General features: G+C 42.7%; 4 protein-coding genes, 1 long non-coding RNA gene and 4 pseudogenes across 6 annotated transcripts in view; 1 reads left to right on the top strand and 8 right to left on the bottom strand.

Annotated features, from left to right (window-relative positions):
• The window catches only part of LOC139412173 (potassium/sodium hyperpolarization-activated cyclic nucleotide-gated channel 2-like), an 86,720-nt gene extending 81,628 nt beyond the window's left edge, over window positions 1–5,092 (bottom strand). Inside the window, exon 1 of the mRNA XM_071158990.1 lies at window positions 4,410–5,092. Coding sequence (XP_071015091.1) covers window positions 4,410–5,092 — 683 coding nt within the window. The remainder of the gene's footprint in view (window positions 1–4,409) is intronic.
• Window positions 5,093–11,662: 6,570 nt separating this feature from the next.
• Window positions 11,663–20,984, top strand: LOC139411420 (meiotic recombination protein REC114-like; annotated as a pseudogene).
• A 3,562-nt stretch (window positions 20,985–24,546) lies between these two features.
• Window positions 24,547–72,597, bottom strand: LOC139411419 (neuroplastin-like). 2 transcript variants are annotated; one of them, XM_071157754.1, is made up of 9 exons: window positions 72,205–72,597; window positions 55,913–56,260; window positions 51,900–52,074; window positions 50,965–51,059; window positions 44,347–44,480; window positions 42,030–42,303; window positions 36,837–36,858; window positions 26,107–26,183; window positions 24,547–25,636 (listed from the first exon to the last, which is right to left on the bottom strand). In XM_071157754.1, exons 1-8 carry the CDS (start codon window positions 72,278–72,280, stop codon window positions 26,123–26,125), a joined length of 1,185 nt encoding a protein of 394 aa, XP_071013855.1. In that variant the 5' UTR covers window positions 72,281–72,597; the 3' UTR covers window positions 24,547–25,636; window positions 26,107–26,122. The 2 variants fall into 2 exon arrangements, with proteins under 2 accessions (XP_071013855.1, XP_071013857.1); XM_071157756.1 differs by lacking the exon at window positions 26,107–26,183 and having other exon boundaries at window positions 25,453–25,636.
• On the bottom strand, window positions 29,589–31,411 carry LOC139411418 (uncharacterized). Its single transcript, XR_011634598.1, has 4 exons — window positions 31,298–31,411; window positions 30,465–30,510; window positions 30,157–30,267; window positions 29,589–29,722 (listed from the first exon to the last, which is right to left on the bottom strand). It is a non-coding gene; the product is annotated as an uncharacterized lncRNA (long non-coding RNA).
• A 5,468-nt stretch (window positions 72,598–78,065) lies between the features above and the next one.
• LOC139412172 (UDP-glucuronosyltransferase 2A3 pseudogene) lies at window positions 78,066–79,646 on the bottom strand (annotated as a pseudogene).
• Window positions 79,647–87,105: 7,459 nt separating this feature from the next.
• On the bottom strand, window positions 87,106–91,180 carry LOC139411416 (UDP-glucuronosyltransferase 2C1 pseudogene; annotated as a pseudogene).
• A 17,918-nt stretch (window positions 91,181–109,098) lies between these two features.
• LOC139411415 (UDP-glucuronosyltransferase 2B13-like) lies at window positions 109,099–112,263 on the bottom strand. Its single transcript, XM_071157752.1, has 2 exons — window positions 112,217–112,263; window positions 109,099–111,790 (listed from the first exon to the last, which is right to left on the bottom strand). The coding sequence occupies exon 2, from the start codon at window positions 111,784–111,786 to the stop codon at window positions 110,188–110,190; it is 1,599 nt and encodes a 532-aa protein (XP_071013853.1). The 5' UTR covers window positions 111,787–111,790; window positions 112,217–112,263; the 3' UTR covers window positions 109,099–110,187.
• A 256-nt stretch (window positions 112,264–112,519) lies between these two features.
• Window positions 112,520–113,416, bottom strand: LOC139412420 (UDP-glucuronosyltransferase 1-2-like; annotated as a pseudogene).
• A 2,889-nt stretch (window positions 113,417–116,305) lies between these two features.
• LOC139411417 (neuronal acetylcholine receptor subunit alpha-5-like) lies at window positions 116,306–131,698 on the bottom strand. The gene is made up of 8 exons (XM_071157753.1): window positions 131,239–131,698; window positions 130,863–131,018; window positions 125,730–125,881; window positions 124,155–124,199; window positions 120,399–120,508; window positions 117,956–118,133; window positions 117,056–117,787; window positions 116,306–116,748 (listed from the first exon to the last, which is right to left on the bottom strand). The coding sequence occupies exons 2-8, from the start codon at window positions 130,939–130,941 to the stop codon at window positions 116,590–116,592; spliced, it is 1,455 nt and encodes a 484-aa protein (XP_071013854.1). The 5' UTR covers window positions 130,942–131,018; window positions 131,239–131,698; the 3' UTR covers window positions 116,306–116,589.
• Between the last annotated feature and the right edge of the window lie 12,481 nt (window positions 131,699–144,179).

Genomic DNA, 144,179 nt, shown 5'->3' with positions numbered 1-144,179 from the left:
TGCTTAGTGGGATGACACACTGCAAAAAAACAAGTTAGTTTGCTCATCTCATATACATTTAGACAGCTGCACTCATTAGCTAGTATCAAAAACCCGACCCTAGGCAACACAGTGACTAGGGTCTGGCTTCAATGATGGACTCTTTTGGCATAGAGGAACTACGGCGCTGCCTACTTCGATAAGGGAAGAGACTAAATCTGAGGACACTCCCAACAAATTACGAGGCAGACATGCCAGAACGTCAAAACCTTTGCATCAACTACCTTAACTAAAACCAGTGCAAACGAGCCTCTTGGGAAACGCACTCATTAAAAATAGCCTCTGTGATCTCCATCTTGCTAGCAACTATTTTGTAGTTTATTTAAGCTGATAAAGTAGCAACGTAGGCAGTGACAGTACCTCTATGCCAAAAGTTTCCATCATTGAAACCAGACCCTAGTCACTGTTGCCTAGCGTCGGGTGTTCAAGACTACTCATTAGCAGAGTATTGTACTTCAATGGGGACACTTAAGCATGCTGAAGCACAGAATGTTCATTGTGACCTATGTTAAGGGTAAAGGCATGAACTGGATGACTAAATTATAACGATAGCAGACCATTTAACAATGAGTCAGGACTGCACAAGTGAGAGGAACGTCCCATATAATCACAGTCAACTGATTTTATAGCGTGTAAACTGCTGTCAGCTAGCCGAAATGTTTCAAATATAATTATGCCGATATACAGTAATACCCTCCCACACACACTGAGCAGGGCAAGTGACTGACCTGATTCTCATGCCACTTGGCAGGCATGGCCCTGGACATTATGATGTGTTGGATTGCAGGGGGAGTCAGAGACAGTAACTACAGAGGGAGGGGGTATAATAGAACTGGCAGACTCCTGTCTATAGAGTAACTCTCGTCTCACTTCTTTAGAAGGGGAAAGAGGGGAGTAGGGGGTGTAGGTAATTATAGCAAGAATGAGAGGCAATTGCAGGTGTGGGAGACAGAGGAGTGACTTTGGTGTAGGAGGTGCTAACTGTAGTGATACAGGTGGGAGGGGTGACATTGGGAAAGGAGACGATGGCCCTTGTGGTGGGAGAGAGGGGTAACAGTCAGATAATTGATTGCAGCATCTGTGATCTAGCCCTCGCTGAATACCAATACTCCACACTGAGAAAGAAATCATCCTATAACCTTGGTATGAAATGCATAAACATAATCAGAATACTGACAATAAGACAAAGGGAAACCAGTGTTCCTTTTACTTAATACTGTGTACTATGAAGGTTAGTCAACACTGTTGGAATATACCCCTGGATGAAACAAACAAATATGGTGGTACAATAAATCATATGATTCTACTCCCAACTTCAAAACAAATCCAATTGTATTTGTCACATGCACCAAATACAACAGGTTTAGACCTTACAGTGAAATGCTTACTTCCAAGCCCTAGCCAACAATGCAGTTTAAAAAATTACAAAAATAAAAAATACCTTCAAAAAATCAAGAATAAGAAATAAAAGTAACAAATAATCAGCAGTAAAATCACAATAGCGAGGCTACACACAGGGGGTACCGGTACAGAGTCAATGTGCGGGGGCACCGGTTAGTTGAGATAATTGAGGTACTATGTACATGTACTGTAGGTAGAGTTATTAAAGTGACTATGCATAGATAATAACAGAGAGTAGCAGAAGTGTAAAAGGGGGAGCAATGAAAATAGTCTGGGTAACTTACTCAGATATGCATGTCTACTACTAATGTATATACTGTCACTTGCACAGTGCATAAACACTATTCCTCCTGCTTGCTGACACGCTCGCACACACACACACACACGCTCGCACACACACGCTCGCACACACACACACACGCTCGCACACACGCGCACACACACACACACACACACACACACACACACACACACACACACACACACACACACACACACACACACACACACACACACACACACACACTTCTTGCAAAGGCAAAGCAAATGGCATCCCATTTCTTTTCTTGGCAGCCTGAGCTGAGTAATCCAGGCATCTGAGAATTGTGCACCATCCTGTGATGTAAAGGCAGCAGAATGTCTGTGTAGATTCACAAGACCAATGGGGAAACAAGCAGATAAATCAGTCTGTTTTCCATGGAGTGTCTTCCTTTCCCTGAGCCTTCTCTCTCTATCCACAGCACTGGGCTGTGTCTGCCTGCCTGACACTGCTGCCTGCCTGCTCCCTCTCTCCCCCTCTGGCCACCAGCCTAGACTGCCTGTACACACTCGTCATGGACACTTGTCTCTCACAAGCGAGACAAACCTGGTCTTGTTCTTGAAGCACTACTATTATGACACCTTCTGCTTGTGTGACAGGTGATGGGGTTGGATGTGGCATTACTGTATATCCGTATATCAGTGCACAGTAAATGAACCAAAGAAAAACTGTCTGGATCAGATCCAATGTCAAGGACAGGGAAAGATCTGTCGGGCAATTAGGCTTCTGCTATTGTCTTTCACAACACTATGATACATTTTTGCACTTAGAGTTAGTAGTTAGTTCTTCTGGTAACAATAAAGGCATTAGCCAGCATGTAATGTCAATAGTTGGAGGCTTTTATTTTAATCATATGATTAGAGATTGTGTATGTCCAGTTGACAATTCAGTTTCACCTCAAAACAACAAGGTAAGCATGAGGCCAGAGGCCAACAGTGTAAAAGGTTTTCATGTGCCATTTCACTGTCCTTGAAACGCTGATACAGATCCCCAGAATGGCAGCCAGACACTAAATGTATCAATGACCAAAATATTTTTGAATGTATCAGAATACTGGAAAGCATGACGACTAGGTTGATCACCTCTCAAAAATGTTTATGTATTTGCGATAATTTGGTTGAACTCCTACATGAAAGAACAATAAGCATTCATGTATATTACTATCATTTGTTTCATGGGATCAGATAAAATTGTGTTCAATCGTAGTATAGTTTAATATAGTATGGTATGATATTGTACAATATATATTTACTATTTAAATTATGCATAACAAATATTACAATTGCAATATCAAACTTTGTATCTGGTTGCTGCAATACTGTAATCAACTTTTGGTGTAAAAACATTAGTCCTTAATACAATATTCACTCCTAATCCATCCTATATTATATGCATGAGCTGAATGATTACAATCCACTGAATAAATTAAACCTGTGTAAGAGGTTGTTATTAACTTAATTACATTATTGGGATTATAAAGATCACTGCTTATTTTGAAAATGTGTGAAAAGGCTTTATAAATGCAGGCTACATTCAGATTGGTTTGTGCTGTACATCATACTCTCTGTAGCCCTGTTTCACCATAATGTTTCACCCGTTCTCTGGATATTCTTCAGAATTCACAATGTCCATAATGCTGAGCAATCCTGTGCTTTACCTTTGAAGCCATGCATCAGATACATGCACTGTACTGTATAGCCAATGTCACAGTCAAGGGCAATACTTAATGAATAACAAGAGAATGAGGCTGCACTTCCATTTATACCTCTTATATGAAAACTTGAAGAATGATACTGGTAATTTATAGGTAGAACTGATTATGATAATGTTGAACACATGATACCTGAAACCTTAAATACATGTAGTGTGTGTGTGTGTGTGTGTGTGTGTGTGTGTGTGTGTGTGTGCGTGCGTGGTGGCGGGGGGCTAATTATTCAGTCATTAGCACATCACCTCTCATCAAGCCAATAGAGTTGCTGTACATTGATTAGTGATAAATCAATTCCCTGAGTATAATTTGGATTTAATGAAAAAGAGAGAACATGGAACATTGGTGCACTTCGATTAATTCTGTTTTAAAATGTGATTTATCCTAGAAGAAACTGAACAGACACCTTTGAGAACCATCTATGTGTGTGATGTTCGGCCTGTTCCTGCACACATTATTCTGACACCACGGATATATTAGCCTATATTACATTTATTGGACTTTTTTGACTTTATATTTGTATTTCCAATGTTGAATAAGTTATAGCTAGCTATATTATAGCTGATGTCTAATAAATACAATTCAAATGAAGAGTAAGTATCATGGGAGTATGTCATCCTCCGACGTGTAAATTATTTTTGATTCGTTTTCAATTCATTAAACAAATTATTCCACACACATTTACGCACCGAATTAGGCCTAAACCAAATGTATCCTTTTATATCCGAGATGACTGCATTTTCTGATGCCATCACTAAATACCCTATCACTAATGCATTTACCATTGTGCCTGATATTGAGCTAGTGAAATTATTAGTTGAAGAGAAAGTACCCATTTCATTTGCCTTGTAGGCTAGGCGAGTGTGTATGGACGCAACCTGCCCACACTTCATCAGCGCATGACGCTCTGACGTCTAGCCAGAGCGCAATGGAGTTAGTTACCTGAAATCACTGTAAGGATGAATTATCCAAAATCCGGCGGATTTAACCCGCTCCTGTTCCCGTTCCACTGCCTTTTCGCTCCCAAACATCCTCAGGGAGAACTTGTTGACCCCCGGTTGCAGCATTGCCCCAAACTGCCTGTGTATGAATCCTGCCTGGTACAATCTCTCGTCGTCCGGGGAAATTTGATCAATGCCATCCAACTTTATGAACCCTGATTCCTGGTCAAGAGAAGCATGTTGGGCACCACCAGCACCACCACCGCTGGCGCCTTGCGCACCTTGGTCCGCCCCACCGCCAATAGCTCCGGGAGGGCTCTCCTCGCTCGGGGTGACGTCCCCCTCTGTGATGAGGTGCCTCTCCTCCGCCGAGTCTGAGTCGTGCACATGCCGACTGGTGATGGAGGAGAGACTGCCACGAAATCTCCGACAATCTCCGTTTAAACTGGTCTTCGTTGGTCTCCCAATGTCCGTCTCCATGATCACTGTGTCCCCACTTCTGGTCTCCCCGATGCCTTTGAAGCTTCCTCTGGAGGTTGGTGACGGCAAGGGTTTCATCCTAATACTCTTCCTCCGGGTGTCCTTGTCGCCGTCTTCTCCTTCGCCCATAATAGAAGCTTTCTGTCCAATATGCTGTGGCAAACTGTAGAGCCTTTTACGCATGGAGGAGTGCAACCTGTCCATTATGACATTGAAAAGGAACGAACAAAATCAAATGCAATAGATGTCCAGAATAGGATGGTTACTGTTGAGAAGTATTGCCACGAACCACACAGCTCCCTATCTGTGAGTGAGAGCGACCAGTCTGGAGCTAATCTCAAACCCTGAAAGCATTACACTGATACACATGACACGGGCGGCTGTGGATCTTCTGGTGCAAATACAGGAAGAGGCTATCTCGATCATTACCTGGCAGTTTAGATATGCCTTCTCTCGCTGCTTTGACAGTCCGCTTCACCATAACACTCCTGGTAGGCACGTACGCTCCAACCGTGTGCGGACCAAGTGGGGCTGGGGGGGGGGGGGTGGGGGGTGCTGGAAGAAGCCACTTTAGCATGACCGACTGACAGAGAGGAGACGAGGAGGTCATGAACAGCGTGAGGAGGGATGCTCTTTTCCTCCAGATTTGTGTCAGCTGCCTCTCAATAATAAACAATGCAATGCAATCACGCACCATAGGCTACATCAGCAGCAGCATCCAAGGACCCGCTGACATCTATCCCAAGCATTCTGGTAACATGAATATTCATGAAGCTGATGTGTTGCCATAGGAGCCAACGTGGTCTCAGAGCATTTCTTGTTACTCTGTAGTCGACATAAATCCGAGACACTACACTTACCTTTCGTATGGTATGTATTAATTTGTGATGTCCATCATCCATTTTGTATGATGTGTTACAAATTACTATGATATGTTACGATATCGTATAATATGTTACGAATTTGCAAAAGGTATATGTTACGAATTCCAATTTGTTGTGGCTAATGTTAGCTAGGTGTCTAACGCTAGCAAGCATTAGGGGTTAAGGTTAGGAGTTAATGTTAGGGTTAGCTAAAAGGGTTAAGGTTAGGGGAAGGGTTAGCTACAGTCCTTGACTTGGGCAGTAGCTCACTGGAGCTACCGGCACCTTAAATGTTCTACTGCTTGAGCTCATGTTCATTTTCTAGAATATTAGCTCAAAAGTATTGTGGAGCTCTTGCACCTTAATATAAACAGTACAGGTGTTGTGCTGAAAAGCTCCCCCCTGCCAGAATCCCCCCCCCCCTCCCCTTCGCGTGAACGCGCACGCAGTCAGTTCTTCATTGCTGTGACTTGCTTGCTAGTTGAGATTTCTGATCGCGTTAGGCTGCGTTTCATTTGATTTTATATGTTGGTTTGATCGCGGGGGAGGCACAAGTAATGTCTGCAGTTTTCGGTTTGGCTATTTGTTTCAATTGTATTAGTCTAAAAATAAATATCTTTGCCAAAATTCGTCATCTCTCCCATGTCTTATTCGACTAGTAGTTGTTCTGAAATGTTTATTGCTGGCCTACATTTTACTCCCTCTATGTTTAATATAACAAACATACATTCATTATTAATTTCGGTTGCCTATACCTGACATACTTTCTATAGAAAGTATTTGACTCTGATGTGTGCCACAGAAAGTTTTGACTCTAGCCACAAAATTAAGGAAATTAGAAAGGGGGTCGGCAAGGCCATTTTCTGGCCAGCCGACGAAATCCTCCCTCTATCTTGGGAATGATCTGAACACATATGTTAATAAAAGTACAGCATTTTCAAACACTTTATTGATTACCATATGGAGATTAATAACAGAGGGGAATCTGAGAATGCAGGGATTCCAGCAGGGTGTGAGTTGAAGGAGTCCAATCTGGAGCTGACAAGGGCTGGAATGTAAATGACATGTGATCATCTCGGGTTATCTAACATCTGAGAATGGGCAGGCATTCCCTCGGATGAAGAGCATCTCCGTCTTGCTGATTATGTGAGAGATAAGTTGAATGTCCTATGAATATGTATATGTACTTTTTTCTATTATTATCATTATTGTGTTTTGTGGTTGAGGGGTGGGGGAGGTTGATGGGGATGTTGCAGGTTCTGGGGTGTCCAATTGAGGGCGAAGGGACCTATTCGGGAGGGGATTCTTCATGGAGGCACATTCAGTCATAGTTTTGTTTATTATATTATTATACATGTATTTATTTTTGTAATATTTTTTTCCATTAATATAACAGTTTACTGTGATTATGTATATGCACTCATGTTGCCTTATAACTTCCTTTTTCACCCAGAGTATAAATAGATAGAAGGGGGGGGGGGGTCAAATACTAGAGTATTTCAGCTGGCAAGAAAATAGCCTTGCCGAACACCCCCCCTTTCTAACTTCCTTAATTTTGTGGCTAGAGTCAAATACTTTCTGTGGCACACATCAGAGTCAAATACTTTCTATAGAACACACTACACGTCAGGATAGGCAACCGAAGGTAATAATTAATGTATGTGTGTTATATTAAACAAATAGGAGGGTAGTAAAATGTAGGCAAGCAATAAACATTTCAGAACAACTACTAGTCGAATAAGACATTGGAGAGATGACACATTTTGGCAAAGAGATTTATTTATAGACTAATACACTTGAAACAAATAGCCAAACTGAAAATTACAGAAATTACTAGTGTCTCCCCCAAGATCAAACCGACATAAAATGAAACGCAGCCTAACGTGATCAGTAATCTCAACTAGCAAACAAGTCGCAGCAATATAGAATTGAGTGCGTGCGCGTTCACACTAAGGGGGGGGGGGGGGGGGGGGGGGGACTGGCAGGGGGGAGCTTTTCGGCAAAACACTGGCACAACATCTATTTCAGTCCAAGTCAAGCATTGGTTAGCTAACATGCTAAGCAGTTGCAAAGTAGTGAGTAGTTGCAAAGTTGCTAATTAGCCAAAATGCTAAAGTTTCCATAATGGGATTCGAACACACCGTTCGCATTATACATCAACATCAACCTCGACCAACCCCACTCCTTTCATTTTTGCCTTAAGTAACCTTCTATCTTATGTAACCATGCCAAATGTAACATATCATACTAATATGTCTAGTCTATGAGACCAGTCTGTAGAAGCGAGAACTGCAAATAAGCAAAGCTCTCCCCATTTATTCAATAGCTATCATGTCCTTTTAAGTTATGTCCTCTCGGGATTGTTTTTTTGCAGCCTGGGCAATGCGTTTCCAAAGGTGATACTTAGGCTACTATGCCATTCTTCATGCTTTTCTTCATCAGGTTGTAGGATATACAGACAGCAGCTGTGGTAGAATGATCAGCTGGTAGGGGATACTGCTACACTAATTTAATGCCATACTGGTGATTTATCAAGATAACTTTCACAAACCAAAATGTACAGTATATGAAATAAACATTGTTAAAGCGTTATAGAAATGTATTTTTTGTATATTTTGCTCAACCTTACCAATGCCTACATAATGCAAATTAACTATGCAAATAAAATCAATAAAATTATGTTCAAAAAGGATATAGGCTGTGGTAAGCTATCTCATGAATTAATATAATGTACCAAGTGAGCAGACACCTAAGCCAATTGATTCATGAATGGTTAACTCAAGATGCCCTCAAATGTCCTTTGTGCCCACTCCCATACCCAATAATTCTGTATTTCTTTGTGGTATACAGGTAGATCAGAAAAGCCACATCCCTGATTGGCAGATGTTTTGCAACCCTGATTAGAAGTACCTGCTGCTCATCGGTTGTTCCCTACAAATGCTGTTTTGAATGTATTTTTTTTTTACAGACACACTGAAGAAGACTGCAAGCGGAATCATCTGTGTATGCTATCCCTGATGCAGTAAAAATAATAGATAAACCTAAAAATGCAACATATGTTTCAGTGCAGGTCCATTATACCGTTTGTTAGCCTATAGCCTAATGATATAGCCTAAGGATGCAATGCAGGAAATGTAAAACGTATAGTGCATTCGAGGTTTAAAAAGGCTTATGAAGTTTGTAATTTCCACCTTGAAATTTCAGACTTGATTTTCTCTTATGAAAAATGTATTAATTTATTTATTTTGCTGATACTCTGTTCTGGACCTTATAGCCTACTGGCTACTTTCACCCCTAATTTAGACATGTTTCTGCTCATAATTTCCAACATTTGGTAGGCCATATTATAATTTCAGACCTTTTGTTGGACATTTGGTAGGCCATTTCTATGTCAACTATAGTTAAGATAGATGCAGCTTCTCTTCTGTCATAACTTTTTGCCCCAAAAGACTAAATAAAGTGGTTCTCAGCAGAATAATGTCTTACATTGATAGAATGAATGCATTAGAAATCTAGGTAACAATGGTAAAGTTGTCTGCTTTGTTTAGGGACCGGGAAGAAAACGCAATAACTCGAAAAAAGTGGAAAGATTGGTCCTGTGCAAAATGTCCAAATGTCATCAGTTCGACCGGTTTTAAAGAAATGAAAAGCTGAGAAAACAATGAAACAAGTTTATGATAAGACTTCAGTTCATCTTTGGTGCATATTTTACGTGGTTGAAAATCAGTGGAGGCTCCTCAGAGGAAGGGGAGGACCATCCTCAGTGAATTTCATAAAAATAAAAATAGTGAAACATTTAAAAAGTTACCCTTTTTAGATAAAACTAGGCCTATACAAAATATATTCACTTCACCAAATAATTGATTAAAACAAACTGTTTTGCAATGAAGGTCTACAGTAGCCTCAACAGCATTCTGTAGGTTAGCACCACCAGTTTCCGTCCTCCTCTAGGTACATTGACTTCAATACAAAACCAAGGAGGCTCATGGTTCTCACCCCCTTCCATAGAGTTACACAGCAATTATGACAACTTCTGGAGGACGTCCTCCAACTAATCAGAGTTGTTGCAGCATGAACTGCAATGTTGTCCACCCAATCAAAGGATCAGAGAATGAATCTAGTACTAAAAGCATAAGCTAGCTAGCACTGCAGTGCGTGGTGAGTAGTTGACTCAAAGAGAGAAAGACAATAGTTTAACAGTTTTGAACAAATTAATTTCTTTAACAATGAAGGAAAATCAAGAGAGAGCGAGAGAGAGAACTATAATTAGATGTATTTTTAAAAACTTTCACTGTCATTTAGCTAGCTAGTTTAGCCTACTAAAACACCAGGCACCAAACAGAGGGATGCTATGTTAGCTAGCTGGCTATGGCTATCCAACACTGGAACTCTTCCAAGTAAAGATAAGCTTTTGGTTTTATTAAATGATTTCTACTGGGTGTAACTGCTTGCTGACTGTTCACTGTACTCCATGATTGTAGCGGATTTATTCATGCGTTAGTTCTAGTAGCTATATTGACTATGACATTACTAACGTTGTTAACTAATATGGTGACAAAAATGTAGGCTGTGTGTAGCGGTCAGCAGTTATGATAGGAAGATTTGGAAATATTTTTTCACCTGGTCACAGACAGCTGATGTGTTGTGCACTGAAATCCACAAGCGAAAAAAGGTGGGAGGAGGAGAGCATGTAGATGTGAGAAGGAATTATACAACGATCAAAATGTTCATGCTGTTTGTATGTGGCTGCTATGAAAGTGAACTGTGTTTGCACTTGATCAAGGGGGTATTCATTCTCCCGATTCTATTGAAAAACTTTCTTAAACAGAAGCAAACAGAACGAAACAGGGATAAACATACCTGAATTTATCCAATAGAAACTCTCGTTTCCAACTGGTGGACTAATGATTACAGCCTATATCAGCTAGATGCAGGCAAGAGTGTGCAAGGCGGTCACTGTCACCTCGATTACTCACATTTTTCTCTCGACCTGTGCACCTACGTTGCAAACTTTTATTTATAGGCTCGGTTTTAGCAACCTCATGATGGGTATTAGGAAAATTTGAGGATCATGTAGTAGCCTAAACCTATCGATGTTACATTGAGCTGGGTGAATGGAATATGAATTTTAGTCCAATATCCATAATAATCCAATATGCTGTAATAGAAATAAGGCCATGCTCATTAAAAAAAGTATCATCCTCCCTCATCTTAAACATCAGCAACCACCCTGGTGAAATACTGCTTGTATAACACATTACACATTACATGACATGCTCATTCACATTTTCTCAAGAAAGATTGAAAGAAATACATAATATTTCTCCACTTCTGTTCCTGAGACAAAATTAACATTTGTTGTATCATTTTACTGCAAGAAATGCATAATTCTGCAGAGTTAATATTATATTTGCGAGAGGTTATTTGCTTACAGACAGTGTCCATATTTCAGTTACTATTCCATATAAATTTAAATGAGGAATATTCTGTTTATTCATGAATATAGGGATACTCGTGAGCGGGATATCAAAGGTGCATGTAAACACTTTGTTCAAGATTTTACGCTGTATGTGAGCTATGAATACCATGCGCACTTAAATGTGGTCACTATTCTAATCTAGCACCACCAACACATCACCCAGTAAATCAAAAAAATGGAGCAATTGAGCTTGGGGATTAGGTTAGAGTTGAGTAGGTGCAACTAATGTGCTGGGCAGACACAAAAAAAACGCACTTCTAGCATCTCCATCCAGAACCCAGCGCATGCGCGCACACAGAAACACAATATACGTGACTCATGACTTTCTGATATTCCCGCGCTCATCAAGCAAAACAAACGTGGCTAACTAGCTAGCGTTAGCTCCTCTTATAAATATATATCTTATATTCTTAAATATTTTATTTTTTACAAATGACAACTGTAACGTTACATAAATCTATATGGAGGTTGAAACTTTTTGGGGCGTTTTTTTGCCTGGGACCAAAGAAGACGACGGTAATCCATGGAAGGTGACATGAAGTTGTCTAGTCGTGAATTTTGTCCAACAACGTCGGTCTTTATATGAGATAACGCTAGCCAAAGTTAGGTACCTAATGCCACTTGCTAGCTATGCTAACCAAACATAGTTTACAAATATAGGCGAGTTTACTACATTAGCAAATCAAAGAGTTATAGGTCTACACTTTACATTATGGATTTTGCCTCAGATGTGATGTTGAAAAATGTGTCTTGAAACTTCTCTAGATGTTTGAGCCCAGTGAAAGCGCGGGTGAATTGGTGCTCACCATTGTGGAATCCGGTCATATGTTGGTGTCCCAAGGTCACGATCTTCTGGTAAGTGAGTTGAGGTCTAGCTACTAGACTTTATATGCCCTTTGATGTCCTAAAGTCAAGTCATTCCTGGATGGATCTGGATCTAGTTTTTACTGTATTTTATCTGGACTGCACATCTCTAGGCTAAGTAACAATGTATCCAAATATGATAAAATTAAAATAAAATATCCCCCAATATATTCAATAATTGATTATTATATACCAAGTTACTGCCAAATGTACACTCAATAGACATATAATAGCTGTTGTTGTCCAACCTGCACACATTGTTGGCCTAAATTACACTGACTGTACAAAACATTAGGAACACCTGCTCTTTCCATGACATACGGACCATGTGAATCCAGTTGAAAGCTATAAACACTTACTGATGCCACTTGTTAAATCCACTTCAATCAGTGTAGATAAAGGGGAAGAGACAGGTTAAAGAAGGATTTTTAAGCCTTGAGACATTGATTATGTATGTGGGCCATTCAGAGGGTGAATGGGCACAACAAAAGATTGCAGTGTCTTGGAACACAGGTGCACCAGTTTGAGTGTGTCAAGAACTGCAATGCTGCTGGGTTTTTCACACTCAATAGTTTCCCATGTGTATCAAGATTAGTCCACCACCCAAAGGATAACCAGCCAATTTGACACAACTGTGGGAAGCATTGGCGTCAACATAGGACAGCATCCCTGTGGAATGCTTTCAATACCTTGTAGAGTCCATGCACCGAAGAATTGAGGCTGTTCTGAGGGCAAAAGGGGGTGCAAGTCAATATTAGGAAGGTGTTAATGTTTTGTACACTTTGTACACTTATTTTTTATTAACAAATATGCCTTCTAACTCAGGCTAGTCTAAGCTTAGATATATTTTATTAGGATTATAAGCAGATAGCCTAGCTATGGATACAATTGTATGTTTTTTGCAACAATGTTGAAAAGTGACCCCAATTTTGACATTCAAAGGACTTGATTACAAGTCCTTGAAAATACAGGGAACGAGAACAAATACTGAACACCTGCTAGGTTGCTGCTGTACATAGAATAGTGCCTGTGTTAGTGTGTAGTTTAGTGTGTGTGTTAGTGTGTGTCTTCTCAAGGTTCACTGCCAGACTCTGTGTGCAGCTGAGAGACCCAGCGGGAATGGCTGTAGAAACACAATGGCCATAGCTGCACTATACCACATCGAGTGCTGGATGGAAAGTGGCTACAGCTATCTTGCTGAGCCAGGGTGCCAGGCAAGGCTACATGCTAATTCATGTCAGGACACAAAGTGCTCTCTGACAAAAGTGGATAGTGGTCATTGATAGATCGTCGCCCTTAATCTTAATGCTCTTGAGTATCTTTCAATGAAGAGAGTTTACAGTAGTACACGGTGGCTGATTCCAGGGGAGTCCCAACTGAATGATGATGCCATATTAGGATGCACCATGCTGGAGGAGAGAGAGGGTTATTGTGTGTAATCATCATCCAGATTACTCCTGATTCTAAGATATAGTGTAATGGGGGCTTTCTCTCAGAAAACGACTGGCTATGCCTCACAGAATGACTTGAAGACAAGTCTTGTTGAAATTATGTAATGTTATGTATTATGTATCACTCCCTGATATGATAACTTTAAACTAAAAATACAAATTTGATCTAATCCCTTCAGAACATCTCAGCGGAGTAGGAAAATTGAAATCTGTTTTGAATCTGGAAGTACGGAGCTGAAGTGTAATGTTTTATGTAACAGAGCTGAGTAGACTATTCATCCCTCCATTGTGTTGAAGTCCATTTGAAATGGAGAAACATAACTTGCAGTATCTACAGTGGCAAAAAAAATACATATGAACCCTTTGGAAATACCTGGATTTCTGCATAAATTGGTCATAAAATTTGATCTGATCTTCATCTAGGTCACAACAATAGACACGCATAGTCTGCTTAAACTAATAACACACAACCAATTATACGCTTTCATGTCTTTATTGAACACACCGTGCAAACATTCACAGTGCAGGCTGGAAAAAGAATGTGCCCTTGGATTTAATAACTGGTTGACCCTCCTTTGGCAGCAATAACATCAACCAAATGTTTTCTGTAGTTGCGGATCAGACCTGCACAACGGTCAGGAGGAATTTTGGATCATTCCTCTTTACAAAACTGTTTCAGTTCAGCAATATTCTTGGGATGTCTGGTGTGAACTGCTCTCTTGAGGACATGCCTCAGCATCTCAAATCAGGTTGAGGTCAGGACTCTGACTGGGCCACTCCAGAAGGCACATTTTCTTCTGTTGAAGCCGTTCTGTTGTTAATTTACTTCTGTGTTTTGGGTCATTGTCCTGTTGCATCACCCAACTTCTGTTGAGCTTCAATTGGTGGACAGATAGCCTAAAATTCTCCTGCAAAATGTCTTGATAAACTTGGAAATTAATTTTTCCGGCGATGATAGCAAGCTGTCCAGGCCCTGAGGCAGCAAAGCAGCCCCAAACCATGATGCTCCCTCCACCATACTTTACAGTTGGGATGAGGTTTTGATGTTGGTGTGCTGTGCTGTTCTGCACTTTTCTTTCTCTACACATAGTGTTTTGTGTTCCTTCTAAACAACTAAACTGTAGTTTCATCTGTCCAGTAGCGCTGTGGAACATCCAGGTGCACTTTTGCAAACTTCAGACTTGCAGAAATGTTTTTTTTTGGACAGCAGTGGCCTCTTCCGTGGTGCCCTGCCATGAACACCATTCTTGTTTAGTGTTTTATGTATCGTAGACTCGTCAACAGAGATGTTAGCATGTTCCAGAGATTTCTGTAAGTCTTTAGCTGACACTCTAGGAGTCTTCTTAACCTCATTGAGCATTCTGTGCTGTGCTCTTGCAGTCATCTTTGCAGGATGGCCACTCCTATGGAGAGTAGAAACAGTGCTGAACTTTCTCCGTTTATAGACAATTTGTCTTACTGTGGACTGATGAACATTAAGGCTTTTAGACATACTTTTGTAACCCTTTCCAGCTTTATGCAAGTCAACAATTCTTAATCTTAGGTGTTCTGAGATCTCCTTTGTTCGAGGCATGGTTCACATCAGGCAATGCTTCTTGTGAATAGCTCAAATTTTGAGTATATTTTATACGGCAAGGCAGCTCTAACAAACATCTCCAATCTCGTCTCATTGATTTAAATCCAGGTTAGCTGACTCCTGACTCCAATTAGCTTTTGGAGAAGTCATTAGCCTAGGGTTTCACATACTTTTCCCAACCTACACTGTGAATGTTTAAATGATGTATTCAATAGAGACAAGACAAATACAATCATTTATGTGTTATTAGTTTAAGCACACTATGTTTGTCTATTGTTGTGACTTAGATGAAGATCAGATCAAATTCGATGACCAATTTATGCAGAAATCTAGGTAATTCCAAAGGGTTTGCATACTTTTTTTGCCACTGTAGATACTGCAAGTTATGTTTCTCCATTTCAATTGGACTTCAGCACAATGGAGGGATGGATCGTCTATTCAGCTCTGTTACATAAAACATTACACTTTATATGTATATATATACATGCATACAGTTGAAGTCGGAAGTTTACATACACTGTATCACAATTCCAGTGGGTCAGAAGTTTACATACACTAAGTTGACTGTGCCTTTAAACAGCTTGGAAAATTCCAGAAAATGTTGTCATGGCTTTAGAAGCTTCTGATAGGCTAATTGACATCATTTGAGTCAATTGGAGGTATACCTATGGATGTATTTCAAGGCCTACCTTCAAACTCAGTGCCTCTTTCCTTGACATCATGGGAAAATCAAAAGAAATCAACCAAGACCTCAGAAAAAACATTGTAATCCTCCACAAGTCAGGTTCATCCTTGGGAGCAATTTCCAAACGCCTGAAGGTGCCATGTTCATCTGTACAAACAATAGTACGCAAGTGTAAACACCATGGGACCACTCAGCCGTCATTCCACTCAAGAAGGAGACGCGTTCTGTCTCCTAGAGATGAACGTACTTTGGTGCGAAAAGTGCAAACCAATCCCAGTACAACAGCAAAGGACCTTGTTAAGATGCTGGAGGGAACAGGTACAAAAGTATCTATTTCCACATTAAAGCGAGTCCTACATCGACATAACCTGAAAGGTCGATCATCAAGGAAAAAGCCACTGCTCCAAAACTGCCATAAAAAAGCCAGACTGCGGTTTGCAACTGCACAAGGGGACAAATATCTTACTTTTTAGGAGAAATGTCCTCTGGTCTGATGAAAGAAAAATATAACTGTTTGGCCATAATGACAATCGTTATGTTTGGAGGAAAAAGGGGGAGGCTTGCAAGCCAAAGACACCATCCCAACCGTGAAGCACGGGGGTGGCATCATCATGTTGTGGGGGTGCTTTGCTGCAGGAGGGCCTGGTGCACTTCACAAAATAGATGGCCTCATGAGGGAGGAAAATTATGTGGATAAATTGAAGCAACATCTCAAGACATCAGTCAGGAAGTTAAAGCTTGGTTGCAAATCGGTCTTCCAAATGGACAATGACCCCGAGCATTCTTCCAGAGTTGTGGCAAAATGGCTTAAGGACAACAAAGTCAAGGTATTGGAGTGGCCATCACAAAGCCCTGACCTCAATCCCATAGAACATTTGTGGGCAGAACTGAAAAAGTGTATGCGAGCAAGGAGGCCTACAAAGCTGACTCAGTTACACCAGCTCTGTCAGGAGGAATGGCCCAAGATTCTCCAAACTTATTGTGGGATGCTTGTGGAAACCTGAAACGTTTGACCCAAGTTAAACAATGTAAAGACAATGCTACCAAATACTAATTGAGTGTATGTATGTAAACTTCTGACCCACTGGGAATATGATGAAAGAAATAAAAGCTGAAATAAATAATTCTCTCTACTATTATTCTGACATTTCACATTCTTAAAGTAAAGTGGTGATCCTAAAACAGGAAATTCTTACTAGGATTAAATGTCAGGAATTGTGAAAAACTGAGTTTAAATGTATTTGGCTAAGGTGTATGTAAGCTTCTGACTTCACAACTGCGCTGTTAAAAGACACTGATGTCCTGATGACACTGATGCAACCGCGCACCTATGTGAGAGTGGATTCTCGGCCCTCACTAGCATGAAAACTAAATACAGGCACAGGCTGTGTGTGGAGACTCTCTCCAATACAACCCAACTTTGCAGAGTTATGTGCATCCTTCAAGCACACTTTTCTCATTAACCTGTGTTGAGTTATTCACAATTTTCAATGAACAAATAAGGTTTTATATGTAAGATGGTTAAATAAAGAGCAAAATTATGTATTATTATTATATTATTTGTGCCCTGGTCCTATAAGAGCTCTTTGTCGCTTCCCACGACCCAGGTTGTGACGACAACTCACACTCATTCTTCTATTTAATTAATGTATCGTATAGCGTGTGTGTGGCAGGCTTACAATGATGGCAAAAAACAACATTTGAGAGTGTGCTGACCCTGGTGCTAGAGGGGGAACACAGCTGGATGTTGAATGTTTGAAGGGGTACGGGACTATAAAAAGTTTGGGAACCACTGGCATAACAAATAACTAGCTAAACATTTCACGATTTTGATTCTGTTTGTAAATTCAATCTGGAGTGCCAGAGTGCGCTCTAGGTGTTCGTTGTCAGATTGTCCGTTCATAAATTCGGAGCGCTCTGGCTGAGAAGTAGGGTTGATCCAAGCATTCAAGGGCAGTCAAGCACCCAAGCTAACGTTGGCTAGCTCCTTCCAGACACAAATGAGACTGAGAGAACACCATTTTGCTTGCCCTAGCAGAGCTGGTTATGCTGTAACTGTCCTGCTGGCAACAATTTATTTAAGCTTTTTTTGCCGACGTTTACTGACACCGGCCATATTCAACGGGTGTTGAATATAAAGTCATCAGTTATTCTGCGCGAGACTGCTCTGAAATCAAGAGTAGATATTCAGAATGAACAATGTCCATAGCACTTAGCTAAGAATTATGTGAATAATCAAGTCAATAAACGTTGGGTAGTTAGTTAGATAGCAGATTGTTAATCATACTGCCTGGCAAGTTCGATGTATTATTAGTAGCCAGCTAACGTTAGGTAGCTAGCTAACATACCTACTGCTGTAATGCTATGCTGTTCATAAGGATAACATAGCTAACAAATTGTCACAACAAACCTATTTGAAAAGTCAATACTTTATTACATTACTCAACATTTTCTTAAAATGTTTCATGATTAGTTAAACCAATGAATAATTTGTATCCACTTTCGTCAGACTTCGGCCGCCATTTTCTACAAATCTGAAAATGTTGTGAAGCCACGCCCATTTTTGGAAGAATTGCATTATGGGCCCTAAAAGCACGGAAATAGTGCCCACTGCATGTATACTTTGTACATTTTTCCACATTTAGTACGACAACTTTTGGCATGCTAACTATATCCATACTATGACCAATAAGCATACTATGTACTCAAATCACGTCTCAAATAGTATGGTTAGTGTGGTTAGTATGAGAATTCGAGCACAGCTTATGACTCAACGATGATATTTAGTACAACAACATTCAGCCTCCAACAGCTGGTTGTTCGAGATGGAGATGGAAGTTATCTTTCCAAATACAGTACATACTGATGGCATGCTGCTGGTCACAGGGTCTGTCTGGATGGGTTTCTGAGTCAATAGAGCCCCCTGCAGGCGCGCTTATGTCATTTCAGATCATTTGAGATTGCTCCTGCTAACCAAAAGTAGAGCTGTGATTGCTTCATGCTCCGTCTGATACTATTAAATGGATTTGTATGTCTCATTGAAGACATGAGGATTAGCTGTGTGCCCTATCCAATATGACTTTGGTTTTACTACTATGACTTTTGACTGTTGTTTGTTTACCATTGTTAGTCTGTCTGAATGTTGTGTTACTTGCATTTTTCAGGATGGGTTTTCCTTGCTTGATGCTCCAAGCTTCCTCAAAGTTCAGCAGAAATCAGATGCCCTACTTTTCCGTCTGACTGTTAAGGTGGGTTGCGAAAGTGATTTTCTTGGAGCCTTTATTTGCTTTTAGAAACAACACCATTTTTAAATAGAAGCTACAGTCGTACAGTATACATACCAACTTGTATTATTATTCTAGCACCTAGTTTTAAATGAAACAGGCTAATGTTAACTACAAGGCAACACTGGAATTTTACAGAAGGTAATTTCCTCAGCAATTTGTATAGTGGCAGCTTTATTTACCATATTTTCACATTGACATGAGCGTGGCAGAGCTAATGTTTGGCAGGGGTGGCTGTGCTGAGACAACAGTGTAATTGGTCATTAAATGGCCTGAATTAAGGGGATCTGAGGCCTGACACGATGCATTTTAACAGTCTTGGCACAGCTAGCTGGCTGCGAGCAGTGCTTTGGCTGCCCATGTTCTGCCAAGGGCCTAGCTTGTGAGTGATATGTAGGCTAAATAAGTGTTGTAGGTACGTGTCACTGTGATGAATTGTAAGTGGCGTGTCAAGCTTGTAGTCTGCTGGTCAAAATTGCCTCAGTAGCGGCGAGGAGGAGATATAGGCCAGCTCTCACACGAAACAATACTGTGTATGTGCAGGGGGAGAGTTGTTCGATCAGGATGCAGTTCAGTGGCAGCAGGGCTGAGGCCCTGGAGGAGCGTGGCAGTGCAGTACTCAGACTGAAGGAGTACCTGCCTGTCACCACACAGGGGGGGGCACCACCACCACTCAGCTGCACCCCAACATCCAATCAGCCCCCTACCAAGACCACTGCACAGGATCAACAGGTACTCAACAACACATTCACACAGAAAACATGTAGCTACGTATTGCATCATGAAAGTGTATTTTGGAACATCTGAATTGTAACAGCTCTTGCAATACATTAACTAACTGAAATTAGTGCATTGCATCTTTTTTTTTTCACCTGTGTTGCTGTTCTTATTTTAAGAATGTCATTCTTCACAATGTATGAGGCAAACTATAGTTAATGAGGTACTAAAGTTGCTGTTGTTACAGTAAGAATCACCCACTAGATGGTGCTATTTACAAGCATGAAAACAATATAGCTAGTTTAATACTGAACAGCCATGGAACCAACTAGGTTCATATGGATTTTATGTATGAATCAATGACAATGTGCGATATGTCAATCCTTAACCTCCCCACACAGAAGTAGGAGAAATGAAACCAACACACACATTTGAAAAAGCTCTCAGTGAGGATGAAAGAGCTATGATGACTGAGGGAAATCATTCAATAAAGGATGCAGCTATGATGCAGCTCTAACCTCCCTTGGTGTGTTGCCCTATAAAGTCCTGTGGCATTAGTATCATCTCTTTTAACCTTGTCATCAGGCGAGTGCTGGGGAGGCTATGGCTACTGAACCTGAGGTTGTTCAGGGCTCTTTATCCATCAAACGTCTTACCCAGGTAGGTTGGTACTGACACAACACAGTGATTAGATAAATGACTGATGAATGCTGAGGGTGATGATTCACTTGATGGAGTTTGACAATCGCGCGAACTGAATAAGTAGCAGTTATTTAACATTCAGGAGTTACTGCTCTCACCCACTGAGCTTGAATGTAACATACACTTCATGGGGTTGTAGTTATTCCCCGCCACTACTGAAGTGTAGAGTAGTCCAATGGAATAATTAACACTTAATTGACTTGGGAGATTATAGTTAGCCGATATCATGGCTTTAAGTCTATACAAACAAATGATCAGATCCCTGGTCTATCTTTATTTTTCCTCAGCACTTCCTGGGCGAGCATGGTCTGTCCTTGCCCCTGGTGTCCTTGCCCCTGGTGCCACAGTGCTCTGTTCCGTGGGGAGCTGGAGCCCTTCCTCCGCCTGTGTCTCTTGGACCCCAGCTTCCCTGCCTTGGTGGAGGAGGTGGAAGGGGAGCTGAAGAGAGTGCTCCAGGACTGAGGAGCTGAAGCTCATCAACACGAACAGCCAGAGGGAGACAGGTCAACTCGCTACACACGGTACACATGTGGATGGGAGGTGGGTTGTGAAAGAGTTGGGGAATGTGTTGTGTAGAGGTCGACCGATTAATCGGAATGGCCGATTAATTAGGGCCGATTTCAAGTTTTCATAACAATCAGAAATCTGTATATTTGGACACCGATTTGGCCAATTTTATTTAAAAAATAAATGTACAACTTTATTTAATCTTTATTTAACTAGGTAAGTCAGTTAAGAACACATTCTTATTTTCAATGGCGGCCTAGGAACAGTGGGTTAACTGCCTCGTTCAGGGGCATGAACGACAGATTTTTTTCGGGGATTCAATCTTGCAACGTTACAGTTAACTAGTCCAACGCTCTAACCACCTGATTACATTGCACTCCACGAGGAGACTGCCTGTTACGCGAATGCAGTAAGCCGAGGTAAGTTGCTAGCTAGCATTAAACTTATCTTATAAAAAACAATCAATCAATCATAATCACTAGTTAACTACACATGGTTGATGATATTACTAGTTTATCTAGTGTGTCCTGCGTTGCATATAATCGATGCGTATCGTTGCTCCAATGTGTACCTAACCATAAACATCAATGCCTTTCTTAAAATCAATACACAGAAGTATACAGTGCCTTGTGAAAGTATTCGGCCCCCTTGAACTTTGCGACCTTTTGCCACATTTCAGGCTTCAAACATAAAGATATAAAACTGTATTTTTTTGTGAAGAATCAACAACAAGTGGGACACAATCATGAAGTGGAACGACATTTATTGGATATTTCAAACTTTTCAAACAAATCAAAAACGGAAAAATTGGGCGTGCAGAATTATTCAGCCCCCTTAAGTTAATACTTTGTAGCGCCACCTTTTGCTGCGATTACAGCTGTAAGTCGCTTGGGGTATGTCTCTATCAGTTTTGCACATCGAGAGACTGACATTTTTTCCCATTCCTCCTTGCAAAACAGCTCGAGCTCAGTGAGGTTGGATGGAGAGCATTTGTGAACAGCAGTTTTCAGTTCTTTCCACAGATTCTCGATTGGATTCAGGTCTGGACTTTGACTTGGCCATTCTAACACCTGGATATGTTTATTTTTGAACCATTCCATTGTAGATTTTGCTTTATGTTTTGGATCATTGTCTTGTTGGAAGACAAATCTCCGTCCCAGTCTCAGGTCTTTTGCAGACTCCATCAGGTTTTCTTCCAGAATGGTCCTGTATTTGGCTCCATCCATCTTGCCATCAATTTTAACCATCTTCCCTGTCCCTGCTGAAGAAAAGCAGGCCCAAACCATGATGCTGCCACCACCATGTTTGACAGTGGGGATGGTGTGTTCAGGGTGATGAGCTGTGTTGCTTTTACGCCAAATATAACGTTTTGCATTGTTGCCAAAAAGTTCAATTTTGGTTTCATCTGACCAGAGCACCTTCTTCCACATGTTTGGTGTGTCTCCCAGGTGGCTTGTGGCAAACTTTAAACAACACTTTTTATGGATATCTTTAAGAAATGGCTTTCTTCTTGCCACTCTTCCATAAAGGCCAGATTTGTGCAATATACGACTGATTGTTGTCCTATGGACAGAGTCTCCCACCTCAGCTGTAGATCTCTGCAGTTCATCCAGAGTGATCATGGGCCTCTTGGCTGCATCTCTGATCAGTCTTCTCCTTGTATGAGCTGAAAGTTTAGAGGGATGGCCAGGTCTTGGTAGATTTGCAGTGGTCTGATACTCCTTCCATTTCAATATTATCGCTTGCACAGTGCTTCTTGGGATGTTTAAAGCTTGGGAAATCTTTTTGTATCCAAATCCGGCTTTAAACTTCTTCACAACAGTATCTCGGACCTGCCTGGTGTGTTCCTTGTTCTTCATGATGCTCTCTGCGCTTTTAACGGACCTCTGAGACTATCACAGTGCAGGTGCATTTATACGGAGACTTGATTACACACAGGTGGATTGTATTTATCCTCATTAGTCATTTAGGTCAACATTGGATCATTCAGAGATCCTCACTGAACTTCTGGAGAGAGTTTGCTGCACTGAAAGTAAAGGGGCTGAATAATTTTGCACGCCCAATTTTTCAGTTTTTGATTTGTTAAAAAAAATTGAAATATCCAATAAATGTCGTTCCACTTCATGATTGTGTCCCACTTGTTGTTGATTCTTCACAAAAAAATACAGTTTTATATCTTTATGTTTGAAGCCTGAAATATGGCAAAAGGTCGCAAAGTTCAAGGGGGCCGAATACTTTCGCAAGGCACTGTATATTTTTAAACCTGCATATTTAGCTAAAATAAATCCAGGTTAGCAGGCAATATTAACCAGGTGAAATTGTGTCACTTCTCTTGCGTTCATTGCACGCAGAGTCAGTGTATATGCAACAGTTTGGCCTGCCTAATTTGCCAGAATTTTATATAATTATGACATAACATTGAAGGTTGTGCAATGTAACAGGAATATTTAGACTTATGGATGTCACCCGTTAGATAAAATACAGAACTGTTCCGTATTTCACTGAAAGAATAAACATTTTGTTTTCGAGATTATAGTTTCCGGATTCGGCCATATTAATGACCTAAGGCTCGTATTTCTGTGTGTTATCATGTTATTACTAAGTCTATGATTTGATAGAGCAGTCTGACTGAGCGATGGTAGGCAGCAGCAGGCTCGTAAGCATTCATTCAAACAGCACTTTCGTGCGTTTTGCCAGCAGCTCTTCACAAGCACAGCGCAGTTTATGACTTCAAGCCTATCAACTCCCGAGATTAGGCTGGTGTAACTGATGTGAAATGGCTAGCTAGTTAGCGGGGTGCGCGCTAATAGCGTTTCAAACGTCACTTGCTCTGAGACTTGGAGTGGTTGTTCCCCTTGCTCTGCATGGGTAACGCTGCTTCGAGGGTGGCTGTTGTCGTTGTGTTCCTGGTTCGAGCCCAGGTAGGGGCGAGGAGAGGGACTGAAGCTATACTGTTACACTGGCAATACTAAAGTGCCTATAAGAACATCCAATAGTCAAAGGTATATGAAATACAAATGGTATAGAGAGAAATAGTCCTATAATTCCTATAATAACTACAACCTAAAACTTCTTACCTGGGAATATTGAAGACTCATGTTAAAAGGAACCACCAGCTTTCATATAGCTTTCTTACATGGCACATATTGCACTTTCACTTTCTTCTCCAACACTTTGTTTTTGCATTATTTAAAACAAATTGAACATGTTTCATTATTTATTTGAGGCTAAATAGATTTTATTGATGTATTATATTAAGTTAAAATAAATAAATGTTCATTCAGTATTGTTGTAATTGTCATTATTACAAATACATTTTAAAAAATCGGCCGATTAATTGGAATCGGCTTTTTTGGTCCTCCAATAATCGGTATCGGCATTGAAGAATCATAATCGGTCGACCTCTAGTGTTCTTCATGCTGCTGATTGTGTAAATGTGTGCTGGAACATAGTGACCATTGTGTTGTAGGAGGATATTTGTAGCAGGACAAATGTTGCGGTTTCTAGAAAGGATTTTCGAGGCAAAAAAATTGAATGTATTTTGGAGCCTTTTATTTTCAAAAATGTATTAGTCTCGTATGTTATTGGTCTGATGTTTTATCGTGGCTAGAGATACCGTAGCTCCTTCCATTCCCACCCTAATGTAGGTCCATTTGCACTGCAATACACATGGATACATGGTGTATTTATAGGACAGGAGTCATGCAGCTACAGCAGTGCATTTTGCTATACCAGCTTCCAAGTGATCCCACAATATTAAAGCTTCACTGAGAAAAACAAACTGCCCCCAATATATCTATATATGAATACATATTGCATAGGATAATAGCCATGCTGTACAATTTCAGAAAAATAAAAATGAATGAATTAAGTTGGGAAATATAAAATGTATTTTTTTCTTTACATACAGTATTTGCTATTGTTTGAACACTCGTACCTCAACATATACAAGACATCCTAAGTTACTCTGAAAAATAAAAATAAACACTAATTTTTATTTATAACTAGATAGATATAGTAGTAATTTTCATATAATCATTTTCAAGTAAATACTGCCAGACATCAAATCCCTTGCATCACATTTTCACTATAATGGCTGTTAAGAGTGGACTTTCCTTTCACTAAATCAATCATAGTTTAATGACAATGAATCAGCTGTACAAAGTTATTTAAGAATATAACAGTATTTTTCAGTTCAGGACAATTTCATAAAAAAACATCATTCCTTTGGACGCAAAATAGCCATACAGACATGAGGGAAAACAACAAAGTCTATTCTGGGCATCCTATTGCGTAATAATTTGCATGCGTTTTACATGATATGTAATACAAAAAGGATCACCTCTGGTTGGAGGACATGATAAAATGAATAAAAGAGACATCAAACAGCACACAAAAAAAGATGTGCACACCTTTCGTGATGGAATTTGTCATCTCTCTGTCCAGGACTGTTCATGTAAGACTGAATAAGTCATGCTTAAGACAGCCATCTTGTTCTTTTCTGCCAGTGTTACGCTGTTATTGTTTTTTCTCGTAAGAGAGAGATGAGATATGCTTCATTAAAAATTGCCTGGAGCTCCCTCAGATACCTTCATATGGTCAAGATATGCAGTTAGTCATCTGTTAATGAAAATCAGGGGGAGGAAGGAATTAGTATACCCTGTGCACATTATCACATTCCTACAGTATATCACTTAGTTGACTTCCATATGCCTCAGATTCCTTTTTCTAAAGGCCAGAATACTCACTGCAATGAGTAGCTTCTCATTTTATGAAGGCCGGAATACTCACTACAACGAGTAGCTTCTCGTTTTATATAGGCCGGAATACTCACTACAACGAGTAGCTTCTCATTTTATGAAGGCCGGAATACTCACTACAACGAGTAGCTTCTCATTTTATAAAGGCTGGAATACTCACTACAAGGATTAGCTTCTAATTTTTATAAAGGCCGGAATACTCACTATGAGGAGTAGCTTCTCATTTTATAAAGGCCGGAATACTCACTACGACGACTAGCTTCTCATTTTATAAACGCCGGAATACTCACGACGAGTAGCTTCTCATTTTATAAAGGCCAGAATACTTACTGCAACGAGTAGCTTCTCATTTTGTATTCCTCTGGCGCACATTTTTGTCTTTGTGGTTGTTTGTTGAATTTGTTTTCCTAGTGAAGAAATACCAAGAGAAATACCAATTCCAGGGGGAAATTATGATATGTGTATATATACAGTGCATTCGGAAAGTATTCAGACCCATTGACTTTTCCACATTTTGTTACTTTACAGCCTTATTGTAAAATTGATTACATAATTTCCCCCCATCATCAATCTACACACAATGTCCTATAATGTCAAAGCAAAAACAGGTTTTTAATTTTTTTTGTAAAACAGAAATACCTTATTTACATAAGTATTCAAACCCTTTGCTATGAGTCTCGAAATTAAGCTCGGGTGCATCCTGTTTCCATTGATCGCCCTTGAGATGTTTCTACAACTTGATTCGAGTCCACCTGTAGTAAATTCAGTTGATTGGACATGATTTCGATTTGCACACACCTGTCTATATAAGATCCCACAGTTGACAGTGCATGTCAGAGCAAAAACCAAGCCATGAGGTCAAAGGAATTGTCCGTAGAGCACAGACACAGATTTGGGGAAGGTAAAAAAAAAAGGTATCAAAAAAACATTGAAAGTCCCCAACAACACAGTGGCCTCCATCATTCTTAAATGTAAGAAGTTTAGAATCACCAAGAATGTTCCTACAGCTGGCCGCAGGTGAGAAGGGCCTTGGTCAGGGAGGGAACCAAGAACCGATGGTCACTCTGACAGAGCTCCTGAGTTCCTCTGTGGAGATGGGAGAATCTTCCAGAAGGACAACCATCTTTGCAGCACTCCACCAATCAGGCCTTTATGGTAGAGTGGCCAGACGGAAGCCACTCCTCAGTAAAATGCACGACAGCCCGCTTGGAGTTTTCCAAGAGGCACCTAAAGGACTCTGACCATGAGAAACAAGATTCTCTGGTCTGATGTTAGATTGAACTCTTTGGCCTGAATGCCAAGGGTCACGTCTGGAGGAAACCTGGAACCATCCCTACAGTGAAGCATGGTGGTGGCAGCGTCATGCTGTGGGCATGTTTTTCAGCGGCAGGGACTGGGAGACTAGTCAGGATCGAGGGAAAGATGAACAGAGCAAAGTACAGAGAGATCCCTGATGAAAACCTGCTCCAGAGCGCTCAAGACCTCAGACGGGGGAGAAGGTTCACCTTCCAACAGGACAACGACCCTAAGTACACAGCCAAGACAATGCAGGAGTGGCTTCGGGACAAGTCTCTGAATGTCCTTGAGTGGCCCAGCCAGAGCCCAGACTTGAACCCAATCAAACATCTCTGGAGAGACCTGAAAATAGCTGTGCAGCAACGCTCCCCATCCAACCTGACAGCTTGAGAGGATCTGCAGAGAAGAATGGGAGAAACTCCCCAAATACTGGTGTGCCAAGCTTGTACAGTGGATCCTCCTTTAAAATTTGCGAGCTTACACCGCAGGACCTAGAGGTACTCAGCGTCACGGCTTCATGACACGAGCCACCCGTCCCTGGTGACTTTCTTCAGCAAAGATGGCTGAGAAAACATTACGGTGGAAGCAAATAAGTAATTACAACATCGTAACAAGTCAGGCAAAACATTTACAATTAAGAGGAATATGTTAGTTAATGTAGAGACAAACAATTGTGCATATTTTTTTGTCATAAAGTTCATGTACAAAAACTGCTATTTAGCAAGTTAGCTGACTAGCTAACATTAGCCAGCTAGCTAGTGTTATGACATGAGTATGAAAATGTAATTCGTGTTTCGTGTTTTAGGGACTCCTGAGAGAACCTGCAAGCCAGACTGTCGTCTTGTGAAACAGTGGATGTAAAGAATCTAGCTAGCTAAAGCATTTACTGCAAATTGAATGTACAATTGTGTTAGCTTGCCTTGCTTATATTTGCCATGCAATGCAGCTGAAGTAACATAGCTAGCTAACTATTTATTTGCTTATTGTGTAGTGGAAGATAAAAATAACTGTATTCCTATGAATGTGTAGCTAGCTACAGTATGTAGCCGATCTGTGTATGGACCCTTAAAACGTTAGGTTCTGAACTAATATTCATACCAATGAACCTCAGCTATCATAGTTGTTGTATCAACTTCAAGTCTGAATGGCATTAATGAAGCCTATGGATTGAGTAGAATATAATAACTTTATTGTGCCAAGGATGCAAGTCCTATATACATGTACTGTTATTACCATGCATGAGATCCCCACATTGTAGCCTGTACATTGAATATATTCACTGATCATGTACACTTCCTTGGCAAATAAAGGTGCGGTTCAGGTATGAATCTCTTTGAGACATTCTTTTTTTAGTCATATCCAATACTAGGTGTATCAAACTCCATTCTTTGAATGATGCTGTGTCTGCATGTATGTATTACAATTATACACTTCAACAGTGTTTACCGCTCCTGGGACATCAATGATTACACATTGTAACTATGCAATAGACTAGAAACATGATTTAAGAAAAGACTGATTTGTAATTCATATAGCGAGAAAAAAACCGTACACTACGCTTCCTATGAATATCTAACTCCCTTCATCTGCATTAATCTGAGGACACTGGATAGGTGTAGTATTTCAATGAGATACTTCATTTCAACCAGTGGAGAATGTGAAATGCTTTATTGAAAGTTCATTATCCAGGTGTTATAAATACATAATACATGCATTATAAATATTATAATTGTAATATATTACAAATACAAGTTAAATCTGTACTTCAATGCACAAATGGTGTGCATTTTAAAAAAGAGGAACCAAGAGGAGGTGGGGAGAGAGGTGTAGAAGACAGAAAAGGAAAGAGGTAAAACAGAGGAGCAGGGAAGACAGCATATGATTAATGAATTGCAGTGCTACCCTAATATTCTCTCAGTTCATCACAATTACATCGTGTCTCTAGTGGTATCTCCTAACCAGCCTTGGGCTCCCAGTCGGCCCGAAGGTTATCTTAAGAGCGGGTGAGGTGGCGATGACGGGACTGGCTTCCTCTCTCACATCTAAACATACCTGCAGACGAGCGACAGGTGGGTAGAGAGAGAGAGCGTGATTAAGCTTTGTTTTTTTTATTCTAACACGGTCAGTCATCATAATCATCAGGAGGTGAAATGCAAAACTGACCTTGGATCATTTAACTCTGGGACTACTACATCTCTATCTGTATTTCAATGTAAAGCATCTCTTTAATAATACTTCCTTTTGTCCCGACCAAGTGACCTCTCACCTATGATCATGCTGTTCCCTCTGTGTCAGCCAGTTCAGATGCAGGAGGGGTTCACCAACATAGCTGATATACCATTACCAGATCACAAATGAATACATAAATACCACTTGAAGCTTGATGATGACTTGATCATTTGAATCCGTTGTGTAGTACTAAGGCAACAGCTGGTGAGGTGTCAGGTTCACCTATGGACTTAAAGGGTGATTATTCCAACTCTCTGTGAAATGGTGCAGATCTGCCCGCAGACGAGGTAGAAACACATATCCCACACAGAAGAGGTGGATAGAATTTGACAGGTCAAGGTAGCCTTCTTCCTCCAAACTGTGCAGCAAGTTGTAGTACTGACATGTCACAGCACTCCAAACACTCCATAAGCGTTCCACTCTAACAGAGAGAAAGAAAAGGTTTTGTGTGGGGGAGGAACCTAATCTCTGTGGTCCTGTGGTCTTCCTCCATGAATAGTGAACACTGAGGTGGGGCCGAGGTTATAGAAATGCAAGTTGTGTGAGCCTCTGTGAGTGGTTACTGACTGTTTTGTGATGCAGACACCTGTCTGAGTGTACCTTAAACATTTAAATATAGAGGGCTATATGTCTCACCACTTGGTTATTGGTAAGCTAACCCCCAGGGAAATCATGACTTGGCAGCAATGGGCTTGATAGTCCAGTGAAAATGGCTGCGTGTTAATGTGGTGTAAATCGGAAAATTAGCAGTTGACATCTTAAGGGTTTTTTAATTAATGCATGTGAGACAGGTTACATGTTCAACAAGACAGGCAGAGAGGAAGAGAGAAAAAGAACACAGAATAGGTTAATTACCTCTGGTTATGGACACTTATGCCAGGAATAAAGTTCCCACTGCCTGTTCCTCGGACAGTGAACATACATCTGGCAATATCTACATTTTTGACCCTTTGATCAGCTCGCACTCTGAAAGTAAAGAACATAGCTTATTTTTTTTGTAGATATGAAAACAATAACTGGGGTATGACTGTTCAATCTAAAGCAGCAGGTGTCATTTTCAGGAGATGTCAATACAGCACAGAAAGCTTAACACCAGACTGGTATTGTGGTTGTTCATAAGGTGATAGGAAATATGCAATATGCATACAAAATAATATACTTACCTTCCTTGAAAATCCATCTATACTGCCAAAGATGACAATGTTGTATCTTGAAAGATAGCATTGGAATTAAAAGTGAGTTGTTTAACCTATGAACCTGCTTCATTATTCATGTATTACCAGTTGATGAAGAACAACTCCAATTGCATACATCATTGAACATTTGTCTACGAATAAGTAAGAATAAAAAAGTTCAAATAACTTCTTAGATTTGATGGAGACATACATCTTAGTACCTTATCAATTTATGATTTGTATCAATGTGGACGAGAGACAGGGGAGCAGGAACAGAGTATTTTTGCCGAGCAATGCAACGAAGCTGGATCGTTCTGGCAATGATACCTGCACCATCTACACGCTGCGAAGACTCCCTAACTCTTCGCCATTGTACACGATGGCCCATTACTTGGAGACTTCCTTTGACCATTCTAAAGCCTGCAAGGGGCATCCTTGCCTTAATGGCCCTGACTTTCTGGTCTAACATTTCATCTGACATATCAGAGTAGCATTCCCTGGAAGACATATTGTGTTCTTTCATCCTTCTGTAAAAAAGCTATCTGTTACACTGTCATGAAATATGATTATATATCGACTATGAAACAAATAGGACAGGGCCTGCTAATGAGTTGCCATGAAAGAAAGTTAGATGAATTAAACTGAAAATGGCGAGAACAGGCATACGTAGCTAAATGTTTTTGGTTAGCTTGATAATAATAATTGCATGATTTATTATTCTACGGAATGTTTGTATCTATGTAATATAGTAGAATGTTATGAACCGATACTAACTACTAGCTATGTAGAAGTTGGACAGAAGAACGCCCAGCGCTGCTTACCTGAGATGCCATCATCACACAGTCCTTCGTAGGTGTCCGCTATGACTTCCTTTGTGTCGGAAAGAAAGGCTGAACAGTATTGGTTGAAGCCAAACTGACACTCAAAAAATGGCCAAAATGGAGGGGGGTTGATAGCGAAATTAAATTGTTTTCAAATACAGGTTTTGTTCTTCAATATGTTTTGCGCTCTAATACAAAATATTTTATTGAAAATTTGTTTTTTTACTTCGAAGCCTCTTTTGCTTTCAGAACAATTATTTTTTATTGAAAATTTAAAAAAGTTGCTTTCAGAACAATTATTTTTGATTGAACATAATGTTTTGCTCTCGACAAAAATAGACAAATGTACCTCCATAGCAAATAACAATTTGCTTGTGAATAACCAGACCTTCATACAAACTTGCAATGCAGAATTCTTGACGCACAACTGAAGATGCTGCCATATCCTGCATGCACGCCCACAAGCGAGCCACTCAGGCAGAGAATGACGCATGGAAGAGGGCGAGGAACGAGATGGGAGTAACAACAATTTGTTGCAAGTTGGGGAGGGGGGCTAATAGCTGAACAATAGACTATTAAACTTTTACTAAATAATTGTCTAATAGCCAAGCAAGGTGTAAAAAAAACAACATTCTATCACAGACCAGATTTGCCCTAATGACCAAGGGGGAGTTTGGGCACTGATTATGCTTTTGGGTCCCAATGCACTACTGTGTCTCTAACTGACAATGAATGGGCAATATAAACCAAATAATAAACTGATAAATGTACACGACTTCAAATGAAATGAGCAGGGAGCAGGTTTCGAACTCTAAACCTTCTTGCCCGAAGTCCAGCCCGCTATCGACTGCACCAAAAGCATGCTCAAGCCGCAGTGTCGATAGAGCGCGTCCTCGCCGTAGCTTGCTACTCAATGTAATAAAGTGAATACTTTTCAAATAAATGACCTTACACGTTATGTTCGCTGACAATTTGTTAGCTACGCTGTCCTTACAAACCACATAGCATAGCATTACAGCAGTATCTACCGGTGTGTTAGCTATCTACATAACCTTAGTAGTTATAAATCAAAACAAAGTTTATTTGTCACGTGCGCCGAATACAACAGGTGTAGGTAGACCTTACAGTGAAATGCTTACTTACAGGCTCTAACCAATAGTGCAAAAAAAGTTATTAGGTGAACAATAGGTAAGTAAAGAAATAAAACAACAGTAAAAAGACAGGCTATATACAGTAGCGAGGCTATAAAAGTAGCAAGGCTACATACAGACACCGGTTAGTCAGGCTGATTGAGGTAGTATGTACATGTAGACCTGGTTAAAGTGACTATGCATATATGATGAACAGAGTGTAGCAGTAGCGTAAAAGAGGGGTTGGTGGGTGGCGGGACACGTTGCAGATAGCCTGGTTAGCCAATGTGCGGGAGCACTGGTTGGTCTTCCCAATTGAGGTAGTATGTAAATGAATGTACAGTCGTGGCCATAAGTTTTGAGAATGACACAAATATTAATTTTCACAAAGTCTGCTGCCTCAGTTTGTATGATGGCAATTTGCATATACTCCAGAATGTTATGAAGAGTGATCAGATGAATTGCAATTAATTGCAGTCCCTCTTTGCCATGCAAATGAACGGAATCCCCAACCCCCAAACATTTCCACTGCATTTCATCCCTGCCACAAAAGGACCAGCTGACGTCATGTCAATGATTCTCTCGTTAACACAGGTGTGAGTGTTGACAAGGCTGGAGATCACTCTGTCATGCTGATTGAGTTTGAATAACAGACTGGAAGCTTCAAAAGGAGGGTGGTGCTTGGAATCATTGTTCTTCCTCTGTCAACCATGGTTACCTACAAGGAAACACATGCCGTCACCATTGCTTTGCACAAAAAGGGCTTCACAGGCAAGGATATTGCTGCCAGTAAGATTGCACCTAAATCAACCATTTATCGGTTCATCAAGAACTTCAAGGAGAGTGGTTCAATTGTTGTGAAGAAGGCTTCAGGGCGCCAAAGAAAGTCCAGCAAGCGCCAGGACCGTCTCCTAAAGTTGATTCAGCTGCGGGATCGGGGCACCACCAGTACAGAGCTTGCTCAGGAATGTCAGCAGGCAGGTGTAAGTGCATCTGCACGCACAGTGAGGCGAAGACTTTTGGGAGGATGGCCTGGTGTCAAGAAGGGCAGCAAAGAAGCCACTTCTCTCCAGGAAAAACATCAAGGACAGACTGATATTCTGCAAAAGGTACAGGGATTGGAATGCTGAGGACTGGGGTAAAGTCATTTTCTCTGATGAATCCCCTTTCCGATTGTTTGGGGCATCTGGAAAAAAGCTTGTCCGGAGAAGACAAGGTGAGCGCTACCATCAGTCCTGTGTCATGCCAACAGTAAAGCATCCTGAGACCATTTATGTGTGGGGTTGCTTCTCAGCCAAGGGAGTGGGCTCACTCACAATTTTGCCAAAGAACACAGCCATGAATAAAGAATGGTACCAACACATCCTCAGAGAGCAACTTCTCCCAACCATCCAGGAACAATTTGGTGACGAACAATGCCTTTTCCAGCATGATGGAGCACTTGCCATGAGGCAAAAGTAATAACTAAGTGGCTCAGGGAACAAAACATTGATATTTTGGGTCCATGGCCAGGAAACTTCCCAGACCTTAATCCCATTGAGAACCTGTGGTCAATCCTCATGAGGTGGGTGGACAAACAAAAACCCACAAATTCTGACAAACTCCAAGCATTGATTATGCAAGAATGGGCTGCCATCAGACAGGATGTGGCCCAGAAGTTAATTGACAGCATGCCGAGAGCGGATTGCAGTGGTCTTGAAAAAGAAGGGTCAACACTGCAAATATTGACTCTTGTATCAACTTCATGTAATTGTAAATAAAAGCCTTTGACACTTATGAACTGTTTGTAATTATACTTCAGTATTCCACAGTAACATTTTACAAAAATATCTAAAGACACTGAAGCAGCTAACTTTGTGTAAATTAATATTTGTGTCATTCTCAAAACTTTTGGCCAGGACTGTATAGTTAGTGACTATGCATCTCTGATAAACAGAGAGTAGCAGCAGCGTTAAAAGAGTGGTTGGGGGGGCACACAATGCAAATAGTCCGGGTAGCCATTTGATTACCTGTTCATGAGTCTTATGGCTTGGGGATAAAAACTGTTGCCATACGGTAGTAGAGAGAATAGTCTATGACTGAGGTGGCTGGGGTCTTTGACAATTTTTAGGGCCTTCCTCTGACACCGCCTGGTGTAGAGGTCCTGGATGGCATGCAGCTTAGTCCCAGTGATGTACTGGGCCGTACGCACTACCCTCTGTAGTGCCTTGCAGTCTGAGGCTGAGCAATTGCCGTACCAGACAGTGATGCACTCGATGTTGCAGCTGTAGAACCTTTTGAGGATCTCTGGACCCATGCCAAATCTTTTTAGTTTCCTGATGGGGAATAGGCTTTGTCGTGGCCTCTTCACGACTGTCTTGGTATGTTTGGACCATTCTAGTTTGTTATTGATGTGGACACCAAGGAACTTGAAGCTCTCAAAATGCTCCACTACAGCCCTGTCAATGAGAATGGGGGCGTGCTCGGTCCTCCTTTTCCTGTAGTCCACAATCATCTCCTTAGTCTTGGTTACGTTGAGGGATAGGTTGTTATTCTGGCACCCCCCGGCCAGGTCTCTGAACTCCTCCCTATAGGCTGTCTCATCGTTGTCTGTGATCAGGCACTGTTGTGTCGTCTGCAAACTTAATGATGGTGTTGGAGTCGTGCCTGGCCATGCAGTCGTGGGTGAACAGGGAGTACAGGAGGGGACTGAGCAAGCACACAGATGTGTTGCTACCTACCCTCACCACCTGGGGGCAGACTATCAGGAAGTCCAGGATCCAGTTGCAGAGGGAGGTGTTTAGTCCCAGCTTAGTGATGAGCTTTGAGGGCACTATGGTGTTGAACGCTGAGCTGTAGTCAGTGAATAGCATTCTCACATAAGTGTTCCTTTTGTCCAGGTGGGAAAGAGCAGTGCGGATGGAGTGCAATAGAGATTTCATCATCTGTGGATCTGCTTGGGCGGTATGCAAATTGGAGTGGGTCTAGGGTTTCTGGGATAATGGTGTTGATGTGAGCCATTACCAACCTTTCAAAGCACTTCATGGCTACGGACGTGAGTGTCTGCGGGTCTGTAGTTATTTAGGCAGGTTGCCTTTGTGATCTTGGGCACAGGGACTATGGTGGTCTGCTTGAAACATGTTGGTATTACAGACTCAATCAGGGACATGTTGAAAATGTCAGTGAAGACATCTGCCAGCTGGTCAGCACATGGCCGGAGCACAAGTCCTGGTAATCCGTCTGGCCCCGCAGCCTTGTGTATGTTGATCTGTTTAAAGGTCTTACTACCTTATACATCAAACTTGACAGTATATTAACTATAGGCTATCTAACTATCCAAAGTTTATTGACTTGATTATTCCTTTCATTCTTAGCTTAGCTAAATGGTATAGTCGTTGTGTGTTCTCAATGGACATTCGGTGCTTTCGTAAATTCGCTCTGGCTATCTACTCCGTTTTCAGAGCACTCTCATCTGAGTGTACCAGAGCGCAGAATAATTAATTTACGAGCGCTCAACATCCGTTAAATTGTTTCCAGCAGCACAGTTAGTCACCAACGCCCTGGTTAACACGAAAACAGCTTAAACAGCTCTGCTAGGGCGAGTAAAATGGCCAGAGTGGTCTCATTTGTGTCTGGAAGTAGCTAGCAAGCTAACCAACGTTAGCTTGGGTGCTTGACTGCCGTTGTAAGGCCAGAATGCTCAAATCAACCCTACTCCTCGCCCCGTACGTGCCGAGAGCGAAACAGTCTGAATTTACCCAGAGGGTTTTTCGTTTTTCATGGAATAGAAACACCATAATATTAATCAAATTAATTAAGAAAGTACCAGTCAAAAGTTTGGACACACCTACTCATTACAGGATTTTTCTATATTTTTACTATTTTCTACATTGTAGAATAATAGTGAAGACATCACAAATATGAAATAACACATATGGAATCAGTTGAGAACAAATTCTTAATTACAAGGACAGCCTACTCCTTCCTCCCGGTTGGGGAATTGAACCCTGGTCTCCCACCAGATGCCCACTGGTGGTCAAACTAGCACTAACTTGCATTAACACAAAAAATGTCTGACAATTAAATGACGTGACACAGAATGCTGCGGTAGCCCGCAAGGTGTGCCGCAGTATGACACAACTTTTAAAGGAGCAACCACTGTAGCGACATACCCAAGAAGACTCGAGGCTGTAATCTCTGCCAAGGATGCTTGGATAGGATACATTTGCAAAATGTATAAAAAACTGTTTTTGCTTTGTCATTATGGGGTATTGTGTGTAGATAGATAAAAAAAAATATATATATATATTTTAGAATAAGGCTGTAACGTAACAAAATGTGGATAAAGCCAAGGGGTGTGAATACTTTCCGAATGCACAGTATATTATATTTTTTTATTGTAGAGAGAACAGAATATTTATCATACTTACGTTGGTGCGGCTGGCTCATCATCTTCGTCACGAGGGGAGAGAAGAAGGGAAAGAGCACAAAAACAATGGAATATTAGACAACATGGTCGTCCCTCAGAAGTGTCCAACACACTGCTCCCATATTTTCTTTCAAATGTTGTTGACATCTTAACTGTAATTAAATATCAAATGGATTCAATTACATGATTGTTGCATGACTAGCAGTTTAAAATGCAGTCACGTCACATCACGTCAGTGTGAAGTATTACACATTTGCAACTGATGTTAACATTCTTCGAGTTCCCTTGTGGATCCCACGGTATGGGTATTTTGCATGGGTTGTTTCCAAGTTCCATTTGTCATTACAGAATAACGAAGTTCTAGGAATAAAGTTGACTATTTAAGGTATCTAGGTGTGCATTTTTAATTTGACTGAGTCTGCCAATAAAAGCTCTGAGTTGTGTAAGCAGGCTTTACGTGGACATGTTTTATTGGAATAGCGTTTTTGGTGTAGAGTTGAATTGCACAGCAGCATGCAGTGTGAGTGGGCATTGCACATTAGAGTGATTAGCTAGTTAGTACATGTTTTTGACCATACACACGAGAAAGAATGGGTCAGTAGGTAAGTATAGTAAACATGGAGAGTGAAAGTGTGTTCAGTAGCATGCAACCAGAGATGTGGGGCACGTATTCATAAACCATTTCAGAGTAGAAGTGCGGATGTAGGATCAGTTTCCTTTTTAGATTTAGATCATAATCCGTAAGGTTATATAGAGGGGGGGGGGGGGGGGGGGTTGATCCTAGATCAGCACTAAACTATTGAGATGATTTATGAATACGGCCCAGAGAGCAGCAGCATGCCATTGGCAGTTAAATGGGGGTATGGTGGTTACAATGTGAGACGGGACAGAATGGCTGCATGTGAGACAGTTTTGGGGACAGAGGGGGATAATCTGTTTGTGCGTTCCCAATCCCCACCCTTTTCCACCCTTACACTACCATCTGAGTTCACTCACAACTAGCCCCTGGGTGCAGAGATATCCAAAGATAATGTTTAGAATATGTGATTCAAGTTATGAAATTGCAAACAAACAAAAACACTGACTTTTGCAGTGTGGAGAATATTAAGAGTATAGCCAGGGTAATATCAATGTATTCAGCAAGTTATTATTGTATGCAAATGGGTTGATATGCTCTGCATTACATTTTTACAGTTTAGTCATTTAGAAGGTGCGTTAATTCAGAGTGACTTTTCACCTAGTCAGCTCGGGGATTCGAACCAGCGACCTTTTGGTGACTGGCTCAACGCTCTTAACCGCTAGGCGACTCGCCATCCTACATTTTGCATAATGTCATTTTTCCTGGTTGTTTCCTAATGATCCCACACAGTAAAAGAAAGTGGAACCCTCACACGGTTATTTAAAAATGTTTTTGCTCTTTAAAAAATGTCAACCTTTGTTTTGGATCACTTGGGAGTGCATTATCAGTGCTGATACTGTCGTGGAAATTTTGAATCAAATACTTCTCAGATACCCGGAGCTTGTGAATTCAAATAGACTTTATTACAAACAGTAACAAAGCCGAGCAATTCCATGGAAGAACTGACTCTTCATTCTTAGTAATTGGCTTTTATACAGTCTTACCCATAACATTGTCACTCCACTTTATGAATCTTGTTGTCTTGCTGAGTTTCCATTCTCTTATTAGCTCAGACATTGACGCATAAATTCTATTGGTGGCATGACATGCCCACTCCTACTGGTGCTTATAACTGATTAGCTAATGTTCCTGTCCAAAGGTCTTCACAAGTTCAGGCCGATGTTGTCTATGTATGATTAACCCATGTGCATGTCCAGTAGCCTTCACAAGATCAGATATGGCCCAGACCAGTCACGTCTTGTTGGTCTACCTTGCCTCATCCACACGGATTCTGGGGGGGTCAAAATCAAAAGTAACAGTCAGTATCTGGTGTGACCACCAGCTGCATTAAGTACTGCAGTGCATCTCCTCCTCATGGACTGCACCAGATTTGCCAGTTCTTGCTGTGAGATGTTACTCCCCTCTTCCACCAAGGCACCTGCAAGTTCCCGGACATTTCTGGGGGAATGGCCCTAGCCCTCACCCTCCAATCCAACAGGTCCCAGACGTGCTCAATGGGATTGAGATCCGGGCTCTTCGCTGGCCAGAACACTGACATTCCTGTCTTGCAGGAAATCACGCACAGAACGAGCAGTATGGCTGGTGGCATTGTCATGCTGGAGGGTCATGTCAGGATAAGCCTGCAGGTAGGGTACCACATGAGGGAGGAGGATGTCTTCCCTGTAACGCACAGCGTTGAGATTGCCTGCAATGACAACTAGCACAGTTGTCATTGATGATGTGACACACCGCCCCAGACCATGACGGACCCTCCACCTCCAAATCGATCCCGCCTCGGTGTAACGCTCATTCCTTCGACGATAAACGCAAATCCGACCATCACCCCCGGTGAGACAAAACCGCAACTCGTCAGTGAGGTGCACTTTTTGCTAGTCCTGTCTGATCCAGAAACGGTGGGTTTGTGCCCATAGGCGACGTTGTTGCCGGTGATGTCTGGTGAGGACCTGCCTTTACAACAGGCCTACAAGCCCTCAGTCCAGCCTCTCGCAGCCTATTGCAGACAGTCTTAGGAGGGAGGGATTGTAGGAGGAATTTTGCGTTCCTGGTGTAACTGAGGCAGTTGTTGTTGCCATCCTGTACCTGTCCCGCAGGTGTGATATTCAGATGTACCGATCCTGTGCAGGTGTTGTTACACGTGGTCTGCGACTGCGAAGACGATCAGCTGTCCGCTCTGTCTCCCTGTAGCGCTGTCTTAGGCGTCTCACAGTACGAACATTGCAATTTATTTCCCTGGCCACATCTGCAGTCCTCATGCCTCCTTGCAGCATGCCTAAGGCACGTTCACGCAGATGAGCAGGGACCCTGGGCATCTTTCTTTTGGTGTTTTTCAGAGTCATTAGAAAGGCCTCTTTAGTGTCCTAAGTTTTCATAACTGAGTTTATAACAAAGCTCTTGAGGATAGAGGATACTAAAAGGAGATTTCAGAGCTGGCTAGTAGCATAAGTGATGCAGTGTGCTGCATCTCTGATTCGGTTGATATGACCATGGCAGATAATCTACCTTCATCTACACGTTGGGGGGCCAAAAAAGTATCAACCTCTGTTCTACACCAAAGCACGTTCTCTCTCTCTCCCCCTCCTGTACATAAGCCCATGCCAAACTAGAGGCCTTGCCTACTACGGGTGCAGGAGATTGGTTGGTATTTCTCAAAGCACTACACTTTCTTCACACTGTGCACAAAGCAAATGCTTACTTTATTGGTGACTTTGCATAATTTCTGTTTAATCGTGTACTGCAGTGTAACACATTTACTGACATATTTAACGCTGGAAGGATCATACAGTGCATACACAATTCAGACTTCAGAAATAGAAGTATGCATAATTTATCTTTTTAATCTACCCTGTTTTCTTTTTCTGATATACTGTAGATGCTATCATTGCCTTGGGGAACCTAGAGTGCATCCTCATTTGTGTGGGGTGGTTTGAGTGATTTACCACTCCTATATAAGACAAGTGAAAAAGACTTATAAAATGTATACAGCTATAAACAAGACATAGCAGTGCATTTCAGTAGGCTGATAGCAATATATGTTTTAAACAGCAGAGACCACCACCTATACAGGAGAAAACATGTCAAACTGCATTGGCCCCTCTAAATGGAGATGAATACGAATGGAATATATACATAATTTCAACATATATATTGTCTATGCAAAGATGCCAAACAACTTGTAGTCAAATAATCTGATAAACGGGTGTTGACATGGTCGTCTGGATGGACTGTAGTAGAAACGGATCAAATAAAAAAATCATTCTCTGAAAACATGCAAGATCTCTCACTTACCAACCGTTTAGATAATGATGCCATTTGGAGAGAGGGGGAAAGAAGTCATATTAACCAATTAATTCATATCTTCCTGATATCCTGAATAAAGTTGATAGAACCATAGGCGGGTGAAGCCTCAACGGCCTTTTTGGCTTTGAGTCTACACTCAAATTATTATGCCTTTGTTTGACTTGGACACTTTTAAACCTAGCTTTAACAGTTTATATTATTGTATGTTATCAAGTCGTTTTGCCATTAGGACAGATATTACTCTGTAAAAGTAGTAACTAGTTACCAGCGTAGGCTACTTTGAGAATAATTTACCTGTGGGTGTGACGTGCTTTGATTGGAGTAGGGAACAGGGATTTTTGATTCTCTACTTTAAGCCCTCAGCCATAGGTAGAACTTGTAGGACAAAGCCAAAATAACACATCAAACTTCCCCTGATTTCCTGTCTCAAATTATTGTCAATGAAATGAATTGATCAGTTCTCCAGACGGGTGATAAAATGGTCCCTGGTTATCATCATTAGCGAGACCGCAACGGCACTTCAACTCTTTAATTTAAAAGGTTAGCTGTGGACCCCCTCCTGGTTTACTAATGTGGAGTATCTCTAAAGGTCATATTATTATGCAGCTAATGTGTGGCACTGCGCTGTGTGACAGCCAGCGGTGTCTCTGTCTCCCTTCTCAGTACTGACGGAGCATCCAGGGAGCGTGTCCCCCGACAGAGGTCAATTATTCACAGTGGGTCTCCGCTGCTACTGCTAACACAGCAGAGTCAGCGTCATGAATATTCAGCACCATGTTTATAGCCTCCGCAACATGTTCACTTGGTAACAATGTAATTAATGTGTGTGCTGATGGTAGAGGAACCCTGTTTAAATTGGTTCTTGATGGCTGTTGAACTTCTAGCCGAGTGCAGCCCCATAATCAGATATTTGAATCATTGTTTAACTGGAGTGAGAATGTCTTTGTATTGTTCCAGGAACAGCAGCCTATTTCCTGGGTCATAATTCCCTCTTCCTCCCTGATTTTACCCCATGGCCACAAGTACTGCTTGAATCAGTACATACTCCCAGCCGCTGTTAGCATGTTGCTCTCTTTAAGTTGAGATCGATAACCCCTTTTCCTGTTAAGGTAACGTACTGTACAGTCATTTCAATGACAGCATCCAGTAACGCTGACCAGTATAATAATCAAACAGGCCTGACGATGACAACATGGCGAGAGGTTATCTGTCTCCCCAAAGAGATACAATATAATACTATATTTAACGTTGTCTTACCGTCCAACACATCGTCTGGCCTCTTGCGTTTTTCATACACTACGATGATGACCACCAGGATGATGATCTCTGCTAGCACCCCCAGGAAGGGCCAGAGGGGTGCCAGGTGGCTGCGCACTCGCAGGATGGACGACATGGACTTGGTGCCAATGTGGTTAGTAGCATTGCACTGGTATTCACCAGGGTCCGAGGTGCGGTTCAGGTTGACGATGTTCAGCTCTGTGTAGTTGTCTTTGTTGGTGATGAAGAAGCGGCCAGAGGAGTTATCGATTTCCTAGAGGAGGGTAAATTAGCATATCAATGATTTATATGTTACAGACAATTTTATGATCACATTCCAGACAGTTATCACAGTAGTTTAGCACACCGGTTCGCAAACTAGGGTCCATGCGGGTTCACCTGATATGAAAATGGGGTCGTGGGAGAATTTTTTAAATCCTGGGGGGAAAAAAATGTATGGACCCAAAAAAATATGGATATTATAATATTATCTTTGTATCTCAAAATCATTTTTTGATGTGGTTAACCTTAATCTAAATGAAAATGATTGAATTCTAAAATTCAACCAGAGAGCCAGCCCCCTTAGATCATGGGAAAAGGCTGCACTTGACTGTTGCACTTGAATCATTCCCACGGTGAATGACTAGGCTCGCTACGCTATGAAACCACACACTATTGCAGAGACTCTGATATTACCGGCTACAATTGATATGGTGAAAACAATGTGTGGGGAGGCAGAGGCACAGAAACTCACATCAATACCTTTGTCAGATAACACTGCTAAAGATGTTATGCTTTTGCTAGTAATCAAGAGAAAACTGACTGTACAACTCAAAAACTTCCCAGCTAATGCTCTCTAAATGGACGCTAGCTGTGAGGGCCGAGATGCCCATGGATGAGTTTTGTTGGCTATACATGTCAGGGGATGCTATTCACGAGGACATCTTGTTCTGCCTCACGATTCCCGAGCATGAAACGGCACAGGGGATGTTCAGTGTGCTGCGTAGCTATATCGACGAAAAACAGACAGGCCTCTGCCCTCTAGTTATGAATGTGTCTTGAATGTGGATTATCTTGGCATTTGAGAGAAATACGCTTTTTGTGCATATGGACACTTTCTGGGGTCTTTTATTTCAGCTCATAAACATCGGACAAACACTTTACATGTTGTGTTTATATTTTTGTTCAGTATACATCAAACCACATCCACCATGTGGAGATATGGGATCAGAGCCTGACAGGGTTCTATTTGGTTGTCATTCACAAACAAAAATGACATGATTGACTTTGTGTAATGAAAATAAAATGTCTCCTTGCATATGTAACAGACGTATTTTGGAAACTGACCAAATTGAACACAAGCATGCAGGGGAAATACAAAATCCTTCTACAGATGAGTGACCGAATCAGTGGATTCAGAGGAAATAATTCTTATTGGAGAGAGAGTCTTTCAAAAGCAAACCATGCCCCCCTTCCCTTCGCTGTGCATGTTTCTAACAGAAAACAGCATCAGTAAGTATACCACACGAGTGATGCCTGCTCACCTCCAAAGCTTGGAAGAGCACTTTGCGACCTACTTCCTAATCCGTTTGACTGTGATTCTGGCTCAGTTGACATGCCGGTGTGAAATCGAACAGCTGATTGAACTGTCTTGTGACCAAATGCATTCACGGGTCACTACGGAGGAGTTTTGGTTTCCGACTCAAAGGGAATAATACCCTACCGTCTCCCTCTGAGCATTAATGCCGCGTTCAAAACAACTGGGAACTTGGAAATCTCTGACTTCCGACTTCAGTGCGTTCAAGAAAACTGTGAACTCTGAAAAAAATGAGCTCCGACTGGTAAAAATAATTTTGAACGGTCATTCAATTGGGAATTCGAACTCGGCAACTCGGGCCTCTTTCTTGAGCTCTGACTTTCCAACCTGAACATCACTGACTTCATGATTTGACCTCGTATTTTTCAGAGTTCCCAGTCGATTTGAAAGCACCGTCAATTCTCTCGTCTGCATTATAACCAAATATTGATCCAGGTTGGATGTGACAGCAGAGATGAGGTGCGCACTGTCGACCACGCCCCCTGACTTTGAGAAGCTCCGCCACGACATTCATCAAGCACACCCATTTCATTAGTGGTGGTGAGATAAGATACTTTATGCCAGAATCATTTTCAATTGACTGCCATAGCCCCAAATAAAAAAGTAAACAATTGGCTTTGATATCTGATAATGTTCAGATATCAAAATGGGGTCGTGGGCTAAGAAAGTTTGGGAACCCCTGATCTAGCATTATATAGAGCCAAGGAAGAGGACACGTACCATGTAGTTTGAGCCATCCAGTTTACGCCATGTCCAGATGGGAAAGGGGTAGCCCACAGACTTACAGTACAACAGAGCACTCTGCCCCTCGTTCTTATTGTCACTGCGCTTGTGGCCCGTGATCTCAGGTGCCGCTAAAACAAGGGGAAAAGGGAGTGAAATGCATTTGAATAAAAATTCAAAATTTTATGCAAGACGTTCCATATTTGTGTCAAAGGTGTTCTTCATCGGCTTCTCTAAATAACAAGACATCAGAATATAGTTAAATCTGTCGGGACCTATTTTGATTATGGTAACTAACATTAGGATGTACATGAAAGTGATGGTAAATTAAGAAAGGATTTGGGTAATTGTTACGTGATTTAGCTGTGAGGCACTGACTTCCCTGGAGATGGACCTACACTGGAATCAGTGCTTTATCACCACAGTGATCGAGGCAGGGACACATTTAGCTGTTTTATTCAATTGCCAAGTTTCTTTAAAAGGTAGAGCTCATGGTTTGCTTCGGCTTACTTCCAAGTCTGCCTTTTGGAGGTGTAGGCCTACATATCTTGCAGAGTTTCAGTTCATAGACGCCAGTCAATGAATGACTGACAGATTTTCTCAAAGGTGAAATTCTCCAACCCAGCAACACCCTGGGTTTTCAGACAGAATCGTCTGTTTAATTCGGCTCTGGAGCCGGGAGACAACTGCCACAGCCTTTTGCTAATCCTTGAAATTACGGTAATTCCTTCCATGCAATTAAGCAGGATCAGTGGAGAAGCTGGCCTGGTGCTGCAGCGTTTTCTGCAGCACGCGGTGACCGTTGTCGTGGAGGATGATTGAGCAGCAGTGGCTTGAGCTCAAAGTGACATCATCCTTCCTACTGTAACTATGGTGAACACGTGCTCTCTGGCTAGTGGGGGAGGGGCCACGTTTATCTCCGTCTTCGTTATCCCCAGCTCACTTCCACTGTGACGGACTGACAGCATGGAGACTGACTGCCCTCTGAGTGGCGCCAAAACTGGCAGAAATCTTCCATTTCACACCCCCAGCAGCTTGTGTGATTATTGAGCTACAGTGCTGCTGTGTGGATGTGTCTGTCTGCCTGTGAGTCAGAAATATATTGAAAAGAGGCAACTTCTGGTGGCCTATCTGGAAGAGGCGATTAGGTCCCATTTCGATTTACTGTTTTTGATACCTCCCATCTCTCCACTGAATTTAAAGAGCATTTGAGCTCAAAGTTGATGATCGTGTAGAGTGGAACTAACCTTCCACGAAGTTGCATTATTTTCCATGTGACGCATAGAGCCCCGAGTTGATTATCCCTTGCATACCATGGTTATAATTGAACACATTTACTGCTAGAAATGTGTTAATTTTCAGGAAGAAATGTGTTCAACATCCACTGAAACAGCTAGCAAGTTTACTAACCAAACCATCAGTCCTAGCTTGCTATTATGAAAATTGAATTAAACAATGCCAATAATGTTTTCAATTCGACTTTTGTTTTCAAAAGCAGCTCAAACATAGAACATGTAAGTACTATAGCCATTGAATTCTACTCTGCTGATATATTGTACTTTATAAAGAAATAATGCACGCTCTAGAATGCCCTTCAAGCCAATCAGAAACAAGTATTCAACAATGCCATGGTATAAAGAATTATATGACACATTATCCTGTAGGCCTGTACCGTGCAGTTGATTAAAAAAAAATCTAGATCTGTAAAATTCATAATTGATTTGATTAAATTAATGTGTGGCATTATCCCTTTAAAAAATGCATGGGTAGCAAAGCAAAAAATCGGAAATATAAAAATACAAAAGATAATTGGGATGCGCAAAATATGCATGCTCAGGACAGCAGCTTATTGTATCATCGTAGATAACAAAGTCCTGCCATTACAAATGGCTGGGAGCGGATTCTGAACCTTAATCCCACACCACCATCACACAAGCCTCCATCTGTTGCCTGCTCTGAGCTGAGAGCTGGAGAGATGGGAGCGCCAAGGACACTGCAGCCGGGGGGAGCTGGGGGGAGCTCAGAGCTCAGCTGCCAGGAGCAGAGAGCACACAGGCTCGGCCCCTCTACCATGCTTAATGTATGGGACCTGGTGGTACGACCGAGTATGGGTTCAATGGTATGGGACTCAGTGCCATAGTATAAGGCAGGGCAAGACTAATTGGATGCAATTGGTTAGAACTATCATGTATTTCTGCTTAGAATGATCATTCTCTGTAGTTTTTATTGAGTCTATTCCTCAATCGGTCCTTAACTGTAACAATTAACAGGAAAGCCTGCAAAGGTATCTAAATCTATCTCAAAAACAATTGTCATGTCCATGCTTCCTCCAAACCAAGACATCAGCATCCCAAATACGACTAACAGCGTCTGTCAACAATTCAGTCAATACTTCCTGACAGTAAACAATAATGTTGAAAGGCAGTGCTGTCATGGTGTTTGTATGTCCAGGAAACAGTGTGTTGTGCAGGCTCTAACAGCCAGGAGCAGCAAGCCTCCCTGCCTGCCTCCCTCCCTTCACACGGCCCTAGGGTCAGGACGCTGAGGTTTGATTGGAGATGAGGCCTGTCATCTCTCAGGCTGGAGGAAGCTGCAGAGCATACACGGTCATCACCCGCGTTACGCAACCAACCAACCTCGCAGGAAGCTAGCGCTTAATACAGCCACAGCAGGCATAACAATCAATGGCAAGCTCAGTATGCATAATCATAGCAATGTCACAGCAAATTGGCTTAAGCACTGTACATGTAGGCAAGCTTCTCTAGAACAGGGTTTTGCAAGTCCTTTCTCACCCAGAGGAAAATCCCTTATTTCACTTCAAGGGTGAGCTGTTAACTTTTAAACTGCAAAAAAAGAAACGTCCCATTTTCAGGACCCTGTCTTTCAAAGAAAATTTGTAAAAATCAAAATAACTTCACAGAGCTTCATTGTAAAGGGTTTAAACACTGTTTCCCATGCTTGTTCAATGAACCATAAACAATTAATGAACATGCACCTGTGGAACGGTCGTTAAGACACTAACAGCTTACAGACGGTAGGAAATTAAGGTCACAGTTATGAAAACTTTTGACACTAAAGAGGTCTTCTACAGACTCAAAAATACCAAAAGAAAGATGCCCAGGGTCCCTGCTCATCTGCGTGAACGTGCCTTAGGCATGCTGCAAGGAGGCATGAGGACTGCAGATGTGGCCAGGGAAATAAATTGCAATGTTCGTACTGTGAGACGCCTAAGACAGCGCTACAGGGAGACAGGACGGACAGCTGATCGTCCTCGCAGTGGCAGACCACGTGTAACAACACCTGCACAGGATCGGTACATCCGAACATCACACCTGTGGGACAGGTACAGGATGGCAACAACAACTGCCCCAGTTACACCAGGAACGCACAATCCCTCCATCAGTGCTCAGACTGTCTGCAATAGGCTGAGAGAGGCTGGACTGAGGGCTTGTAGGCCTGTTGTAAGGCAGGTCCTCACCAGACATCACAGGAAACAACGTTGCCTATGTGCACAAATCTACCGTGGCTGGACCAGACAGGACTGGCAAAAAGTGCTCTTCACTGACGAGTTACGGTTTTGTCTCACCAGGGGTGATGGTCGGATTTGCGTTTATTGTCGAAGGGATGAGCGTTACACCGAGGCCTGTACTCTGGAGCGGGATCAATTTGGAGGTGGAGGGTCCGTCATGGTCTGGGGCGGTGTGTCACATCATCAATGACAACTGCGCTAATTGTCATTGCAGGCAATCTCAACGTTGTGCGTTACAGGGAAGACATCCTCCTCCCTCATGTGGTACCCTACCTGCAGGCTCATCCTGACATGACCCTCCAGCATGACAATGTCACCAGCCATACTGCTCGTTCTGTGCGTGATTTCCTGCAAGACAGGAATGTCAGTGTTCTGGCCAGCGAAGAGCCCAGATCTCAATCCCATTGAGCACGTCTGGGACCTGTTGGATTGGAGGGTGAGGGCTAGGGCCATTCCCCCTAGAAATGTCCGGGAACTTGCAGGTGCCCTGGTGGAAGAGTGGGGTAACATCTCACCACAAGATCTGTCAAATCTGGTGCAGTCCATGAGGAGGAGATGCACTGCGATACTTAATGCAGCTGGTGGCCACACCAGATACTGATTGTTACTTTTTTTGTTCAGGGACACATTATTCCAATTCTGTTAGTCACATGTCTGTGGAACTTCTTCAGTTTATGTCTCAGTTGCTGAATCTCGTTATACACATATTTACACATCTTAAGTGTGCTGAAAATAAACGCTGTTGACAGTGAGTACATTTATTTTTTTGCTGAGTTTATCTCGCTAGGGTGTCAGTTTTTCTAAAAGTGTCTTTCACGTCAATTAATGATCCTAATAGTTTAATATGTGCATTCAAATGTGAAACAATGTTATCCAACATCTACAGTACAGAATAAGCCACATTAATTGACACATTATCACTAATTATCATCATGGTTACCCTTAAAAATATAACAAATACGACACAAATACGATACCCTTGATCCTCCGCCAATTACAGTGGGGCAAAAAAAGTATTTAGTCAGCCACCAATTGTGCAAGTTCTCCCACTTAAAAAGATGAGAGAGGCCTGTCATTTTCATCATAGGTACACTTCAACTATGACAGACAAAATTAGAAAAAAATCCAGAAAATCACATTGTAGGATTTTTAATGAATTTATTTGCAAATTATGGTGGAAAATAAGTATTTGGTCAATAACAAAAGTTTATCTCAATATTTTGTTATATACCCTTTGTTGGCAATGACAGAGGTCAAATGTTTTCTGTAAGTCTTCACAAGGTTTTCACACACTGTTGCTGGTATTTTGGCCCATTCCTCCATGCAGATCTCCTCTAGAGCAGTGATGTTTTGGGGCTGTTGCTGGGCAACACAGACTTTCAACTCCCTCCAAAGATTTTCTATGGGGTTGAGATGTGGAGACTGGCTAGGCCACTCCAGGACCTTGAAATGCTTCTTACGAAGCCACTCCTTCGTTGCCCGGGTGGTGTGTTTGGGATCATTGTCATGCTGAAAGACCCAGCCACGTTTCATCTTCAATGCACTTGCTGATGGAAGGAGGTTTTCACTCAAAATCTCACGATACATGGCCCCATTCATTCTTTCCTTTACACGGATCAGTCGTCCTGGTCCCTTTGCAGAAAAACAGCCCCAAAGCATGATGTTTCCACCCCCATGCTTCACAGTAGGTATGGTGTTCTTTGGATGCAACTCAGCATTCTTTGTCCTCCAAACACGACGAGTTGAGTTTTTACCAAAAAGTTATATTTTGGTTTCATCTGACCATATGACATTCTCCCAATCTTCTTCTGGATCATGCAAATGCTCTCTAGCAAACTTCAGACGGGCCTGGACATGTACTGGCTTAAGCAGGGGGACACGTCTGGCACTGCAGGATTTGAGTCCCTGGCGGCGTAGTGTGTTACTGATGGTAGGCTTTGTTACTTTGGTCCCAGCTCTCTGCAGGTCATTCACTAAGTCCCCCTGTGTGGTTCTGGGATTTTTGCTCACCGTTCTTGTGATCATTTTGACCCCACGGGGTGAGATCTTGCGTGGAGCCCCAGATCGAAGGAGATTATCAGTGGTCTTGTATGTCTTCCATTTCCTAATAATTGCTCCCACAGTTGATTTCTTCAAACCAAGCTGCTTACCTATTGCAGATTCAGTCTTCCCAGCCTGGTGCAGGTCTACAATTTTGTTTCGGGTGTCCTTTCACAGCTCTTTGGTCTTGGCCATAGTGGAGTTTGGAGTGTGGCTGTTTGAGGTTGTGGACAGGTGTCTTTTATACTGATAACAAGTTCAAACAGGTGCCATTAATACAGGTAACAAGTGGAAGACAGAGGAGCCTCTTAAAGAAGAAGTTACAGGTCTGTGAGAGCCAGAAATCTTGCTTGTTTGTAGGTGACCAAATACTTATTTTCCACTATAATTTGCAAATAAAAATCCTACAATGTGATTTTCTGGAATTTTTTCCCCTAATTTTGTCTGTCATAGTTGAAGTGTACCTATGATGAAAATTACAGGCCTCTCTCATCTTTTTAAGTGGGAGAACTTGCACAATTGGTGGCTGACTAAATACTTTTTTGCCCCACTGTATATGTGGTAACTGGTGCAAAATGACTGATAATCTTAATAAGAATCTGGCTAATAAAAATAAATCAAGTAAGTCACTGTTAGACCAGTATGTACAGAGAAGACACTAGCCTGAAGGAAGGCGTGTCTGTGTGAATCGACTTCCCAGAGAGAGCATAGAAGACAGGACTCTGTCCCTCCCTTCAGCTGGCCTGTCCTGCCCTGTCCTCTTAGTAAGTGACAGCAGCCTCCAGAGGCCAGCCTGTCAACACCACAATACATCACCAGACCAACATCTCAATGTCTGTCACTGGAAGGGGATCTGTTCACAGGAAGTAGCTCTAGATTGTGTTATCCATCAGATCCCTCATAGGAGAACTTTATCTCTCAGTCTTAGTTATGGCAGAGAGTCAAGTGACAGTATTGATTAAAGTGGAGGTTAATTATAAAAATCAACATTGTATCTGTCATTTGTTTATACCGTGAGTGAGATCTGCTGGTCGAAAGAGTCTTACCTTTTACCTCAATAGTGGCGTTGGCGTTGGGAGCCGTTTCAAACGTGTAAACACACATGTACTCCCCTGCGTCGTCTGACCTTGGTTTCTTGATTCTGCAACAAATCACAAAATATCAGTTACTTCATAACTTTAGCTCAGTCAAAAATAACATGTATGCAAAGACAATACTAATTTTCTCTAATTTTGTTGTCTATCATTGTACATCACCCAATGATACATCATCCAATGATATATCACCCAATGATACATCATCCAATGATATATCACCCAATGATACATCACCCAATGATGCATCACCCAATGATGCATCACCCAATGATGCATCACCCAATGATGCATCACCCAATGATGCATCACCCAATGATACATCACCCAATGATGCATCACCCAATGATGCATCACCCAATGATACATCACCCAATGATGCATCACCCAATGATGCATCACCCAATGATACATCACCCAATGATGCATCACCCAATGATGCATGTTGTGTGGAAGTCCTTAATGTTCATTGTTAGCACTGTGCTGTGTGTTAGGCAGCCAGGAGAGAGGAGAGGTTAGCACAGGGTTGTCTGTTCTGGGGTCAGTCATTAGTAGAGTACTGAGATGTAATGTGACAGGAAAGGAGCTGCCCAGCAGTCTCCTCATGTAGCTGTCCGCGCCTGGCTGGGGAGAGTCTGGGAGATGTCTATGGGGGTGTTGTGCAGTACAGGGGCTGGTTGCTCTGCTCTAAGCTCAGAGGCTGCTCTGATGGCTATGCCCTGCGAGGGATGGGGCTGCCCAACAACTGTTTTCACTAAAGGACTTGGCAACATGGTTCTTATTTCCATCTCAGGGTGATTGGTCTTAGTGTTGATAGTCTGTGTGACAATTAGAAAGGCTTTGTTGAATGCTCTAGTAAGAGAACTACAGAATAAGTAAGGACTCACATGTACTCTGTGTTCTTCTGCTCGTTCCGTGTGTCTGCGATCTCCACTCCGTTCTTCATCCAGAAGCTCTCTTGTTGGCCTTCGTGGGCGTTGGTCAGGTTACACTGCAGGGTGACAGGGGGCCCTTTGGTCTCCGAGGGTAGGATGATCTGATCTGACGCATTGATCTTGGGCTCTGAAACACACAGAGAGACAGCAACCCCTTATCATTGAATTGGGGCTCAACACTATAGCAGAACTGTAACTATACTAACTATTCCCCACACACAGACTGGGTGGGGGACGTGCGTGGGAGTTGGGGCCGGAACAGAAGACAACAACAACACAAATACATAAAGAAACACAACATGGAGCGGCAGGAAAATACCTGCAACACTAAACCCTGTATCTGTCTTTGGTTCTGTTGTTACCGTACAAAAGATGGACTTAAAAATATTTAAAAAATTAAAATATCCTCACAAAATGAAGTCTGCAAAAAAATTATGATTAGTCTCCTTACAGACCTACAGTAGCTCTGTTGTTCCCGCTCCCATTTTGAGATGATAATCATATTGACACTACATTTACGGTTTAGCAGACACTCTTATCCAGAGCAACTTACAGGTGCATATAGGTCACATCGGCAGATTTTTAAACTAGTCGTTATAGGGATTTTGACCGACAACCTTTTGGTTAGTGGCCCAACACGCTTACCCGCTAGGCTACCTGGAGTCTAGGAAGTAATGAGCTTTAAGGTGATGACCAGCACCAAAGCATCTTTGGTTTGGAACCACTGGCACTTGATAACTTCCTGAACCTAACTGTATTATCTAATTCATACAGTAGAACTCAATTTGATATTGACAGCAACAAGGTTTGGTTTACTATATCTTTTAAACAGTCTAAATTGATTCAGGAAGGCACTTGGATACGAAAAGAGTGATGTAACCTTGAAATTATCGTGAGATTATACAACTATGAGGTTGAATGTATGAGGGAAATTTGAACAACATACATGTTTTCAGTCCAATGACTATCTTCCAAATAACTGCTGTCATGTCATTCAAACCAAAACCAGGAAGTGAATAAGTTATAATCTTTAGCAAACCTATTGGGTGGAAGTATAACCAATAGCTAAACAGAAGAGGACAAAGTATACTGTATAATCGTGGCAGACAAAAATGAGATGAACATCAGCTTGACTACTGCTGCACTACACTATAACAACCACTAGCTCTTTACTAGTATATTAATTTAGTGTATTTGTTAACAGAGCAACCCAAGGGTCCATTTCTCAAGGACATAGAGGGAGGCTCAAGCAGGATGTGTCATCAGAGAGCACAGGCAGGCAGGCAGTCTTGGGTAGTGAGGAAGCTCCTCTCACTCCCTCCCTCCCTCCCCCACGGCAGCCAGCCATGGCAACCACACAACCCCAGGGAGAGGAGCATAATAATCTTACTATTGGCTGCTACTACAAACCTCCTAGTAGAGGATGGGAGGGGAAAGTCTCTGGGTCCTGGCTAGTGACTTATATTAGCATTCATGGCACCTACTCCTGCAGTTCTGTATACCCAATAGCTAGAGGGAAATCTCTCGCTATTGCTCTCCTTCTCTATCTTTTTCCCCCTCTCTCTCTCACTCTTTCTCCTCTCTCTCTCTCTCTCTCTCTCACCCTCTCTCACTCTATGGCTCTCTCCCCCTCCCTCTCGCTCTCTATCTCTCTGTCTCCCCTTCTCTCTCTCTGCTTCAGAACCCCTATTCAGGTCTCTCAGCCCACATAGTGTGGCATCCTGGGAATATACACAGACTACACAGAAAAAGTTCATTCAAGAAATTTGCAATTAGGCATTAAAGGCACAGTGTTTTCCATGGGAGGTTTTCTCAGCTCAGAAGAAGGTCATTTGTAGGACACCTGCTCAAAAAGAGAATGAATCTGTGATGTCATGCACAGCACACAGGCACTGACCCACGTGGCCACCTCTGTCTAGGATTGTAAAAGCATCATTACATTGATACTGTTACCCACTCATAACAGTGTAGTATATTTTATTCCATTATGACCTGCATACAGTCCTAGAGGATGGTGCCAGTAATGGCTATTTCTTGCTGACAGAGGGAGGATGTTTGCCCACTTGATTGGTATGTTGAGCCAACCCCCCCCCCCCCCCCCCCCCCCTGTATAGGCCTGTATAGATGAGTTAGTTTAGTGCAATTAAGTACACTGTTGATTAAATTGTTACCTAAGCTAAGGAGTTTATTACAAATGTAGTAACAATATTAAGTTAATTTTTTAAAATGGCCTTGACTTTGGAATAGATCTCCAGATCTACGCACAATCACACATGAAACGGTTAAAACAAGACAAGCACATATTTGAAAACATTCCCGAATAACTATACATTATCGTCTCCTTTGGTTCAGTGTGTATAGCCTGTTGTATACATGTTATATACACACATGTCTCTAACAAGAACGTTGACACTCAGTAATGACAGAATATATTGGATGACAAAAGGTCTGACTCAATTATTAGAACATGTACAGATTTTTTAGGAAGGAATGTCTGCTCTTTTTAGGAACGAATGTCTGCTCTTTTTAGGAACGAATGTCTGCTCTTTTTAGGAATTAATGTGTCTTTTGAATAAGAAAACATTGATTTGACCAATTTCATGTTAGCCTAATGATGGACACATTTCTACCACCAGTAAACTAAGATATCTACTGTAGGCCGACTGTCCACGTCTCAAGCCAGCTGGTGGAATGAAGTGTAATGGGTGTGAGTGTGCACATGCAGTCAGACAGTAGTCCAACAGCACGGTAAACACTGTGTAAGACAGACAGATCAGTAGGTAATGCTCAGGAGATGAAGGAGCTGACTCCTGTAGTAAACCTCTGAGAGTTTCTGGCTGCATGGCTGTGACTAACAACATTCCATATTTCGCTGTGCTCCAATGGGCTGGGCACTCAATGGAGCGTGCACGCATTTAAAGGGTCCAGTTGTGATTCAGTGTGTTTGAATGTTTGTATGCAATACAGCAGAGAGGGTAGAGGATATAATGTCATTACTGATTCATGCTCAAACACTTAATACTGGCTAAGAAGGTACAAGGTCATACAGTACACAGGCGACTCCAGAGAGAGACTGTCTGCTGCAGCAATGAAACCAGCTCTCTCAAATCTAGAAAGGAAAAAATACATTTAAGAACCACACTGGGTTCTGTCCTTTATTGGATTAGGGTGAGTCATGTGTAAAACAAGGGCACGCTTTACACCTGGACAGCTCCCTCCTTGTCTTCTTACGTCCCATCTACACCTTCCCCACTAAAATAAGCGGCACAACTTCAAAGTGCAGCGATGCCTAGAGTACATGGTGCAGACAGGGCAGAATTTCACCGGGCTTTGAAGTGAATAAAACAACCCACTCAACGCAAGAGAAAAACACAAATCACAAAAGAAATCCAGAAATAAATGGATGAATTGTTTTGTTTTTTTTGAGAATAAGGAAAGAAACGGGACAACTGTCGAAGGACACATGAGACAGAGGAGAGGGCCAGAACGGCCAGGATGGGCTGTATGTGGGGAAGGAGAGGTTAGTGTGGGAGGAAAGAGGGGGTAGGTGGACAGATACAGGGGAGGTTTCTGGGTTTGTGGTGATCTACAACAAAACGCTCAGGGTTTTGGGAGAGGCAGGAAATCTACGGAATTCTGAGAATCCTCAAATTCTGCATAGCGAGGAGGAAACACATAGGAGCTACCAACATAATAGAACAAAAACACAAAAGGGCAGTACTTATAGGAGGAAATAAAACACAATGCCTTCCCATTTCTTATACAGAAAAATAAAACAAAGACAAGTCTTTTAAATGAACAAATAACAAGGTGGTGGTTGGTGTTTTGTTTTATTTGTCGTTGCCAGGGACAGCTGTGGTGGAGGTGTGAACTCAGTTTTTTTTTTTATGTAGTGTGGTGGTGGGACAGGCAGGGGATTGTTAGTTTGTTCACCAGCTAGGTACTACAGGACATAGACCACTCACTCTGCAGCACCGAAATGGTGGCCTGGGCTCGGATCCAGGTGATGGCGGGGTTTTGGCGCAGGTCGTTGCGCCGTGGGTTGTTGCTGGCCCGGCACTCGTAGGTCCCGGAGTCCTCCAGCGTGAGGCGCGTGATGCCCAACACGCTCACCCCGTTGTTGCCGTAGGCCGTGTTGATGGACACGCGGCGCTTGCGGGCGCCGTCCCACAGCTGCTTGAAGGAGTCGGCGCGATTGATCTCGGCGTACCACCACTGGATCTCGGGGGTGGGGTTACCAATCACGTCGCAGTACAGCTCAAAGGTGTCCAGCGTGAGCTTAGTCTCAGACATTGGCGACTTCACAAACCCAGCTGGAGAGGAAAAGTGTATTGGGGAGGGGGGTGGAAGAGGGGTTAGAGTGGAAGAGGAAGGGGATGGAGAGACCAGGGGATGGAGATAGGAGCAAATCAAACAGGGATCAGTTGGAAACAAAAGAAGAGGATGATTAAAGGCAAATCAAGAAAAAAAGCAAGCTACAACGCTTAAAGTGGGTTGTATATTTTCTGTGTAAACAAACAAATAAAATGGATTTACTGTGCAAAATATGTTGCCTACTCACACCATTGTGAAATGTAGAAAGATTTGACACTACTAACATGGAACAACATAGCAAACTGACATGCAGTAGAACTACAAGTAAATCATGTTTCACATATGGACAACTTAGTCAAAACATGTTTCTTCATCTCATCTAAGTTATATTTTCCTCCTATCTGTCAACCTTTACATGGCATGCAGAGATTACATTCCTGCCCCATAAAACCACATAAATAGATTCAATGTTATATCTGACAGTCACTGAAACACACAGAAATACCCCTGTGAGTTTCTGAACAGATATTGCATAAAAGGAAGCCTTTGCTTTCTTGTATCTCTTTGATGTTAGATTGAAATGACAACTGACTATAAAGCTCTCTGTTTACAGAAGTGTTTCGTTCATTTGCCACATTAAGGAAACTCATGTTGTGTGATGTGACATTTATGTCAAAGGGCAAAGCCGATGGAAAGTCATGTGACTACTTGTAACACTGGCTGAGTATAATTTCCATCAAGCCCTATGAACCATGATGAGGACCTTATGTACAGGCCTTTCTTTATTCTGGTCAAATGAGAACTGAAATAGGAAACTGCTCTAACAGCCAATCTGGTTTGGAACATAACTGACCCAGTCAGGAATCAAAAAGGTGTAGAAATGCATTGAAGCTGAAACAGCAGACATTGCATGTGCTTTGATGACTAGTACTGTAGTAATTTATTTTTCTACAGCAAGACATACATTCTGTTTGTTTTCAATCTGATTGTCTGTGCGTATATGATGGCGTTGGCAACTTTAGAAATGAGGTCATCCATCCTGTGATTCCCTATCAGCTAAACTTAAATGTCACAGAATCATCATCAGTGTGTGTGTGTGTGTGTGTGTGTGTGTGTGTGTGTGTGTGTGTGTGTGTGTGTGTGTGTGTGTGTGTGTGTGTGTGTGTGTGTGTGTGTGTGTGTGTGTGTGTGTGTGTGTGTGTGTGTGTGTGTGTGTGCACGCCATTCTCATTACATGAGTGGGGGAGGTTACTAGTGGGGGAGGTTACTAGCTGCCTAGTGGGGGGAGGTTACTAGCTGCCTAGTGGAGGGAGGTTACTATCTGCCTAGTGGGAGAGGTTACTAGCTGCCTAGTGGGAGAGGTTACTAGTGGGGGGAGGTTACTAGCTATCTAGTGGGGGGAGATTACTAGCTGCCTAGTGGGGGAGGTCACTAGCTGCCTAGTGGGGGAGGTTACTAGCTGCCTAGTGGGGGAGGTTACTAGCTGCCTAGTGGGGGGAGGTTACTAGTGGGGGGAGATAACTAGCTGCCTAGTGGGGGGAGGTTACTAGCTGCCTAGTGGGGGGAGGTTACTAGCTGCCTAGTGGGGGAGGTTACTAGCTGCCTAGTGGGGAGAGGTTACTAGCTGCCTAGTGGGGGGAGGTTACTAGCTGCCTAGTGTTGGAGGTTACCAGCTGCCTAGTGGGGAGAGGTTACCAGCTGCCTAGTGGGGAGAGGTTACTAGCTGCCTAGTGGGGGGAGGTTACTAGCTGCCTAGCGGGGGGAGGTTACTAGCTGCCAAGCGGGGGGAGGTTACTAGCTGCCTAGTGGGGGAGGTTACCAGCTGCCTAGTGGGGAGAGGTTACTAGCTGCCTAGTGGGGGGAGGTGACTAGCTGCCTAGCGGGGGGAGGTTACTAGCTGCCTAGCGGGGGGGGGGGGGGGGGGGGGGGGGGTTACTAGCTGCCTAGTGGGGGGAGGTTACTAGCTGCCTAGTGGGGAGAGGTTACTAGCTGCCTAGTGGGGAGAGGTTACTAGCTGCCTAGTGGGGAGAGGTTACTAGCTGCCTAGTGGGGAGAGGTTACTAGCTGCCTAGTGGGGAGAGGTTACTAGCTGCCTAGTGGGGAGAGGTTACTAGCTGCCTAGTGGGGAGAGGTTACTAGCTGCCTAGTGGGGAGAGATTACTAGCTGCCTAGTGGGGGAGGTTACCAGCTGCCTAGTGGGGAGAGGTTACTAGCTGCCTAGTGGGGGGAGGTTACTAGCTGCCTAGTAGGGGAGGTTAATTGCTGCCTAGTAGGGGGAGGTTACTAGTGGGGGAGGTTACTAGTAGGGGGAGGTTACTAGCTGCCTAGTGGGGGAGGTTACTAGCTGCCTAGTGGGGGGAGATTACTAGCTGCCTAGTGGGGGAGGTCACTAGCTGCCTAGTGGGGGAGGTTACTAGCTGCCTAGTGGGGGAGGTTACTAGCTGCCTAGTGGGGGGAGGTTACTAGTGGGGGGAGATAACTAGCTGCCTAGTGGGGGGAGGTTACTAGCTGCCTAGTGGGGGGAGGTTACTAGCTGCCTAGTGGGGGAGGTTACTAGCTGCCTAGTGGGGAGAGGTTACTAGCTGCCTAGTGGGGGGAGGTTACTAGCTGCCTAGTGGGGGAGGTTACCAGCTGCCTAGTGGGGAGAGGTTACCAGCTGCCTAGTGGGGAGAGGTTACTAGCTGCCTAGTGGGGGGAGGTTACTAGCTGCCTAGCGGGGGGAGGTTACTAGCTGCCAAGCGGGGGGAGGTTACTAGCTGCCTAGTGGGGGAGGTTACCAGCTGCCTAGTGGGGAGAGGTTACTAGCTGCCTAGTGGGGGGAGGTGACTAGCTGCCTAGCGGGGGGAGGTTACTAGCTGCCTAGTGGGGGGAGGTTACTAGCTGCCTAGTGGGGAGAGGTTACTAGCTGCCTAGTGGGGAGAGGTTACTAGCTGCCTAGTGGGGAGAGGTTACTAGCTGCCTAGTGGGGAGAGGTTACTAGCTGCCTAGTGGGGAGAGGTTACTAGCTGCCTAGTGGGGAGAGGTTACTAGCTGCCTAGTGGGGAGAGGTTACTAGCTGCCTAGTGGGGAGAGGTTACTAGCTGCCTAGTGGGGGGAGATTACTAGCTGCCTAGTGGGGGAGGTTACCAGCTGCCTAGTGGGGAGAGGTTACTAGCTGCCTAGTGGGGGGAGGTTACTAGCTGCCTAGTAGGGGAGGTTAATTGCTGCCTAGTAGGGGGAGGTTACTAGTGGGGGAGGTTACTAGTAGGGGAGGTTACTAGCTGCCTAGTGGGGGAGGTTACTAGCTGCGTAGTGGGGGGAGGTTACTAGTGGGGAGAGGTTACTAGCTGCCTAGTGGGGAGAGGTTACTAGCTGCCTAGTGGGGAGAGGTTACTAGCTGCCTAGTGGGGAGAGGTTACTAGCTGCCTAGTGGGGAGAGGTTACTAGCTGCCTAGTGGGGAGAGGTTACTAGCTGCCTAGTGGGGAGAGGTTACTAGCTGCCTAGTGGGGGGAGGTTACTAGCTGCCTAGTGGGGGAGGTTACTAGCTGCCTAGTGGGGGAGATTACCAGCTGCCTAGTGGGGAGAGGTTACTAGCTGCCTAGTGGGGGGAGGTTACTAGCTGCCTAGTAGGGGAGGTTACTAGCTGCCTAGTAGGGGGAGGTTACTAGTGGGGGAGGTTACTAGTAGGGGGAGGTTACTAGCTGCCTAGTGGGGGAGGTTACTAGCTGCCTAGTGGGTGGAGGTTACTAGTGGGGGGAGATTACTAGCTGCCTAGTGGGGGGAGGTTACTAGCTGCCTAGTGGGGGGAGGTTACTAGCTGCCTAGTGGGGGAGATTACTAGCTGCCTAGTGGGGGAGATTACTAGCTGCCTAGTGGGGGGAGGTTACTAGCTGCCTAGTGGGGGAGGTTACTAGCTGCCTAGTGGGGGAGTTGCTAGCTGCCTAGCGGGGGGAGGTTACTAGCTGCCTAGTGGGGGAGGTAACTAGCTGCCAAGTGGGGGAGGTTACTAGTGGGGGGAGGTTACTAGCTGCCTAGTGGGGGAGGTTACCAGCTGCCTAGTGGGGAGAGGTTACTAGCTGCCTAGTGGGGAGAGGTTACTAGCTGCCTAGTGGGGGGAGGTTACTAGCTGCCTAGCGGGGGGAGGTTACGAGCTGCCTAGTGGGGGAGGTTACCAGCTGCCTAGTGGGGAGAGGTTACTAGCTGCCTAGTGGGGGGAGGTTACTAGCTGCCTAGTAGGGGAGGTTACTAGCTGCCTAGTAGGGGGAGATTACTAGTGGGGGAGGTTACTAGTAGGGGGAGGTTACTAGCTGCCTAGTGGGGGAGGTTACTAGCTGCCTAGTGGGGGGAGGTTACTAGTGGGGAGAGGTTACTAGCTGCCTAGTGGGGAGAGGTTACTAGCTGCCTAGTGGGGAGAGGTTACTAGCTGCCTAGTGGGGAGAGGTTACTAGCTGCCTAGTGGGGAGAGGTTACTAGCTGCCTAGTGGGGAGAGGTTACTAGCTGCCTAGTGGGGGAGGTTACTAGCTGCCTAGTGGGGGAGATTACCAGCTGCCTAGTGGGGAGAGGTTACTAGCTGCCTAGTGGGGGGAGGTTACTAGCTGCCTAGTAGGGGAGGTTACTAGCTGCCTAGTAGGGGGAGGTTACTAGTGGGGGAGGTTACTAGTAGGGGGAGGTTACTAGCTGCCTAGTGGGGGAGGTTACTAGCTGCCTAGTGGGTGGAGGTTACTAGTGGGGGGAGATTACTAGCTGCCTAGTGGGGGGAGGTTACTAGCTGCCTAGTGGGGGGAGGTTACTAGCTGCCTAGTGGGGGAGATTACTAGCTGCCTAGTGGGGGAGATTACTAGCTGCCTAGTGGGGGGAGGTTACTAGCTGCCTAGTGGGGGAGGTTACTAGCTGCCTAGTGGGGGAGTTGCTAGCTGCCTAGCGGGGGGAGGTTACTAGCTGCCTAGTGGGGGAGGTAACTAGCTGCCAAGTGGGGGAGGTTACTAGTGGGGGGAGGTTACTAGCTGCCTAGTGAGGGAGGTTACCAGCTGCCTAGTGGGGAGAGGTTACTAGCTGCCTAGTGGGGAGAGGTTACTAGCTGCCTAGTGGGGGGAGGTTACTAGCTGCCTAGCGGGGGGAGGTTACGAGCTGCCTAGCGGGGGGAGGTTACTAGCTGCCTAGCGGGGGGGGGGGGATTACTAGTTGCCTAGTGGGGGGAGGTTACAAGCTGCCTAGTGGGGAGAGGTTACTAGCTGCCTAGTGGGGGGAGGTTACTAGCTGCCTAGTGGGGGAGGTTACTAGCTGCCTAGTGGGGGAGATTACCAGCTGCCTAGAGGGGAGAGATTACTAGCTGCCTAGTGGGGGGAGGTTACTAACTGCCTAGTAGGGGAGGTTACTAGCTGCCTAGTAGGGGGAAGTTACTAGTGGGGGAGGTTACTAGTAGGGGGAGGTTACTAGCTGCCTAGTGGGGGAGGTCACTAGCTGCCTAGTGGGGGAGGTTACTAGCTGCCTAGTGGGGGAGGTTACTAGTGGGGGGAGATTACTAGCTGCCTAGTGGGGGGAGGTTACTAGCTGCCTAGTGGGGGGAGGTTACTAGCTGCCTAGTGGGGGGAGGTTACTAGCTGCCTAGTGGGGGAGATTACTAGCTGCCTAGTGGGGGGAGGTTACTAGCTGCCTAGTGGGGGGAGGTTACTAGCTGCCTAGTGGGGGAGGTTACTAGCTGCCTAGTAGGGGGAGGTTACTAGATGGGGGGGGGGGGGGTTACTAGCTGCCTAGTGGGGGGAGGTTACTAGCCGCCTAGTGGGGGGAGGTTACTAGCTGCTTAGTGGGGGGAGGTTTCTAGCTGCCTAATGGGGGGAGGTTACCAGCTGCCTAGTGGGGGAGATTACTAGCAACCTAGTGGGGGGAAGATACTAGCTGCCTAGTGGGGAGGTTATTAGCTGCCTAGTGGGGGAGGTTACTAGCTGCCTAGCGGGGGTGGGGGGGGGGGTACTAGTTGCCTAGTGGGGGGAGGTTACTAGTGGGGGGAGGTTACTAGCTGCCTAGTGGGGGAGGTTACTAGCTGCATAGTGGGGAGAGGTTACTAGCTGCCTAGTGGGGGGAGGTTACTAGCTGCCTAGTGGGGGGAGGTTACTAGCTGCCTAGTGGGGGAGGTTACTAGCTGCCTAGTGGGGGAGGTTACTAGCTGCCTAGTGGGGGAGATTACCAGCTGCCTAGTGGGGAGAGGTTACTAGCTGCCTAGTAGGGGGAGGTTACTTGCTGCCTAGTGGGGGAGATTACCAGCTGCCTAGTGGGGAGAGGTTACTAGCTGCCTAATGGGGGGAGGTTACTAGCTGCCTAGTGGGGGAGGTTACTAGCTGCCTAGTGGGGGAGATTACCAGCTGCCTAGTGGGGAGAGGTTACTAGCTGCCTAGTAGGGGGAGGTTACTAGTGGGGGAGGTTACTAGTAGGGGATGTTACTAGCTGCCTAGTGGGGGAGGTTACTAGCTGCCTAGTGGGGGAGGTTACTAGCTGCCTAGTAGGGGGAGGTTACTAGATGGGGGGGGGGGGGGGGGTTACTAGCTGCCTAGTGGGGGGAGGTTACTAGCCGCCTAGTGGGGGGAGGTTACTAGCTGCTTAGTGGGGGGAGGTTTCTAGCTGCGTAATGGGGGGAGGTTACTAGCTGCCTAGTGGGGGAGATTACTAGCAACCTAGTGGGGGGAGGATACTAGCTGCCTAGTGGGGAGGTTATTAGCTGCCTAGTGGGGGGGGTTACTAGCTGCCTAGTGGGGGGAGGTTACAAGCTGCCTAGTGGGGGGATGTTACTAGCCGCCTAGTGGGGGGAGGTTACTAGCTGCCTAGTGGGGGGGGATTACTAGCTGCTTAGTTGGGGGAGATTACTAGTGGGGGGAGGTTACTAGCTGCCTAGTGGGGGGAGATTACTAGCTGCCTAGTGGGGGGAGGTTACTAGCTGCCTAGTGGGGGAGGTTACTAGCTGCCTAGTGGGGGAGATTACCAGCTGCCTAGTGGGGGGAGGTTACTAGCTGCCTAGTGGGGGAGGTTACTAGCTGCCTAGTGGGGGAGGTTATTTGCTGCCTAGTGGGGGAGATTACCAGCTGCCTAGTGGGGAGAGGTTACTAGCTGCCTAATGGGGGGAGGTTACTAGCTGCCTAGTGGGGGGAGGTTACTAGCTGCCTAGTGGGGGAGGTTACTAGCTGCCTAGTGGGGGAGATTACCAGCTGCCTAGTGGGGGGAGGTTACTAGCTGCCTAGTGGGGGAGATTACTAGCTGCCTAGTGGGGGAGGTTACTTGCTGCCTAGTGGGGGAGATTACCAGCTGCCTAGTGGGGAGAGGTTACTAGCTGCCTAATGGGGGGAGGTTACTAGCTGCCTAGTGGGGGAGGTTACTAGCTGCCTAGTGGGGGAGATTACCAGCTGCCTAGTGGGGAGAGGTTACTAGCTGCCTAGTAGGGGGAGGTTACAAGTGGGGGAGGTTACTAGTAGGGGGATGTTACTAGCTGCCTAGTGGGGGAGGTCACTAGCTGCCTAGTGGGGGAGGTTACTAGCTGCCTAGTGGGGGGAGGTTACTAGCTGCCTAGTGGGGGGAGGTTACTAGCTTCCTAGTGGGGGGAGATTACTAGCTGCCTAGTGGGGGAGATTACTAGCTGCCTAGTGGGGGGGATTACTAGCTGCCTAGTGGGGGAGATTACTAGCTGCCTAGTGGGGGGAGGTTACTAGCTGCCTAGTGGGGGAGGTTACTAGCTGCCTAGTGGGGGAGGTTACTAGCTGCCTAGTGGGGGAGATTACCAGCTGCCTAGTGGGGAGAGGTTACTAGCTGCCTAGTGGGGGGAGGTTACTAGCTGCCTAGTGGGGGAGGTTACTAGCTGCCTAGTAGGGGGAGGTTACTAGTGGGGGGGGGGGGGGGGGCGGGGTTACTAGCTGCCTAGTTGGGGGAGGTTACTAGCCGCCTAGTGGGGGGAGGTTACTAGCTGCTTAGTGGGGGGAGGTTTCTAGCTGCCTAATGGGGGGAGGTTACTAGCTGCCTAGTGGGGGAGATTACTAGCAACCTAGTGGGGGGAGGATACTAGCTGCCTAGTGGGGAGGTTATTAGCTGCCTAGTGGGGGAGGTTACTAGCTGCCTAGTGGGGGGAGGTTACAAGCTGCCTAGTGGGGGGATGTTACTAGCTGCCTAGTGGGGGGAGGTTACTAGCTGCCTAGTGGGGGGGGATTACTAGCTGCTTAGTTGGGGGAGATTACTAGTGGGGGGAGGTTACTAGCTGCCTAGTAGGGGGAGGTTACTAGTGGGGGGGGGGGGGGGCGGGGTTACTAGCTGCCTAGTTGGGGGAGGTTACTAGCCGCCTAGTGGGGGGAGGTTACTAGCTGCTTAGTGGGGGGAGGTTTCTAGCTGCCTAATGGGGGGAGGTTACTAGCTGCCTAGTGGGGGAGATTACTAGCAACCTAGTGGGGGGAGGATAATAGCTGCCTAGTGGGGAGGTTATTAGCTGCCTAGTGGGGGAGGTTACTAGCTGCCTAGTGGGGGGAGGTTACAAGCTGCCTAGTGGGGGGATGTTACTAGCTGCCTAGTGGGGGGAGGTTACTAGCTGCCTAGTGGGGGGAGATTACTAGCTGCTTAGTTGGGGGAGATTACTAGTGGGGGGAGGTTACTAGCTGCCTAGTGGGGGGAGATTACTAGCTGCCTAGTGGGGGGAGGTTACTAGCTGCCTAGTGGGGGAGGTTACTAGCTGCCTAGTGGGGGAGATTACCAGCTGCCTAGTGGGGGGAGGTTACTAGCTGCCTAGTGGGGGAGGTTACTAGCTGCCTAGTGGGGGAGGTTACTTGCTGCCTAGTGGGGGAGATTACCAGCTGCCTAGTGGGGAGAGGTTACTAGCTGCCTAATGGGGGGAGGTTACTAGCTGCCTAGTGGGGGAGGTTACTAGCTGCATAGTAGGGGGAAGTTACAAACTGCCTAGTGGGGGGATGTTACTAGCTGCCTAGTGGGGGGAGGTTACTAGCTGCCTAGTGGGGGGAGGTTACTAGCTGCCTAGTGGGGGGAGGTTACTAGCTGCCTAGTGGGGGAGGTTACTAGCTGCCTAGTGGGGGAGATTACCAGCTGCCTAGTGGGGGGAGGTTACTAGCTGCCTAGTGGGGGAGGTTACTAGCTGCCTAGTGGGGGAGGTTACTTGCTGCCTAGTGGGGGAGATTACCAGCTGCCTAGTGGGGAGAGGTTACTAGCTTCCTAATGGGGGGAGGTTACTAGCTGCCTAGTGGGGGAGGTTACTAGCTGCATAGTAGGGGGAGATTACTAGTGGGGGAGGTTACTAGTAGGGGGAGGTTACTAGCTGCCTAGTGTGGGAGGTCACTAGCTGCCTAGTGCTGGAGGTTACTAGCTGCCTAGTGGGGGGAGGTTACTAGTGGGGGGAGATTACTAGCTGCCTAGTGGGGGGAGGTTACTAGCTGCCTAGTGGGGGGAGGTTACTAGCTGCCTAGTGGGGAGTTTACTAGCTGCCTAGTGGGGGAGATTACTAGCTGCCTAGTGGGGGGAGGTTACTAGCTGCCTAGTGGGGGAGGTTACTAGCTGCCTAGTGGGGAGAGGTTACTAGCTGCCTAGTGGTGGGAGGTTACTAGCTGCCTAGTGGGGGAGGTTACTAGCTGCCTAGTAGGGGGGGGTTACTAGTGGGGGGGCGGGGTTACTAGCTGCCTAGTGGGGGGAGGTTACTAGCCGCTTAGTGGGGTGAGGTTACTAGCCGCCTAGTGGGGGGAGGTTACTAGCTGCTTAGTGGGGGGAGGTTTCTAGCTGCCTAGTGGGGGGAGGTTACTAGCTGCCTAGTGGGGGAGATTACTAGCAACCTAGTGGGGGGAGGATACTAGCTGCCTAGTGGGGAGGTTATTAGCTCCCTAGTGGGGGAGGTTACTAGCTGCCTAGTGGGGGGAGGTTACAAGCTGCCTAGTGGGGGGATGTTACTAGCTGCCTAGTGGGGGGAGGTTACTAGCTGCCTAGTGGGGGGAGATTACTAGCTGCTTAGTTGGGGGAGATTACTAGTGGGGGGAGACTACTAGCTGCCTAGTGGGGGGAGGTTACTAGCTGCCTAGTGGGGGGAGATTACTAGCTGCCTAGTGGGGGAAGGTTACTAGCTGCCTAGTGGGGAGAGGTTACTAGCTGCCTAGTGGGGGGATGTTACTAGCTACCTAGTGGGGGGAGGTTACTAGCTGCTTAGTAGTGGGAGATTAATAGCTGCCTAGTGGGTGAGGTTACTAGCTGCCTGGTGGGGGAGGTTACTAGCTGCCTAGTGGGGGGAGGTTACTAGCTGCCTAGTGGGGGGAGGTTACTAGCTGCCTTGTGGGGGAGGTTACTAGTTGCCTAGTGGAGGGAGGTTGTTATCTGCCTAGTGGGGGGAGGTTACTAGCTGCCTAGTCTGGGGAGGTTACTAGCTGCCTAGTGGGGGGAGGTTACTAGTGGGGGGAGGTTACTAGCTGCCTAGTGGGGGGAGATTACTAGTGGAGGGAGATTACTAGCTGCCTAGTGGGGGGGGGGGGTTACTAGCTGCCTAGTGGGGGGAGGTTACTAGTGGGGGGAGGTTACTAGGTGCCTAGTGGGGGGAGGTTACTGGACGCCTACGCATAGCTATCAGTACTGTGTTAAAAAGAGCTGTGCCTAACATTTCATTATTGCAATATAACCTAGATACTTAGCGTTTTGGTTGGACAAATAATATACTGTTCTGTATCAGTTTGTAACCAGGAGACTGCGTTTATACTGTAGGCTATAATTTTCCATTTTAGGTCAAACACTTCTAGCTATGCAGCCACTGTGTTTCCACAGCTAGAGACAGTATGTTCTGTACACAACTGAAGCCAAACACTCTTTAGTCTGGTCAACCCGGAGCAAGATGTTCCAGAGACAATACATCGGTGAAGATCATACCATACCATACCCTGGCAGCAACAGTTAGAAGTGAGTGACAGGCAGCTGTAAATAATAAGGCAACAGGAAAAGGGTAAATGATTTGGAAATAGCCCGGCCTGATTTATCAGAGCCTACACATACCAGAACCTACACATACCAGAACCTACACAGACCAGAGCCTACACAGACCACAGCCTACACAGACCACAGCCTACACAGACCAGAGCCCACACAGACCACAGCCTACACAGACCTTGTGCCATCTTGCCTGACGCCCAGATACATGCAGAGTAATTAGTGTTTGTTTGTTTCTCCTGAAACATCTAGGCCCACCCCCCATGATCATCCCCCATCATCACAGAGGGTAAAGCCCAGCCTGGATGCCCATCGTCTCTGCTCAGGCTGCCTCCGAACTAAAGCATCCACTGAGATCAAAGAACTGGACCGGCCTCACATCCTCCACTCTTGGAGGGCAACAGAAAGTGAAGAGAACCAGGAGGTTTTCATAGAAGAGAGTAGCCTGTAATGTCATTAAAGGTATACTACCACAATTACATAGGTGATGTGAATTAAATTATTCCATAATGAGGATGGATTCATATACAGCACAGACTGAATCACAAGCATCCATTCATCTCTGTTTATTCTGCGAGGCACTTCATTATGTCATATAGCATCATATAGAGTATACTGTGGTGAATAGATCCCCTCTGAGTATGTGTGGTGGCCCATCACACATGTGCCCGGCCTAGTGAGTGAGTTGGGGAGCTCTCTCCCATGAGGACTGAAAGCAGAGCACACATCACCAGGCAGGCATGCAGTGGCTTTGAGTCAACCACCTGTAACCTGCCTCCCAGTCCCACAACACAGACAGACCGCAGCTAGATAACCCCAAGGGCCACTGCACTGGCTACATGCAGGGCATTTATTTTTGTGCGGGCAGGGAGATATGAGCATATCTATAGTTGGATAAATACAAACAAACTCAAAGTGGAGTATATAATGAATGTTGGAATTTGATATTGAAATCACGGGCATTAGAGATCTAGCTGTAGTATCAGTGTACTGTGGTGTGATGCTCCATTGTCTTAGCCAGTATATCTGACTTTTGTAGGAGAGCCAACTTAGCTGGCTTCCAGCATCTGGTTAAGAGGTGTTACACTTGGCCGATTGCCCAAGATTTCACAAAGCCTCCTGCTCTGACAGTTGTAAATGAGTCACTGCTGTGGGTTGAAGGATGATGTATCTGTTTCTGAGCTGCTCTTAACACATCGATGGGTGGGCGGCTATAGATTTCCTCATTCGTTTGAACAAATCAACAATAAACCTTGATGCCTGCATGAATTAGAGTGGTGTTGTGGATAAATGGCAGTTAGCAACAACAGCTGAGATAAGAGGGAGGAGGTGACTTCTGCCATTTTACCGTGACTACTCAGGGACAGCCATTCGGGTCATAGAGGGGAGCCACCACTTTCATGAGAGTTAACCCCCCCCCCCCCCCATCCCCGGCTGAAATGGGCTTATCCCCATCAACCAGCAAACATTGTTCCCCGATTAACCCTTCCATAGGTCAAGATGACAGACAACCCGGGCCCTCTGACACTGTGCAAAGCGAGTATGGTTAAGATACCATATGCCACAGGACTAGCTGACACTCATCCATGTCACCATAACAGTTTGTGACAACAACTATCAAATAAGGGGTTTTCTTTATTGGACACACTGTGACAACACATATTGTAACCACAAACAAATCTCGCAGAACGAATATTCTACACAACCACATAACAACATTGTCTCCATTTTGTTTAAAATTCCGTCTAGCGTCTTCCATTTGGGTATCATCATCAGTAGCTACAGTATGTCTGGTGTGTACTGTGTTGGAGGCTGAGGGGTGCATGATGCTGTCGGTGCAGTATGTATCATGTTTCACAGTGGGCTAGTGTGACTCAGTCGAAGAACTGGCTTACGTCCCACAGCACATTTTCTGGTCTCACAGATGTGTCCTTTGTTACTCAGAACATGGGCAGTGATACAGCATGGACTTACAGTTACCAAGCTACTCTGTAACTTACAGTTAGGTCAATTGAATCCCTTATTCATTGTAAACGAGATGCCATTTTAGGTATCCTTTTAAAATGTTGCCTGGCCCTGGTTCAGGGAATTTGATCATGAAATGTGTTTAGTGATACAAGCTGGGACTGTGTCGATAAACTGTCTGTGGCTTTGAGCCACACAAACCTACTAATACTGTACTACATGAATAAATAATGAGAGGTCGTCGCTTTCTGTCTTATAGTAAGATAACAGACACATTTAGAGCAGCATTGATTTGATGCTTGACTTGGTTCACGGTTCTATTGGTAACTCACATCAAAGGAATTCACATTGTGGTCTGTATTCTATTTCAACTCAAAAAGAGGATGTTCTACACACAAATGTCCTGAACAATTGAACAGCTGTTATGGCTGTTCAATTGTTCATAGGGGGAGATTATCCATGGTGCATTGCCATAAGCAGCATCTTAAGGTTAGAGACAGGAGAGAACCCCTCTTCATATTCCTCATGCATAAAAGAACGAGGCCCTTTAAGAGCTTAAATGTTTCACATGCATCTAGTGAGTCTTCAGAGAGCCAAACAGCTGTGCACAGGGATGCTGCTACCCATTAAGAGTTAATGGACTCACTTTCGCAAAAGGACGTTAAAGCCACAGTTCTCTGTGCTCAGGGTGCTGTGTCTCCGCTCTATAAATAGCGACTGGCAGCAGAATGGACCAATGCTATTTACAGTCCTCCAGATATCTGTTGCTGAATCTCAGCCATCTATGGTTGGTCAGGCTCCCCAAGCATATAGAGGTATAATGGCCTCAGCTCAGCTCCCTCCTCTGCTTCACACATACTGTACTGTGATTAAATCCCCTGCCCTTATAATTACACTTCTTTACACGCCATTGCCCCGAATCCGAAATATTGCTGAGGAAATCAAACGTGACATAGTGAAGCCTGCCACGTTACATCACTCACACTAAATCCAGACTGTGAAATATGAATTCATTTGTTTGGAGGATGTACCCATATTTGTGCGATCAAATAGCATCAGTATACCATTCATTAAAATGTAATTACCAACGTTTCGACAGCCAAGCTGTCATCAGGGTATAGGGTACCCTGATGACAGCGTGGCTGTCGAAACGTTGGTAATTACATTTTTGCATCTGAGCTCCTAGAGTGTGCGGCTCTCTTTTATTTTCAAGTTTCTACTCCGCTAGCCAGCACCTCGTCTTAATAGGTGTGCGTTTCTTTTTCTTCTAGTGAGAATAGTTTAGCCAATGATTGATTTCTCTATTCTGCTTTGAGTGACTATTGCTGTACAACTTCATATTACAATCTTTCGGTGTTCACAGTGCTAACAGTCCTTTAGCAAATGCTCTTATCCAGAGCGACTTAAAATAGTTAGGTGAAACAACAACATATCACAATCGTAGCAAGTAGATTTTCCCTCAACAAAGTAGTTATCAGCAAAGTCAGTTCTAGCAGTAATAGACTGGTGCATTTTTATTTGTTTTCTATAGGCCTATAACACAATCCAAAATTGCAACTTTCGTTATTTAAACAATTTTTGTCATAAAATGTACCAATAACTGGTAGTAGCTCAGCTCTGAGAACATGCATTAGCCTGTGTTTTGTGTAGAGGCTGCCTCTGATTGGTGTGTCCCATCTGGGTGACAGAAGTGATTCACTGGGATTGGCCATCCATCAGGGTCATGTCAGGGAAAGCAACCCTTAACACGCAATGATGAGGAGGCTCAGGCATCCTTCATGTCAAGCAAATTATGCTTCCCTCAATGCTGCCCCTTGTGACTGACTGTGTGTTCATCAAAGACTGAAAGAAATTAACTTGGATGGCCCATGGAGAGACAATTGAAATCAATCAAATGTTGAAAGTAATTGGTGATAATCATTTGAAAGGTTATTCATCATATTGTGGAATAAGATATTATAACCTTCAAACATGTAGGCTACAGACAGATCATCTAAATGTGTTTTGTTGGAAGTTGTGTATATGTGTTGAGGTTATCAACACTCTGCTTTGAGCCAACAGTGATTATGTAATAGAATCTCAACTCCACTAACACACACTAATGGGCCTAATATTTCCAGGAAACCAAAGATGCTGTTTACTATAATGCAGATTGTATTTGGGGGGCAGAAAACGTGTCATGTCCTTTCCAAATATCAACACTGTCACTAAGAATGATATCAATGACAATGTCTGCCTGTTAATTCACATGAGATGTAGAAATGACACACACACACACACACACACATTCATATAAAGTGTAACATTGACCTCTTTAATTATGAAAGCCTGATGATTTGTTTGTTGTGTTTTAGCCAGAGAGAGACTATGGGCTTAACAGTCCTGAGTCGTGCAGACTGTTTGGCAGGTTCTTCAACAGTCATCTATCTCCATTACGCTAGGAATGCATTACGCTGCTCTTCTTCACAACATAACAAACAATACGTACATCCCAAATACTAAATATGCTACAATCAAAGCATGTCAACAATCTGTGCATTCAGTAATCTATTTATCAATGAAGACAAATAATTCCTGGAGACTAAGAAATTCCAATGTATCCATCAAATAATAATAATATAATACTAACTCCAAACAGAACGAAATATCTAATAGAGCTTATATTAGAAAATTCCAAGCAAACACAGCTATGCCCTGGTTTGCTGTAAGATATTTATGCTCTGGTTTGCAATAGCATATTTATCTAGTTTCAATCCATTTCCATACACTATAAAATTGAGAATCGTGTGCGTAGGGAAATGGTAAAAAAATGTAGCACCCTAAATACTGTGAACAGAGTTATGTAAACGAGTTTGTTCCAAATAAACACTATATTGCGATGCGTAAATGCGCCCATGGCCCTCATATTTGACATTATGTCAAATGACAGACGCCCCCTTCATCAAATCTTAATCAAAAACATATTCGAGTCACAGTAGGCTCCTCATTGGAACAATTAGCAAGACACTGTGTCTGACTGCGATTGTGTACAATCCCGGGCATGGGCACATCTTCATTCTTACCGTTTTGAGCCGAGACGTAATGCAGCATCAAGTTTCCAAAAAGGACCACAGCCAACATTACTGCATTGGGCTGCATTCTTGGGGTTCGATGAGAGGACCAGGCAGGGACGAGATAAGGCGATTGTGGGAGATGAGATATTGATCGCGGGAATTAGAGATCTGGTCTAAAGGTGCATAGCAGAGTGGATGCGGAGTTCTTTAGAATGATCTACGAAGGCTATAAAGGTAAAGTCCTCCGGAAAATAACGAAATGAAGGCAGCAAGGAATGGTCCAAGACAGGCGGATAGCTCCGTCAGGGATGCTGATGTAGTAGGGCCATAAACGGAGCCTCCTTCATCGGATTGCGGAAGAGGTCTTTCGATGTCAGTGAAAGCGTCCACGGTTGTAGTTCTGAAGGATCAGAGATGCGCAGACCGATGCGCATTGACGCTCATAGAAACGAGGACCTTTAGTGCCCAAAATAAAGGTGTACATTTTTACAAACAATCATTCCGAATATGCATGAATTATTGCCTACATCAATTTGATTTCCATTGCACATGTATTAAGTCAATCGTCTTTATTGACAGACAGTCATATGGATTGTTAGCATCGAAACGTGGCGCAGGAAAGCTTGATCCAAGATGCACATCCACAAACGCTCGCGCGCAAACACACATGCACACAGAGAGAAAGAAAGTGGCCACTTCAGGTGGTTTATCTCAAAGTAGACCTCTTGACCAATGACAATTATAGAGACACTGATAATTGCTATAATCGCAAGGAATTCGGGTAAATCATCAATCCGCCACCTGCCTGAGGGTAAGTAATTATAGGCTGTGGTTTAATCTTCGCAAATGCCATGCCCCGTCATAATACTGTAAATGCATAGGAAACAGGTCACTAGGTGGTAACAACCCTGCCATGAACCACACATATCAGCTAATTTCACTGGAAGACATAACCCGGGATACAGTGACTCCGGGTACTGGACTGGACTGTGTATCAATCTGACTGACCCTAACTAACATGGCCTCCCATTAATCCCTGTATTCTAGATCTGTGCAGTGGTGTTACATGGGCGACATCTGGTGGTTCATTATAGTAGCCAGAATTCAACTGAATCATACTGGGTAAATTGTGTTGTGTGAACATTAGCCGTGGGGAAATCAATATACGTAATGGGTATATATTCATGTTTTTTGGAAACGAGTGGAAAACACACTATACTAAATGAAAGGCCAGACTATGGCAACCCATTCAGTCAGTGTGTATACAGTACACATGCAATATCCATTTGAGGGGCACTGTTTAAGTAGTACTGTCCATATACTGATTCTGTGGCTAAATGTATCTGAGAAATTGATTCCAAAGTTGCTACCAACTGCTGCCGCACTACAGTATCCACCGGCCATTGCACTGTGAGTATTTGTGTGCTAGAGGAAGTATTGTAAATGGCTGGTCTTCTCATCCAATAGCAGAACAAACTGGACTTCCCTCCACTTTACTCTCCTACCTCTAGTTTATCTGTGGAAGAGTACATTTAAAATCTAACCCCACCTGAAACGCCCCGCCAGCCAATCAGCTGGGGAAAGGTCAGTGACGATGACACACCCTCCTTTGTTCAAAACCAATGAGAGTAGAAGTGTGGCATTTTGTCAGAGGGAAAAACGTACCCCTAGAACTGTTAATCACGCATCACTTAACTGTTGCCAATGTGTTCACAACGGTACACCCTCTGTTGGGATTTTTACCTCTACTACTCTCATTTCTTGGTCTATTTAGTATGGAAAGTAGACAACAATGGCTTACCAGACTGAAAAATGAACTTAGCAACAGTCCTCTGGTCTCAAATGTGGCTTTTGGATTTATCCTCATGGGACTAGAGAAGCTGGTGGAGCTGGAGTTTGAGTGTCCTTGCAATCCTAAATGGAACGGAGTGTTTTCATCTGCCTTCTTCATCATTCCTGCTGTCATGGCCTTCACGTTGATGCTGATCATTCAAGGATGCAGGTGCGATACGTGGTGCCGGAAGACTGTGTCTTTTTCCAGTTTTGTTCCTGCAATCGTCTGGCTGATCTTGTTGTTCCTCGATGGTCAGTACTTTGCTTGTGCAATGACAGACTGGAAGGGCAGATTTGTCATAGTTGATAAAGCAGCACCGCAGAAATGGTGTGAGCCAACTAGTGAGGGAGATGTCACACCGCAAGAACTAATGCTCCGCTCGCAGCAGCTATTTGTTGTGTCTCAAGTGAGTTTCATTTCATGCATATCACTACATTGTTACATGCATATGTTTCATTATATGAGGTGGAATGAGGAGCTAGGGGCCATATGTATCAAGCGATTCAGTGAGGGAGTGCTGATCTAGAATCAGGTCCCCTCGTCCATGTAATCTTATTCATTAAGATCTAAAAGGCTAAACTGATCCTAAGTCAGCACTCCTACTCGGAAACACTTGATACATATGGCCCCTAGCTCTTCATGCTACTGCACAGCTCTTACCTGTTACAAAGTCCTCTACTTATGTGGGGTGATGGAGTTGTGTGTTATCAATAACATAGATGTCTAGTCTATGCATTGCAGTCACATTTAGGATGTTATTCACCTTATTCAATCTTTATTTCTGCCCCCTGATGTATCAGGTTCTAGGTATATTTCTTCTCATAATCATCTGTGTGGGACTCATAGTGTATGTGATCAGAGAGAGCTGCCAGCAGGAGTCTGAGATGCAGGATGCAGACGTAGCGGAGCTCACCGTGCTCCGGATGAGCTCTCTGAGAACCAGGACGACGTGAGAGGACAGCCCCCCCCCCCCGTTTGAAAGTACTCTTTCTATTTGTAAATAAGGATTTTGGGGGTGATTTCTTTTACCATTTTTTGGATTTACCTTTTGCATTTTCAATGGCACTATCATTCAGAGAGTGATTTCATTTCATGAAACTAATGAAAGAAAAGCCCATACATGGTTGCATGCTGCACCCATGGAATGTACATGAGAGCAATATACGTGCATACCATGAACATACGTCTTTACCATGTGCAGACTTTTCTTTCATTATCATCAACCGCATTTGGCCCAGCAACAGTGGGGAAATTTGGGACGTGCATACCACTTACACACTCTCATGACCTGCCTTCAATGAAATATATGTTTATACAGTCATGTAGACAATCTGATTCTAACTGGTTGAGACAGTTTTAATTTGTTGCTTCATGATGTCAGTACCTCATGTATTTTTCCTACATAAGACATATATTTTGACTCATTTCAGACACAGTTCTAGGTCATATAGTATGTATAGTACCAGTCAAAAGTTTGGACACACCTACTCATTCCAGGGTTTTTCTTAATTTTACTATTTTCTACATTGTAAAATAATAGTGAAGATATCAAAACTATGAAGTAACACATATGGAATCATGTCATTACCAGAAAGTGTTAAACATATTTTTATATATATATATATTTTAAATTTGAGATTCTTCAAAGTAGCGACCCTTTGCCTTGATGACAGCTTTGCACAATCTTGCATTCTCTCAACCAGCATCATGAGGTAGTCACCTGAAATAATTTTCAATGAACAGGTGTGCCTTGTTAAAAGTTCATTTGTGGAATTTCTTTCCTTAATGCGTTTGAGCCAATCAGTTGTGTTGTGACAAGGTAAGGGTGGTATACAGCAGACAGCCCTATTTGGTAAAAGACCAAGTCCATATTATGGCAAGAACAGCTCAAAAAGGCAAATAGAAAGGACAGTCCATCATTACTTTAAGACATGAAGGTCAGTCAATCACGAACATTTCAAGAGCTTTGAACGTTTCTTCAAGTGCAGTCGCAAAAATCATCAAGCGCTATGATAAAACTGGCTCTCATGAGGACCGCCACAGGAAAGGAAGACCCAGAGTTACCTCTGCTGCAGAGGATAAGTTCATTAGACTTACCAGCATCAGAAATTGCATCCCAAATAAATTCTTCACAGAGTTCAAGTAACAGACACATCTCAACATAAACTGTTCAGAGGAGACTGACTGGTGGAAATCTCTCCTTTGGTCTGATGAGTCCAAATTTTTGATTTTTGGTTCCAACCACCATGTCTTTGTGAGACGCAGAGTAGGTGAATGGATGATCTCCACATGTGTGGTTCACACCTCAAGTCATGGAGGAAGAGGTGTGATGGTGCTGGGGTGCTTTGCTGGTGACACTGTCTCCGATTTATTTAGAATTGAAGGCACACTTAACCAGCATGGCTATCACAGCATTCTGCAGCTATACGCCATCCCATCTTGTTTGCGCTTAGTGGGACTATCATTTGTTTTCAACAGGACAATGACCCAACACACCTCCAGGCTGTGTAAGGGCTATTTGACCAAGAAGAAGAGTGATGGAGTGCTGCATCAGATGACCTGGCCTCCACAATCACCCGACCTCAAACCATTTAAGATGGTTTATTCTATAATGTAGAAAATAGTAAAAAAAAAAAAAAAAACATTGAATGAGTAAGTGTGTCCAAACTTTTGACTGGCCCAGGCTGGGCTGGGCTGGGCTGGGCTGGGCTAGGCTGGGCTGGGCTGGGCTGGGCTGGGCTGGGCTGGGCTGGGCTGGGCTGGGCTGGGCTGGGCTGGGCTAGGCTGGGCTGGGCTGGGCTGGGCTGGGCTGGGCTGGGCTGGGCTGGGCTGGGCTGGGCTGGGCTGGGCTAGGCTGGGCTGGGCTGGGCTGGGCTGGGCTGGGCTGGGCTGGGCTGGGCTGGGCTAGGCTGGGCTGGGCTGGGCTGGGCTGGGCTGGGCTGGGCTGGGCTGGGCTAGGCTGGGCTGGGCTGGGCTGGGCTGGGCTGGGCTGGGCTGGGCTGGGCTGGGCTGGGCTGGGCTGGGCTGGGCTGGGCTGGGCTGGGCTGGGCTGGGCTAGGCTGGGCTGGGCTGGGCTGGGCTGGGCTGGGCTGGGCTGGGCTGGGCTGGGCTAGGCTGGGCTGGGCTGGGCTGGGCTGGGCTGGGCTGGGCTAGGCTGGGCTGGGCTGGGCTGGGCTGGGCTGGGCTGGGCTGGGCTGGGCTGGGCTGGGCTGGGCTGGGCTAGGCTGGGCTGGGCTGGGCTGGGCTGGGCTGGGCTGGGCTGGGCTGGGCTGGGCTGGGCTGGGCTGGGCTGGGCTAGGCTGGGCTGGGCTGCACTTCAATACCTATGGTGCCCATTGTGGCCATCTGCAGGTATGCAATAAAGGATTGGTCTTTACCCTGTCTGGGAGGAGTACCTCTCTTGACTGGCCTTCTCATTCTATTGTGAGGCCCATCCCATCACTCCCAGACCACTGACTCCCAGGCCCAATCCTAGGCCCAGCTAAACTACATACAGTAGTTGACATTATTCAGAGAAAAAATATATATCTCATACTAAGCAGAATATGCACATGTAGCACTGTCGAAAGGGAGTAATGTTATGTGTCGTCTCATGTGTAACACTGGATATTAGGTTTAACCAGGGACAAATTAAAATGTAACAACGGCTCATACTCACAGTCTCTCTGTACAATGCATTTTTTATTAAATAAATGATTTATTTAATGAAAAAAAAGCTCAGGCTTTTGTACAGTGATGTATCACGTACAGAATACAATATTATTGCTTTGCTTGACTATCAAAACAGAAGTTATGCCATCATTTACATGATGAAATATAATACATATTAAATGTTTTTGGCTGCAGATGTAATAAAACAATGCTAATATCCATCACTGTCAAGTAGGCAACTATCCATTATGCTAATAAGTGGTATCAATCTCTCTTGCCAGTAAATAATGTATTTACATTTTTGCTTTCTCAATGAAACATGTACTGTATTTGTCATTGGTGTTTTGCTATTCAAGCCAATACACACTGACCTTCTCAAATAATTTCATTCATGTTTCATTTTTAGTCTACTACACATCCTGAAGCATAAACACCTGATGATTGCAACAGTAGTCAGCATAATAAGTAGCACAACAGCCAGTAAAAACACCATTACATCTACAGAGTGGTAGGAGTACCAGGACATTCTGTAGGACTCTGTACGCAGGTGAGCAGCACCTTTGTGTCTCATGACAAACTCAATCCAGAAGAGGGCAGTGTCTAGGGGTTCCATTGGCACGTCCCGGTGTAGCCTGGAGAGTCTCTGCATGTTCATCCTGTAGGACGGCTCATTCAGAACTTCCTGTAAGGCCTGGAGGAAGATATCCCTGCTTATTGTAAAAATATCCAGGATCTTCGCTGCTCCTCTGGCTTTCATTTTGTGAAGATTGTCAGGTTGATCAAAAATCAGTGGTAAGCCTACTATTGGAACACCGTGGTAGATAGCCTCTTGAACCCCATTTGTTCCTCCGTGAGCTACAAACAGCCTTGTCTTAGGGTGTCCTAACAGATCATTCTGAGGCATCCAGTCAACTAGTAAGGTGTTGTTGCCCAGAGTAGTTGGCCTGTCTCCTTTGTGTCTCCAGATTACCTTCTGAGGCAGTTGGGAAAAAGCAGCAGCCAATTCATCAGTTAAATCACGAGGAAGCTGTGCAACTAAGGTTCCCAAAGACATGATAATGACTCCATGTTCCCCAGAACTATGAACAAACTCCTCCAGTTCTTGGGGAAGAGGTTTGGCAGGTTTACACTGGAACCCTCCCATATAGATAACATTAGGCATGGTGGGACGAGGGAACTCAAACACAAAGTCAACTCTCATGAGCCATAAATCAGCAGCTTGAAACAATGAGAAGTAGTCAACCTCAGGACCAAAGTACTGACTAACCAAGGCAGTGTATTGTGGACTAATAGCATGTGCAATCTGAGCAGCGCTCATTCCATAAATCAGTACATTTTTTACTTTCTCAAGAAAAGTCATTTTGTCCGTTAGCTCTGCCCCTACCATAGGAACATATGAAAGAGGAGAGGGAGCTATAGCAAAATGACCTTCACCGTGAATGGTCCATCTGACATTAAAAACAACGGGTAAACTAAGGTAGTGTGCCAGTATAACTCCCCCTGCCATAGCAGGATCAGTCAGAACCAAGTCGTACTTTGCATCCTTGAGAGATTTCATCAGCTCTTTATTCTCAAATATGTATGTAAGCATTTCACAAATCTTTTCATGCATCTCTCCAGCTTTTAACGTGAGCTCCATTTCCAGTTTAAAACGAGCCCATGCACCCTTTCCCTCTCTCTGGATCTCCAGAAGTCTACCCACAAACACTGTGGCAAAGTCCTCATCAAATCCACCTGGAATATCAATTGGGATTGAACTGTAGTGAGGGGAGGTTTCCTTGATGTACCAGCTGTCTGATGGCCGTACTACTGACACACTGTGACCTCTTGAATGCAGTGCTTCAATAATGACATTCATGTTGATCCAATGGCTGCCTTCCACTGGAAACACCAGGACCTTCCCACCATGAACAGTAGGTGGCCATAAGACCAGGAGTGTGATTAAGACTAATATAAACTGATGCATCTCGTATCCTTTCAGAAGACCTGGGAAAGATGTAATATATTTTTTAAATTAGAATGACAAGACGACATTGAATATTCCTGAGTGGCCTAGTTACAGTTTTGACTTAAATAGGCTTGAAAATCTATAGCAAGATTTGAAAATGACTGACTAGTAATGATCAACAATCAACTTGACAGAGTTTGAAGAATTAAACAGATACTAATGGTGACTTTCATACCTTCATACCTCTTGACTTATTCCACATTTTGTTGTGTTACAGCCTAAATTAAAAATTGATTAAATATATTTTCTCTCCCACACAATACCCCATAATGACAAAGTGAAGAAGACATGTTTTTAGAAATTAATTTAAAAAAAATCTATACAGAAAATGTAATTTACATGAGAACTCCGTTCGGTTTATTTTTTTTATCCTGAAAAACTCCCCAGTCCTTAACGATACCAACCACCACTACGCTTGAAAATAGAGAGAGTGGTACTCAATAATGTGTTTGTATGTTCACTCTGTCAATTAGGTTAGTATTGTGGAGTAACTACAATGTTGTTGATCTAGTCAGTTCTCTTATCACCGCCATCAAGCCCTGAGCGGTTTCCTTCCTCTCCGGCAACTGAGTAGGAAGGACGCCTGTATCTTTCTAGTGACTGGGCGTATTGATACACCATCCAAAGTGTAATTGATAACTTCACCATGCTCAAAGGGATATTCAATGTCAGCTTTTTTTATTTGTACCCATCAACCAATAGGTGTCTTTCTTTGCGAGGTATTGGAAAACCTCCCTGGTCTTTGTCGTTGAATCTGTGTTTGAAATTTACTGCTCGACTGAGGGACCTTACAGATAATTGTATGTGTGAGGTACAGAGATTAGTCATAAAAAAAAGTCCTGTTAAACACTATTATTGCACACAGAGTGAGTCCATGCAACTTATGTAACTTGTTAACCACATTTTCTGAACTTATTTAGGCTTGCCATAACAAAGGGGTTGAATATTTATTGACTCAAGGCATTTCAGGTTTTAATTTGTAATTAATTTGGAAAATGTTTAAAAACATAATTCCATTTTGACATTATGGGGTATTGTGTGTAGGCCAGTGACAAAAACAGTCTATTTAAATAATTCAGGCTGTAACACAACAAAATGTGGAAAAAGTGAAGGCACTATATGTAGGTACTGGTATGTACAGTAAGTTATACAGCAGAATGGAACTATTTCAAGGCAGTTTTAATAATTTGACCACAGTAGCATAAAAGGTGAATACATTTACCAAGGTAATGAGCTTGTTGTTGCTCTTTCTAGTTTATCAATACTGTAGATTTACCTTGATAATCAGTGTTTCAACTTCCTGGTCGCAAAGATGTATAAATCCACATCCAGAATAGTTATCGTCTCCACAAATGTCCACTCAGTAGGACAGTCAATGTCAACCGGCAAAAGAGAAACACAGAAGTCTGAATAAAGCCTTCCCCTTCCTACACCAAGGATGAAACCATATAACTTAGATTTATAGCCCACAGCCGGATTTATGAGTGTATATCATTTACTACACCACATGACACCTTCACTATACAATGTCACATCCTCATGAAGGGAAATCCAAGGTACAGATTTTGATCAATCAATCAATACACTAATAATAAGATATTTAGTTCATTCACAACCCTAAAGTGGTTTGGCATACATCCAAATGTAAAGGCTCAGATGGTTTATACAGTACATACAGTTGAAGTTGGAAGTTTACATACACTTAGGTTGGAGTCATTAAAACTCGAACCACTCCACAAATGTCTTGTTAACAAACTATAGTTTTGGCAAGTCGGTTAGGACATCTACTTTGTGCATGACACAATTAATTTTTCCAACAATTGTTTACAGACATATTATTTAACTTATTCACTGTATCACAATTCCAGTGGGTCAGAAGTTGGCATACACTAAGTTGACTGTGCCTGTAAACAGCTTGGAAAAAATCCAGAAAATGATGTCATGGCTTTAGAAGCTTCTGATAGGCCAATTGACATAATTTGAGTCAATTGGAGGAGTACATGTGGATGTATTTCAAGTCCTACCTTCAAACTCAGTGACTCTTTGCTTGACATCATGGGAAAATCAAAAGAAATCAGCCAAGACCTCCACAAGTCTGGTTCATCCTTGGGAGCAATTTCCAAACGCCTGAAGGTACCACGTTCATCTGTATAATCAATAGTACGCAAGTATAAACACCATGGGACCACGCGGCCGTCATACCGCTCAGGATGGAGACGCATTCTGTCTCCTAGAGATTAACTTACTTTGGTGCGAAAAGTGCAAATCAGTCCCAGAACAACAGCAAAGGACCTTGTGAAGATGCTGTAGGAAATGGGTACAAAAGTATCTATAGCCACAGTAAAAAGAGTCCTATATCGACATAACCCGAAAGGCCGCTCAGCAAGAAAGAAGCTACTGCTCCAAAACCGCCATAAAAAAGCCAGACTACAGTTTGCAACTACACATGGGGACAAAGATTGTACTTTTTGGAGAATTGTCCTCTGGTCTGATGAAACAAAAATAGAACTGTTTGGCCATAATGACCATTGTTATGTTTGGAGGAGAAAGGGGGAGGTTTCTAAGGTGAAGAACACCATCCTAACCGTGAAGCACGGGAGTGGCAGCATCATGTTGTGGGGGTGCTTTGCTGCAGGTGTAAAAGTATTGCTTCCGTTCCTCTCCTCGCCCCTACCTGGGCTCGAACCAGGGACCCTCTGTACACTGACAACAGCCACCCTCGAAGCATCGTAACCCATTGCTCAACAAAAGCCGTGGCCCTTGCAGAGCAAGGGGAACAACTACTTCAAGGTCTCAGAGCGAGTGACGTCATCGATTGAAACGCTATTAGTGCGCACCACCGCTAACTAGCTAGCCATTTCACATCGGTTACACAGGAGGGACTGGTGCACTTCACAAAATAGATGGCATCATGAGAAGCAAAAGTATGTGGATATACTGTTTACTCTGACAGGGAAAATGAGAGCATACTGTAGTCATTTTATGGCAGTCCATGTTTCTAACATATTCATGGGTTGGACTTTCACACTTGTACACACTAAAACCTAATTTCTTTATTGCATACTTCATCTTGTAAAGATAATGGAGTAGCACAAAAGCCATTAGAAAAATGTGCCTGGTCAAGTTACTTTGGCTGGGCAGTAAACTGCACACACCCGTGTATGACAAATACAAAAGAGGGTATCAGGCTGGGATATCAATTACATGGTAAACTTGAATGAAACTTAGTCAGCTAAGTTATGCTATGTCTGAGGGGGATTTTAATTATTTTAATTATGCATTACTCAGTGGCGAACAGTCATTCAGGGCAGGTGGGGCAGAGCCCCCACCTGTTCTGAGCCCCACCTGTTTAGCAAACAAAAAATAAATACAGCACCAGTCAAAAGTTTGGACACATCTACTCATTCCAGGGTTTTTATTTATTTATTATGTAGAATAACAGTGAAGACCTCAAAACTATGAAATAACACATTTGGAATCATGTAGTAACCAAATAAGGGTTAAACAAATCAAAATATATTTTATATTTGAGATTCTTCAATGTAGCCACCCTTTGCCTTGATGACAGCTTCACACAATCGTGGCATTCTCTCAACCAGCTTCATGAGGTAGTCACCTGGAATGCATTTAAATTAACAGGTGTGCCTTGTTAAAAGTTAATTTGTGGAATTTCTTTCCTTAATACATTTGAGCCAATCAGTTGTGTTGAGACAAGGTAGGGGGTACATAGAAGATAGCCCTATTTGGTAAAAGACCATGTCCATATTATGACAAGAACAGCTCCAATAAGCAAAGAGAAAGGACAGTCCATCATTACTTTAAGACATGAAGGTCAGTCAATCTGGAAAATGTCAAGAACTTTGAAGGTTTCTTCAAGTGCAGTTTCAAAAACCATCAAGAGCTATGATAAAACTGTCTCTCATGAGGACCGCCACAGGAAAGGAAGAACCAGAGTTACCTCTGCTGCAGAGGATAAGTTCATTAGAGTTACCAGCATCAGAAATTGCAGCCCAAATAAATACTTTACAGAGTTCAAGTAACAGACACATCTCAACATCAACTGTTCAGAGGAGACTGTGTGAATCAGGCCTTCATGGTCGAATTGCTGAAAAGAAATCACGACTAAAGGACACCAATAAGAAGAAGAGACTTGCTTGGGCCAAGAAACACAAGCAATGGACATTAAACCGGTGGAAATCTGTCCTTGGTCTGATGAGTCCAAATTTGAGATTATTGGGTCCAACCGCCGTGTCTTTGTGAGACGCAGAGTAGGAGCACGGATGATCTCCGCATGTGTGGTTCCCACCGTGAAGCATGGAGGAGGTGTTATGGTGTGGGGGTGCTTTGCTGGTGACACTATCTCTGATTTATTTATAATTCAAGGCACACTTGACCAGCATGGCTACCACAGCATTCTGTAGCGATACGCCATCCCATCTGGTTTGCGCTTAGTGGGACTATCATTTGTTTTTCGACAGGACAATGACCCAACACACCTCCAGGCTGTGTAAGGGCTATTTGTTGTTGTTGGCTGTTTTGGATGCTATTTTGCCATTAATACGTGTCAAATATCAGTTTGCAAACAATGTAAAAAAATAAACAATAATAATAGAGTTAATAAAGTCACATACAAACATGGTCTCTTTTTTGCTTTCTTGAGTAAGGCAGTTCCAAAATGCAAGCGTTTCAGCCTAGCTCAGTGCATTCTGTGGTAGTGGGGCAGCCAATGGAAAATACTGATCGAAGGGGTTGGTAATGTTCTCTAGTTGTGCCATGATTGGCTCAGTGTTCTGTCAAGCATGGGGACACTAAATCACTGCAAAATCTACTGGGGACAGATCGAAAATTCAAGCGCCTTAGGTGCTGCCATAGATTTACATTAGAAGTGCCCATCCAAGAAGGTTCAAGGTCATTGGCCACAGATAAAATTATATCAAATTACGTTATCTACCGTAGCTTTGATTGGACTCATCATGTCAACATCATACCTTCAAAATCTTAGCTAGCAAGCTAGACAAGCAGTCATCAATCTACTGGCAAATCCTTTTCAATCATTGTCATATGAAGAAAAATTATAGATGAAATGTATCTGTGCTCATCGGTCATTGGACATAAACTTTACACAACAAGTTGGACAACGCAAATTCAACAATGAGTGGTTTGGAAGGAATCCGTGGGTAACTGAAAGCATTGCAAAGCAATCATTAGCCTACTATTCAGTGGAGTGGGTGTGTGGTCCAAGTCTGAGTTTAAGAGTCTCTTTTCCAAGCTTTAAAAGAAAGCATTCACATGCCATGGGCCAGAAAAGGTTGAATACATTGGCCATACTGTCAATCCAGCATGATTTCTGCCACGTTCAAAACAACTGGAAACTCTGAACTGGTAAATCTCAGACTTTAGTGAGTTCAAGACAACTGGGAACTCTGGGGGGAAAAAAGAGCTCAGACTGGGAAAATTGGTTTTGAATGCTCATCCAACTCGGAATTCCAAGTCGGGAACTCTGGCCACTTTCTAGAGCTCCGACCTGAATATCACTGACATCATGATTCAACCTTCTTTTTTTCCCCAGAGTTCCCAGTTATATTGAAAGCACCATAAATCCAGAGAATGCGAGACTTTGATGACAAAGTTGGATGACAAAATTTGGCCAAAAGATGGACTGCCGCACCACCGTCCTGTTCAAGTGACCACAGAACAACAAGGTGATTCCAAAAATGTATTGTATGCTGTTGCATAAATTATGTAATATGCCAGCTAAGAAAGTAATACTAAGTGTATGTTGTCACGGATGAATAGGAGTGGAAGGTGCAGAGAGCAGAGGGTTCGAGAAAAATAGGCATTTTATTCTGGCACAAACGGTCATGCCCAAACACAGGGCGGAAAACACTGACCAACCCAAAACAGGGTAAAACGGTCAGGAGCACAAAACCACATCCAACACTAAACATGAACACAAAATTATCCCGCACAAACTAGAGCGGGCCTAACAAGCTTAAATAGGCTAGAAAATCCAGAAAACACAAATAGGGACAGGTGCAAATAATAAGACTAAACTAACAGAAAGGGAAGAAGGGATCGGTGGCGGCTAGTAGACTGGTGATGAACAGGCAGGGGAGCAAACTTTGGCGGGAGTCGTGACAGTTATGTAGTAAGCTGTTAGTAGCCCATGTGCCTCACCCTAATAATTTGGTCCCTTTCCCCCTCATAACTTAGCCTACTGTTCTGACTTGGTGGTGCACATGTAGCTTATAGCCTGTTTTAGAGAAAGGTAATCATTGAATATTGTAAGAGCTTTCATTGTCTGCTTATATGCCCCCTTTATTTATCCTACGGTTCTGATTTAGTGTACAGGGAGAATACTGTAAAAACGGCCCATGTTCTGAATTCTGTCTCTGTACATTTCAAAAGTGCTGAACAAATAGTTATATTGACTAATCGAAATTACAGAAGGCCTCTTATCCGCTCGTCGTTCCCTTATGCCATAGTTTGTACATCGCAATTGTCAGTAGAAATCACATTTGTTTAAACAAGTCAGCCATATCAGCTGTTTTTTTAGTAGGCAGTAAATGAGCCTGAATGGACTGTTTTGCTGCCAGACAAGGCTCCGCTGATAGCCAGGAGTAGCAGTGGTAAGGATTCACTCCATTGTGCTGAAAAGATAGCTCTTCTGTTGGGACAGCTTTATGTAGGGCCAAACAGCTTGTGGGCATCGTTTGTCACCGTTATATTGCAATTAATGTATTGTTTAGTGTTGTGTAGTGCCTTTGCTGGCATGCATCAACTAAAAAATAATCCTAAGGTCCTATAATACACTGAGTGCACAAAACATTATGAACATCTGTTACGATACAGGTATGGTAGTAGGTGCCAGGCACACCGGTCTGTGTCAAACTGCAACGCTTCTGGGTTTTTCACAATCAACAGTTTCCCATGTATCAAGAATGTCCACCACTCTAAGGACATCCAGCCAACTTGACACAACTGTGGGAAGCATTGGTGTCAACATGGGCCAGCATCCCTGTCAAATGCTTTCGACATTAGATTCCATGCCCGACGAATTGAGGATGTTCTGAGGGCAAAGGGGGGATATACTCTGTGTATTTCTAAGTGAAGCAAAAACTAAGTGAGGCTTCCAACCAGAGTCCTGTAGAGAAAAGTCAGACTTATTTCTGCTCTATGCAGACCGCCTTGGTTGGCTTTTGTATTGTAGTTCAATGCTGTAATTTTATAAGCATCAGTATGAAAAGCCCTTCACATTCCTCCTCAGATCTCACAGGATCATATTACCTCTGAAATATCAACGCTTCTTGAATGACTGAAGAATGATGTTGCCGTTAGTCTGGATAATGACAGACTGAAAGTTGTTTGTTCTTTTGAAATGACCTCCACAATAGAGAAACCAATGAGGGACAAAGTGTTTTTGCCAAACATCTAAGATGCATGATAACTTTATTAAAAGTTAGAGCTCCTTACCGGTCTTCTGGAGAATAAACATCTACATCAGTTTAACGATTACACACAAAGAAAGCAGCTACACACAACTATAACAGCATACATTTTAAAATGCTTATTTGGACTTTCCTTAAATGGGCTGAACAGTTAATGTGCAGTTGTTAATCTAGCAAAATCTTCAAAAAGCAAATAGATAAAACATCTGTCAACAATACCGTATATATACATAAATGCCACATATACAGTTGAAGTCGGAAGTTTACATACACTTAGGTTGGAGTCATTAAAAGTGTTTTTTCAACTACTCCACAAATGTCTTATCAAACTATAGTTTTGGCAAGTCTGTTAGGACATGTACTTTGTGCACGACACAAGTCATTTTTCCAACAATTGTTTACAAACAGATTATTTCACTTATAATTCACTGTATCACAATTCCAGTGGGTCAGACGTTTACATACACTAAGTTGACTGTGCGTTTAAACAGCTTGGAAAATTCCAGAAAATTATGTCATGGCTTTAGAAGCTTCTGATAGGCTAATTGACATCATTTGGAGGTGTACCTGTGGATGTTTTTCAAGGCCTACCTTCAAACTCCGTGCCTCAGCCAAGACCTCAGAATAAAAATGGTAGACCTCCACAAGACTGGTTCATCTTTGGAAGCAATTTCCAAACGCTCGAAGGTACCATGTTCATCTATACAAACAATAGTATGCAAGTATAAACACCATGGGACCACGCAGCAGTCATACCTCTCAGGAAGGAGACGCATTCTGTCTCCTAGAGATGAACATGCTTTGGTGCAAAAAGTGCAAATCAATCCAAGAACAACAGCAAAGGACCTTGTGAAGATGCTGGAGGAAACGGGTACAAAAGTACCTATATCCACAGTAAAGCGAGTCCTATATCGACATAACCGGAAAGGCTGCTCAGCAAGGAAGAAGACACTGCTCCAAAACTGCCATAAAAAAAGCCAGACTACGGTTTGCAACTGCACATGAGGACAAAGATCGTACAAAAATAGAACCGTTTGGCCATAATGACAATCGTTATGTTTGGAGGAAAAAGGGGGATGCTTGCAAGCCGAAGAAAACCATCCCAACTGACGGGGGTGGCAGCATCATGTTGTGGGTGTGCTTTGCTGCAGGAAGGACTGGTGCATTTCACAACATAGATGGCATCACGAGGAGGCAAAATTATGTGGATATATTGAAGCAACATCTCAAGACATCAGTCAGGAAGTTAAAGCTTGGTCGTAAATGGGTCTTCCGAATGGACAATGACCCAAAGCATACTTCCAAAGTTGTGGCAAAATGGATTAAGGACAACAAAGTCAAGGTATTGGAGTGGCCATCACAAAGCCCTGACCTCAATCCTATAGAAGATTTGTGGGCAGAACTCAAAAAGCATGTGCGAGCAAGGAGGCCTACAAACCTGACTCAGTTACACCAGCTCTGTCAGGAGGAATGGGCTTGTGGAAGGCTACCTGAAACGTTTGACCCAAGTTACACAATTTAAAGGCAATGCTACCAAATACATGTAAACTTCTGACCGACTGGGAATGTGATGAAAGAAGTAAAAGCCGAAATGAACAATTTTCTGTACTATTATTCTGTCATTTCAAATTCTTGAAATAAAGTAGTGATCCTAACTGACCTAAGACAGGGAATTTTTACGAGGATTAAATGTCAGGAATTGTGAAAAACTGAGTTTAAAATGTACTTGACTTAGGTGTGTGTAAACTTCCAATTTCAACTGTATTTGTCACGTGAACAAAAAGTAAAATTGGTGAGAAAACAAGTATGTACCACACTCTGTACAGATATTGTATGTACCACACTCTGTATGTACCACTCTCTGTACAGATGAAATCCATAATTATTCCTCTTTCATTTTTATTTTCAAACATGCCCTGCAACAGAAACATCTGATAATGCCAATGAAAACCAGCAGAGTAAATAACACAACAGTCAGTAAAAACACCATTACATCTACAGAGTGGTACGAGTACCAGGGCATTCTGTAGGACTCTGTACGCAGGTGAGCAGCACCTTTGTGTCTCATGACAAACTCAATCCAGAAGAGGGCAGTGTCCAGGGGTCCCATTGGCACGTCCCGGTGTAGCCTGGAGAGTCTCTGCATGTTCATCCTGTAGGACGGCTCATTCAGAACTTCCTGTAAGGCTCGGGTGAAAATGTTTCTATCTAGAGTTGCTAAATCCACAACCTTTGCTACACCCTTCACTTTCATTCGAGAAAGATTGTCAGGTTGGTCGAACACCAGAGGAAGGCCTACTATTGGAACACTGTGGTAGATAGCCTCGAAAATCCCATTTGTTCCTCCATGAGCTACAAACAGCCTTGTCTTAGGGTGTCCTAAAAGATCATTCTGAGGCATCCAGTCAACTAGTAAGGTGTTGTTGCCCAGAGTAGCTGGTCTGTCTCCTTTGTACCTCCAGATTACCTTCTGAGGCAGGTGGGCAAAAGCAGCAGCTATCTCATCAGCTATATCATGTGGAAGTTGTCCAACTAAAGTCCCCAAAGACATGATAATGACTCCATGTTCCCCAGAACTATGAACAAACTCCTCCAGTTCTTGGGGAAGAGGCTTGGCAGGTTTACACTGGAACCCTCCCATATAGATAACATTAGGCATGGTGGGACGAGGGAACTCAAACACAAAGTCAACTCTCATGAGCCATAAATCAGCAGCTTGAAACAATGAGAAGTAGTCGACCTCAGGACCAAAGTAACGACTAACCAAAGTGGAATAATGAGGCCCCACTGTCTGTTTGTACAGATGCTGCCTGATGACATAAACTAGGAAGTTACGGACCCTCTGAAAAAAACTCATATTGTCTGTTAACTCTGCAACAGGAAATGGAACATACGATAGCGGAGAGGGAGCAATAGCAAAATGAGCCTCACCATGTATAGTCCATCTAACATTGAAAACAAGGGGCACATTTAAATAGTGCGCCAGCACAACACCTCCCCCATTGGCTGGGTCTGTCAGAACCAAGTCATACTTGGTTTCTCTAATAGACTGCATCAACGGTTCATTCTCTAACATTTGGATTACCATCTCACACACTTTGCGGTGCATTTCAGAAAATCTGTCCTTCAACTCCATGTCCAAACTAAAACGAGTCCAAGCAGACTTTCCCTCTCTCTGTATCTGTATTTGTCTTGACACAAATGAGCTAAAGAATTGCTCATCAGCTCCACCTGGAATATCAATTGTGATTGAACTGTAGTGAGGGGAGGTTTCCTTGATGTACCAGCTGTCTGATGGCCGCACTACTGACACACTGTGACCTCTTGAATGCAGCGCTTCAATAATGACCTTCATGTTGATCCAGTGGCTGCCGTCTTGAGGAAACACCAGGACTTTCCCACCATGGACAGCAGGAATAGAGAGGGTCAACAGGGTAACAATGAAGATACCAGGGAGGCACATCTTCACTAGCTGCTTCACACATGCATTAATTTTACCTGAAATATAGAAAAATAAGGTAAAATAAATCAAATCATGTTTTGACATGAGAATAATGAAAACAGGCCTGATTGGCCTACTTTAAAGTTTAGACAAGTTATGCCAAAAGGTTGATTACGTAATACTGTATAATCTTTCATTCCTGAGATAAATCATTTTTTTATCCGATATAAATTTGTCTTAAACTATAGGAAATTGTCAAATTCTGTAGATTTGTCCGATGAGAAACCTATTTTACATCATGTTAGGGTACACGTTAACATTGTATTATATTTTACAGCAGCTCAGAAAGAAACGATGTCTTGACAGTGTAAACAACCAAAGTCACGACAGAATCCATACATTCGAAACGAATTTAACTGTAGGCTTACGTTCCGGTTTTCATCCAAATAGTTGTTAGTGAAGACTATTTCAAAGCCTATTATGGCTGTAAATAAGTTCGTCGATATTTGTAATAATCTCGGAAACCAGAGCGGAAAGGCGAAGTCAGTATAGTATAGTCTCTTGACATCCGTGTTGCCCCACCCGCAATTTCTCAAACGCTCCGGTTTTTCAAGACAGGTCACTTGTCATAATACAGAATGGACGCGTTCGAGCAGATCACTTTTGTCAAGTCGGTCACCGCCTAATTGCGTTACAGGGACAACACGTTTTGACTGCAAGTTTCTGCAGTTGCTCTTCACCAATCTCATCCTGCAGCCATCTCCTCCATTGTGTGAGGCTCTATTATCAGCCATCATTGGAGTGTTTTGTTTGAACGACTCAAACGTGACCAAAGACATGACTAAAACAGGCAACTTTGCGCGATTCATGTAAACAGTGGGTATATACAAAACAGGGACGTCGCTAGACCACTATAGACTTTGGTCATAATCAAGGCTTTGTTAACCAATACGTTTTTATGTGAGGCTGTCTGTAAATTACAGTGTAACAGACAGTAACGTTAACGGTGTCTTTTAAATTCGACATAAATTATGTGGTATCTAATATGATATCTAACTAACGTTGTATTTAATGTAGTTTTGTTATCTGTGCCATGCTATAAATGAGACAGATTACGTAACATCATGTACATATATTGTCATACTCAATACTCAATCATACTCAATTCAGTTGGTCATGTGTAGAAAATGTGACATTGTGTTGATCACAATGTCATTGTATTATCCTTAATTTCTAAACTATAGGCTAGCTAAGGACTAACGTTAGATGGATATACGGAAATTCTTCAAGAGAGGCAGGGCCAGCAGCTATGCCGAAGGCCAATTCAGGGAGAAATGAAGATTTTACCAGTTCAAACAAATGACAACTTCAACTGATTAATCACATATTGAGCCTGGAGTTATAGTAAATATGAGTTTAATAACAATGCATGTCAAAACACAGCAGACAAGAATGAGGAAAAGAGTAGATGTTTAAGCTTTCAGTTACATTTATACAGCATATGACAGCATTTGTCTTACTTTAGTTAGGCATAACTGAATGATGTTCATGATATTTTAAAGGGTCATGCAGAAAGAGAGGCTTCTATGCAAGGCAGGTATCAACATGTGAGCTGTATAAGTGAGAGAGAGCAAGCATGCCCAGAGAAAGAGGAACAAGAAACGGATCCAGACAGGCAGGGGCAACAAAGAGATTCAGAGAGAGAGAGGAACAAAAAACAGATCCAGAGAGGGAAGGACAACAAACAGATCCAGAGAGAGAGAGGGACAGCAAACAGATCCAGAGAGAGAGAGAGGGACAGCAAACAGATCCAGAGAGAGAGAGAGAGGGACAACAAACAGATCCAGAGAGAGAGAGAGAGGGACAACAAACAGATCCAGAGAGAGAGAGAGAGGGACAACAAACAGATCCAGAGAGAGAGAGAGACAACAAACAGATCCAGAGAGAGAGAGAGAGGGACAACAAACAGATCCAGAGAGAGAGAGAGAGGGACAACAAACAGATCCAGAGAGAGAGAGAGAGAGGGACAACAAACAGATCCAGAGAGAGAGAGAGAGGGACAACAAACAGATCCAGAGAGAGAGAGAGAGGGACAACAAACAGATCCAGAGAGAGAGAGAGAGGGACAACAAACAGATCCAGAGAGAGAGAGAGTGACAACAAACAGATCCAGAGAGAGAGAGAGATGGACAACAAACAGATCCAGAGAGAGAGAGAGAGAGAGATGGACAACAAACAGATCCAGAGAGAGAGAGAGAGAGAGGGACAACAAACAGATCCAGAGAGAGAGAGAGAGAGAGAGAGAGGAACAACAAACAGATCCAGAGAGAGAGAGGAACAACAAACAGATCCAGAGAGAGAGAGAGGAACAACAAACAGATCCAGAGAGAGAAAGAGGAACAACAAACAGATCCAGAGAGAGAGACAGGGACAACAAACAGATCCAGAGAGAGAGAGAGAGGGACAACAAACAGATCCAGAGAGAGAGACAGGGACAACAAACAGATCCAGAGAGAGAGAGAGAGGGACAACAAACAGATCCAGAGAGAGAGAGAGAGGGACAACAAACAGATCCAGAGAGAGAGAGAGGGACAACAAACAGATCCAGAGAGAGAGAGAGGGACAACAAACAGATCCAGACAGGGAGGGACAACAAACAGATCCAGAGAGAGAGACAGGGACAACAAACAGATCCAGAGAGAGAGAGGAACAACAAACAGATCCAGAGAGAGAGAGGGACAACAAACAGATCCAGAGAGAGAGAGAGAGGGACAACAAACAGATCCAGAGAGAGAGACAGGGACAACAAACAGATCCAGAGAGAGAGAGAGGGACAACAAACAGATCCAGAGAGAGAGAGAGGGACAACAAACAGATCCAGAGAGAGAGAGAGGGACAACAAACAGATCCAGAGAAAGAAAATAATCAAGCTGCTGCAGTAACTCCTTCCAGAAATGAGAGCGATTTAGGTGACAAAGATACTGGGCTGGGTAGCTACCCACATGAAGCTGAATAGCTACCCACATTAAAGTTTTGGTACACAGAAAAGGGCATTTCAGCACTGCTGGTTTGAGAAATACAATTAGGTAGAGTACTCTGTCCACAAAAACACAGATTTCTGCTTTCCATGTAGTGTTTTTGGAAAAAACATAAAATTTGATTATTTTGTCAGTAATGAATGCAAAAATTGGAGAAAAGTCGCAGTTTATCTTCGGTAAACATGAGATGGCACAAACACACAGAGACAGTGTTGTGGCATGTCAAAGCTACCAGGCAACTAGCAATCATGGGAAAATTGCTCAGATTTTAACATCTGCCCATGCTAGTGATATTGCAGAGAGAAGGGAGTATCTGAGGAGAATTGTTGTGGTCACCTCAATGTTAGGAAGACAGGTTTTCATAACAATTGGAAATCGGTATTTTTGGACACCGATTTGGCCGTTTTTTTAAATTTTTTTTACACCTTTTACTTAATCTTTGTTTAACTAGGTAAGTCAGTTAAGAACACATTCTTATTTTCAATGGCGGCCTAGGAACAGTGGGTTAACTGCCTGTTCAGGGGCAGAACGACAGATTTTTACCTTGTCAGCTCTGGGATTCAATCTTGCAACCTTACAGTTAACTAGTCCAACGCTCTAACCACCTGCCTCTCATTGCACTCCACGAGGAGCCTGCCTGTTACGCGAATGCAGCAAGCCAAGGTAAGTTGGTAGCTAGCATTAAACTTATCTTATAAAAAACAATCAATCAATCATAATCACTAGTTAACTACACATGGTTGATGATATTACTAGTTTATCTAGCGTGTCCTGCGTTGCATATAATCGATGCGGTGCGTATTCGCAAAAAAGGACTGTCCTTGCTCCAATGTGTACCTAACCATAAACATCAATGCCTTTCTTAAAATCAATACACAGAAGTATATCTTTTTTAACCTGCATATTTAGCTAAAAGAAATCCAGGTTAGCAGGCAATATTAACCAGGTGAAATTGTGTCACTTCTCTTGCGTTCATAGCACGCAGAGTCAGGGTATGTGCAACAGTTTGGGCCGCCTAATTTGCCAGAATTTTATTTAATTATGACATAACATTGAAGGTTGTGCAATGTAACAGGAATATTTAGACTTATGGATGCCACCCGTTAGATAAAATACAGAACGGTTCCGTATTTCACTGAAAGAATAAACGTCTTGTTTTCGAGATGATAGTTTCCGGATTCGGCCATATTAATGACCTAAGGCTCATATTTCTGTGTGTTATTATGTTATAATTAAGTATGATTTGATCGAGCAGTCTGACTGAGCGATGGTAGGCAGCAGCAGGCTCCTAATCAAACTTTCGTGAGTTTTGCCAGCAGCTCTTCATTGTGCTTCAAGCATTGCGCTGTTTATGACTTCAAGCACATCAACTCCGGAGATGAGGCTGGTGTAACCGATGTGAAATGGCTAGCTAGTTAGCGCGCTAATAGCGTTTCAAACGTCACTCGCTTTGAGACTTGGAGTAGTTATTCCCCTTGCTCTCAATGGGTAACGCTGCTTCGAGGGTGGCTGTTATCGATGTGTTCCTGGTTCGAGCCCAGGTAGAGGCGAGGAGAGGGACGGAAGCTATACTGTTACACTGCCTATAAGAACATCCAATAGTCAAAGGTATATGAAATACAAATGGTATAGAGAGAAATAGTCCTATAATTCCTATAATAACTACAACCTAAAACGTCTTACCTGGGAATATTGAAGACTCATGTTAAAAGGAACCACCAGCTTTCATATGTTCTCATGTTCTGAGCAAGGAACTTAAACGTTAGCTTTCTTACATATTGCACTTTCACTTTCTTCTCCAACACTTTATTTTTACATTATTTAAACCAAATTAAACATGTTTCATTATTTGTTTGAGGCTAAATTGATTTTAATGATGTATTATATTAAGTTAAAATAAGTGTTCATTCAATATTGTTGTAATTGTCATTATTACAAATAAATAAACAAAAATCGACCGATTAATCGGCATCTGCTTTTTATTTGGTCCTCCAATAAATCGGTATCAGTATCGGCCGACGTCTAGTCATGAGTGGGTCCAAAGGAGGTGTGCAAGCACATTTCAGAGTCCTGTATCTGGAGGCAATTGATGTACTTTGCTATGCTCATGAGCTTAATTCGGTGTTGTGTCATTCTTGCAGGGCTATTCCGGAGTTTTTCAGTTTCTTGGAGAATGTGTATTAGTTTTTCAGTACTAGTACCTAGTTAACCCCCACAAGTTCAAAGAACCTCAGTCCAAACTTGGAATAGCATCAGCTGAACTTGTAAAGCTCTCAAACACTCGCTGGGTATGCCAGCTGCGGTCCATAAATGCAGTCCTGGACACTTTAACTGCTATTTTTGATTGCCAATCTGCCATTGGATCCCCCATGGCTGTCGGTCTGAGAGCAAAGCTTCATCAGTTCTCCATTGTGTATTTGCTACTGATGTTTCAGTCTCCTCTTTCTATAACTGAGGGACGACACAAGTTCCTCCAGAAAGAGACTGTAGACCTGGCAGAAGCTTATTTCTGCAAACAAGCTGTATGTGAAACACTGATCGTCAAACGCACAGATGCATTTGGCACAGAACTTTATGACAGAACCAAAACACTGAGTGTAATTCATAATATTCCAGAGGCAGATGCAGCAAGCAAGCGCAAACAAACGGAAATGGGAGATTTTGTGGTGGAGACCTCCTTGGGTTTAGGCACAGAATTGACATGTTCCCAAACAATGAAAACAGAGTTGTTGCTCCCCTGCTTAGACATAATGGTGTGTGAGCTTGACCAGCAATTCTCGACTGTAGATGCAGGACTGCTCAAAGGCATGCAGCCCCAACTCAAAAAACATCCTAGATACATCATGCTTAACTGAGTTTGCCAAGCACCACGGTATTGATGTTAAAACAGAAGAGATGTTGCTGGCCAGAAACTTTCTTGCCTGGAAAAGAGAGGCTGGACGTCCTCCCAAAGATATGCTTGCTGTGCATAACCTCTTGTATGATGATATGTTTCCTTCTCTGAAGGAAATCATTCAGGTTGCCCTCACAATTCCTGTGAGCAGCTGTTCCTGTGAAAGGTCCTTTAGTGCAATGCGCCGGCTGCACTCCTGGTTGCGTAAGACAATGGGTCAGAATGTCATTGACCGATTTTCAACCTTTAAAAATAAGAGGTACACTTTGATGCGTCCAACCACAAAATAAGCATCAAAAGAGAGAAGGAGGAGCAGTTCTGTAATATAGGTTGTAATATTTGTTTGGGATCTTCCATGTGTCTGAATTATTGGGTAAATTTTGAGCAACAATTAACAAAAGGGTGAAACTTAAATAAAGATGTTTTTCTAATGGTATAATATGACCTGCAGGTCTCCTCCCTCCCTCTCACTCACTCACTCACTCACTCACTCACTCACTCACTCACTCACTCACTCACTCACACAAAATAAAATCCCAAAAAGTATTTTGGCTACATAGTACAGCCATTACATAGTACTGCCATTTTTGCCTTTTGTTGGTGTTGGATGGGGACAGAGTGGACTTTAATTTCTTTATTTGGATAGAATTTAAGTAAGTCATATTTGATCAGTGTCTAAAAATAAATCCTTGGGGAGTATGCCCAGACCCCCCTAAAAGAGGCTTAGCCCCCCTATCCATGAATCTCTAGTGATGTCCCTGCCTAAAAATATATATACAGTGCCTTGAAAAAGTATTTAGACCCCTTGGATTTCTTCACATTTTACTGTGTTAAAGTGGGATTAACATTGATGTAAATGCCATTTTTTTGTCAGCAATCTACACAAAATACTATGTAATGTCAAAGTCGAATACAAATAAATAATTATAAAAAAAGCATAACTAAAATAGTTGTTGCATAAATTAGTTCAGTAAAATGTGTCTTAAAGGGATCAAATCCCGTTAGCGGGATCGATTTGACAACATCCGGTGAAATGGCAGAGCACCAAATTAAAATTAAATTATTAGAAATATTTCACCTTCATAAAATCACAAGTGCAATACACCAAAATAAAGCTCAACTTTTTGTTAATCCAGCCACCTGTCAGATTTCAAAAAGGCTTTACAGCAAAAGCAAACCATGCGATTATCTGAGGACAACACCCCATCATACAAACACATGACAATCATATTTCAACCCGCCAGGCGCGACACAAAACTCAGAAATAACGATATAATTCATGCCTTACCTTTGAAGATCTTCTTCTGTTGGCACTCAAAAATGTCCCATAAACATCACAAATGGTCCTTTTGTTTGATAAATTCTGTCGTTATATCCCCAAAATGTCAATTTATTTGGCGCGTTTGATTCAGAAAAACACCGGTTCCAACTTGCCCAACATGACTACAAATGATCTAATAAATTACCTGTAAACTTGGTCCAAACATTTCAAACAACTTTCCCAATCCAACTTTAGGTATTTTAAAACGTAAATAATCAAATTTAAGACGGAATATACTGTGTTCAATAGCGGATAAAATGAAAGTGGAGCGAGCTTCAGGTCGCGCGCCCCAAACAAAACAGTCCACTTGGCTCGACACTCAGAAAGGAAAGGGTTACTTCTTTATTACTCAAAAGAAAAACATCAACCAATTTATATAGACTGTTGACATCGAGTGGAAGCCATGTGAACTGCAACCAGATGCCTCAGATATCTAGAAATCTATCTAGATTCCCATAGAAAACCAATTGAAAACACAGTGAACTCAACAACAACAAAAATTCCTGGATGGTTTGTCCTCAGGGTTTCGCCTGCCACATAAGTTATGTTATACTCACAGACATTATTGTAACAGTTTTAGAAACTGTAGAGTGTTTTCTATCCAAATCTAACAATTATATGCATATCCTAGCTTCTGGGCCTGAGTAGCAGGCAGTTTACTTTGGGCACGTTTTTATTTTTTTGAATTTTACCCCTTTTTCTCCCCAATTTCGTGGTATCTAATTGTTGTAGTAGCTACTATCTTGTCTCATTGCTACAACTCCCGTACGCAACCCAACCAGCCGTACTGCTTCTTAACACAGCACGTATCCAACCCGGAAGCCAGCCGCACCAATGTGTCAGAGGCTACACCGTGCACAGGAGTCGCTGGTTTGCGATGAGACAAGGAGATCCCTACCGACCAATCCCTCCCTAACCCGGACGACGCTAGGCCAATTGTGCGTCGCCCCACGGACCTCCCGGTCGCGGCCGGTTACGACAGAGCCTGGGCGCGAACCCAGGGACTCTGATGGCACAGCTGGCGCTGCAGTACAGCGCCCTTAACCACTGCGCCACCCGGGTGGGCACGCTTTTCACCCAAACGTGAAAATAGTGCTCCCTATCCCAATTAAGTTAACAAATCACATAATAAGTTACATGGATAGGGGTTGACATGATTTTTGAATGACCCTTCCTCTGTCCCCATACATACAACACCTGTAAGGTCCCTCAGTCAAGTATTACATTTCAAGCACATATTCAACTACAAAGACTAGGGAGCTTTTCAAAAGCCTCATAAAGAACGACAGTGATTGGTAGATGGGTAACAATAACAAATCAGAGATTGAATATCTCTTTAAGCAGGGTCAAGTTAATAATTATGCTGTGGATGATGTATTAAAACATCCAAACACATCAAAGATACAGTCATCCTTCTGAACTGAGCTGCAGGACAGGAATGAAACTGCTCAGGGATGTTACCATGGTGTTACCATTGGTGATTTTAAAACAGCTAAAAAGTTCATTGGCGAGCACGTGATGCCGCGGAGCTGAGCAGACATTGACAAACCGAGCTCTTCAAAGTTATTCTATTTTTACCTAAATAAAAACGTTGAAACAATATTCTAATATCGGCTGATAAATTGTCAAGTACTTACCTTCCCAAAGAGCCATGGACCGCCATCGGCTGATAAATTGTCAAGTACTTACCTTCCCAAAGAGCCATGGACCGCCGACCGAGAGGCAAGAAGGACGACTAAAACGTAGTTGATTCCCAAGATAACGATAACGCTACAGCTAGCAAGATTAGCATTAGCCCTCATAACTCAGACGACAGTTCCAGACTGTTGCTCTCAGCAGCCTCTTGCGAGCCTGCCGACATGCTGGCTACTCTCCTCCGGGAAATTCAGGATGGTAACAGAGGTCTTTCTATGAAAATTGATAAAAAATCGTCTGAACTCCATTCTTCCATTGACGACCTGAAATCCTCCATGAATGATCTCCTTTTGAGAACGACTGAGGCAGAGTTGCGCATTAGCACAGTTGAAGATACCATCGCTAGACATGACCAGGTCTTGATACAACTGCAAAAGGACAATGCCTACCTCAAAAACAAGGTAGATCAGATGGAGAACCAGAGTAGACGTAGTAATATCCGTGTGGTGGGATTGAAAGGGGACAGCGAGGGCCGTGACCCGGTCCGTTTCTTCACTCAATGGATCCCGGAGGTCCTAGGCATAATCCACTTCACCAAGCCGCTGGAAATTGAACGCGCCCACAGAACATCAGCGCCGAAACCCCGGCCAGATGAGCCCCCACGAGCCGTCCTGATCAGGTTTCTCCGTTTCCAAGACGGAGAGAAGATACTGCAACTCGCAAGAGCCAAAGGGGACATCACCATCGATGGAAAGAGGGTCAGCCTTTTCCCAGATATGAGCGCGGATCTCGCCAGACGTCGCAAGCAGTTCAGACCTGCCGCCAAAGCACTGAAGGAGAAGAACATCACCGGCTACCTCATCCACCCTGCACGGATGAAAGTTCAGTACAAAGGCCAACGCCATCTCTTCAACACACCGGGAGAAGTGCACACTTTTCTCAAAGAACTGAGCAACGTCTGTGCCAGGACGGTCTCTTTGGGGGATAAAATGCAGTTTGTTTGTTTGCTGGTATCTCCCGGTCACTATAATTGATTTGTACATTTTCAACTAACCGTATCTTTCCGGGGTGAGTTCTATTACATTTACAGGAGAGTATATTTTAGTTTAGTCCATATCCACTGGGCGAAGCAATAAGTGGGCTTAGGCCCACTGCTTTCCCCCTCATTTATGTTAATCTTTCGAAAAGAGACTCAAGCAGCCCTTACCCTGGGCAGTAAATATTCAGCCATAAATATCTATTCACAACGTTTGTTTTCAACTTAGAGAGCTCGCAGGTTTTAGTTTACGCCAAGGTTTAGCTAGTAAGAGCAAGATGGAAAGCGAGCAGCAACGTATCTCTACAAGTGTATTCATGTTTGATTGTTGGGATTGTTGTTTTAGTCTGACAATCGGGGTGGGTGGGATTTTTATTATTTTTTCCTTCCTTTTTTCTATGTTTATTGTTTCCTTCCTAAAGAGACACATAGGTCACTTTTGTGCTCAAACCAAAGTTGAAACATTTCCTAATTATCTGCATATGATAGATTTCTATTCAATTACATATTTGAAACCCAACCTATGCTTAATCCACTAAAATATGCCACATTCAACGTAAAAGGTCTTAACAGCCCGATTAAAAGGAAAAGAGTCTATCATACCTTAAGAAATTAAAGGCTGACATTGTGTTTTTACAAGAAACACATCTTACAGCCAGTGAACACAAGAAATTGAAGAGGGAATGGGTAGGACAAGTGTTTGCATCCTCTTTTAACTCCAAAGCAAGAGGAACTGCAATTTTGATAAGTAGACACATCCCCTTCTGCGTCAACAACACCATTTCTGATCCCTCTGGCAGGTTTGTTTTGGTGCAGGGGCATATGTTTTCAGAGTCTTGGACCCTATTGAACATTTATGCTCCTAACTTCGATGACCATGTGTTTATTCAGAATGTCTTCCTTCAGGTCGCTCAAGCACCACCAGGATGGCTACTTACCAAAGCCGGCAAGCTCACCATGTCATTCATGAAAGATCTCAATTTACTAGACATCTGGAGACAGTTGCACCCAGAGGATAGGGACTACTCTTTTTATTCACACCCACACAAGACACACACACGCATAGATAACTTTTTACTTTCGACACAACTGTTTCATAGAGTGTTAGATGTCGAGTATCTCCTCAGATTGCTTAGTGACCATTCTCCTCTGGTATTATCAATCTCCATTCCTACCAAGGTAAATGGAGAATATAGATGGAGACTAAATTCTACACTCCTAAAGCAACCTGAATTTTGTGCATTCATCAAAGAGCAGATCAATATTTTTACTTTGACAAACAAACCCTCTGCTCCTGACAGCTTCATTCTTTGGGACACATTGAAGGCCTATCTGAGGGGACAGATTATTTCCTATACTAAAGGGCTGAAGAGAAAACACGGTGCGGAACTGAGTGCCCTTGAATCTGAAATCTCAGAGCTAGAGAAAACCTACCAAAGAGGCCCGACTAAAGATCTATACAGGCTTTTGGTAAATAAAAAACTGAAATATAATATTCTGAACACATATCAAGCTGAGAGGGCCATCACTAAATCAAAACAGCGTTATTACGAGCTTGGAGAGAAAGCTCACAAAGTATTGGCATGGCAACTGAAAGCAGAGGAAAGTAAGAGGACAATTAATGCCATAGAAACTCTTACTAATGAGATATCTTTCGACCCTACTGAAATTAATAATACTTTTAAGAAATACTATGAAGACCTCTACACTTCCCAATCAAGCGACGATCTATCAGAGATCGACTCCTTTCTCTCCTCTCTCAACCTCCCATGGTTGTCAGGGGAAGACAGCGAGCGCCTGAGTGAACACTTCTCAGTTCCTGAATTGTTGGAGGCCATTAAATCCTTACCTTCTAATAAATCTCCTGGGGAGGATGGCATCCCTCCAGAGTTCTATAAAGAATTTAGGGAGCTGTTGGTCCCCTACCTTATGGAGGTACTTAAAAAAGCCAGAGAAGACAACTGCTTTCCAGAGTCCTCTCAAGCAGTGATTACTGTAATCCACAAGAAAGGGAAAAACCCGCTAAAGTGCGCCTCCTATAGACCAATCTCTCTCCTTAACACAGATTGTAAACTGGTCACCAAGATGCTATCTAAGAGACTGGAGTCATGTCTTCCCCTGTTGGTCAACCCAGATCAGACTGGCTTCATAATTAATAGATTGTCCTCCAATAATCTCAGAAGGTTCTTTGATACAATTCACCTTGCTAACAAAAACAAAATACCTAGTGTCGCAGTCTTCCTCGACGCTGAAAAGGCCTTTGATAGGGTTGAATGGCCATACCTCTTTCGCGTCTTGGAAAAGTTCGGTTTAGGTACCGTGTTTGTAAATTTGATAAAATCACTCTACAAATCTCCTAAAGCTAGGATTGCTACCAATGGGATTACTTCCTCCTCTTTCCCTCTTTATAGGGGGAACAGACAAGGTTGCCCAATTAGCCCCCACCTCTTTGCCCTTTGCCCTCGTTGGCTGAGACTATTAGAACGCGCCCTGACATACATGGCTTTGAGGTGGGCCCCCATACCCATAAATGATCACTCTTTGTGGATGACCTTATCTTATTTCTAACAATCCCACTACAGTGATCCCACTACAGTGATCCCACTACAGTGTTATAGTTCTTTCTTTGGATATAAGGTCAATTTTGATAAAAGCGAAATCTTACCGTTGTCTGTCTTTGACCATCTTACCATCAAGCACAAGTTTCCTTTTAGATGGTCGCCTATGGGCTTCACATATTTGGGCATAATGGTGGATGGTAATCTGAACAACCTCTATAAACTCAATCTGGCCAGTTTGTTGCAAAAGGTGGAGGTTGACCTTTGTAAATGGATGGACTTACCTCTCACTCTACTGGGTAGAATCAATGCAATTAAAATGAATGTCCTGCCCAGATTTCTATATCTGTTTCAATCTCTCCCTATCCCTGTTCCCGCAGCATTTTTTTCCTCTCTCGACAAGCTGACCAGACGGTTTATCTGGCACGGCAAAACCCCTAGGGTTGGCCTGGATAAACTGACCCTTGATTACAGTCAAGGGGGCTTAAACCTCCCCAATTTTAGAATGTACTACTGGGCTGCACAGTCTAGGTTTCTGGCTCAGAGGTTTGACAATGGTCCCTCTCCCTCATGGTTGAACATTGAAAAGCTTGAGGTAAATGATGGCACTGGGGCAGAATTGTTTTACAAATGGGACAGAAAATCTATAAAAACCATCACAGACAACCCTTTAATAATACATTCTGTCCTGGCATGGTGCAAACTGCATGAGCTGTTCGGACGAGAGGGATTCCTTTCCCCTAAAACCCCTTTATGGAACAATAGATTGATCCCTATGTTTTTCCAGAATAGTAACTTTAGACCATGGTCTGATAAGGGGATCACTCTTCTGGAACATTGTTACGAGGAGGGAGTTCTTATGTCTTTTGATCAGCTGAAACATAAATACCACTTGCCTAACAGGGACCTCTTTAGCTACCTACAACTACGAAACTTTATTAGGGTGACTCTCAAGGGACAATGGAACAACTCTGCAACGCAGACCAACCACTGTTCAAGACCATTTCCCGTGTATACGATGCTCTTATGTCAGGACTAACACTGCCTGGGCTAGATAAACCCCGACTTAGATGGGAAAAAGATCTGGGTATTGATCTTGATGAGGATCTATGGAGTGACCTATGCAGGGATGGTGTTACATCCACATTGAACTCCAGATACAGACTGGTCCAGTTTAATTTCCTCCATTAGCATATCACCCCATCTAGACTGCACAAGTTCAACCCAGATATCTCCTCCCTATGTTTTAGATGTGGCTCAGATGAAGGAACATTCCTCCATTCCACTTGGCAGTGTTCAAAATTACACGGTTTCTGGCAGGGGGTATGCGATACCATATCCTCAATTCACGGGGTTGCATTCCCTTTAGATCCGGAGGTCTGTCTACTGGGTAACTTTACTAACACCAATCTTAGGCAAAGCCATACTATAAAGCTAACAGAAATATTGCTAGCGATTGCCAATAAATGTATTGCCTTGAAATGGAAATTGGATTCCTCCCTGCCAGTTGCAATGTGGCTATCGGAAGTTAATAGTTGTATCCCTTTGGAGAAAATCACTTACTGCTTGAGGAACAAGTTAAAGACATTTTACAGAATTTGGCAACCTTTTGACTATATGGAGAATCTCCCCCCACATCTCATTGATTGAATCTACATATAATCCTCAGATAATGTTTCACACGTAATGTATAATATGTCGCCAACGGCAGGTGATCCAATGTCTCGTTATTATTTTTTTCTTATTGTATGTTTGTATATATAATTATAAATATATATATTTTTTTGTTACGCTCGTCTGTTACTGTCACTTTGTCCTATCGTAGTCTAATATCTTCACATTTGTTTTGAATGTTCTTAATTGGAAAATGCTAAAATAAAATATATATAAAAAAAAAATCATTGGCTGTGATGGGAGAAGTGAGGATGGATCAACAACACAGCAGTGACTCACAATAATGACCTAAATGACAGAGTGGAAGAAAGAATACAAATATACAGAATATAAAATATTCTAAAACATGCATCTTGTATACAGCAGGGCACTAAAGTAATACTGCAAAAAAAACACAGCAAAGGAAAACACTTTTTGGCCTAAATGCATAGCATAATGTTTGGGGAAAATCCAACACAACAAAGTAATTGCCTCCTTATTTTCAAACATGGTGGTGGCTGCACGATAGCATGGGTATACTTGACATCAGCAAATACTGGGGAGTTTCAGTATAAAAGAAACATGGAGCTAAGCACACGCAAAATACCAGAGGAAAACCTGCTTCAGTTTGCTTTACAACAGAGACTGGGAGAGGAATTCCCCTTTCAGCAGGACAGTAATCTTCAACACAAGGCCAAATCTACACTGGAATTGCTTACCAAGAAGACAGTGAATGTTCCTGAATGGCCAAGTTACAGTTTTGGCTTAAATCTGCTTGAAAATCCATGGCACGTTTTGAAAATGCCCAACATCTTTTAAGAGCTTGAAGAATTTTGAAAATAATAAATATTGCACAACCCAGGAGTGCAAAGCTCAGACTTACCCAAGAAGACTCCGAGCTGTAATCAATGCCTAAGATGTTTCTAACATGTATTAACTCAGGGAGCTGAATACTTATGTAACAACTATATTTTAGTTATTACATTTGTATTCATTTTGAAATAAATTAAGATTTTTTCTTCCACTCTGACATTACGGAATATTTTGTGTAGATTGTTGACAAAAAAAATACAATTAAATCCATTTCATTCCCACTTTGTAAGACAATAAAATGTGAAGTAATCCAAGGGGTATGAATACACTGTATACAGTGCCTTCTGAAAGTATTCACACCCCTTGACTTTTTCTACATTTTGATACTTTACAGCCTTGTTCTAAAATGTATTAAATAAAAACATGTCCTCAGCGATCTACACAAAATACAAAATAATGACAAAGTGAAAACAGGTTTTTTTTAAAATGTTTGCTAATTTATTAACAATAAAAAACATGAATACCTCATTCACATAAGTATTCATACCATTTCCTGTGAGACTCGAAATTGAGCTCAGGTGCATCCTATTTCCATTCTTCATCCTTGAGATGTTTCTACAAGTTGATTGGAGTCCACCTGTTGTAACGGATATCGTCCTCTTCGTCTGAAGAGGAGTAGCAAGGATCGGACCAATACGCAGCGTGGTAAGTGTCCATGTTTTAATAGCACAAAACTGAACACGACAGAAATACAAAATAACAAAGTGAATGGAAACGAAACAGTCCCGTGTGGCATAAACACTGACACAGGAAACAATCACCCACAAAATACCCAAAGCATATGGCTGCCTAAATATGGTTCCCAATCAGAGACAATGATAAACAGCTGCCTCTAATTGAGAACCAATCTAGGCAACCATAGACATACAAAAAACCCTAGACTGGTGCCAACCCCATAAACATACAAAACCCCTAGACAAGAAAAAACATATAATCACCCATATCACACCCTGACCTAACCAAAAATATAAAGAAAGCAAAGAATACTCAGGTCAGGGCGTGACACCTGTGGTAAATTCAATTGATTGTACGTGATTTGGAAAGGCACACAACTGCCTACAAAAGGTCCCTCAGAGCAAAAACCAAGCCATAAGGTCGAAGGAATTGTCTGTAAAGCGCAGAGACAGGATTGCATTGCGGCACAGATCTGGGGAAGGGTACCAATTTTTTTTGCAGCATTGATGGTCCCCAAGAACACAGTGGCCTCCATCATTCTTAAATGGACGAAGTTTGGAACCACCAAGACTTTTCCTAGAGCTGGTTTCCTGTCCAAACTGAGCAATCGGGGGAGAAGGCCCTGGGTCAGGGAGGTGACCAAGAACCCGATGGTCACTCTGACAGAGCTCTAGAGTTCCTCTGTGGAGATGGGAGAAACAACAATTTTGAATTCGTAACATATCATACATTTGACAAATTTGTAATTTATTGGACGATTTACAATTTGTAACTTATCATGCGAATTGTAATTCGTAACATATCATACGAAATGGATGATGGACATGGTGGGAGGGAGCTTAAACTTAAAGTCGACCACAAAGTCAACTCTCATGAGCCATAGATCAGCCCCTTGTAATAACTTGAAAAACTCATCACAAACAGCCTGGTAATGTGGCCGGAGAGTCAACCTGTCCTGAACAGTAAATAGCAAATATAAAAGCATATTCTTTACTCTCTCTGTGAAAGTAATTTTGTCCGAGTGCCCTGATGAAGTCATTGGAATGTACGACATTGGTGATGGTGCAATAATTAAATGTCCCTCTCCACTGTTTACCCACGGTACAATGTAGACTAGAGGTAGCTGAAGATAGTGAGCGACCAATAGACCTGCTCCCCATGCTGGGTCAGTAAGCACCAGGTCATACTGGCTCTCCTCCAGGGATAGGATGTCTTATAGACAATACATTAGAGTGGCCTTGTTAACATTCACCTTGTTTCTGTTTTAACACATAAACGGACCTATCCTACTCAATTATTTGACAGACGTTGTAACCGTGAACAGAAAATCCCTCAATGAGAGAGAGTTCAATGAGCTCATCTGAGTGAACGCTATGTTTCTGTGTTTGTGGACTTTCACCGTCATGTTGTTTGTAAACTCTCTGGATGTTTCAGATTAACTACATGTTCACTCATTCTCCAATCTAACGTGTTCCCGCATATTTAAATACTTAGGCATTTTGATTTATGTGATTTGACATTTAAATAAAACATGTAGATGTGCTGGTTAAGAAGCTAAGGTTTCAAGTTGTCTTTTTCTACAGAAACAGATTGTGCCTTTCTCTAAGCAGTAGGAAGCAGGTGATTCAGTCAACCTTTAATCTGTTCTTAATTATGATGATATTATTTATCAAAGTGCAGCTGCTACGACTCTTAAACTTTTGGATGCCATCTACCATAGAGCGCTTCGTTCTGTTACAGGCGACAGTTTTGATACTCATCTCTGTATCCTTTATCAAAAGGTTGGCTGAACGTAACTGAAGACCCGTAGATCTCTACATTACTTTGTTTACAAGGCCCTACTTCCTAAACTTCCGTCTTATCTAACTTTGCTGTTGAAGTACACACACCTGACTTGCCTAACCCGTTCACAGGATTGGTTTACTGTTGAGGTTCCTAGGGTCTCCAAAGCTAGGTAAATCTGCTTTTAGTTTTAATGCACCGGGTTGAATGCACCATTTGTAAATGTTTAAAGGTTCATACAGAGGTTGTTCCTCTCTCTATATCAATTACTTTCTTTGTGATTGGCTTTATACATTCCTCATGCATAGCATAAGTGACAGGTATTGTAATAGAACTGTAGTTAAAAAAAGTTACATATTGTAGCTGGATTTTTCACGCTCAACAGTTTGCATCAAGAATGGTCCACCATCCAAAGGACATCTAGCCAACTTGACACAACTGTGGGAAGCACTGGAGTCAACATGGGCCAGCATCCTTGTGAAATGCTTTCGACACCTTGTAGAGTCCATGCACTGACAAATTGAGGCTATTCTGAGGACAAAATGGCAACTCAATATTAGGAAGGTGTTCAGGTGTTTCGTGGGCTTTTTAACGTTCACATTGTTTCTGTTTAAACACACAAATATACCTACCCTAATCAATTATTTGACAGATGTAATCATTAACGTAAAATCCCTTGATGAGAGTGAGTGAGTTAATCTGAGTGAACACAATGTTCCTGTGTTTGTGGACTTTCACCAACTTGTACATGTTTGGAATATGCAATATGTGTTTGTGAGAGCTGGGGCCACTCATATACAAAATAATTATGCACGCATGACTGTACGTGACTTTGGATAAAAGCGTCTTCTAAATGCTATGTTATTATTTAAGGCTATGAGGTTGTCAATTTAAGCTGTACACAGCAAAATCACGAGTGTACATTGAACTCGGAAATTGTACATTGTATTATATCAGAATGTATATATATGAGTCCAACTTAACTGGTGTTAAAATAACAGTTTTGAAAGTGTGAACTCTGTAGCAGATGTTAACAGTCAACTCCATCAGACAACATTTGTACTCTAGAAGTGTATTATATTTTAACACTGTAGGGTGTAAAGCCTTAATTGTATATTTACCAGTCTGCCTTTTGAGGGAATGATCGAGTTACCACCCATTACTGTGTTTGTTAGTGACAGAGTTTGTTGCATTTGTTCATTCACTTCCAGGCCTGTAGCCTTCACGAAGTGAGTGCCTATGTGTTATAGTTTAATTAAGATTAAACCCTTTATGACAATACATTACATACATCATATTGCCTTTCTTTGATGGGCTAGTTTCTCCCTAACACTGTGGTCTGAAATTCTTGGCTCGCAAGCCACATCAGGCCTGCAAATTACATTATGCTGGCTGGCAAAGTATGTATCTTTCTGTAGCATAAGATCAATGTACATGCAAAAACACAGATATTGAAACAAACAATACTAAACATCAACCTGCAATAGAGCATGATGGTAAATATGATAATGATGGATGAGGTTTTGATTTTATTTACACTACACAGGGTAAAAATTCTTTAACACTGTGAATGTAACACTTACAGTAAATATTTGCAGTGTAGAATTGAATCACAAAATGCACAACCATCTGAAAATACGTGACAACAAATATATTCCACACTAAATTATACATAAGCATTTTATTATGTTGGCATCAATTCAACATTATACATTTTCATGATTTAAAGATGTACTATGCAGAAATCACCCTGCCATTTCCTGGTTGCTAAAATTGTAATTGTTTGCCTAATTTCAGTCTATGTGGCAAAACAAGCAAGTGTAGTGTAGAGAATCATTGTATCATCTAAACCACTGTGAAATATATTTTCCATAACCAAAAATGTTGTATTTCCTGCTGTTTGAAGCTGGTGTACAAAACCGAAAGTAAAAGAAGCAAAAATATACTTAAACGTGGGAAGCATAGAGATAGCACACATAGAACAGATCTACGGCGTCTTAGACTTGCTTTCAATGAGAATGACAGATCCATAACTCGCATATCTATAGGAGTTTTGTTGGGTCACTCTAAAAGTTCCATATAACAGCTTTAAGTCATACATATCCTACTTTTTGTGTGCACCAGAATGTGGAGAATTGGATCTGCTCATTCACTTTTAATCTTTCTTTTCAAGCATTTTCTAATGCATAAATATCTGACTATTGCAACAAGAAGAAGAAGAAGCACTGACACAACACCCAACAACATCAGGACAACATCTACAGAGTGGTAGGAGTACCAAGGCATTTTGTAGGAGTCTGTACGCAGGTGAGCAGCACCTTTGTGTCTCATGACAAACTCAATCCAGAAGAGGGCAGTGTCTAGGGGTTCCATTGGCACGTCCCGGTGTAGCCTGGAGAGTCTCTGCATGTTCATCCTGTAGGACGGCTCATCCAGAACTTCCTGTAAGGCCTCTAGGAAGTTATTGTTCTTGTCTACTGTTGCCATGGATAAAAGCTTTGCTCCTCCTCTCTTTTTCAGACGAAGGAGGTTGTCATATTGATCATTAAACAGAGGTAGACCCACAACAGGAATTCCATGGTAAATAGCCTCTTGAACCCCATTTGTTCCTCCATGAGCTACAAACAGCCTTGTCTTAGGGTGTCCTAACAGATCATTCTGAGGCATCCAGTCAACTACTAAGGTGTTGTTGCCCAGAGAAGATGGCCTGTCTCCTTTGTGTCTCCAGATTACCTTCTGAGGCAGTTGGGAAAAAGCAGCAGCAATCACATCAGCTATATCATGTGGAAATTCAGTAACGAAAGTCCCCAAAGACATGATAATGACTCCATGTTCCCCTGAACTATGAACAAACTCCTCCAGTTCTTGGGGAAGAGGTTTGGCAGGTTTACATTGGAACCCTCCCATATAGATAACATTAGGCATGGTGGGACGAGGGAACTCAAACACAAAGTCAACTCTCATGAGCCATAAATCAGCAGCTTGTAATAACTCTTTGAAGTCGACACCTGGTTGGAAAAACTCATCACAAACAGCCTGGTAATGTGGCCAGACAATCAACCTGTCCCGAACAGTAAATAGCAAATATAAAAGCATGTTCTTTACTCTCTCTGTGAAAGTCATTTTGTCTGAGTGCCCTGATAAAATCATTGGAATGTACGACATTGGTGATGGTGCAATAATTAAATGTCCCTCTCCACTGATTGTCCACCGTACATTGTAGACTAGAGGTAGCTGAAGATAGTGAGCCACCAATATACCTCCTCCCCAAAATGGGTCAGTAAGCACCAGGTCATACTGGCTCTCCTTTAGGGTCTTTATTAAATCCTTGTCTTTCAATACAGCAGTTGCTAAGTCACTAGCATATTTATGAAACTTAGACCTGGCAGAGAACATCTCGATTTGCAAATGTATAAAGTTTAATACAGAGCTCGTTCCTCTCTCTATATCAATTATTTTCTTCAAAATTGGCTTTACAAATTCCTCATCCGCAGCGTCAGTGACAGGTATTGTAATAGAACTGTAGTAGGGCGATTCTTCTTTGATATACCAACTTTTTGTCATTCGTACCACTGTGATGGTGTGTCCCTGAGAGTGAAGAGCCTTGATCAAAATGTCCATGTTAACCCAGTGACTTCCCTCCCCAGGAAAGACCAGCAACTTCCCACCATGGCAAACTGAACCACACATAATCAACAGAAATAACAAAAGGCACAAAGTCATGCTTCCAATGTATGTCATCATTTATCTGAAATATAAAACAAACAGAGATAGGAAATCATATTCAGTTTGAATAACACATTGAATGGATTTTGACATATTGTCAGTTAGCGGACTATATATATATATATTCTCATTTATGTACAAGCATTTTGCTACACCTGTGATAATATCTAATCAATATCCATATGCGACCAATTAATACAATTTGATTTGATACAAATCATGAAAGACCATGAAAGCTGTTCTCAGTAGTGCCTTATTAATTCCCATTAGGGTTTTGAGAGTTTGAGACAATGAAGATGAAACTTTATTCTTCATTTAGATTCACATTTGATTCAGAATGTTAACAATATCTCACAATACCTGTCCTCCTTGTTTATGAACATTAAATTAACGTAAATATTATTAGCTTATTCAGTCTGGAGGTGAGATGCAGTGCAATATTACTTACCAGTTGATCTTCATATTATGTGTATGGAAGCCACGTGTAAAATGTGCTTTTGTGTGGCGTGTTGGTTTATAAGGGTTAAGTTAAGGTCAAAGTACTGCTTTTATGATTTCCTTTCCACTTCTTAAAGTCACAGTGATGGTTACTCAAAACTCAGTGAGTGAACATGATTATAATTTCGGATGCATAAAATTACACATTTAAATACTGTTTAACATTGCAGACACATTTCACAATGTCAAACAACAATATTTTCTCGTCCAAACATTTCAAGGAAGCCCTCAGAGTTACCCATATAGAACTACCTCATGCTTTTTCTACCCCACACGATAGGGAGAATTGGAACCCTCCCATAAATTGGAACCCTCTATAGATAAAATTAGGCATGATAGGACGAGGGAACTCGAACACAAAAGTCGAACTCTCATGAGCCATTGACCAGCTCCCTGTAATAACTCATAGAAGTTCACACCTGGTTGGAAGAACCCATTACAAACATTTTGGTAATGTGGCTGAATAAAAAATCTGTTGTGAGCTTCCAAAAGCAAATAGAAAAGCATATTCTTTACTCTCTCTGTGAAGATCATTTTGTGTGAGAGCCCTGATCCAGTCATTGGAATATAAGACATGGGGGATGGTGCAATGGCTTAACGTCCCTCTCCACTGTTTACCCACTGTACATTGTAGACCAGAGGTACCTGAAGACAGTGAGCCACCAAAATACCAGTCCCCCATGCTGGGTCAGTAAACACCATACGGTCATACTGGCTCTCCTTTAGGGTCTTCATTAAATCCTTGTCTTTCAATACAGCAGTTGCCGTGTCACATTCCAGTCCATGAACCTTAGACATTGCAGAGAACATCTTGATTTGAAAATGTATAAAGTTGAATACAGAGCTCTTTCCTCTCTCTATTTCAATTACTTTCTTCACGATTGGCTTTACAAATTCTTCATATTCCACATCATCAGTGACAGGTATTGTAATAAAACTGTAATGTAGAGACCCTTCTTTAATATACCAATTTTAGTTGTCCGTACCACTGTGACGGTGTGTCCCTGAGAGTGAAGAGCCTTGATCAGATTGTCCATGTTCAACCTTCTATGGGAAATAGTAGAATTTTCCCACCATCGTAGGTTCTCCAAGAAACAACCAGTAAATATATGAGAAGGTATGAGTTTATGCTTCCATTATGACTTGCCATCTTTCATCTGAATGATAGGTGAAATCAGAAGGCGGGATGAACAGAATGCAAAACAACAACTCTTGTTTTTGTATCAGGCAGACTCTGACTGACTTAAGTCCCCAACTATGTCCCCCAGTTTCTAACAGACTCACAGACTTAAAATCTCATCTCAAGACTCCTCTGTAATGCAAAGAGATGGTCTTAGAAACTGGAAAGTAGTTACATTAAAACAGTCGTTTTTGCTCATACAAGAGCATTCACAGCTGAATTCTTCAGTGAAGCTTGTTCAAGTGGATTATAATTCAACTCTTTCTTGATCTTGTTATGTAACACTGCTTTTCTGAGAATGTAGCCACTGTTATTTTGTATTTTACCAACCTAGAGTTAATAAAATAGAAAAGTGTAATGTAAGGGTAATATAAAGGGTAGTGTATATAAAAGGGTATAAAAGGTTTGTCACGTTCTGACCTTAGTTCTTTTGTTTTGTCTTTGTTTTAGCATGGTCAGGGCGTGAGTTGGGTGGGTTGTCTATGTTTGTTTTTCTATGTTGTGTTTTTGTGTTTGGCCTGGTATGGTTCTCAATCAGAGGCAGGTGTCGTTAGTTGTCTCTGATTGAGAACCATACTTAGGTAGCCTTTTCCCACCTGTGTTTTGTGGGTGATTGTTTCCTGTTTTGTTGTTTGTGTCACCATTCAGGACTGTTTCGTTTTTCGTTTTCATTCACTTTGTTATTTTTGTATTTTGTCGTGTTCAGTGATTATTAGTATCATGAACACTTACCACGCTGCGTATTGGTCCTCCTCTTCTTCCACCCACGACGAGCGTTACAGAATCACCCACCACCAAAGGACCATGCAGCGTGGTAAGGAGCAGCGCTATCTGGAAGAGGTAACAACATGGGACGAGATAGAAAGGTGGTCGGTCGACCCAGGGAGAGTGCCGGAACCCGCCTGGGATTCTCTGGAACAGTGCGAGGAGGGATACCGGAGAATGGAGTTGGCACGGCGGTCAAGGAAGCCCGAGAGGGGGGGGGGGGAGGCACACGGGGAGTGTGGCTAAGTCAGGTAGGAGACCTGAGCCAACTCCCTGTGCTTACCGTGGACCGGGCAGGCACCGTGTTATGCCGTGAGACGCACGGTGTCCCCAGTGCGCAGGCATAGCCCGGTGCGTTACATCGCAGCGCCTCGTATCGGCCGGGCTAGAGTGGGCATCGAGCCAGGTGCCATGAAGCCGGCTCATCGCATCTGGTCTCCAGTGCATCTCCTTGGGCCGGGGTACATGGCACCAGCCCTACGCACGGTGTCCCCGGTTCGCCAGCACAGCCCAGTGCGGTCTATTCCACCTCGCCGCACTGGCCTGGCGACGTGGAGTATCCAGCCAGGTAGGGTTGTGCAGGATCGGTGCTCGAGACCTCCAGTGCGCCTCCACGTTCCGGTCTATCCGGTGCCTCCTCCACGCACCAGGCCTCCGGTGGCAGTCCCATGCACCAGGCTGTCTCTCCGTCTCCTTCCTCCAGGTGCTCCCTCCTGTCCAGCGCTGCCAGAGTCTCTCGTCTGTCCTGAGCTGCCAGAGTCTCTCGTCTGTCCTGAGCTGCCAGAGTCTCCCGTCTGTCCTGAGCTGCCAGAGTCTCCCGTCTGTCCTGAGCTGCCAGAGTCTCCCGTCTGTCCTGAGCTGCCAGAGTCTCCCGTCTGTCCTGAGCTGCCAGAGTCTCCCGTCTGTCCTGAGCTGCCAGAGTCTCCCGTCTGTCCTGAGCTGCCAGAGTCTCCCGTCTGTCCTGAGCTGCCAGAGTCTCCCGTCTGTCCTGAGCTGCCAGAGTCTCCCGTCTGTCCTGAGCTGCCAGAGTCTCCCGTCTGTCCTGAGCTGCCAGAGTCTCCCGTCTGTCCTGAGCTGCCAGAGTCTCCCGTCTGTCCTGAGCTGCCAGAGTCTCCCGTCTGTCCTGAGCTGCCAGAGTCGCCCGTCTGTCCTGAGCTGCCAGAGTCGCCCGTCTGTCCTGAGCTGCCAGAGCAGCCCGTCAGTCAGGAGCTGCCAGAATCGCCCGTCACTCCGACTCTGTCGGAGTCGCCCTTCACGTCGGCGCCGAAAGAGTCTCCCGCCTGTCCGGTGCTGCCGGAATCTCCCGTCCATTCGGGACCCGTCGGCGAGGGTCGCCGCTCGAAAGGCGCCACGGAGGCGGGCTAAGAATCGGTTAAAGACTATGATGAAGCTGGGTCCACGTCCCCGCTCCAGAGCCGCCACCGCGGACAGACACCCACCCAGACCCTCCCCTATAGGTTCAGGTTTTGTGGCCAGAGTCCACACCTTTGGGGGGGAGGGGGGGGGGTACTGTCACGTTCTGACCTTAGTTTTGTTGTTATGTCTTTGTTTTAGCATGGTCAGGGCGTGAGTTGGGTGGGTTGTCTATGTTCGTTTTTCTATGTTGTGTTTTTGTGTTTGGCCTGGTATGGTTCTCAATCAGAGGCAGGTGTCGTTAGTTCTCTCTTATTGAGAACCATACTTAGGTAGCCTTTTCCCACCTGTGTTTCGTGGGTGATTGTTTCCTGTTTTCTTGTTTCCGTTTTCACTCACTTTGTTATTTTTGTATTTTGTCGTGTTCAGTGATTATTAAAATGTCATGGACACTTACCACGCTGCGTATTGGTCCGATCCTTACTACTCCTCCTCAGACGAAGAGGAGGAAAGCCGTTACAAGGTTAATGTTGACTTAAACATAAAAGGTAATGAGTCATATATATAAAGGGGTAATGGTAAAGGGTACTGTACACTTATTTACAAAGGGGTGGATTAAAAGTTATGAATTAACACCTGTTAACTATTAGCTAGTCTCATGTGGCCAGCCTTCCATAATCCTGTCTCCTTAACTGTGAGAAGCCTGTTTTTCAGAGGCAAGAAAGACAGTAACCTGGAGAGTTGTATTCATTGTTATACTTTACTTTGTAAGATATGCCTATAGGGAGGTATCCTCCTTTCAGAATATAAAACAATTGATTGTTAATTTAATCTATAAACAGATACAGCAACATAGAGACAATAATCCCTCATTCATTTACACAAATCAAAAATCATGATGGAACTAGAATCCATTGCAATTATAACTGGTCTCCCACACCCACGTGAGTAAGTGTCTCTTTATCTGCACTGACTGTAGTGTCTCTGACATTATTGTGCTCAGTGCACTTAGTCTCAGTTTAGTCTTATCCGCTGCCGCCTGCATGGTTGGGGACGATGATGTTTGCCCATTTGTAGATGACAGGGATGAAGAGCAGAGCAGAGCCCAGTACTGAGACCAGGAGAAAGGTCCACAGGAACACACGATCCAGAACTTGAGCCACAAACTTCCAGTCCTGCACCACCTGGAGAGAGAGACCAAAACGCCCTTCAGACACCAACACATGACCTCGTTGACACAGGCTGGGAGGGCTTTGCACTCAGAGGTGCAGTTGCATGTGACAATCAGAGGATGGAGACAAATATACAGTATGGAGATGATGAATATATAGAGAGAATTACAGTAAGACTTCAAAAACCTAAATTCAGTACTATAGAATTGATTTTGAATGGTGTTCAAGTCATAACAAACAAACACAATATTCTCTCATGCCAACTTTGTCATTGATACTGAGGGACAGACTGATTCTCTGTAACTCAATGGGATCTTACCTCTCTGACCTCGTTCTCCTTGACCACATGCATGGTGATGTAACGGATAGAGTCCAAAGCAGCCTGCAGGTTATTCCTAGAGGAGAGATGAGGGGTGGACTCTGGTGAACAACCCTTCGTAATGCCCCCTACTACCCCCTCTCTTCTTGCCAGTCCTGCCCACTCTCTCCCTGTCAGTCCTTCCCTGGCCCCGCCTGGGGTAGCATAGCGGTCCACGTGGCTGCGCATACACAGCAGCTTAGGCAGCCTGTGCAGGAAGATACGGCGCACCCAGGGCGCCATGCCTTGGTGCGTGGATGAGGAGCGGTGGTGGATGTTGATAGCGAAGACGGTGATGACAATTGAGAGCGTGACAAAGATCATGGTGAACACCAGGTACTCCCCGATAAGAGGGATGACCTTGGAGGAGGACGGAATAATCTCCTCGATCACGAGCAGGAAGACGGTGAGGGACACCAGCACAGAGGTGCACAGGGAGATCTTCTCCCCGCCGTTGGAGGGAAGGTAGAAGACCAGGATGGTGAGGAAGGAAAGGCCGATACAGGGGATAATGAGGAAGAGGGTGTAGAAGAGCGGCAGTCTACGGATGATAAAGGAGTAGGTGATGAAGGGGAAGTGGCAGGGACCGTCCATCCTCAGACCACGGCTGCCTGTCGCTTTCACTATCTCCCATTCACCATTGTCAAAGTAGTCCCTCTTATCTACATGGAAGTCCTCCAGGAGGATGTCAACCTATTGAATGAATACAAGGTTAGAAAAGATGAAACATCAACAGACGTATCTTCCCTTCAACTCCCCAAAGTATAAACAAGAGATTAACACATTTCTGACATCAATTAAAGACTGTATGGTCATTACTATACTGTAGACTGTTTCACAATGCTGTGTAGGCTATACAACCTGTGAGCCATCATAGGTCCAGGAGCCAAACTTCATGGAGCAGTTCTGCAGGTCAAAGGGGAAGAAGGTGACATCGATGATGCAGGCTGACTTGTAGTTAGCGGGCTGTGTCCAGATGATGGTGCCATCATACTTGACAACAGCCTTGGTGACAGAGCCCTCAAAACGTCCATCGGCACTGTTAGAGGAAAGGGTTAACATCTGTTTATCGTCTACGGGGTTGAATCAGGCTTTTCTTGATGTGTTGGATTAATTGAATTTGTGCTGTTCAAAATATAGTCTGTGCTGTGTAGGGTTGCAAAAGCTACCGGTAATTTCCCAAAGTTACTGGAATCATCAATTTTGGTATTTAACAGACAATCTATGGCAATCTATCGTAACTTTCGTAATTTATACTTGAAAAACGTATTTAAAAAAAATTCTGAATATATAGTATTAATGTATTATATCTGTGTCCATATTGTCCATGAGTTTCTAGTAGATAGACCATACGGTTCAAGAGAAAATAACCTAATTCATCAAAAAGGCATTTAATCAACAAAAGCATTCTTTTCAATTAACTCTGCAACACAACTGCCACCAGTTTGACGCCAAAACACTGACAACAAACACATACTGGCACAGTAAAAAATGTTGAAACCCTCATACTAAACACCAATGGTATTCACTAAGTTTATGGTTTATATTTAGGTTAATGTTTTACAGCTTTGTCATTCTATTTTGTGACTGCATTTACACAATTCCGATTGTTTTAATTAATAGGTCTTTTGAACAATCAGATCAACTCTGAAAAAGATCTGATGTGAAAAGATCTGATGTGATTGATCAAAAGACCAATTAGTAGAAAAAATATCAGAATTCGGCTTCCTGTGTAAAAACAGCCACAGAGGGCCAGAGATTGTTACAGACACCTGTGATAATCTGAAGTACCCAAAAGGGCCACTAGATGTCTTGTAATAGATTACATAAAATCCATGAAACATACCAAAATTCTGGTAGTTTACTGGTAAACTTAGAAAGTTTCCAGTATTATGCAGTGCTTGACTTGGGATGGAAGTAGTGTAGGAGCTGTATTATTCCAAGCCGGTACATTAGAGATTATGTTATAGAGACCTCTGATTATTCACTGTTAGTGGATTAAACTCATTTTCCATTACTTCTATATGACCTATAACTAAAAAAAAATCATGACTATTATTATAGTTTACATGAAAAAGTAAGTATTATTGACACTGGAAAGATGAAGTGTCTGATTTCATGTAGACCTACCACGTCTTTCTCCTGCTGTTGTGCCCTTGATCAAAGCACTTAGCCCCCCAGATAGAGAAGGACTGTTAGTCACATGTTGTCAACATGTGGTCAACTCTCTATCTGGAGAGCAGGGTGTGCAGGCTTGGCTTTTTCAACATTACAACCAAATACTTTTGTCTCTATAAAATTATTATCTCATTCAACAAATGGATAAGGTAGGCTTCTTCAAAGCAAGGTATTAACTAGACCTGTTTATATATAAGGCACAAATATTTATGTTTTGAGGGAGATCTATGCACAAAAATGTATTTGTCAATTTCTTAGAATATTTTTACGTTGTCGCAATTACATGTCTACTAATAGAGGGGAATCCCAGTTGTTTAACATTGCAGATAGGCTCTACAGTGCCGGTGGAAAGGCAACAACGAAATGAATGCTTAGTTAGCTATAAGTTAGATAACTAGCGAGATAACTGCTACAAGTTACATTTTGAATTGGTGATCTAGTTAGTCTGTCTGTCATTATGGAATACCTGCTGCTGGAATGTCGCGCTCTCTCTCCTCGGGCAACACCACACTGGCACACACGCAACCCCACACTGGCACACACGCAACACCACACTGGCACACACGCAACACCACAGACATTCATTCCGATAATGGCTGATATGTAGTTATTTTTATTGATTGACCATATTTAAAAGTGTGCTTTTTTAAATTACATTAGAAACAGTTATTCAACTAATTTCCATTACTTTTCATTACCTTACAAACCCTCATTTGACAATTTGGAGCAGGATTCATGCCATTCAGCCTAGCACTTTTTCAATCTGCGCTATCTCGAACAGCCTATATTGGCACTCACAGATTCAGAGACTAGCGACAAATAAACTTGAACAAAGCAGAAACTCGCCATTGCTATTCAATGAAGATCCCACCTTCATTCAGATTTGATCAACCTTTTTTGGCTCGGTGTGTGAATCTGGGCCAGCGAAAGGCAACTTTGTTTTTAAAGAGGAGCTGTACGTTGTGCTAGTACGGCGTTCCGGACAGCTACGGCCCAAGTCAAGCACTGGTAATATACCCTCCCTTTGCAACCCTAATGTGGAGATTATATTGCACCGAAAGTGTTAGTTCAATATCAGTGCCATCTTTTGTTCTACTGTTGGCAGTCTGTTGGGCATGGTACTTACTTGTCATAGAGCACAATGTCTGGGATCCAGATGGAGTCCGAGGGGACTCTGATGTTAGTGATGCCCAGGTAGTCACCAGGGTCCCAGCGTAGCTTCATGTCCAACCATTCCTAAACAGGAGAGAGAGAGAGAGAGGGGGATGAGTCATCTCTTTTTACAAGCAGATCCATTTGACAAGACTGCTGCTGGAGCTCGCCATGAATTACTTTTCTCCTCATGAGAGACATTTGATTGCACTACACTATATACTGAGTGTACAAAACATTAAGAACACCTGCTCTTTCCAGGACATAGACTGACCAGGTGAATCCAGGTGAAAGCTATGATCCCTTGTTGATGTCACTTGTTAAATCCACTTCAATCAGTGTAGATGAAGGGGAGGAGACAGGAAACAAATAAAGTAGATAGTAGGAGAGAAGCACTGACGTGGACAGAGACAACCTTATGTCCTCATTCACCGCTGACAAATAGATGTGGCCATGCAGTGGTGTAAAGTACTACTTCAGTATTTTTTGGGTGTATCTGAACTTTACTTTACTATTTATACGTATTTTTGACAGCTTTTACTTTTACTTCACTACATTCCTAAAGAAAAGTATGTACTTTTTACTCCATACATTTTCCCTGACACCCAAAAGTACTCGTTATAAGCAGGGCAGAAAATGGTCCAATTCGCACAATTATCAAGAGAACATCCCTGGTCATCCCTACTGCCTCTGATCTGGCGGACTCACTAAACACAAATGCTTTATCTGTAAACAATGTCTGAGTGTTGGAGTGTGACCCTGGCTATCTGTAAAATAAATTGTGCCGTCTGGTTTGCTTAATAGAAGGAATTTTAAATTATTCATACTTTTACTTTCGATACTTAAGTATATTTTAGCAATTACATTTACTTTTGATTCTTAAGTATATTTAAAACCAAATACTTTTAGACTTTTACTGAAGTAGTATTTTATTGGGTGACTCACTTTTACTTGAGTCTTTTTCTATTAAGGTATCTTTACTTTGACTCAAGTATGAGTATTTAGTACTTTTTCCACCACTGTGGCCATGTTAGCTATTGCCCTCTGTCCTCTGATTTGCATGGAGTTGTTTGTCATTGTGGCAGACTTGGGAGAGGCTGAGCTGCAGACCCTGGTCTGGAGTGATGATTCCCTGGCTGCAGAGAGCCGATGCAGTCAGAGGATATGAATTAAGCTGCCAAGAGGGCTGGGTGGCAAGGCAGGATGCCGGGGGGCGGGAGTTGCAAAGTGGGTGGCTCGTGTGGGCACAAGGGAAGGTGGAGGAGGGTGGGGAGAAATGAAGATGTGAGCTTTTCGTGAAATGCCACCAGAACAAGGGGACATGCAGGGGGAAGGGAGGTTGATTGTTACTCTAAATGTCATGTCGCCTTTGTATGTCTAGCTGACGCTGCTGTAGAGCAGTGGTTCCCAACCTTTTTTGGTTATTGTACTCCCAACTGAATTTTGCTTTGCCTGGAGTACCCCTGAAGTACCCGCTTATGTGCATGTAACCCTATGGACTTATGAGTCTTTTCAATTACCCCCTCTGGATAGTACCCCTGGGGGTACTAGGTTGGTTGGGAACCACTGCTGTAGAGTGTTGTGAATTATACAGTGGGGCAAAAAAGTATTTAGTCAGCCACCAATTGTGCAAGTTCTCACACTTAAAAAGATGAGAGAGGCCTGTAATTGTCATCATAGGTACACTTCAACTATGACAGACAAAATGAGAAGTTTGTGTCTGAATGTCTGAAGTTTGCTAGAGAGCATTTGGATGATCCAGAAGAAGATTGGGCGGATGTCATATGGTCAGATGAAACCAAAATATAACTTTTTGGTAAAAACTCAACTCGTCGTGTTTGGAGGACAAAGAATGCTGAGTTGCGTCCAAAGAACACCATACCTACTGTGAAGCATGGGGGTGGAAACATCATGCTTTGGGGCTGTTTTTCTGTGAAGGGACCAGGACGACTGATCCGTGTAAAGGAAAGAATGAATGGGGCCATGTATCGTGAGATTTTGAGTGAAAACCTCCTTCCATCAGCAAGGACATTGAAGATGAAACGTGGCTGGGTCTTTCAGCATGACAATGATCCCAAACACACCGCCCGGGCAACGAAGGAGTGGCTTCGTTAGAAGCATTTCAAGGTCCTGGAGTGGCCTAGCCAGCCTCCAGATCTCAACCCCATAGAAAATCTTTGGAGGCAGTTGAAAGTCCATGTTGCCCAGCAACAGCCCCAAAACATAACTGATCTAGAGGAGATCTGCATGGAGGAATGGGACAAAATACCAGCAACAGTGTGTGAAAACCTTGTGAAGACTTACAGAAAACGTTTGACCTCTGTCATTGCCAACAAAGGGTATATAACAAAGTATTGAGATAAACTTTTGTTATTGACCAAATACTTATTTTCCACCATAATTTGCAAATCAATTCATTAAAAATCCTACAATGTGATTTTCTGGATTTTTTTTTCTAATTTTGTCTGTCATAGTTGAAGTGTACCTATGATTAAATTTTACAGGCCTCTCTCATCTTTAAGTGGGAGAACTTGCACAATTGGTGGCTGATTAAATACTTTTTTTGCAACCCTGTACAATGGGTGGGTCTAATCCTGGACGCTGATTGGTTAAAACCGCATTCCAGTCGGTGTCTATTCCACAAGTTACCACCGGCTAAAGCTGTGACGTTGAAATGCCTATTTGCACTGTTCAATCTCACTCTGCAATCCACTGTCTCATCAGCCCAGCCAGACAATTTATAAACATGACCTCCAATGTAAAAAGCACCTAGACATTGTCTCCCATTTCTTTTAGACTAGCATTTGGTTTTCAATTTGTCTCTCTGACATTCGTACCATTATTTAATTTTGAAATTTGATCTCCAGCTGTCCCATAGTAATGAACGTGTAGGGGTCGGGAGTAGGGACAAGACGGACAAGCAGGCAGCTTTTCTCAGCCAGTCAATTTTTTGGGGGATATATACAAAGAAATGTCATTAGAAACAGGTCAAATAAATGAAGTGCAGCTAGTTTGCGGTCTTTCCAGCTTCAGTTTGAAGTGATTGTGTTAGCTTTGTTGTTGGCTAACTCCTCTGAACAATAGCGTTCTGACGAGCGAGCACATTTTCTATGACAGGTGAAATCGCGCATCATCATTGTTATGGATGTATCCAAATAAATGTCACTAGAAAACAGCTTAAACGAACGACTGGGTCGCGTCCATAGATACAGAACAAAAATACTTAACAACTGGGTCACGTCTCTGAGAACCAAACCGATAGAATAGATAGAACCAGCCGGCTTGGGTAGAAACACCTAGATTTGTGTCAGGACTATATCTTGTGGAACGATGAAATAGTATGAATAAATTCCTCAAAATAACTTTTTAATTAAAATATGCTAATCATATGTTGTATAAAGGTGACAATGCCCTCAAAGACGGTGATTGGAGGACATATCGACTCAGCACTCGACTCAGGCCTAACAACCCCCGTGCTAATTTATCCTCCAAACACTGGCTTCTCAGGTAATATCACTTAATTATTTATTTAAGAACAAATTCTTATTTTCAATGACGGCCTAGGAACAGTGGGTTAACTGCCTGTTCAGGGGCAGAACGACAGATTTTTACCTTGTCAGCTTGGGGATTTGAACTTGCAACCTTCTGGTTACTACTCCAACGCCTTAACCACTAGGCTACCCTGCCGCCCCATTACCCTATACCCCCCCAAATATGTTTAAGATCTTGCCTGTTTCATCCACACATTGGTTGTCATCAGCTGGTTCTTCTCGTCCTGTAATGGGGAGAGCATACTGTAAAGGTTGTATCTGTACCTTTGTGTTGTTATACAGTTTGTAAATGTGTTAAAAAACAGAATGTAAATGAGTCTAAATGTATTTATAGTGATATATTCTTTGCAGTGATGTAATGTACTTAAGTAAAAAATACTTTAAACTACTCAAGTAGTTTTTTGGGGTATCTGTACTTTGCTGTTTTTATTTTTGATTACTTTTACTTTTACTTCACTACATTCCTGAAGAAAATAATGTACTTTTTACTCAATACATTTTCCCTGACACCCAAAAGTAATCATTACATTTTGAATGCTTAGCAGGACAGGAAAATGGTCCAATGCACACACTTAGAAGAAAACATCTGTCACGCCCTGACCTTAGTTTTCTATGTTTTATGCATTATTTTGGTCAGGTCAGGGTGTGACGAGGATGGGTATGCCTGTTTGTCCTGTCTAGGGGTTATTGTATATCTAGTGGTGTTTGTCAGTCTAGGTTTATTATAGGTCTATGGTGGCCTGAATTGGTTCCCAATCAGAGACAGCTGTTTATCCGTTGTCTCTGATTGGGGAGCCATTTAGGTTGCCATTTGCAATTTTGGTTTGTTGGGTTATTGTCTATATGTAGTTGCCTGTCAGCACTTGTTATTGTAGCGTCACGGTCAGTTTGTTGTTCGTTTAATTAAAAGAAGAATGTATTCTTATCACGCCTTGGTCTCCTCGTTATGATGAACATGACAACATCGCTGGTCTTCCCTACTGCCATTGATCTGAATGCCTCACTAAAAAAAAAAAAAAAAAAACAGTGCCGTCTGGTTTGCTTAATTTTTTCGGTTTTACCCCAATTGTTAGTAGCTACTATCTTGTCTCATCGCTACAACTCCCGTACGGGCTCGGGAGAGACAAAGGTTGAAAGTAATGCGTCCTCCGATACACAACCCAACCAAGCCGCACTGCTTCTTAACACAGCACGCATCCAACCCGGAAGCCAGCCACACCAGTGTGTCGGAGGACACACCGTGCACCTGGCAACCTTGGTTAGCAAGCACTGCGTCCGACCCACCAGAGGAGTCACTGGTGCACAATGAGACAAGGATATCCCTACCGGCCAACCCCTCCCTAACCACGCTAGGCCAATTGTGCGTCGCCCCACAGACCTCCCAGTCGTGGCCAGTTACGACAGAGCCTGGGCATGAACTCTGGTGGCACAGCTGGCGCTGCAGTACAGCACCCTTAACCACTGCGCCATCCGGGATGCTTAATTTAAAGAATTTAAAATGGTTTATACTTTTGATACTTAAGTATATTTTAAAACAAATACTTTTAGACTTTTAGTATTTTACTGGGTTACTTTCACTTTTACTTGAGTCATTTTCCATTAAGGTATCTTTACTTTTACTCAAGTATGACACTTGAGTACTTTTTCCTCCACTGATTATTTGCCTTGAAAGTCCAGCTTGGATTGACAAACATCAAAATAATCATCAGGAAGACACAAACCACAATATCCCATAATAATCCTATTTTTCTCACCACGTCCACTAGCTGGGAGATGGCCAGTCCAAATCTGACCCGTACTGTGCCGTTGAGGTATTCCACAGGCCTCACCCATTTCTGGTAGTTTCTGAAGAGGTTCTTGAACAGTTTGTCCTCTGTCTTGGCATAGGAGGACAGTTTAGGGATTCCTATAGAGGCAGGGAAACACCACATTAGCCTGCATCATGTCAGCGACGTGTTAACAGGGGGCATTATCCTGGTAACAGCTCATGGCCATTGTTCAGCCCAGCTAAAGCACATTGACAATGATTCATAGTCCCTGGCACCTGACACTTTGTCAATAACCCCATCAATCTCCAGTTTAACGTGCAGGAAATCACCCCAGGGCTCTCAGCATCATGGCAATCACATCTCTGGTCCATGTTTACCCTCAGACCAGGACCAGACATTCACTATCTAGAGAGGAAGAAAGCTAACTGTCACTTTGTCATGGCAACATAGTCAATACCTTTTATTCATGATTTGGTGTTTTCCACTCCTCATGGAAGGAGACCAAGGTCAAGTGTGTCCTTCCTGTTAGAATTCTCTGCAAACTAGCATGTTTGATCAGATATGTTGGTGTGTATAACAGAGGTGTAATTTTATTTACAATATGTTTTATTGTTTTTTCCATCAAATTAATCATCCTCTTCCTCCCTGGACAAGACTCCTCTGCTACCAATACAGAGTGGTGCTTCATCCCCAGTTCTTCACCATGGAAGTAGGCCTATAAACAATCTAACAGTGATTAAAGGTAAGAGTCACTTGGCTGGGGTTCAGGCAATAAAAGGCTGTCCAAACCTTTAAAAGCTAATGAAGGTTTGGCACAGTATAAACTAAAGATTGTTGCATTTGTGCACCAATTTCCTCCGTAATTGATGACTCACTGTCTGCCGGCTGCATAGACATGGAGAGATTAAATATGACTCCATTGTTCCATGTGTGTGATGCCACCACTAGTGTCAGGTGGGAAGGTTTCAATAGTGTGGGCTGCCTAGTTAGCCTCCTACCATCATCCAACACTAATGTGTTTCTTCCTATCAGCTCTGTTCTATTTAGTGTCTCTCTCTGTAAATCCTCAGTCAGTCATCCCCCGCTCTGGTCTAATTTCATTTGTCTCCGTGTGTTTTCTATCTGGATTATGAGGAAGGAAGCCCCAATGAGTTTCACTCTCCATAACTTCATTACAGATGGATCTGATGTTGTGACTGTGGTTGATGGATACCTCATTGTATCAGTGCATCAGCTGGCCTCTGTGGCATGCTGGTATCCATGACAGCCTGGTGGTGTAGGCCCTAGGGGGGTTGATGATGGAGAGAAAGGCTAGAGGGTGGAGCTTTAGATAGAGGAAGCGTTTTATGTGTGAAGGACACAGTGAGGTCTTTGTGCCCCCTAAGGACTAGCTGGGTTTTTAGACAGAGAGAGACCGAAGGTGCACCTTTCATATTAAAGACATCAGCCGTCACTCTAGTCCACATACAACTGCTGACTGGGAGGGAAATCTAGAGTTAGCCTCTGTAAATGCAGAATTAAGCACAAGCAAATCTCAGGATTCAATTATTATATTCAGCACTTTAGTTCAAACGAAGGATGTAACGTTGCTGTATTACTGCTGGAAACAGCTCTCCAGCTCAGAGAAAATGAAGAAGTATTGATTAAATTCTTGAGGGACACAATTCTCTTAAATCATTCGTGCTTATGGGCTTATTTTATGTGCGTTCAATATGGCTGTAAATTTACCTGAGGATGACAGGCCCAATGCGGGGCCGACTACAGTTAACACCCCTGTGTCATCCTCAGGCTCAGGATCAATAGCAGCATTCTTAGACCTCCTCAGTCAATATCACTGGGATTAGCAGATTCGTCATCTTTACACGTTCTGTCTCTCAGCACAGCTTCCTGCAGGAAATCCTGCTTCATGTCTGGCTTCTCTGGGAGATTCTGAACACTACCCTTTGTGAAAGCCAATATAAATATGATCCAACAATGTGTCATATAACACCTACAGTACAACCATCATCTATTGTATGTCATTACAAGTAGTAACTTAGCAATGAGCTAAGTAATACTTTTTATATAAGATTTATTTATGCTGAGAACCACGGGACACTGTTAATTTAAACTGAGCAAAGACATCTATATCAAATCAGAGTCTGCACAACTGGAAAATCCTCACAGAGCAAGGGCATTACATACATGGACTACATTATAGTTGCTTCCTTTGATTTCTGTAGTGGAGCAACAATTCAGCATGCATTGTCATGATAGAATGATAAACACAATCTAAAGACCACTTCCCAACCCTTCACAATATATCTAATTCAGTGTATAGATTGTGTTATAAATGCTCAGTCTTACACTATGTTCAAAAGTTTGGGGTCACTTAGACATTTCCTTGTTTTTGAAAGAAAAGCTAATTTTTTGTCCATTAAAATAACATCAAATTGATCAGAAATACAGTGTTGACATTGTTAATGTTGTAAATTAATATTGTAGCTGGAAATGGAAGATTTTAGTCACCATAGCAGCACCCACTCGTAGCACGCACTACAGCAGGTATATCTGGTCACCCCCAAAGCCAATTCCTCTTTGGCTGCCTTTCCTTACAGTTCTCTGCTGCCAATGACTGGAACGAACTGCAAAAATCACTGAAGCTGGAGACCCATATCTCCCTCACTAGCTTTAAGCACCAGCTGTCAGAGCAGCTCACAGATCACTGCACCTGTACATAGCCCATCTGTAAATAGCCCATCCAACTACCTCATCCCCATACTGTATTTCTTTATTTATCTTGCTCCTTTGCACCCCAGTATCTCTACTTGCACATTCATCTTCTGCACATCTACCATTCCAGTGTTTAATTGCTATATTGTAATTACTTCGCCACAATGGCCTATTTATTGCCTTACCTCCCTTATCTTACCTCATATGCACACACTGTATATATACTTTTTCTACTGTATTATTGACTGTATGTTTGTTCATTTCATGTGTAACTGTGTTGTTGTATTTGTCGAACTGCTTTGCTTTATCTTGGCCAGGTCGCAGTTGTAAATGAGAACTTGTTCTCAACTAGCCTACCTGGTTAAATAAAGGTGAAATAAAATAAATACAAATGTTTAATGGAATATCTACATAGGCGCTCTAATTGATCATTAGAAAACCCTTTTGCAATTATGTTAGCACAGCTGAAAACTGATGTTCTGATTAAAGAAGCAATAAAACTATCCTTCTTTAGACTAGTTGAGTATCTGGAGCATCAGCATTTGTGGGTTCGGTTACCGGCTCAAAATGGCCAGAAACAAAGACCTTTCTTCTGCTGGCCTTCTAGGCAGAGTTGCAAAGAAAAAGCCACATCTCAGACTGCCAATAAAAAGAAAAGCAAAGAACACAGACACTGGACAGAGGAACTCTGCCTAGAAGGCCAGCATCCCGGAGTCGCCTCTTTACTGTTGACTTTGAGACTCGTGTTTTGCGGGTACTATTTAATGAAGCTGCCAGTAGAGTTCTGTTTTTCAAACTAGACACTCTAATGTACTTGTCCTCTTGCTCAGTTGTGCACCGGGGCCTCCCACTCCTCTTTCTATTCTGGTTAGAGACCGTTTGAGCTGTTCTGTGAAGGGAGTAGTACACAGCATTGTACAAGAGCTTCAGTTTCTTGGCAATTTCTTGCATGGAATAGCCTTCATCTCTCAGAACAAGAATAGACTGACGAGTTTCAGAAGAAGAATACGTTATTTGTTTTTGTCCATTTTGAGCCTGTAATCGAACCCACAAATGCTGTTGCTCCAGATACTCAACTAGTCTAAAGAAGGCCAGTTTTATTGCTTCTTTAATCAGAATAACAGTTTTCAGTTGTGCTAACATAATTGCAAAAGGGTTTTCTAATGAACTAGCCTTTTAAAATAATACACTTGGATTAGCTCACATAACGTGCCATTGGAACACAGGAGTGATGGTTGCTGATAATGGGCCTCTGTACGCCAATGTAGATATTCCATTAAAACAGTAATTTACAACATTAACAATGTCTACACTGTACTTCTGATCAATTTTATGTTATTTAAATGGACAAAAAAATGGCTTTTATTTAAAAAAAGGACATTTGTAAGTGACCCCAAACTTTTGAAAGGTACTGTATCTACAATTAGTGTAACCTGATTGTGTGGCCAGTGAGGCATTGGGCCAGTCTATCTCTCCAGAGGATCCCTGGCTGTGTACTGTACTGATGAAAGATGTGAATATTTTATGAGTCACCTCGAAAATGTGGGGTTTACAAAAACACCCCAAGAGATGACAGATTAAAATATGTGACCTTACACATCTCCTAACCCTCTTCTGCTGTCTACACAGCCTATGTTATTTAACCCAGTCTGCTAACGAAGGACAGAATTTCATAAGAGGAGCTCCATTACATGTTTCCATTTTAGTTATTTAGCAGACGCTCACGCTCTTATTCAAAACCAATTACAGTGAGCGTCAAACGAGAATCAACCCTGTTTCTGCGCAGGTTGGCATGGAGGAGGCAGCCGTGTGGAGCTATCTGGGCTGGCCAGCTTATATTTCTGATATTGACTGGACAGAGTTATTAGAACTCTGAGGTTCTTTCCCCAAGTCGTTAATAGAGATATTTATTCCCTTATTCAGCTCATCACCTCTCCCAGCTGAACAGAAGGTCACCAACCACAGGAAATTACTGCACTAAACCAGACAGGGCTGCGTATCATATATACTGAATTAACTGAGAGCAGGAAACCAAATCACTCACTTTCATAACAAAGGTTGGCAAAGTCTCTGAGACCATACACTTTGATTAGAAATCTACTTAAAAGGGAAATTAGGTTTGAATATATTGAGTGGTCATACTGACATTACTCAGCCCATCTGTTAATGACCATCCCTCATCAGTTCCTCTTTTAATTTAATATTAGTCTCAGCTGGTGTTGCCTCTTCACTATCTCCCACCCTCAGATTTTCCATCTGCCCTGCTGCTCATCTCCTTATCTGTTCCCAGTAGATGATCCTAGTTGTGCAGAGTGGGTATCTCTCAGACTGATAACATCTCTGATGGCCCATCACTCTGAGAGTGTCTTTCATGTCCTCCACGGTGGTACTGTGAGGAGAACTTACCCAGAGAGTGACACAGGTGGCAGCAGCAGTATGACAGCAGCAGGAGTAGAGTGGTGGCCGCTGGCCCAACTCTCAGCATGATATCAGAGGGGGCTCCAGATCCACACAGCCAGGGAGCAGTCCCTCAGGCAGCCATGACTACAACACAACTAGAGTCTAGGAAAACACAGCACAACACAGTGCACAAACAGAGGAAGTTATGGGATATGTATGCATCCGTTTAGATACCTTACATGTACACACAAACATGGATACAGATACGCACTGCATACACATAGAAACTAATTTGCACATTTGCAAACACACACATTTCATCTTACACATTTCACAAATACACACATGCACAACAGTGTACATGCGAACACATTACACTCACCTGCTTGGATGTAGTGAACACGCACAAACACATTCACATATGATCACAAACAGACATACTGTGCACATCAGACCTGCATCCTCTATTCCTATCATCCACTCAACACACAATCTATCCTGAATGCAGCGTGAGAGTCCAGACAGTGTGTCGGCAGACAGACAAGCAGCGCTGCTCTCTAGTTTTCCTCCATTCCATGCAGCCCTGCCTCAGCTCAGACAGACAATGCTTCAGTCTCTTGCTGCTGCCTCTAAATGAACGGTAGCACGCTCTCTCTCCTCTCTCTCCTCCTTTTCCTCCTCCTCAACCTCCTCCAGAAAACCAGCTCCCCTTTCTCTCCTCTCTCTCCTCCTTCGCCTCCTCCTCCTCCTCAACCTCCTCCAGAAAGCCAGCCCCCCTCTCTCTCCCAGAAGAGTCTGATCACTAATCACTATCAGGTATCTTCCCCAGCAGCACACTGCCTGCAGCCTGTAGCCTATCCACAGCCAAGTGTCTACACTGCAAGCCCTGCCCTAGCAGCTCTACCTATATAGATCCAGCACACTGATGTTGTTCTCTCTTTTTCTCTCCCCACAGACAGTGGCTAGCAGCGAGTCTGCCTCAGCCATACGTCTAACTAAGGTAACTTAAGGCGGTTGCTTCAGGTTTAATGGCAGGGTTAATAGGGATGGAGGAGCATGTGTGTATCTGTATGTGTGTGTTGAGAGCTTCTCTAATAAGCAGCATCCATACCCCTGATACTATAGTAGCTGGAGTACCTGTGGGAAGAGAATATTCAGATTTTGAGATGTTATTTTGTGTGTGTGTGTGTGTGTATGCATGTCTGTGAGTCACATAACTCCATCATGTCTATGATGTATTGTCTCACATCATATATTTGACAGCCGTCTGCACTGATGGGTTGAGGGACAAGCATTGTGTAGGAGTGACGCCATCTAGTGTGAGACACGGGTCTATGATGATTACGCCTTGTGAGAGTGACAGCAAATGGAAAATGCTGGAAGGAAAAAAACTCTTCTGCCTAGCCCATGGGTCAAGGTGTGTGTGGAGAAGTGGTAATACTGTATGGAGCAGCCAGCCTACCACTCTTTCCCTCCTCTCCCCTCCTCCTCCCCTCTCCCCCTCCGCTGGGAGACACGATGATGGCGGCTTGTCTATTACTAAGCTCTGTCTCCATCTTCCATTAGACTGAGCTTTCTATAGAAACACTGTAACCACATTAGCCTGCCACATATTCTCCTTTGTCCACATCTCTTTCTCTATGTATGTCTCGGTCTTGTCTTATTATTAATTTGTGTGTCTTAGTTCATATTTTCATGTTGGCATAACAAACCAGTGGAAAAAATTGGCTAACACTTAGTTTGAATTAATATAGCTTTAATATAGCCTATTCAAGCTTGGTTTGTTTTTATTGAATAAAAGGTTGAATAATGTCACCTACATCTTTACTAGGCTCAAAGATAGTACCCAGACTGCAGACTGCATCAAATGAAGTTCAAAACCAAATCAGTATTTAAAAAACACATCTTGGCCTACGCCTAGGTGTACAGTATTAATATCCTCAGACTCTATTCACATGTCATATACTACAGTATAGCATTACAGTATAGCACTACTGTATAGCACAACTATAAGGCACTACTGTATAGCACTACTGTATAGCACTACTATAAGGCACTACTGTATAGCACTACTGTATAGCACTACTATACAGCATTACTGTATAGCACTACTGTATAGCACTACTATATAGCACTACTATACAGCATTACTGTATAGCATTACTGTATAGCACTACTGTATAGCACTACTATATAGCACTACTATATAGCACAACTATAAGGCACTACTGTATAGCACTACTGTATAGCACTACTATACAGCATTACTGTATAGCACTACTGTATAGCACAACTATAAGGCACTACTGTATAGCACTACTGTATAGCACTACTATACAGCATTACTGTATAGCACTACTGCATAGCACTACTATATAGCACTACTATATAGCACAACTATAAGGCACTACTGTAAGGCACTACTATATAGCCCTAGTATATAGCCCTACTGTATAGCACTACTGTATAGCCCTACTGTATAGCCCTACTGTATAGCCCTACTGTATAGCACTACTATATAGCACTACTATTTAGCACAACTATAAGGCACTACTGTATAGCCCTACTGTATAGCCCTACTGTATAGCACTACTATATAGCACAACTATAAGGCACTACTGTAAGGCACTACTATATAGCCCTAGTATATAGCCCTACTGTATAGCACTACTGTATAGCCCTACTGTATAGCCCTACTGTATAGCACTACTATATAGCACTACTATATAGCACAACTATAAGGCACTACTGTAAGGCACTACTATATAGCCCTAGTATATAGCCCTACTGTATAGCACTACTGTATAGCCCTACTGTATAGCCCTACTGTATAGCCCTACTGTATAGCCCTACTATATAGCCCTAGTATATAGCACTACTATATAGCCCTACTGTATAGCCCTACTGTATAGCCCTACTGTATAGCCCTACTGTATAGCCCTACTGTATAGCACTACTATATAGCTGTCACGTTCATTATAAGGATCGGACCAAGGCGCAGCGTGGTGTGTGTACATTCTTATTTATTTAAAGAATGAACACTGAACAAACTAACAAAATAACAAAACGAAACGTGAAGCTATACAAACGAGTGCTGACAGGCAACTACACATAGACAAGATCCCACGAAACACAAAGGGGAAATGGCTGATCCCCAATCAGAGACAACGATAAACAGCTGTCTCTGATTGAAAACCATATCAGGCAAACATAGAGATACAAAAACCCCTAGACCTACAACAACCCTAGACATACAAAAACCCTAGACAACACAAAAACTAGCGTACCCACCCTAGTCACACCCTGACCTAACCAAAATATCAATAAAACAGAAATATCCAAGGTCAGGGCGTGACAATAGCCCTACTGTATAGCACTACTATATAGCATTACAGTATAGCACTACTAAAGTATCATGGTGTCCTCTCTGTTCAGCAGGCTGTACACAGGGTCCTGTTTTTCTTTCTCCTTCTTTGTTTTGGTCACTTTGGCATAGATGGCAGTTTCCCCCTGCTGTTCTGGTCTTTTCACTGAGGGGAGAGGTTGCTAGATTTAGTCAATCATGCTGGATACTGAATGTAGAGAAAGTTAACTGAGTGTTCTGAGAATTTAGTGTCTGTGGGAAACCAAATCGCTACAGTTAAGTGCATCTTTATATAAATATAGCTACCTCATTGGACTGTAGTTTGAGTTTTGTGGGACTTGAGTTGTGTTATGAGTCTTTGCTCACATTGTCTTCCTCTGTCTGCAGGCCTGTTGGTCTCTGTGTGTATGTGGCTAAACATTCATCAACCTGTGTAGTGTCTGGTTACGTGGGATGCTCAGGGCTGCCTCTACGTCAGTATAACAGACAACAGATAAAAATAGGTATGACATGAACCTACCTTTGTAACCCATCATGTTACGTATTCTATTCTACTTGTTTCTTTTTTAGTACCCACCTCTAGTTATTACACTGTGCAGTGCCTCATTTCCTGTAGGATCAGTTGGAGAGCTACAGAAACAGAAAATGAACTTCATACTCCTACATGTACAGTGCCTTGCGAAAGTATTCGGCCCCCTTGAACTTTGCGACCTTTTGCCACATTTCAGGCTTCAAACATAAAGATATAATACTGTATTTTTTTGTGAAGAATCAACAACAAGTGGGACACAATCATGAAGTGGAACGACATTTATTGGATATTTCAAACTTATTTAACAAATCAACAACTGAAAAATTGGGCGTGCAAAATTATTCAGCCCCCTTAAGTTAATACTTTGTAGCGCCACCTTTTGCTGCGATTACAGCTGTAAGTCGCTTGGGGTATGTCTCTATCAGTTTTGCACATCGAGAGACTGAAATTTTTTCCCATTCCTCCTTGCAAAACAGCTTGAGCTCAGTGAGGTTGGATGGAGAGCATTTGTGAACAGCAGTTTTCAGTTCTTTCCACAGATTCTCGATTGGATTCAGGTCTGGACTTTGACTTGGCCATTCTAACACCTGGATATGTTTATTTTTGAACCATTCCATTGTAGATTTTGCTTTATGTTTTGGATCATTGTCTTGTTGGAAGACAAATCTCCATCCCAGTCTCAGGTCTTTTGCAGACTCCATCAGGTTTTCTTCCAGAATGGTCCTGTATTTGGCTCCATCCATCTTCCCATCAATTTTAACCATCTTCCCTGTCCCTGCTGAAGAAAAGCAGGCCCAAACCATGATGCTGCCACCACCATGTTTGACAGTGGGGATGGTGTGTTCAGGCTGATGAGCTGTGTTGCTTTTACGCCAAACATAACGTTTTGCATTGTTGCCAAAAAGTTCAATTTTGGTTTCATCTGACCAGAGCACCTTCTTCCACATGTTTGGTGTGTCTCCCAGGTGGCTTGTGGCAAACTTTAAACAACACTTTTTATGGATATCTTTAAGAAATGGCTTTCTTCTTGCCACTCTTCCTTAAAGGCCAGATTTGTGCAATATACAACTGATTGTTGTCCTATGGACAGAGTCTCCCACCTCAGCTGTAGATCTCTGCAGTTCATCCAGAGTGATCATGGGCCTCTTGGCTGCATCTCTGATCAGTCTTCTCCTTGTATGAGCTGAAAGTTTAGAGGGACGGCAGGTCTTGGTAGATTTGCAGTGGTCTGATACTCCTTCCATTTCAATATTATCGCTTGCACAGTGCTCCTTGGGATGTTTAAAGCTTGGGAAATCTTTTTGTATCCAAATCCGGCTTTAAACTTCTTCACAACAGTATCTCGGACCTGCCTGGTGTGTTCCTTGTTCTTCATGATGCTCTCTGCACTTTTAACAGACCTCTTAGACTATCACAGTGCAGGTGCATTTATACGGAGACTTAATTACACACAGGTGGACTGTATTTATCATCTTAGTCATTTAGGTCAACATTGGATCATTCAGAGATCCTCACTGAACTTCTGGAGAGAGTTTGCTGCACTGAAAGTAAAGGGGCTGAATAATTTTGCACGCCCAATTTTTCAGTTTTTGATTTGTTAAAAAAGTTTGAAATATCCAATAAATGTCATTCCACTTCATGATTGTGTCCCACTTGTTGTTGATTCTTCACAAAAAAATACAGTTTTATATCTTTATGTTTGAAGCCTGAAATGTGGCAAAAGGTCGCAAAGTTCAAGGGGGCCGAATACTTTCGCAAGGCACTGTAAATATGTAATTAGAGAAATATCAACAATAAGCCTCATCCATGTCCCTGACACTGAAGGAAATGTACGAGAGGGATTGCAAACGAAGAGAAACTTACATTACGCCAGCTGCGACTAGAACATCCAGCATATGAAAATCAAAGACAGAAAACATGCAGTATAACTTAGTACTTAAATAACTTAAGAAAATGAACAATATGTGATGCAAAATTTTCAATGTAAAATTATGAACTAATATATTGTACCTGGTACAACTGAGATTAGACTGTATGTTTGATCCGTATCCTGAGTCTCACTAAGGGAAGAATAAAAATATGAGTATTTCCTGTCTCAACAATGTGGACATTGATAAATCAAGTAGTAGTATTTTATTTTCATTTGGTAGGTTTGATATACAGTACCTTGGTTGATGGTCAATGCCTATCACTGTAACTGAAAGCAACAGTAAGGAATTACTTAAGCCATTGTGTTACAATACATAGACACTTAGATTAACATCAAGCATTTGCTCACGTTCTCCCACCATGTCACATATGGTGATTGTAAGGCTGGGATTCAATCATTTCCGCGTTAGATTTTTGTTACAGCTTGCTTGATTTTTAAAGGGGCTTTCCGATTGAGCTGTCATTTGCAACGTTTCGTCAATATGAACTGCGAGTGTACAAATCTACAGTTACAATATATTAACAAATATCTTGCTAAACTTGACTGTTAACAGATTCATTTATCAAAATTCCAAATTCCACATGAATTGTTTGACATTTAAAGGGAATTTCCGATTGGGCCGTCATCTGCAGCATTTTGTGAATGCGATCTCCGCAAACGGCAGTGAAAATGCCTTTTAAAAGTGCATTTTCAGCTGTCCAGCGCACTGTGTTAAGAATTGATTACTGGCCTAAACCAAACAGAAAAGGTTCACTTCACTTACTTGGTTTCAGGATCCCCCAGCACCTCCACAGTAACAGCAGTAAAGACAGAGTCAGAAACAGGAGGACCAAGGTTGCTGCCAGTCCTGCTCTGCCTTGTCCTCCCATATTATTTAGTCCCTCTGTGAAGAACATTGATAAATTAGACTCTGGTGTACAGTAAACGCTGATGTTTAACTTGTTGCTGAGTCGGAGTATGTAGCCTTTCTTTACAAAGCAATATATTGGCTGAAAATGTGTTTGAATGAAAAATATTCGAACTGCACTGCAACAAATTGACAAATATACCGTGTGGATAGCGATCTTATCATTACAAACATACATTATACACAAATATTGACAGAATCTTACCTTTCCATTCTCCATCGACATGTAAGACTATTAAATTCTCCCCTGTTGACTTCAAGTGACTGGGTAAAGGTTTATCTCTGGTGTACACACAGCTGTAGTTGCCTGAGTCTTCTCTTGTAACATTCTTCATGGTGAAATTAGCATCATTTTCACCTTTCTCCAGCTTCGCAATTCTTATCCCAACTCCATTCTTGCAAAGGTAAACATTTAACTTGTCCTCAGGTCCTCTGATGCCAGTAATGCTACATTTAAAATGGACATTTACCCCTTCAGTCACATTAGGCGGTCCAAAGATCTTTGCTGGGTAGATCTCTGCATAGAAACAAATGCCAATAAGGGGTGAACTTAAGTGGAAATGAGGATTTCCCCTAAATGTAAGTGTGTTTATTATTAAGAAGGTCATTTGTGTTTTAAAGGTATATACTGTATGTTATACATTGATGTAATTAAGTATTGATGAAACACTAATCAATAATCACTACAAAAAAAGATACAGAAATACTTTACTTTTGTCTTCATATTTTGCGTCATCACATTTGACAAGGATGGAGGCTGTGGCTGCGTGGAAAAATGTATACACTTAGGGAAAGTATTATGTTCAGGAAATGAACATCAATATTTCTCTGAAAATGTTTTGTATTACTTGAACAGTAGAACTTACTCACCGATCACAAGCCAGAGGAGTCCTACTGCTGCCATGATGTTGGCTGAGACTTCAGTGGTGTGGAGTGATGGATTCAGATAATTGCATGTTGACGTACTGTACCACACATTGTACGAATCAAAACCCAGAACATTGATCTGTTTGGTGAGCTTTCTCAAATACTTTGGACATATTTAGGCATACTGTCATAACAAAGCCATTTCGTCATTACAGTGTCACACCCTTATGTTGCAGAGGAGAAGGGGCCTGGTACATAAGCTATCAATTGAAATCATCAGCAACATGTAGAACTTCATATCATATCATATCATCATATCGTTTATTTATTAAATATCACATTTTCATTAACATTTACAGGTTTTCCTTACAGAACTGCTTGTGGACTAATCTGCAGTTACAATATATAAACAAATATCTTGCTAAACTTTAACTGTTTACAGATTGGTTTATCAAACTTCCAAACTCCACATCTACAAACAGTATATATTTGGCTAATTATATGTTCAATACAGTTGATATGATTCAATTCTCAGTTTGTATACTTTATTGAACATTCTATCTGTCACCCATCCTACCAGAGCTTCAATTGACTGTGACTGCAACCATTTGATACTTTATGTATCCCACTGTAGAAGTAAGTTCAATTACAATTGTTCCATATGTTGCAAGTACTGTAAAACACATGTATTTTATATGGTATAACCACGTATTTCTTAAGAAAAATGATTTATCTGTCAGTGCATTACTTCTGTTTGTCTTCCAGAAAGAGACATCATGATTAGCTTACTTTTTATGGACATCAGTAACTAACAGTCCCTACAGTCAGTAGAAGCATGACCACAACAACTGAACATATAATCGGATTCGTTGCCCGGGTGGTGTGTTTGGGATCATTGTCATGCTGAAAGACTCAGCCACGCCCTTGCTGATGGAAGGAGGTTTTCACTCAAAATCTCATGATACATGGCCCCATTCATTCTTTCCTTTACATGGATCAGTCGTCCTGGTCCCTTTGCAGAAAAACAGCCCCAAAGCATGATGTTTCCACCCCCATGCTTCACAGTAGGTATGGTGTTCTTTGGATGCAACTCAGCATTCTTTGTCCTCCAAACACGACGAGTTGAGTTTTTACCAAAAAGTTATATTTTGGTTTCATCTGACCATATGACATTCTCCCAATCTTCTTCTGGATCATCCAAATGCTCTCTAGCAAACTTCAGATGGGCCTGGACATGTAATGGCTTAAGCAGGGGGACACGTCTGGCACTGCAGGATTTGAGTCCCTGGCGGCGTAGTGTGTTACTGATGGTAGGCTTTGTTACTTTGGTCCCAGCTCTCTGCAGGTCATTCACTAGGTGAACCGTGTGGTTCTGGGATTTTTGCTCACCGTTCTTGTGATCATTTTGACCCCACGGTGTGAGATCCTGCGTGGAGCCCCAGATCGAGGGAGATTATCAGTGGTCTTGTATGTCTTCCATTTACTAATAATTGCTCCCACAGTTGATTTCTTCAAACCAAGCTGCTTACCTACTGCAGATTCAGTCTTCCCAGCCTGGTGCAGGTCTACAATTTTGTTTCTGGTGTCCTTTGACAGCTCTTTGGTCTTGGCCATATTGGAGTTTGGAGTGTGACTGTTTGAGGTTGTGGACAGGTGTCTTTTATACTGATAACAAGTTCAAACAGGTGCCATTAATACAGGTAACGAGTGGAGGACAGAGGAGCCTCTGAAAGAAGAAGTTACAGGTCTGTGAGAGCCAGAAATCTTGCTTGTTTGTAGGTGACCAAATACTTATTTTCCACCATAATTTGCAAATAAATTCATAAAAAATCCTACAATGTGATTTTCTGATTTTTTTTTTCTCACTTTGTATGTCATAGTTGAAGTGTACCTGTGATGAACATTACAAGCCTCTCTCATCTTTTTAAGTGGGAGAACTTGCACAATTGGTGGCTGACTAAATACTTTTTTGCCCCACTGTATATAATCAATTATTACTATATATGATTTTTTTTTAAATTAATTAAATAATATAATTATTAATTTTACCAGTAGATTGCCATCGATTTTCTGTTAATTACACAAATTACTGAATATTTCTGTGCTAAAATACCGGTAGTTTTGCAATCCTAATCAGATTACATTGCCCATTTGCACATGTTCAACTCCACCCTTGTCCGAGCTTCTTGTGATGCTAATAATGCTACATTTCAAATAAATGTAGCATTACTGGCATCACAAAAAAAGTTAACATTGACTGGAAGTTGAGTGATTGTTTAAACTTCCCCCTAAGCGTAAAATGATTTATTATTAAGAACGTAATTTGTGTTTTAAGAGTTTATACTGTATTTTAGCTTCTGAAGAAAAAATATTCAACCACACAACAAATATTGAATGTGCACAGCAATCCTTTCACCGTTCTTTCTGATCATTACAAACATTAACAAAAGATTAGCTTCTTCCCCGTAAACGTGGATGACGACTAGAAGTTTGTCTCTGGTGTAAACACAGCTATAGTTGCCTGTCTTCTCTTGTAACATCCTTCATGGCGAAAATGGTGTCATCTTCACCTTTCTCCAAAAGAGTCATTCTTATCCCAACTCCATTCTTGCAAAGGTAAACCTTGTCCCCGTGTCGTTCCAGGCTGACAGTGCTACATTTAAAATCTATATTACCCCCTTTTCTCACCTTGAATGTTGATACAAACAGCCTTGGATTCAGCCATACTTTTGCAACAAAGCATTCAATCCCTTATTCATTCAGTTTCAAGAGTAGGTGTATCATCAGAGTAATGAAGAGGTGTTGTATTCATAGCACCATATGGCTAACTGATACAGTTGCACATGTAGCTATACTGTAAATGACAAAAGACAAATAAGAGAAGAATTGCGCATGTATCTTTGCATAGACAAAAACTGTGTGAAATAAATGGCTTTTAAAAAGAAACTCCATCTAAAAACTACATTTTGGTATTTGTTTCATTAGTCCATTATTGACATAGTCCCACAAGGTTTTTGCATGTCAGCAATCAAGTTTTCAAGATATGTAACTTTCAAAATACTGAAATCTGACCCTTATGACGCATTTTGTGTTGTGATGCTGTGTTTGGCATTATATGATGCAAAATGCATCATGCGGGTCAGATTTCTGTATTTTGAAAGTTACATATGTTGAAAACTTGATTGATGACATGACAAAAACAAGTTGGTACTATTTCAACAATGCACTAATAAAACAAATACCATTAGATAGCTTTTGGGTCAATATAGTTTTCCTTCAATATACAAACAAGGCATTTTACACTTAATTCTTAAAATGCATTGTACCAATAAACAAACTGTCAAAATATTCAGAATTCATTTGCTTACAGTGAACGTCACTACCCCATAGCGTCAGGTAATGTTACAACAAATGTATAGCAGCTAAAGCTAAAAACAGTACTGTAAATAGCCATTGAGAAAAGTAACGGTGGTATTTGATTGTAGGTTGCTCATTCATTTCCCACATTTTCTCAAAAAAAGGCTGGCCCTGTAAAGCTAATTTGCCGCTTAGAGTCACCGTCATATTGTACTAGGTTGGTAGATTACAGTGCATACTGTAGTGGTCCTTTTTACACTTTTCAATATCTCTTGTTGTGCCACATTAGTATGGAGACGATAATAGACTTACTGTGCTTAAATCATGTATGTATCTTGGGCACTCGCTGCTTGGCTCTTTTCTCTAAAATATCTTAACACATATCTTAGCATGTTAATAACTTTTTGCCAAAAGACAAATAAAAGCCTATTGATTATTTATACCCTACTAACATATAAAAGCATAATCCCTTGTTGCAATTGTGCCATGTTTTAGGAATACAGAAAAACTAGTGTTTACAAGTATTTAATGCTTCATGAATGTAGTTATACTTATGAGCAGTTATTAGCGCCTGAAATAATGTCTTATGCATGTTTCATAAGGTGTTATACACTGAGTACACCAAACATAGGAACACCTTCCTAATATTAAATTGCACCCACACCTCTCCCCCCATTGCCCTAAGAACAGCCTCAATTAGTTGGGGCATGCACTCTACAAGGTGTCGAAAGCTTTCCCCTGGGATGCTGGCCCATGTGGACTCAAATGCTTCCCACAGTTGGGTCAAGTTGGCTGGAAGTCCTTTGGGTGGTGGACCATTCTTGATACACACGGGAAACTGTTGAACGTGGAAAACCCCAACAGCGTTGCAGTTCTTGACACAAACCGGAGTGCCTGGCACCTACTACCATACCCTGTTCAAAGGCTCTTAAATCTTTTATCTTTCCCATTCACATCTCCGAATTGCACACATGCACAATCCATGTTTCAATTGTCTCAAGGCTTAAAAATCCTTAATTAACCTGTCTCCTCTTCTTCTACACTGATTGAAGTGGATTTAACAACTGATGTCAATAAGGGTTAATAGCTTTCACCTGGATTCACCTAGTCAGTCTATGTCATGGAAAGGTGTTCTTAATGTTTTCTATACTCAGTGTACGTATGCTTGTAATGCATTATGTCGTGGAAATTTCCTGTATTTACCAAATCATGAGAGCAAACCACAAACAAGTCAGAGTTATCATAAAGTCCATCTTTAATTATATGAGCTCCATCACAACCCTGTGACTCTCAGATCAATTCAGTGTTTATAAATGAATTATCTGAGAGTCCTTACACATTGCAACTGAGATCCTTTATAGCAAAGACACACATAGCCAGACAGCATTGGCCATAAATTATCGTTCAGCTTTGTCTCCTAAACTATGTTCTTTTCTCGCTCTCAGGACCATAAAACAAAACCTATCAACAGGCATATATCAAATACCCCCTCCTTGACAAGATCACAGAGACACAGTGACAGGCACACATACATTGTGGAGCCAAGAGATAATTGATTTAAAAGATATGTTTACATATGAAGACAAGCTTGACCCCTCCCCTCTCTGCGGCCCAAGTAACTGACCCCATGTCAGAGAACAGATAACTGCAACCGGCCAACAGTATTTTCCAAAAATAGACATTCTGATGAGAAGTAACTCACAAGCATATAATGAATATAAAACATCTTATCTATGTTACCAACTAATTCCGATTATTCCCCAACAATTATAAAGAGAGTATTCATAGGAAGGGTTACCAAAAGTTATTATCTGTCTATAGATCACTACTTCAGAAAAGAGACAACATCATAATTACCTCTTTTTGAACAGCATGAACTAACAGCCACTACAGTCAGCAGAAGTATGACCACAACAGCTGAACTTATCAGTCGGATTACATTGACCAGTATCACATCATGCGCAGCCTCTGAAATAGAGACCAAATGTAGATGGATGCATCATCATTTAGACAGAATTTATTCTAAGTGTATCCATTGGGTCAATGCCATGGTATAAACCCTCCACCATCTAACACACCCTTAAACTTCCCCTTTAACATCAACAGGACAAATCTAACTTCAATGGAAGTAGCGAGTGTATAATCGGCCAGAGGAATTGTCAATGTTACCAGAGGAAGCTGGTAGAAGAAGCTATAGGAGGACAGGCTCGTTGTAATGGGTGGAATGAAGTCGATGGAACAGAGTCAAACGTGGTTTCCATATGTTAGATGTGTTTAATACCGCTCCATTCATTCCATTCCAGCCATTGCAATGAACATGTCCTCCTATATCTCCTAGGGAACCCCTAGAGCAGCAGGCCTGGGCA

This window comes from Oncorhynchus clarkii, chromosome 6 (assembly GCF_045791955.1).
Source record: "Oncorhynchus clarkii lewisi isolate Uvic-CL-2024 chromosome 6, UVic_Ocla_1.0, whole genome shotgun sequence".
NCBI classification, from domain to species: Eukaryota; Metazoa; Chordata; class Actinopteri; order Salmoniformes; family Salmonidae; genus Oncorhynchus; species Oncorhynchus clarkii.
Note: the sequence above shows the minus strand (reverse complement) of the source record. Positions and strands in the feature narration are given on the sequence as shown.

Excerpts from the sequence above, each read along its gene's own strand:
- LOC139411419 (XM_071157754.1), bottom strand. The coding sequence starts at position 72,280 with ATGCAGCCCAATGCAGTAATGTTGGCTGTGGTCCTTTTTGGAAACTTG. Across the intron at positions 52,075-55,912 it reads CACCATTTCGGTGCTGCAGA|AGCCCAAGATCAATGCGTCA; the intron begins GTGAGTGGTCTA and ends TGTGTGTTTCAG. Across the intron at positions 26,184-36,836 it reads GATGAGCCAGCCGCACCAAC|GAAAACAAATTCAACAAACA; the intron begins GTAAGTATGATA and ends TTTCTTCACTAG.
- LOC139411415 (XM_071157752.1), bottom strand. The coding sequence starts at position 111,786 with ATGATGACATACATTGGAAGCATGACTTTGTGCCTTTTGTTATTTCTG.
- LOC139411417 (XM_071157753.1), bottom strand. The coding sequence starts at position 130,941 with ATGCTGAGAGTTGGGCCAGCGGCCACCACTCTACTCCTGCTGCTGTCA. Across the intron at positions 125,882-130,862 it reads CCACCTGTGTCACTCTCTGG|GAATCCCTAAACTGTCCTCC; the intron begins GTAAGTTCTCCT and ends CTGCCTCTATAG. Across the intron at positions 117,788-117,955 it reads GGACCTATGATGGCTCACAG|GTTGACATCCTCCTGGAGGA; the intron begins GTTGTATAGCCT and ends TTCATTCAATAG.